This window comes from Cervus elaphus, chromosome X (genome assembly GCF_910594005.1).
Source record: "Cervus elaphus chromosome X, mCerEla1.1, whole genome shotgun sequence".
NCBI classification, from domain to species: Eukaryota; Metazoa; Chordata; class Mammalia; order Artiodactyla; family Cervidae; genus Cervus; species Cervus elaphus.
Window position 1 is genome coordinate 121,723,422 of NC_057848.1, and position 144,179 is coordinate 121,867,600.

At 46.0% G+C, this 144,179-nt stretch overlaps 2 protein-coding genes and 1 long non-coding RNA gene across 3 annotated transcripts; 2 read left to right on the forward strand and 1 right to left on the reverse strand.

The window, feature by feature from the left end:
- Window positions 1-15,327: 15,327 nt before the first annotated feature.
- On the reverse strand, window positions 15,328-95,810 carry LOC122690678 (oxysterol-binding protein-related protein 10-like). The gene is made up of 8 exons (XM_043897576.1): window positions 95,406-95,810; window positions 82,122-82,282; window positions 47,788-47,937; window positions 38,164-38,641; window positions 23,712-23,898; window positions 21,569-21,751; window positions 17,646-17,799; window positions 15,328-15,470 (listed from the first exon to the last, which is right to left on the reverse strand). The coding sequence occupies exons 1-8, from the start codon at window positions 95,614-95,616 to the stop codon at window positions 15,426-15,428; spliced, it is 1,569 nt and encodes a 522-aa protein (XP_043753511.1). The 5' UTR covers window positions 95,617-95,810; the 3' UTR covers window positions 15,328-15,425.
- LOC122690679 lies at window positions 70,362-71,848 on the forward strand. Its single transcript, XR_006340076.1, has 2 exons — window positions 70,362-70,490; window positions 70,964-71,848. It is a non-coding gene; the product is annotated as an uncharacterized LOC122690679 (long non-coding RNA).
- A 26,889-nt stretch (window positions 95,811-122,699) lies between the features above and the next one.
- LOC122690467 (casein kinase I-like) lies at window positions 122,700-123,725 on the forward strand. Its single transcript, XM_043897430.1, has one exon. The coding sequence runs from the start codon at window positions 122,703-122,705 to the stop codon at window positions 123,723-123,725; it is 1,023 nt and encodes a 340-aa protein (XP_043753365.1). The 5' UTR covers window positions 122,700-122,702.
- The last annotated feature ends 20,454 nt before the right edge of the window (window positions 123,726-144,179 follow it).

Below are 144,179 nucleotides of genomic sequence, written 5' to 3' on the forward strand. Positions count from 1 at the left end.
CTCTCCAGAAGCTCTTCCTCTTGCTGGAACAGCCACTGTTGAAGTGGGGACTGTCAGACCTCTGCTTTCTTACCCAGGTAGGTGGAGTCATGAGTGAATGTAGAAACAGCAGCCTGTAAGAAATGGCAGGTGAAAAAAAAAAAAAAGAAAAGAAATGGCAGGTGTCTGAAATGAAAAGGTAAGTCTTTTTTAGTGTGAAGTGTAACACAGTGAAGATAAATGTCAGCCTTAGCAAGTTACCACCAGACGAGCAACTCTGTAACCACAATTCAGATCAAGACCACAGCACTGCTGGGGCCTTGGAAGTTTCCTCATGCCCCCTCTGGCCTGTCCCCTTGCCCCTCCAGAAGGTAATTGGGTCTCCTAGCTTTTACAGTAATTACTTTTTCTAAACATATTTAATTGTACCTATTCTTTGAACACAAAATGCAATCAAAATAGATACCTTTTTGTATCTAGCTACTTAATTGTGATGAAATTTAAAATGTTGCATGCAGCTGTAGATTTATTTTCATTGATGTATAGTATTCTTTGTCTCACATACCATTCTACTGTTGATGGATATTTGCGTTCCCAGTTTGAGGATATTATAGTTAAGGGTATAGCAATTTCTATTCTCTCTCTCTCTCGGAGATTATATGCACACATTTTTGTACTTATCTAATAAAGTAGAATTACTGGGAAAGGTATAAAGGTTCTTGTTTACGCCCACGTCCTAATCAGCCCTTGTCAAACTTTATAATTTTCTTTCCAGTAGGTGAATGATGGCTTTTTGTTGTGTTTAATTGCCATTTCTAGGTTACTAGTGAGGTTGGTCATTTGGAAATCCCTTTTTACAAGGTTTTGGGTGTTCTGTTGATTTTTACTTTTTCATTATATTAGTAGGGGTTCTTAATATATCCTGTATATAAGTTCTTCATCATTGTGTTACAAACCACCTAGTTATTATTCTAATGTATTTTTCGTTCTTCTATCTGCCTGTAGCTTTCTGTGCCTGTGCCATTTAGTAATCTTTTCCTTACCTGTGGTATGAAGATAGTTTCTTGTGGTCTTTTCTGAGAAATTTATTGTTTTCTCTTTTATACTTAGCTTTGCAGTCTGCCTGGAATTCAGTTGAGTAGAGTGTGAATAGTTTGGGTTTTGTTTTGGGTTGGTTATGTTTTTGTTTTTTCTCCATATGTGAATCTAATTTTTGCATTTTTTGAAAGAACTATCCTTTTCCTGCAGCTCTGCAGTTCTCCTTTTGCAGGAAATCCGTACATAAATCTATCTGAACTGTGTTATATTCCATAGAGTTCTTAGTTTTCTGTATTGACTTAATGTGCTTTAACATATTTCAGATGGTGATGTAAGTCCCACTCCACCTTTTTTGAGCTAGCTTGGCTATTTCAGATCCTTTGTTTTCTCCACGTAAATTTTAGAACCAGTTTATAAAGTGATACCAGAAAAGAAAGAAAAAACTTGTTGAGCTTTTGACTGGGCAGTGAGCATTGAAACTATAGATTAAGAAAAATCAGCACCTTTGAGTCTTCTGTGAATATGGCGTATCCTATTTATAGAAGTCTGGGTCATCTTTAATTTCTGTATTGTTTTTAAATAGGTGTTACTCATTTTCATAAGTTGTATTGCAATACTGTCCTAAAATTTTATTTTCCAACTGTCAGGATATAAAATGTGTGGTTTTATGTGTTAAAATCATACTAAACAGCATGTTAAAATCATTGCAATAATTTTAGATTGTTGATATAAACATATACCATTGTAATTAGGAAACAATGGTAGGTTTTTATCTCTCCTCTTGAAGTGATTATATATTTGACTTTGGTTTTGCCGCACTGGTCAGGACGTTGAGTCTAGTACTGCATAGAACAGGTAACATCTTTATCTTGTTCCTGTCTTACACAGGAAGTTATAAGTGTTTCTTCTTTAAATGTGTTTGAAAGTGTTAGTCGCTCAGTCATGTCCAACTCTGTGACCCCATGCACTGTAGCCCACCAGGCTCCTCTGTCCATGGGGATTCTCCTGGCCAGAATACCAGAGTAGATAGCCATTCCTTTCTCCAGGGGATCTTCCCAATGCAGGGATCAAACTGGTCTCTCGCATTGCAGGCAGATTCTTTACCATCTAAGCCATCAGGGAAGCCCTTAAGTATGTTTACTGTAGACTTTCTATTGGTATCTTTGATGGATTGAGTACATATTTTCCCCAGTTTCCTGAGTTTATTACATGTGAAGGAGTTCTTTCTTGGTTTATTGAGATGATTTTCGTTTTCCTCCTTTATTCTGTTAACACAGTGAATTATAGAGACTCTTTGTTTACATTGTTAAATTTGCCTTCCTGGGATAGCGATCAATGTTTCATGGAATTTGCTGGTGCAACCATTTGGGCGTGTATTTCTCTTTGAATATAAAATGACTGAATTGAATAGATTTAATAATCTTACACAGTTGGATTTTTAAAATTTTTGTCAGATTTGGTAAATTTTTCAAGGAATTTGTCCATTTTTGTCTAAATTTTCAAATAGGTGAATGTAAAATTGTTGCTAATATCACTTTAACAGTTATTTTACTGTCCACAGATTCTATAGTGATGTCCTTGTCATTTCTGAGGTTGGTTTTCTTTCTTCTCCCTGTTTGTCTCATCTCTCCCTCATTACCCTTCAGTTTTTATCAAAGACCAGCTTATTGATGGCGTTGTTGACATTTTCTACAGTATGTTTTTATTTCATTGTGTTGTTTCCTTAAAGGAGAGGTATTCTTTTCATCTTAGTGTGGTACATGATTTTAAAGTTCTAAATTTATCTCAAGCATAGTCTGTTTCATTCATTCATTGATGTGAACTGTCGCTGAGTTTAATGCGTATTTTGTGTGCTTTCTTCTTTGAACCTTGGGTTAATTTTTAGATGTACATTTCTTGATTTTTCAGATATAGTGGTTTTCTGGTTATCCTTTTATTATCAGTTTCTACCTTAACTGCACTGTAGTCAGATAGTCTAAATTTTACTCCTTTGAAGATGTTTGAAATTTGCTCTGTGGTCCAATTTATGTGTATAAAATCTCCCTGAAGTTTGTTCTGTTTGCTGAGAAGGATGTATTTACATTGTAAACTGTTACAGGTTTGCTTGTCCCTCTTTGAACTTTTTTATATGTTTGGACCCAGATTATTAGGTGTATATACATTTACAGCTTTTATTGGTAAATTGAACCTTCAATTTTGGGGACTACCAGGATTTATTTTCAGTAATGCCTTTTGTTAAAGCCTATTTTGTCTGATTGTTATATCAGCTTTCTTAAGGTGACCGCATGATGTATGTTTTTCATCCTTCAATGTATCCTACTCTAGATTTATTCAGTGTTTAGCTTTGTAGCTTGTTGGGCTTTTTAAGTTCCCAATAATCACTTGGAATATTGCTTCTGCCCCATTCTCTTTGCTCTCCAAGACTCCACTTGAACATATAATTAAGCCTTCTGTATTGGCTGTCTCCTTTTCCATCTCCATTCTGTGTATTTTCTCTTGATTTGCTTCTCTCATCAAGTGTAGCTAATATGATGTTAAGGCTGGCCATCCATTGAGTTTTTTACTTATTTTCAATTTTAGAATTTCTCCCCATGCCAAATCTATTTCTTTTTATGGTTTATAGCTGACTACTGACAGTCTTTGATCAAGTGAACATAAAGTGTGTCTGATTAGCCCATTAATTCACTCGAGTTCTTATGGGTCTTGTTTCTGGTGTGTTTCCTCTTAATGTGTGGAGGAGAGGGGGCAGATGGTGTATCCTGAACATATATAAGAAATTGTACAAGTAACTTAAGGTCAAAGAGATTTTCCTTTATAGAAGATTTTGTTTCTGCCAGGTACCTCATGATTCATAGCAAGCCTTAATCACAGAGCTATAGCCTGCCATCTCTCTGAGGGCTGGTTCATGATTCCCAGACTGAAACCCTGCAAGGACCTCATCCATGCAGGTTTTAATACCAGCCTTTGTTCTCTTAGTTCTACAAAGTTACTGAAATTGCGGTTCTGTCTCTGCCAGTTTCCAGGGGGAAATGGCCTCAAATGCCAGGCCTTCTCTCTCAGGATTTCCATCTTCTGGATTCTGTGTGGTGATGCAGTCTTGGTTCTGTGAAGTCTTAAAACAGGTATTATTTCTTGTCCACTTCCTTGGTGACTCAGCTGGTAAGGAATCCACCTGCAGTAAGGAGACCTGGGTTGGGAAGATTCCCCCAGAGAAGGGAAAGGATACCCACTCCGGTATTCTGGCCTGGAGAATTCTATGGACTGTATAGTCCATGGGGTCACAAAGAATTGGATACAACTAAGCGACTTTCACTTGTCGAGCTTTACTACTTGGCTTTAGCTAAAGAGTTGGTCCAAACTCCCCCAGTTCACTACTCTCAGAAGCAGAATATTAGGAACAAAATTACTGATGGTCCTTTCAATCCTAAAACATAGCATATGTTTCTGAACATGTTCACCTCTATCTTGGTATACAATAGCTAGACATTGTGACCATCTCTGGGAGCCACAAAATTCAGATTGTCTAGCTCTTAATATTTTATTCATGTGGAGAATATGGACTATTCTTGGTGAGTTGTCTTATTTCTAAGATCTTGGAGGCATTTTGATTAGAGTACAAACTGTCTGCTTTTGTTGAATTTGCTTTCAGTAAAAGCTGGACATAGAAGATTGATTGAAAACTCAAGATCAACGGCAGCCAGACTGACTGACGACAGTGCATTCTCTGAACCTCAGCACGCTGTCGTAATTATTCAGACGGGCCAGGTAGATAAAGCAAGATCTGTTTTTTAATGTTTTTGTGGCTCTAGCTACTTGAGGCAACAGATAGTGTAGAAGGTGGATAATAAGTTTCTCTTAGCTCCTTTTGACCAGGAGTAGATAAAGACTCATTATAGTTAACAAACCTCCCATTTCGTACCTTTTTGGCCAACACAGAATTAACTTTTAGATCTGCAATCTGTTGAATTAGTTTTTGTATATGACTTGAGGTGTGAGTTTTTTCAGTTGAGCCAACATCATTTGTTGAAAAGACTTGAAAACAAACTGACCAACATTCTTAATCTGTTTCATCAATCTGTGTGTGTCTTCTTGATACACTGATAACTATAGCTTTTCAGTAAATCTTGAACTTAGGTAATGTAAGTTCTATACCTTTGTTCAGTGACCTTTAAATATTTACCGAGACCGCAGGCCTACACTGGGTGTCTTGGCTAAACGAGGATGTGTTGTCACTCAGCCTGCAGCAGATGTAGGATTAATGTCCAGACTCTGTAGAGAATGCTTAGGGAACAAACATGATGACTTCTGACTAGTCCTTAACGGAAGGAATCCAAATGGGAAATAAACATACCCATCAGGTTAGCCAAAATACAAACATATAGATTGCTGATGGGAACTTAAAATTTAAGACGACTCAGGAGTTAGCTGATACACACTGAAGATATAGATCCCATATCCCTGCAATTCTAAAGTCTGTCGAAAGTAGCTAAGATAAATTGATAGCAATAGATTCATATTAAGGAACAGTATAGAAGAAATGAGTGTACTACATTTATAAGGAATAACACTGATGATCATAAAAAGCTTTGAGTTTACAATCCAAAGAATATATGATTCCATTTATATACTGTTCAAAAGCAGGCTAACTGTATCATTTAGGAATGTGTACATTGTATTAAAGCTATAAAGCAAACCAGGATGTGATTTACTTACAAACTTGGATTATAGGTCAACTCTGGGGGAGGAGAGTTGGGGGACAATAATGGGGACTTTGCTTATAGAAAAAGGCTCTGGGGTGACAGCATGTTTCATTTGGGTTGGATTGTGATTACATGTGTCTGCTTCTATTGACACTATGCACTTGATTTTAGCACACCCGAGACCAAGGTTGCAGACTGGAAGCTCCAAGCCTTTGATGCTTCATGAAGACATTTAAAATAACAAACTAGAAACTGGCTATAGGGGTTCTGGAAAACGGTCAGTGGTCTATAGCACTGAACATATGCACAGTCAGGGAAAAGTCACATTTAAAATAGTGCTATGTTCGGAAGTGTTCTGATTTCATCCTTTTACATGGAACGGTCCAGTTTTCCCAGCACCATTTATTGAAGAGGCTGCCTTCACTGTATATTTTTGCCACCTTTGTCACTCATTAGGTGACCATAGGTGCATGAGTTTAGCTCTGGACTTTCTGTCCTATACCACTGATTCATATTTCTGTTTTTATATCAAAACCATACTGTCTTAATTACTGTACCTTTGTAGTTTTTGACCTACCTTTAAGAGTAATGAAAATAGAAAAAAAAAAAAAGGGACCTAATTAAAAGCTTTTGCACAGCAAAGGAAACCATAAACAAGACAAAAAGACAACCCTCAGAATGGGGGGAAATAGCTGCAAGTGAAGCAATGAACAAAGGATTTATCTCCAGAATATATAAAGAACTCAACCAACAATGGACAGAAGATCTAAATAGACATTTCTCCCATGAAGACATACAGATGGCCAAGAGGCACATGAAAAGATGCTCAACATCACTATTACAAAAATGCAGACATGTCAGAAATGGCCATTATCAAAAAATCTACAACAATAAATGCTGGAGAGGCTGTGGAAAAAAGGGAACCCTTGCACTGTTAGTGGGAATGTAAATTGATACAGCCACTATGGAGAACAGTCTGGAGGTTTTATAAAATACTAAAAATAGAACTACCCCATGACCCAGCAATCCCACTACTGGGCATATACTTCACAGTGTCCCCTCTCAAGGAATAGAATTTACCTGCAACATTCTGATGTATCTAGGGCTACCTGAAGCAAAAAAATCTTTTCACCCTAACTTGTTAGAGAAAAGTGGTATGGCTCAGATCTCAGCCTGGGAAAGCTGCAGAAAGAGGCAGACACTGTTCATAAAACTAGAACAAAAATGCTTTTTGTTTTTATAACACAAAATACCCTGAACACCAAAAGAAAGCTTGAGAAAGAAAAACAGACCTGGAGAAATCAGGTTCCCTGACTTCAACTATATTACATAGCTACAGTCATATAGTGTGGTTCTGGCACAAAAATAGTAATACAGATCATGAGAACAGGGTAGAAAGCCCAGAAATGACCCATAAAACTATGGTCGATCTATGATAAAGAAGGGAAGACTATACAATGGAAGAAAGGCAGTCTCTTCAATAAATGGTGCTGAGAAAACTAGACAGCTTACATGTAAAACAAATTAGGACATTGTTTATACACAAAAATAAGAAAGATCTAAATGTAAGAATCTAATACTATAAAACAGGAAAACATGGGGAAGAACACTTTCACATAAATTATAGAAGTATCTTTTTCAAGCTGTCCCCTAGAGTAATGTAAATAAATAGGACTTAGGTAAACTCAAAAGCTTTTGCACAGTGAAGGAAAACCATAAAGTGAGAAGACAGTCCACAGAATGGGGAAAAAAATATTTGCAAGTGATACAACCACAAGGTATTAATCTACAAAATCTCCAAACAGCTCATGCAGCTCAATATAAAAAACAAAACCCAGTCAAAAGGGCAGAAGACCTAGACATTTCTCCAGGAGGCCCATGAAAACATACTCAAAACCTACAGTAAGAGACCATCAAAAAGTCTACAATAAATGCTGGAGAGGGCATGGAGAAAAGGGAACTCTTCTACACTGTTGGAGGGAATGTAAATTGGTACAACCACTATGGAGAACACTATGAAGTTCCTCAAAAAACTGAAAACAGTTACCATATGATCCAGAAATCCTACCCCTGGGCATATATCCAGAGGAAACCATAATTCAACAGGACACATGCACCCCAATGTTCAGTGTAGTGTTGATTACAATAGCCAAGACATGAAAGCAATCCCAATGTCCAACAAATGAATGGATAAAGATGGGTATATATACAGAATGGAATATTACTCAACCATTAGAATCAAATAATGCCATTTGCAGAAACATGGATGTGCCTGGAGATTATCCTACTAAGTTAAATAAGAGAAATACCATATGATAGTACTTAAGTGGAATCTAAAAAAACTGACATAAATAAACTTAAAAAACAGAGAGACTCACAGACTTAAAAATTAGTTTATGGTTATGAAAGGGGGAAGGTGGGTTGGGATAAAGGTGAAAGGTGGAGAGTGCGGTTTGGGGTTGGAATATACACACTAATATATATGAGATGATCAACAAAGACCTACTGCATAGCACAGGGAACTCCACTAGATATTCTGCAGCAATCTAGATAGGAAAAAGAATTTGAAAAGGAATAGGTGTGTGTGTATATATATAAAATCAAATCACTTTTCTGTACACCTGAAACACGCTATTCCAGCTCTACTCCAGTATTTAAAAAACAACAGAATGGCTATAGTGAGACTACAGACATGGAGATGCCTGGGCAAGAAATTACGGGTAGAACAACAAAAGTGTCTAAGGTCCTGAGAAGAAGCTAAAGGGAAAGTCTGAAAAATTAAGACATGTATAAACAGTCACATATAAGGTGGACTCAATGGTACACAGCCCCAGACAGGACATGTGCTCAGAAAAACACAGAGAAATGTCCACCTCAGGCTGATCCCAAGGCTCAGACGCCTTACACATCAGTGAAGGTCTTCCCTGGTGTGCAGCAGTGAAAACACTGGGATAGATGGTTATTTTTTTTAAATGCCCAGTGTTCAACAAAATATCACAAGAGATACAAAGAAACAGAAAAAACATGGCCTATATAATAGAGGAAGAAGAAAACAGCAATCATCTTTAAGAAATTGGCATCAGATACATTAGACAAAGACTTAAAACCAACTGTCTTAAATATGCTCATAGGAATAAAACAACAAACTAAAGTAATTCAAGAAAATACAGAGTATCAACTAAGAAATTATCTTTTTAGAAAAATCAGATTCTGGAGCTGAAAAAATAAAAGTAGAGTGTTTTAACAGGAAGAAAGAATCAATCATGGAGAGGTCAACTGAGGTTATTAGGTCAGGTCAGGTCAGTTCAGTTCAGTCGCTCAGGCGTGTCCGACTCTTTGCGACCCCATGAATCGCAGCATGCCAGGCCTCCCTGTCCATCACCAACTCCCGGAGTTTACTCAAACTCAGGTCCATGGAGTCGGTGATGCCATCCAACCATCTCACCCTCTGTCATCCCCTTCTGCCCTCAATCCCTCCCAGCATCAGGGTCTTTTCAAATGAGTCAGCTCTTCCCATCAGGTGGCCAAAGTACTGGAGTTTCAGCTTCAGCATCAGTCCTTCCAATGAGCACCCAGGACTGATCTTTAGAATGGACTGGTTGGATCTCCTTACTGTTCAAGGGACTCTCAAGAGTCTTCTCCAACATCACAGTTAAAAAGCATCAATTCTTCGGCGCTCAGCTTTCTTTATAGTCTAACTCTCACATCCATACATGACTACTGGAAAAACCATAGCCTTGACTAGACGGACCTTTGTGGACAAAGTAATGTCTCTGCTTTTTAATATGCTATCTAGGTTGGTAATAATTTTGCTTCCAAGGAGTAAGAATCTTTTAATTTCATGCTGCAATCACCATCTGCAGTGATTTTGGAGCCCCCAAAATTAAAGTCAGCCACTGTTTCCCCATCTATTTCCCATAAAGTGATGGGACCAGATGCCATGATCTTAGTTTTCTGAATGTTGAGCTTTAAGCCAACTTTTTCACTCTCCTCTTTCACTTTCATCAAGAGGCTCTTTAGTTCTTCACTTTATGCCATAAGGGTGGTATCATCTGCATATCTGAGGTTATTGGTATTTCTCCCAGTAATCTTGATTCCAGCTTGTGCTTCCTCCAGTCCAGCGTTTCTCATGATGTACTCCACATGTAAGTTAAATAAGCAGGGTGACTATATACAGCCTTGACGTACTCCTTTCCCAATCTGGAACCAGCCTGTTCTTCCATATCCAGTTCTAACTGTTGCTTCCTGACCTGCATACAGGTTTCTCAAGAGGCAGGTCAGGTGGTCTGGTATTCCCATCTCCTTCAGAATTTTCCACAGTTGATTGTGATCCACACAGTCAAAGGATTTGGCATAGTCAATAAAGCAGAAATAGATGTTTTTCTGGAACTCTCTTGCTTTTTTGATGATCCAGCAGATGTTGGCAATTTGATCTCTGGTTCCTCTGCCTTTTCTAAAACCAGCTTAAACATCTGGAAGTTCACGGTTCACGTATTGCTGAAGCCTGGCTTGGAGAATTTTGAGCATTACTTTTAACTAGCATGTGAGATGAGTGCAATTGTGTGGTAGTTTGAGCAGCATTCTCTGGCATTGCCTTTCTTTGGGATTGGAATGAAAACTGACCTTTTCCAGTCCTACAGCCACTGCTGTTTTCCAAATTTGCTAGCATATTGAGTGCAGCACTTTCACAGCATCATCTTTTAGGATTTGAAATAGCTCAACTGGAATTCCATCACCTCCACTAGCTTTGTTCATAGAGATGCTTCCTAAGGCCCACTTGACTTCACATTCCAGGATGTCTGGCTCTAGGTGAGTGTGAGTGATCACACCATCATGATTATCTGGGTCCTGAAGATCTTTTTTGTACAGTTTGTCTGTGTATTCTTGCCACCTCTTCTTAATATCTTCTGCTTCTGTTAGGTCCCTACCATTTCTGTCCTTTATTGAGCCCATCGTTGCATGAAATGTTCCCTTGGTATCTCTAGTTTTCTTGAAGAGATCTCTAGTCTTTCCCATTCTATTATTTTCCCCTTATTTCTTTGCATTGATCACTGAGGAAGGATTTCTTATCTCTCCTTGCTATTCTTTGGAACTCTGCATTCGAATGGGTATATCTTTCCTTTTCTCCTTTGCTTTTTGCTTTTCTTCTTTTCACAGTTATTTGTAAGGCCTCCTCAGACAGCCATTTTGCTTTTTCATATTTCTTTTTCTTGGGGACGGTCTTAATTCCTGTCTCCTGTACAATGTCACAAACCTCCATCCATAGTTCACCAAGGACTCTATCAGATCTAGTCCCTTCAAATCTATTTCTCACTTCCGCCATATAGTCATAAGGGTTTGATTTAGGTCATACCTGAATGGTCCAGTGGTTTTCCCCACTTTCAATTTAAGTCTGAATTTGGCAATAAGGAGTTCATGATCTGAGTCACAGTCAGCTCCCAGTCTTGTTTCAGCTGAGTGTATAGAGCTGCTCCATCTTTGGCTGCAACTGGCCATCTGTGTATGCCCAGAAGTGGGATTGCTGGGTCATACGGCAGTTCTGTTTCCAGTTTTTTAAGAGATCTCCACACTGTCCTCCATAGCGGCTGTACTAGTTTGCATTCCCACCAACAGTGTAAGAGGGTTCCCTTTTCTCCATGTGCACCCCTATGTTCATCGCAGCACTGTTTATAATAGCCAGGACATGGAAGCAACCTAGATGCCCAATAGCAGACAAATGGATAAGGAAGCTGTGGTACATATACACCATGGAATATTACTCAGCCATTAAAAAGAATTCATTTGAATCAGTTCTAATGAGATGGATGAAACTGGAGCCCATTATACAGAGTGAAGTAAGCCAGAAAGATAAAGACCAATACAGTATACTAATGCACGTATATGGAATTTAGAAAGATGATAACAATAATCCTATATGCAAAACAGAAAGACACAGACGTATAGAAGAGACTTTTGGACTCTGTGGGAGAAGGCGAGGGTGGGATGTTTCGAGAGAACAGCATCGAAACATGTATATTATCAAGGGTGAAACAGATCACCAGCACAGGTTGGATGCATGAGACAAGTTCTCAGGGCTGGTGCACCGGGAAGGCCCTGAGGGATCAGGTGAGGAGGGAGGCGGGAGGGGGGATCGGGATGGGGAACACATGTAAATCCATGGTTGATTCATGTCAATGTATGGCAAAAACCACTACAATACTGTAAAGTAATTAGCCTCCAACTAATAAAAATAAATGGAAAAAAAAATTAAAGTACGTCTAAAAAAAAAAAAAAGACTGGTGGGAAAAATATCAACAACCTCAGATATGTAGATGACACCACCCTTATGTCAGAAAGAGAAAAGGAACTCTTTAGAACTCTTGATGAAAGTGAAAGAGGAGAGCGAAAATGTTGGCTTGAAACTCAACATTCAGAAAAGTAAGATCATGGCATCTAGTCCCATCACTTCATGGGATATAGATAGGGAAACAATGGAAACAGTGACAGACTTTATTTTCTTGGGCTTCAAAATCACTGCAGACGGTGACTGCAGCCATTACATTAAAAGATGCTTACTCCTTGGAAGAAAATCTATGACCAACCTAGACAGTATATTAAAAAGCAGAGACATTACTTTGCCAACAAAGGTCCCTCTAGTCAAGTAGTCATGTCCTAGATGTGAGAGTTGGATTATAAAGAAAGCTGAGTGCCAAAGAACTGATGATGCTTTTGAACTGTGGTGTTGGAGAAGACTTGAGAGTCCCTTGGACTGCAAGGAGATCAAACCAGTCCATCCTAAAGGAAATCAGTCCTGAATGTTCATTGGAAGAACTGATGTTGAAGCTGAAACTCCAATACTTTGGCTACCTGATGCAAAGAGCTGACTCATTGGAAAAGACCCTGATGCTGGGAAAGATTGAAGACAGCGGCAGAAGGGGATGACAGAGGGTGAGATGGTTGGATGGCATCACTGACCTGATGGACATTAGTTTGAGCAAGCTCCAGGAGTTGATGATGGACAGGGAAGCCTGACTTGCTGCAGTCCATGGAGTCGGAAAGAGTTGGACATGACTGAGCAACTGAACTGAAACAAAATAGAGAAAGTCTCACTTCCAGATTTCAAAACTGGTACTGGCAAAAAATCAGACCTATGCCAATGGAACAGACTAGGGAGTCCAGGAATAAACCCTTCACAGATCATCAAATTTTTGATAAGACAACCATTCAATGGGGAAAAGAGTGTTTCCAACAAATGGTCCCAGGAAAACAGGATATCAATATGCAGAGTCATAAAGTTGGACACTTACCTAACACCATATACAAAAGTTCACTTGAACTGGATCAAAAGTGTAAAACGTAAGAGCTAATACTATGAAACTCTTAGAAGACAACATAAGGGGAAATTAGATTTGGCAATAATTTCTTGGATATGATATCCAAAGCACAAGATGAGCCACGTGGGAAGCCCAGGAAAAAACTGGACTTCATGAAAGTTAAATACTCGTGTGCATCAAAGGACAGTTATCAACAGAGTGAAAAGTCACCCCACAGAATGGGAGGAAATATTTGCAAATCATGTACATTAACAATATAGAAAAGAACGCAATTAGAAACTGTGCAAAGGACTTGAACAGACGTTTCTCCAGAAGATACACAAATGGTCAAGAAATAGATGGGAAAGACGGTCAACATCACTAAAAATCATTAGGGAAATGCAAGTCAAACCCACAATGAGATAACTCTTCACACCCATTAGGATGATTGTTGTAAAAACAATGCAATTCTGCAGAGGCACAAAGGTGGCTTTCAAGGTGTGGACAAACAGGTCTCTTTCCCCAGGCGGTGGGTACCATGGGTGTTTATAAATATTCCTGAAACTGTAATATGCGTTTTGTAATTCTTTATATGATGTTTCACAATATTTTAAAAGGCAAAATGAACCACCCCCCATGACCAAAAAAAAAGAAAAGTGATGGATCTCCATTTTTTACCTCCCAGATAGTTTATGCCCTGGTGTAAGACTGGAAAACCTAAAAACACATGGTGATTACTTTGCAGCCTCCTCATTATAGATTTCCCTCTCAAAATATATCTATTCTGCTTTCCCTCTCAGAAATAAAATGATTCCACTTTCTTCTCCTAGATGTCTTAAGACAATGAACCAGAACAGGCTTACCTTATCATTTTGCCTGGTAAGTCACTTCTCAAAACAAGACCATTCCCTGATATAAGTTAAATTTTCTTATGACCTTATCGGAAAATATCCATATATGATGTTTAATGTGTTTAAAACACTGTTTTGATGGAAATATAATGGCTGTTCACATCAAATGAATACTAATCAATAAAAGATGAGTTCATGCAGAGCCACCAATTCCAACAGAACTTTGGAATCCCTGAAAATCAAGCACAGACATGCAGATAAGTAGAGTATTTAATCGAAATATATTTGTCTAATGTCTACAAAGTGTGAACAATTGGTCTTAAGAAAGCAGACGAAAGGCACAGAATTCGTATTACTACAGAGAAGCATTCATGCTACTGGATTGTATAAATATTTTCAGAGTGGCACAGTAAAAAATAAATTAAGCATTGAGCAAAGATCAAACACTTCATTTTCTCCTTGCTTTATATTCTGGTCATGTCTTGACCTCATTTGTAAAGGCTGAAGACTGGAACTGAACTGAAACCATGGAACACTTAGGCAGGCTGTATGGATGTTTTAATCACAGTGGTTTCCTTGCAGAGTTTGGGTCAAACAAGAGAGGGAGATGTGCTTAAAAAAAAAAAAAAAAACACACCAATTCACTGGGTATTCTTTTCTCTTTCCGCAAACGAAATACAAGGCTGTGGTAGTGCATGTTTGTATGTGCATGCGTATATCTCACTTCTAAAGCCCTTTTTCCAAAGATAAAAGTAGTGAAGTCTCCACAGGACTTGTTTTCTACCATGAAAGCAGCAGCTTCTGAAAACTATGACTAGCGCTTTGAGCATAAGAAATCATCAGAGAGCTTCTGGGGCAAGGACGTGGGAGGACCATCCCAAGGCAGGCCTGGCTGTGGGCTCTCCCAGGGGGCGCTCCATCCGGGAAGGCTCTAGCCTACACCTTTAACAGCTTCCTACCTACTCCCCATCCCGCAGGAGATGCAGATGATCTGTCTTGAGCATGGACAAACAAACAACAAAGTTGGGGGCAGAGTGGGAATCACAGCCATGATGTGAAGTGGCAGCCACCTTCCACCAGGCATGAGCCACCTTCCACCAGACGGATGGCAGTCCGGCCACGCCCGTTCACCTTCGTCTGGACAGGACTTGTCGACTGGAGAATACTTTGTGAGTGCAAAACATTTTTTGGCAAAAGTGAAAACTAGAAAACTTGAAACCTCATTGATTAAAAGGAGCTCATAATCACTCACGTCACTGTTGGTAAGTGCGGTGCTTCCGTGTGTAGTGATACCCAGCAGACGGAGCGCATGCGTGTGAACAGACGGTGTGCGGGGAGCTCTGCACACAGACACATGTGCACACGCAAGCCCACATGGCTCTTGAATAAGCTCAATCCCACGGCAAAGTCTGGGGGCCCATCGTTCACAACAGAATCTCTCTCTCAGGTACCGCGTCTTGAGTGTTCTCAGGTGGTCTCAGGGAAGACCCGCAGAACCTTGATACTGTACCACTTTAATTCCTACAAAATCAGGGCTATTTCTGAAAGCTCTGCCTCTCCAACCATCAGTGTGCCTTCCACAGGGGGTTGAAGTACACCCAGCCGTCACCCTGCAAGAGACAGGAGGACTCATCAATACGTGGGGACTGTCGTCGAGGTGAGGGCAGAAGCAAAGGGGTCCTCCCTGCCCAGCCCCGAGGACCCTGTGGAGCAGCGCTGGCTCCCACCAGCCTGTGCCCCTGCCTCGCTCCCCACGGCGCACAGCCCAGCCACGCTGCTGGTCTCACCAACCCTCCTGGCGCCCCCGGGACCTTCGCATCTGCCACTTCAGGAGGAAACCCCACGAAATGACCAAAACAACACAGAGGCGGCAGACGGCCTGTCTGGCTTCCATCAAGGAAGATTAATTGGCCCCAAAAGAAAAAGCACCTTGAAACGGCAGGACAGGAGGGAAAAAAAGGACGGTATTTGGATGAATGGACAAGAAAGAGAAAACACAAGGGCCTGAGCAGGAGGAGCCTGCCCAGGGCAATGACTTTACAGCCCGCTAAAGGCCACAGCAGGCGGCAGCCCCGGGAGACGATACCAGTCACACACGGCACCGGTGAGGAAAAGCCGAGGCTCCCAGTGGCGTGGGGCCCGGCGCCCGCCTAGAGGAGCCAACTGCTCAGCAACCAGGCTGGGGTGGGCTGTATCCTTTAGGTGTCCTCTAGAAACTGACTGGCTTTTAGTACGCCCTCTAGGGGGAAAAGAATGGGGCTTGCTGTCATTTTACTTCTTCACGTGCAGCGTTCCACAGAAGCCAAGCCACACAGTTGTCTCTGGGAGATGATCCCGTAATGGTTACTTTGATGTGTCCATGTGACCAGCCCCGAGTTAAGTTTTGTTTCTGAGCCTGAGAGTAAGGGTGTTTCTGGAGGAGGGTGGCATGGGTGGGGTGCGGTAGATACCCTGCCCCCATGCGGGGGAGGGGATAACCCCATGTCCCCCGGCCGGAGTGGAACCGAAGGTGGAGGAGGTAAGGATCGGCCTTGTCTGTCCTGCCTCACTCATATGGACTTCTGCCCTTGAGCAGAGGTTCACACCATCAACTCACCGGGTCTCAGGCTTTGGATTGAATAAACCACTGGCTTTCCCGCAGTTCCAGCTTGCAACCCACTGATCTCGTAGCTTTGCAGCCTCCACCATCTCATCGTAAATCTACATGAACTCCTATCTCCTGTTGGTTCTGTGCTGTTTCCCTGGAGAACCCTAATACAGAGTCACCTGCCCTGGGCAAGCCCTCCAGACAAGGACCCGCTCAGTGTCCCCAGGCAGGCTTCCTGTCTAAGGCAGCGGCCAACCGTGACGCCGACGCTCAGCCCACAGCCCTGGCTGCAGCCTCTGGGGGGTGGTCCCAGCCCACCTGATGGTCACCCTCTCTCCCTGCAGCCTTCCGGCTACTCGGGGTCATGCTTCCACGGAGCGCAAGTCAGACCCCACCAGTGCCCGGACAGGGACAGTCCAGACAAACTGCCACTGGCCCTCAGCATTTAAACCTTTCAAGATTCCTCAACACCAGCTGAGTATCTGATCTCCCACAGAAATGCCGATTTCTGGCTTCTTGTGAAGAACTGGGTCATCGGCCTGTGATGGCCTGGAGGTGAGTAGCATCCACCCCTTCAGGTACAGACTGGGGTCTGTCTGGTCCCCACCAGCCCGTTTCTCTCATTGACTGTCTCAGACTCCTGACTCCCTGCCTGAAAAACTGTGGCTCCTGCACTTTTGTTGTTTCCAATTATGTTCTCAGGATGCTGTCCAGCTGCGCCACAAAGATTGGGCACACGGCGCTTTGACCAGCAGGTGGGCAGGGTGCTGGGTCGGGGAAGTGGTTTCCCCAGGATTCATGGTGACCTGGGACAACCCTCCCCCACCCCCCACTAGTCTCTCCCTCCAAGTCCATTCCACTGGCCCCACAGGAGGCAAAGCTCTAAAGAGGTGCTTGTCATAGGAAGGTCCCAACCTCCCCAGGTGAGGAGGTGGGCTGGGCCAGCCTTTCCCACTAATTTGCTATAGAAGGCAGAGCAGCAGGTCTGCGATCTCTGTTAAGCCGACGCGTCCCGAGCCTCGGCCCCCACGTGCGCCTCCCCACCGGCAGGGGCTCCTCCACTGGAAACGTGAGGGCAGCAGGCATTCAGGGCCCTGGGGCCGCGGCCGCGGTGCCTGGTCCTCCCCCGCCCTCCCTGCCCGACCCGCGGCCGTGACTGGACAGCCCGCCCACCCCGCCCCGGACGCCTGCGGGTCACCTCCTGGATGAAGTACTTGGGCCGCCAGGGCGCGCAGAGGTTCTCCCGCTTCCGCTCCTCCGCCCACTGCTTTTCCTCCAGCCGCCGCTTCTGCTCGGTGGCCGCCTCCATGTCCCCTAGGCGCAGGCACTGGGTCACCTCCCGCCAGAGGTTCCTGGGGGAACACGGGGGGCACAGTTAGCAGTCAGGCAGGGCCAGCGGCCTGAGGCTGCGGTCCCCGGCGAGGAGGGCCCGGAGCCCCATCTGCACCCAACTGTGAATCCCCTCTGCCCTCCCCGGCTCTGAGAGCCCGGGGACCAGTCTAGGGGTGACGGGAGGAATCCTGCTGCTCCTGCAGACAGAATCCACGCAGACCCTGCCATGCGGTGGGCACCTCGTTTATAGGCAGTTTACATTAACTCATCATCACAACACCCCAGTGACACAGACGTGATGTTAGGACCCCATCCTAAAGCAGAGAAAACAAGACCCCCACCAAGGGCAGCCAGCTGCCGGAGGTCAGCAAGTTGATGGATGTAAACAGTGGCTGCTCCCGCAGGGGAACCCCATACTAGGAGTTACAGACACCGGAGGATCCACCACCTGCCAGTGTCTACATGCAAAGTTAGACTCATTCATTTATTCGTTTACTGGAGAAGCCATCGGCTTCCCTCCTCAGGAAACACCTCCCCCCAGTCCCACCCTGTGCTGGAGCTGAGTTGGGGGGGGGGGACCCGCATTTAGGTGAAGGGGACACTTCCTCACTTTCTCATATCAGGACCCGCCCAGATTCCGCACAAAGGAAACGGCAGGCTTCTCCACAGCGAGCACGCCCTCCCTGGCCTGGGGGACACGGATGCCTCTGCAGCAGGCTGAGCACAGGCGCCCTGTTAGCTCCTAAGCCAGGGAGTCAGCAGTGGAGCGGCCGAGCCGGCCAAGACGGCAGCCCTCCTGGGGAATCCGAGTCCAGACGGGAGCTGGGCTCAGGCTACAGAGGCCAGACTGCCCGCCCCACCCCACCCCCCACCCCCCGGTCACTGCCCCACGCCACAAAGCGCTGGGGACAGTGGCGTCCTGGCTCCCAGCGCACACAGGAGAAAGCTCTGGAGCGGGGCAGGAAGCCAGCTCCAAGCGGGCTCCCAGCCCTCGCTCTTTCTACAGCACCCTGAGAGCTTAGAGGGGAAGAGGTGGGCTCAAAGAGGAAAGGGGGCTGGGAAGCAGACAGAGTGGGCTGGTTGCTGCCTCAAACTGGCTTTTCCATTGCCCCCACCTTCAACACACATCTCGTGCAGAGGGAACGACCGGGTGCCCGGACATCCAGGGTGGGGGTGCTCCCAGGGCAGGACTTCCCCTGACAAGTCCCATCATGGGATAGCAGCCTCAAAACTAGAGGGCAGACAGCCCCCGTGGCTGGTGAGCAAGGAGCCAGCCCACATCAAGGGCTCAGCCCATTCATTCACAGGCTCCACCCAGAGCCCCTTGGAGGGGCAAGCCAGGGCTCGCCAGGGAAGGCGCTGAATTTCAGGCCAAAACACAGGGCAGAAAAGCCTCCAGGGCTGGGAGGGTAGGAGCAGGTCAGCATGAAAAGCAAAAAGGAAGCCCAGGAGAGCCCTTTGGGAGAGCAGGCAGCAGCACCCCGCGGAGCATGCAGGCCAGGCTCAGGGCATTGTGAGCACGCTGACTGGGGTGGCTGATGAAAAGCAGCTTCTCTTCCCACAACCGGGTAGGGGTTCCCTGCCATGGGGCAGGTGGGGGCTGGGCCGCTTTGGGCCGAGGCCACCAGGCGGGCCTTCCTTGGCCTCCACAGGTGGGGCCTGGCTGGCCAGCATGTAAGCGGGCTCAGGTGCTCCCTCTGGGCCATTCCCACCACGGGGAACAAGGTGGGCGGCTGGGTTTGCTGACGGCCCAGCTCCAGGTGGCAGGGAGTCCACGTGTGTGAGACAAGAAGCGTCAACCCCCGCCCCTCTCCCGTTCCACACTCCATCCCCTATCCGCTCTGCTCCAGGCAGGGGCCTGAGCTCCCAGCTCCAAGAGGCTTCCTAAGGACCAGCTAAGGCAAGGACATCCTTGGAAGCTCAGCCCACGGGAATCACAGTTTGGTGATCAACAGCCACGCCAGAAACAAGTGGGGCTGTGACAGGGACTGCAGGGCTCCTGACTGGGGGGAGGCGTCATCGGAGGCCACGTGGGCAGGGGTCGCATCCCATCACGGCTCACTGGGCTGGGTTCATGCCCTCCCAACACGGAGAAGGTTACACTCTCATCAACGGGCACGAGTGGACGACTCCTAGCTCAAAGCCAGATTTCCAGGACACCGCAGCCCCCTTTCTAGCAAACTCGGTGACAACATATGATTTACACACACTGGTATCCTGCCGGACCTGCCGGCAAAACGAACAGGTCGAGGACGCAATCACCAGAGCACCTGAGAAATAAAAGACTCGGAAAGATGGGGTTGAGAGGGACGGAGTCAGCTTGTGACTGATTCCGACGACTTTATTGAGGGGTAACATACATATATATGATAACAGGATTCACCAAATTTTAGATCAAAGACTTGCATACGTGCAGAACTGCAGACACTAGTTTTAGCTCAGGAGTTTTATCTTAACTCTAGCAGAGCATGGCACCAGCGTCTTACAATCAGTTAAAGACTACCTAGACATAAACCATTCACAGGAGCCCAATAATCTTATCAGAGTCAGGAAAATGGGCAAATGGTGGCTGCAGCGATTTCCTTGAGGGAGGTGAGAAAGGCCAACTTGCACTTTAATAAATCAGGGGTGGCGGGACAGAGAGGGACCTCTTAGATCTCTCTCAGGGCCGAGAAGGGGCCTGAGCAGTCAGGCCGGCTCCCCGCAGTATCCCTGGCTTCATTTCCACATAATAAACACTGTTCCAATTTGGTGGCAAACTCTTCTGGTCATGGCAAACCCTTTTACGGGGTCATCTGTGATTTCATGTTAATCCCACGTCATCTTTCTATAGAGCAGCATGCTTTTCAATAAGAGCAGGAGCCAGCAAACGTTCTCCTGTGAGGGCCAGCGAGCCAACATTTTAGGCTTTGCAGGCCATGTGGTCTTGGTCACTACTATTTCACTAGTATTGTTGCAAGATGGTGGCCGCAAACAAGATGCAAACAGGTGAACACGGTGGTGTTCCCACAAAATTTTACAAAAATTGTTTACAAGGTGTGATCTGGCCTGTGGGGCAAACTTGCCTGAACTCCTAGATTTAAAATTTTTAATTGCACATTTCCAGAAGATGCTGCTTCTATACCTGCATAAACATCACGTTAAGTGACTGCAGAATATTCATGTGACAGAGTGGATTCTCCTTCACTCACTTAACCTGTTTTCTCCAAATCACTGCACTGTTAGATGGTTTCTGTTTGTTGTTTAATGAAAAAAACATACCCAAATTTCATTTTTAAAACCTTTTGTGAATTGAAGGAGTCTCCCTTAGATGAGATTCCCAGAAGCAGACTACAAGATAAAGGAAAAGTCACAAATTTAAAGCTACTGGTCCCTGCAGCGAACCTGGCACCTTCCTACATAAGACACAGAGTGTCAATTTTATCACAGTTTTGCCAGCACAGAATTTTTTAAAATTATGTTGCTAATCTAGTAAGAAAAAAAGGTATCTCATTGCTTAATTGCATGGTTTCTTGATTACTAACATCTCTCTGTACTTAACTTAATGATTACATAACAGACCAGCAGAGCTGACAACTTCTTGTAAGACAGGCAGTAAAGTCCGGGCGGGCTGTCTTCACATTCTGCCCCATGATTGCAGAACAACTAAACTGAAAGTGACAACCAGTCTCTTCCTGAGTGACACCCAGAGGATAGCTCTGAAGGAATCAGAGCATGATTCTGGACCCGTCCCCTGGGACGTCCTCTCTGCCAGGGTCACGTGCTGAGACAGCAACGCTTGGCCCCCACCTGGACTCCATGGGGCCCTGCTTCTCCAGGGGGCGGATCTTCTTGGGGTACACGGGCAGTGTGGTCGTGTCGATGACCTTGGTCTCCCTGTTGTTGTAGGTGAACTCCAGGGTCCCGTTCCACTCCCCGTGGGCTTTGCACACGATGGTGTTGGTGGGATTGTGCTTCACTTCTGCTGTGACCCTGAGTGAACGAAGAGTGCAGTGAACACTTTGTGAGTCTATCAGAGCACAGACTGACTTCGAAAGGTGTGCTCACATGGGCAGATTTTTTTTTTATGGGGCTGCTCTTTTGCTCAAAGACTAGCTCTTAAAATGTAATCTAACATCCTTGAGCAGATAAGGAAAGCATCAGTGGGCAAACAGGTAGATCTGAATAAAGTCTTAAGGATGCAGCAATGTTAACTGCTTAGTTTTTGTTAATTGAAGTATACTTAATTTACAATGTTGTGTTAGTTTCAAGAAACAGTGGTTCATATAGTTACACACACATACATGAACATGTATATATATATTTTCAGATTCTTTTCATTTATAGGTTATAATAAGACACTGAGACCCCTGTGCTATACAGTAGGTCCTTGTTGTTTACCTGTTTATATAAAGTATGTATTTGTTAATCCCAAAGTCCTAATTTATCCCCTCCTCAGTTTTCTCAGTTTGTTTTCAATTAATATTGTTTTACTGATTTTTGACAATAAATTAGGCAGTTTAAAATTATACATCCTTTATTGCTCTTTATTGTGAGTTGTTTAGTTGAATCTCATCAATTTTTAGTTTTGATAAACATGCAAAGGTTTTACAAAATGTTATTATTGGGGTGGAAATCACCCTTCTTCCTCAAATCGCACCTAACGGTGTACATTCTGGGACCTCTCTGGCGGTCCAGTGGTTAAAATTCCGCACTTCCAGGGCAAGGTGGTGGGTTCAACCCTGGTGGAACTATGGTCGTTGGTCAGGGAACTAGATCCTGCATGCTGTGGGGTGCGGCCAAAAATTCTGTTTATTTAGTAATAATAATAATAGTGCACATCTCAACCACCAAAAGAACATAAGAGTCTCAGGAGCACTTTTCAATCACTAAACGAGGGCGACTCCCTGCAGCCTGGTTTACAAGGGTTCTGGTGGAGAAGTGTGGCCCCTTGCCTCACCCACCCAGCCCGGGAATCAGGGGCTCAGCTCTTGGGGAAGGCAGAGCCCACTCCCTCTCCCTAGGAGCCTGCTGCGGGCAGAAAAACACAGCAGGAATGGGAGGTGGAGGAGCCCGGGTCCTCTTTTCCTAAAGGCCACACTCCGGATGAACATGGAGTTTCTGAACACAGACCTGGAAGCATTCCCCCTGAGCCTCGACACAGCGGGGTCCCACGGCGCACCCAGAACCCTCTGGCGGATCCTGTGGGAAGGGTGTCTGTGCTGTGTTGGTCACGCTTTAACAACGGGCTCGTCACGGGGGAAACACTCAGTTTGCAGCCCTTCCGTGAATTCCTTCCCTGCCCCAACCTTGGCGGATCTCAAGCCACCAGGCGGGATGAGGGGCCACAGAGCTGGGGAGAGACACACACAGTTGGCTCTTAGGAGCTGATGTGTCCAGCCTGAAACAGCCAGGAGGGCATCCACTGTCCGGGGGGCACTCCAACACCCCTAAGGGAACGCCACCCAGGACAGCTTTCCAAGGGAAAGGTAAAAGATGGGGGCTTGCTTATCTGGTAATCTGCTCCAAAGGGGGAGAGTCTTAAAGCCAGAACCAAGAAAACGAGGTGACGCTCCACTCCAACAGCGGCCGTCTCCTTCCACGTCTTAAGGCATGCTTCCTAGGTTCCCAAAGGACAGAAACAGTCCTGCTCTCAAAGACACGGGACTCAGGGTGTTGCATGGAGCTCATGGACCAACTGTGTCAGAACAGGTCAGGCGGAGGCCTGGGGAGTGAGAGGTGACAATGACCCCAGAAGCCCTGATCTCTGCACCTCGCCGGACTGGGAAGGGCTCAGAACTCTGCCCCGGAGACCCATCATCTGAAAAGGACGCGTTAACTGGAGTTTGATCATCAACGCATCTCCCAGCTGGAACCCAGGCTTCGGATGGAGAGAAGGGACCTGGGGCCTCGTGATCAGACGGACCCGGGGCCGGCCCCAGCCGCCGCCTACCTGTGGACCTTGCCCCCGTAGAAAGGCTTCGTGTGGAAGGTGACAGTGGCCGAGTAGCCGGTCTTGGCGTAGGTGATGCTGACTTTGCCTCCAAGCTCCACCCATGGGATGGTGAGGATGGACCGGGCGTAGGCGCTGGGCAGGGTGAACACATACTCCTCCCCGTGTTCCAGGAGCCGCAGCACACCTGGGAGCAGATGGCACGTCAGGCTCGCCACGCCACACGGAGGGCGGCTGCTGAGACCCAGGGGGGCCCTGTGGGGCTCCGTGGCCCCCGCTCCTCATCGGCAAGACTCTAGCCCCCCGGACCTTCCCAGAAGTCCAAAGGGCAAATCCGAACAGCTGCTAACCAAGAAAGGAACAGCCGCACTACTGACTACAGCCAGGACCCACAGACAACCTACACGTCCACCGACGGATGGATGGACTACAGAGGTGTGGTACACGTGTACAGTGGAGTATCAGCCATAAAAAAGAGTGAAACTGAGTCATTCAGAGAGATGTGGACAGACCTAGAGTCTGTCGTATGGAGTGAAGTCAGTCAGAAAGAGAAAAACAAATACCATATATTAACACACATACATGGAATCTAGAAAAACAGCGCAGATGGACCTAGTTTCAGGGCTGCAGTAGAGCCACAGATGTAGAAAGGAGACATGTGGATCCTGCACACAGCCTTGTCTTGTCAGCAAGCCCACCCTTGAACTACTGAACTCCTCATCCCATCCTCCTGGGTTGGGACACACTGTTTGGAGGCCAGGAACCCACCATGTCCTCCTTTGCTGGGCAAAGCAATAAAGCTATTCTCTTCTATGTCACCCAGAACTTGGCCTCTGAGATTTGATTTGGCATCAGGGCATAGAAGCTGAGCGTGCAGCATCACTGGGGCCCAGATGGTGCAAAGATGAGAAACCAAACCTGCTCCCTCCATGGACATCATGCCTCCCGCCTCCACAACGGCCAGCTGCCTACCTGCCGCTCCTCTGTGTACCGACCTCTGCTGTGTGTCAGGCACCCAGAACACACAGCGAACCAGACAGACTCATTCTCTGCCCTCAAGAAGGTGAAAAGAAAGGTGGGTGTGACTGAGGGGCCAGCAGAACCATGACTGTGATGAGGAGGCAAGGGGAGGAGCTGACCTGGCAGGACAGACTTCCCTGGGGAAGGGACACAGGAGCTGGGCTAAGGGCTGAGTGGGGGAGGATGGGAGGGGAAAGTCTCAGGTTGAGGAAGGCATGTGCAAAGGCCCTGTGGTGGGAAGCAGCCAGGTGAGCATGGGGTGGGGGTGACAGGGCCTGAGAAAAGGCCCCTGGTGGAGAAAGGGAGGCTGCTCGGTCTACAGGGGCCAGACTGCATCTTTAAACTTCGAAAAAGCCTGCTAAAGAGTTCTGCGTTTATTCTGAGGGCAACAGAGACAACCTCAAAGGTTCTCAGGAAGTTAGCAATCAGAGTGCATTGCTTCTGCCACCACCTAGGGGAGCCCACCCTGGAAGCCGAGCACTAGACTTGGAGAGCTCTGATCCTCTTGAAAATGATGTGGGGTTCTCTCTTTTCCTAGGGAAAAGAATGATAGTTTGGATCAAGTTCTCAAAGGCCACTGTGACCACTGCTGCACACACCATCTCCCCGGGCTGCTAGATGGCGGGAGCATCAGTGTCCAGCTCCCGCCTGCTGCGCTCCCCCACCGAGGCCCAGCACCTCCCTGCCTGGCAGAGGCCTGGGAACCGGCAGGATGGGCTTCCTGAGGTTCGCTCCGTGTGAGAGCCTTCCCGGCCTCCCACCCCACCTGGGGCTCTGCTTCCTGTAGAAGTGCCCTCTGAGCTCCACTCCTGTCCACGCTGGCCTGGCAACAGGCAAGGTGTGCTTCAGCCGGATCCACGCGACCAGGAACATCAGTGACGTCCCCTCCCTGGACCTCTGGTTCCTCCACCAGGAAGAATAAGGAGGCTCAGTGCACCCTGGGGACCCTTTCTTGCAGCCTGGGGCTCCGGCCTTCACAACTACTCACTGAGCATTCCTCAGTGAGAGTGAAGAAATGAAAACTCAGCTGGCATTTCTCTCTGAGGCTAGATAAGCATCTAAGTCAACAGGCATAGGTTCTACTCAGCCATGAAAAGAATAAAATCACATTTTCAGCAACACGGATAAAACTAGAGATTATCATACCATGTGAAGTAGGCCAAACAGAGAAAGACAAATACCACATGATACCACTGACATGTGGGGTCTCAACTACGACACAAATGAACTTATCTACCAAACAGAACTTATCTATGAAACACTCTGCTTATTTAACTTATATGCAGAATACACTGTGCAAAATGCCAGGCTGGATGGACCACAAGCTGGAATCAAGATTGCCGGGAGAAATATCAACAATCTCAGATGACACCACTCTAAAGGCAGAAAGCAAAGAGGAACTAAAGAGCCTCTTGATGAGGGTGAAAGAGGAGAGTGAAAAACGCTTAAAACTCGACATTCAAAAAACTAAGATCATGGCATCTGGTCCTATCACTTCATGGCAAATAGATGGGGAAACAATGGAAATGGTGAGAAACTTTATTTTCTTGGGCTCCAAAATCACTGCAGATAGTGACTGCAGCCATGAAATTAAAAGATGCTTGCGGCATGGAAGAAAAGCATTGACAAACCTAGACAGCATATTAAAAAGCAGAGGCATCACTTTGCAAACAAAGGTCCATATAGTCAGAGCTATGGTTTTTCCAGTAGTCATGTACAGATGTGAGAGTTGGACCATAAAGAAGTCTGAGTGCTGAAAAATTGATGCTTTCAAATTGTGGTGCTGGAGAAGATTCTCGAGAGTTCCTTGGACAAGGAGATCAAACCAGTCAATCCTAAAGGAAATCAACCCTGACTATTCATTGGAAGGACTGATGCTTAAGTTGATGATCCAATATTTTGGCCACCTGATGCGAAACGCCAACTCACTAGAAAAGACCCTGATGCTGGGAAAGACTGAGGGCAGGAGGAGAAGGGGACGACAGAGAAGAAGATGGTTGGATGGCATCACTGACTCAATGGACACGAATTTGAGCAAACTCCAGGAGATGGTGAAGGACAGGGAAGCCTGGCATGCTACAGTCCATGGGATCCCAAAGAATTGGACAGAACTTAGTGATTGAGCAGCAACAACAGCAACGAAACATAAAAAGACTCACAGATCCGGAGAACAGAATTGTGGTCGCCAAGGGAGAGGGAGCTGAGGGAGGGGTGGGGTGGGAGGCTGGGGTTAGTGGATGCAAACCAGTATCCACAGGATGGATGCCCAACAAGGTCCCACTGTATAGCACAGGGAACTACATCCAGTATCCTGTGATAAACCATAATGGAAAAGGATATGAAAAAGAATGTGTGTATATGTATATACATAGAACTGAGTCACTTTGCTGTACAGCTGACAATAAAATTAAAAAAAATCAATCAATCCATCGAGCTAGAATTTGCCCAGCAGAGAGACACTGTGGGTGTGTCTGTGCCCGTTTCAGCCCTGGGGAGCTCGCCAGGAGAGTCTGAAGGTACAGAGGGGACACGAGTGCCGAGTTTTCAAAGCCCACATAAACATGGGCTGGAAGAGTCACTCCGTTTACTCTTGGAAACTCCTTGAATCGCCCATGAGCCACAGCTGATGGAACAGACCAGGCTTGTCCAGAACCCTCACCCTCACTCCGGGTGAAGTCCTGTCAAGTCAGACCTGCCGACGCACAGACAGCAGGCTGGGTGAGCCCAGGAGCAGCTGTGTGTGTCTGGGGGTCACAGTCTCCCGCAGTGGGGCAGGGTGCTCACAGGAGGCACATGGAGAAGTGAGGATCCCTGAGAAAAGCAGGCTTATGGGCCACTCAGGATCACAGGCGCAGGACTGAGGGGCAGAGATCGCAGCAACACTGAAATCTCTCCCTCTCACCCTCCTACATCAATCCCTGTAACATAAACGCACAGGCAACACGGCTCCACTCCACCAGATACGCTGAAATTCAGAGCACGCTGACCTCTGCACCATCTTAAATTATAGCATCTTCCCCAAAGCCACGCCTCAGGCCTCTCTCTCCTCACTGTCCCCAGGCAGTGCCGAGATGCCCCAGGCAACCCCTGGGGCCCTGTCCTGAGATGCAGGCGAGGGTGGACCTGTGTTTCCCAGGAGGACCTGACCCTTGTCCCTGCTCACAGCTCCTGCTCAGGACCCTGGGGGATTATGGGCAGGCCTGAGTTTCATTTTCAAGGCTACTTGCGCCCTTGCTAGAATTAAGCTGCTGAAGACAGAGAGGCAGGTGGCAAGTTTCAGCTCATGCCGAACAGATCTGACACCAACAAGAGGGACTGGAAGTGGAAGCTGGGGAGAATGAGGCCCCCGCTGACTCCCCCATGCCCCAGTTCTGCTCAGAAGCCTCTGGTTCCCCGAGCGTCGCCACACCCTCGAGGTCTCAGGGCCTGCGGCAGTGTGGAGGGGCCCCGAGACCAGGAGGAGGCTGTGGGTGCCTCCGTCACCTGCCTTCAAGGGCCCAGAGAAGGCGGCTCTCTGTCCCCCATCCCTGCCCTCCTCGATGATGGACTACGTGGCAGTCCAGTCCTCCCAGGGGACTCAGGTGTCCCCAAGAGCACCACCCCACCCCTGCCGTCTACACTGCCCCCCACCGTGGTCAGCCCTCCCAAGCCTCAGGGACCCCAGTCCATTAGCACATTCCGCGGTGGCCTCTCTGCAGAGCAGGAGCGTGCGGCAGCTGTGAGCGCCACGTGCTGGGTCTTCCTTCTCTCCTTCACGGGTATGAACTTGGTGAGCTAGGATCAGACAAGTGATAGCTTCTTTAGAACATACTTAACTGGAGCATATGCCTGGAGATGGTTAGATAGCATCATCAACTCAATGGACATGAACTTGGGCAAACTTCGGGAGATAGTGAAGGACAGGGAGGCCTGGCGTGCTGCAGTCCATGGGGTCACAAAGAGTCAGAAGCAACTAAACAATAACAACGTTATGTCACCATTTAAAAAAAAAAAGTCTTAGATGAGACCTTCCCAGGTGGCTCAGGGGGTAAAGAATCTACCTGCAAAGCAGGAGACACGGGTTCAATCCCTGGGCCGGAAAGATCCTCTAGACTAGGAAATGGCAACCTGCTACAGTATTCTTGCCTGGAGAATGCTATGGATGGATGAGCCTGCGGTCGGGGTCCCTGGGGTCGCAAAGAATCAGGCATGACTGAGCACAGATGAGACCTCAGGTCAGCAATCCCCAACATTTTTGGCACTGCACCAGGGACCGGTTTCATGGAAGACAATCTTTTCACGGATGGGGGTTGGGGTGGTGGTTTGGGGATGATTCAAGCACATTACTTTTACCGTGCTCCTTATTTATATTTACATCATCTCCATCTCAGATTGAGGCGTTAGATCCTGGAGGTTGGGGACCCCTGTATCATTCCAAGTCCTCTGTCCTTCACCAGCCTGGTGACCTTAACTCCTCTGCCCCTCAGCTGATGCAGGGGTAATGGTACCCACACCTCACGGGGATGTGAAAAGGTGACCCCTGAAACTCAGCTAAGAGCACACAGCTATGACGCCAGGATACTGATCACTCCCCACTCTCTGGGCAGGCGAATTCTTAGCAGTACTTCTTCCACTCGGGAATGAAGAGGAACTCACAAAGTCAGGTGATGGGTGATGGGTGATGCTCGTGGGAAGGGAGCCAGGTGGGAGGCAGCCTCCACTTGTCCAAACCAAGGTGAAATTTCCTGCAAATCCCTCCAAACCAAGGTGAAATTTCCCTCAAGTTCACTGAAATCAGAGGAGCAAGCCCCAGAGTAAGGCTAATATACTGCACTGGTGAGACCACCTTCCTGGGCTCTTTTCTGAAAACGCATAAATGTGTTCTCACTCATTAAATCACCAGCAATTATGCCTTCTCAAGACTCTGTTTTCAAGACTGCGTACAAAAGTCTGTCCCTAATAACGAATAAAAGACTATATTAAAACTAGACTTGCAAACGGGCTTACAAATGAAAGCTCCTTTTTAATTGGCCTAGGAGCTGAGAGAAGCTGAAAAACAGCGAATAATCCAGCTTTCCGGGCCATGGCTAGTCCTCAAGCTGGGAGGTTTCTGCTTCAAATCCCACCCATTGATTTATCAATAAACATAAGGCCAAGCATGAAGACTTTGAAACTGACATCTCTAAAATAATTTTGAGGAATCAAAATATTCCAACAGGACGTTGCCTCTGGAAAGAAATCACAGAAGCATGGAAAATGACTCCAGGGAACTAGTCTGCAGGCCCTGTGGGGCCAGCCTTCATGGGCAAGCCAGCCCCGGCCTGTCCCCACGGACCCGTGCATTGGGCGCTGGTCTGGAGTTCTGGGGGGCAGGGGTTTGCAGACTGGCTGGATGAGCAGGTCCCCAGCAATCTGGTGGGTGCCAAGCAGAGGGACCTGTGCCTTTCACAGAGCGATGTCACCTCGGGGAGGGCTGAACAATGTTACCCGTAGGGCCTCTCAGTGTCAGAGCTGAGGGGCCATTCAGGGAGGTCTCTGAGGAGCAACTAGGAAAACTCAAGGCACAATGAAACACTTGATAATGGCATTTTATCACAGCCAGACACTCCAGAGCCTAAAGGCAATCATTTAAAGCTTCCCTGGGATTTCCCTATTGGGCCAGTGGCTAAGACGTCACGCTCACAATGCAGGGGGCCCGGGTTTGATCCCTGGTCAGGGAACTAGATCCAACATGCTGCAACAAAGATCCGACACAGCAAAATAAATTTTAAAAACTATTTTAAAAAAATAAGATTAGCACATGTGGTTAAGTACAAAATTTCAAGTGGACCCATCTCATTTTTAGAATGAAGGACTGAAAAATGTCACTTCAAGCCCAACCAACAAAATCACGGAATGTCCCTGATCAGTGCAAAGAAGTCAGTGAGGCAAAGAAAAACAACCCACACCCCCAGCACCACCCACCCCGCAAAGGAGCCGTGAGCACAATAACCAGAATCTTGGAAGTCTGGTATTCTTAGAAGCATTTTCCTGATGGTTGAGACTGACTGAGGGGGAAACTGGGTCTTGTTCTGATGGGCAGGACCATGCTCAGTAAATCTTTGATCCAATTTTCTATTGAAGGGAGGGGCTGTGTTCCCTCCCTATTATTTGCCCTGAGGCCACTATGGTGGAGGTAATGAAGATAATGACAACCTCCTTCAAAAGGCCCCAGGCACGCACTGCCACACTCAGTGACCCTGATCCTGCAGCAGGCCACCACCGACCCATGCCTCCGCCAGAGACTCCTGGACACTCACGGGCAAGTCTGGGTCAGTCTCTTGTGAGGTCACTGCTCCTTTCTCCTGGGTCCTGGTGGGCACAAGGTTCTTTCTGTTTGTGCCCTCCAAAAGTCTGTTTCCCCAGTCCTGTGTACAGGTCATGGTGGAGAGTTCTGACAAAACGCGGTCCACTGGAGAAGGGAATGGCAAACCACTTCAGCATTCTTGACTCGAGAACCCCATGAACAGTATGAAAAGGCAAAAAGATAGGACACCGAAAGATGAACTCCCCAGGTCAGTAGGTGGCCGATATGCTACTAGAGATAGTGAAGAACTAACTCCAGAAAGAATGAAGAGACAGACCCAAAGCAAAAACAACACCCAGTTTGGATGTGACTGGTGATAAAAGTAAAGTCCGATGATGTAAAGAGCAGTATTACATAGGAATCTGGAATGTTAGGTCCATGAGTCAAGGCAAATTGGAAGTGGTCAAGCAGGAGATGGCAAGAGTGAACACTGACATTTTAGGAATCAGCAAACTAAAACAGACTAGAAGGGGTGAATTTAACTCAGATGGCCAGTATATCTACTACTGTGGGCAGGAATCCCTTAGGGGAAATGGAGTAGCCATCATAGTCAACAAGAGAGTCTGAAATGCAGTACTTGGATGCAATGTCAAAAGCGACAGAATGATCTCTGTTTGTTCCAAGGCAAACCATTCAGTATCACAGTAATCCAAGCCAATGCCCCAACCAGTAATGCTGAAGAAGCTGAACGGTTCTATGAAGACCTACAAGACCTTCTAGAACTAACACCCAAAAGAGAGGTCCTTTCATTATAGGGGACTGGAATGCAAAAGTAGGAAGTCAAGAGACACCTGGAGTAACAGGCAAATTTGACCTTGGAGTACAGAATGAAGCAGGGCAAAGGCTAACAGAGTTTTACCAAGAGAACGCACTGGTCATAGCAAACACCCTCTCCCAACAACACAAGAGAAGACTCTACACATGGACATCACCAGATGGTCAACACTGAAATCAGATTGATTATATTCTTTGCAGCCAAGGATGGAGAAGCTCTATATAATCATTAAAAACAATACCAGGAGCTGACTGTGGCTCAGATCATGAATTCCTTATTGCCAAATTCAGACTTAAATTGAAGAAAGTAGGGACAACCACTAGACCATTCAAGTATGACCTAAATCAAACCCCTTACACAGTAGAAGTGACAAACAGATTCAAGGGATTAGATCTCATAGACAGAGTGCCTGAAGAACTATGGACGGAGGTTCGTGACATTGTACAGGAGACAGGGATCAAGACCATCCCCAAGAAAAAGAAAAGAAAAATAGCTGTCTGAGGAGGCCTTACAAACAGCTATGTAAAGAAAAGAAGTGAAAGGCAAAGGAGAAAAGGAATGATACACCCGTTTGAATGCAGAGTTCCAAAGAATAGCAAGGAGAGATAAGAAATCCTTCCTCAGTGATCAATGCAAAGAAATAGAGGAAAACAATAGAATGGGAAAGACTAGAGATCTCTTCAAGAAAACTAGAGATACCAAGGGAACATTTCATGCAACGATGGGCTCAATAAAGGACAGAAATGGTAGGGACCTAACAGAAGCAGAAGATATTAAGAAGAGGTGGCAAGAATACACAGACAAACTGTACAAAAAAGATCTTCAGGACCCAGATAATCATGATGGTGTGATCACTCACACTCACCTAGAGCCAGACATCCTGGAATGTGAAGTCAGGTGGGCCTTAGGAAGCATCACTATAAACAAAGCTAGTGGAGGTGATGGAATTCCAGTTGAGCTATTTCAAATCCTAAAAGATGATGCTGTGAAAGTGCTGCACTCAATATGCTAGCAAATTTGGAAAACTCAGCAATGGCCATAGGACCAGAAAAGGTCAGTTTTCATTCCAATCCCAAAGAAAGGCAATGCCAGAGAATGCTCAAACTACCACACAATTGCACTCATCTCACACACTAGCAAAGTAATGCTTAAAATTCTCCAAGCCAGGCTTCAACAGTATGTGAACCGTGAACTTCCAGATGTTCAAGCTGGATTTAGGAAAGCCAGAGGAACCAGAGATCAAATTGCCAATATCCACTGGATCATCAAAAAAGCAAGAGAGTTCCAGAAAAATATCTATTTCTGCTTTATTGACTATGCCAAAGCCTTTGACTGTGTGGATCACAATAAACTGTGGAAAATTCTTCAAGAGATGGGAATACTAGACCACCTGACATCCCTTGAGAAATCTGTATGGAGATCAAGAAGCAACAGTGAGAACTGGACAACAGACTGGTTCCAGATTGGGAAAGGAGTACGTCAAGGCTGTATATTGTCACCCTACTTATTTAACTTACATGTGGAGTACATCATGAGAAATGCTGGACTGGATGAACCACAAGCTGGAATCAAGATTGCCAGGAGAAATATCAATAACCTCAGATATGCAGATGATACCACGCTTATGGCAGAAAGCAAAAAAGAACTAAAGAGCCTCTTGATGAAAGTGAAAGAGGACAGTGAAAAAGTTGGCTTAAGATTCAACATTCAAAAACTAATATCAAGGCATCGGGTCCCATCACTTCATGGCAAATAGATGGGGAAACAGAGTGGGGGGGGCATTATTTGGGGGGGTTGGTTCCAAAATCACTGTAGATGGTGATTGCAGCCATGAAATTAAAAGACGCTTGCTCCTTGGAAGAAAAATTATGACCAACCTAGACAGCTTATTAAAAAGCAGAGACATTACCTTGCCATCAAAGGTCCATCTAGTCAAAGCTATGGTTTTTCCAGTAGCCATGTATGGATGTGAGAGTTGGACTATAAAGAAAGCTGAACGCCAAAGAATTGATGCTTTTGAACTGTGGTGTTGGAAAAGACTCTTGAGAGTCCCTTGGACAGCAAGGAGATCAAATCAGTCCATTCTAAAGGAAATCGGTCCCGAATATTCATTGGAAGGACTGATGCTGAAGTTGAAACTCCAATACTTTGGCCACCTGATGTGAAGAACTGACTCACTGGAAAGGACCCTGATGCTGGGAGGGATTGGGGGCAGGAGGAGAAGGGGACATCCGAGGATGAGATGGCTGGATGGCATCACCAACTCGATGGACATGAGTTTGCATAAACTCCGGGAGTTGGTGATGGACAGGGAGGCCTGGCGTGTCACAGTTCATGGGATTGCAAAGAGTCAGGCAGAACTGAGCCTCTGAACTGAACGGAACTGAGAAGCATTTTCTGTGAAAAGTCAGAAAGATGGTGGGTTACAGAGCCCACACTTAATTAATATGAAAGAAGGGCTGAAAAGACAGACAGAATGAAAGCCCCACCAGAATGAGAGGCAAGCCTGCCCAGGCCTGTCCACGGCAGGAGTACACGGGGTGGGGGGTCCAGAAGGGGCCTTGCAGAGTCTCTCTCCAGATTCTTCTTTCTCTTTCAGCACTCCACTGAGATGTCTGAGGGAGAACTTTCAGGCAGAGGAAACATGAGAGCAGAAAATCCCAGCTCTGCTCCAGAAATGCTACAGCAAGGGTGTGACACGGTTTCCAACACACGTCATTAAGAGCTTTGTCCCAGGCTGTGCAAGGTGAATGAAGGCCGCGGCCCCTACCAGCTGCCCGTAAGGAACGAGGGAGCCCAGATCCTGAACATGAGAGGCCGACCCTACACTCAGCAGACATGCGACACCTACCAGTCTCCAGGTTCTAAGTGACAAGTTTTAACCTCAGCTGGAACCGCCCTACAGAACCCCAGCATGCAGCGTCACTTGTCTGCTCAAGTCACCCCTCAAATATCTAAACCCTAACATAACCCACCTGGACTCCTGCACACTCCTTCCAAACCAGCACCCCCTCCGGTCCTCCTCACCTCAGCGAAGGGCTATTCCATCCTTCTAAGCGGCTCAGGCCAAAAGCCTGGTGTCATCTGTCTCTCACAGCTCACATCTGAGACCCAGATGTGTCTGATGAGGGGTTACTATTCCAAACAAAGAATGCATACATCTCAACATTAAAAAACCAAACAATTGAAAAGCAGGTAGAGGATCTGAACAGACCCACAGCAGTCTGCTCTGCTTAACGGCCAACAGGCACATGAAAAGATGCTCAACATCTCAAATCATCAGGGAAATGCAAATCGAAACCACAATGAGCTATCACCTCACACCTGTCAGAATGGCCATCATGAAGAAGATCAGAGATAAGAAATGCCGGCGGGGATGTGGAGCAAAGGGAACCCTTGTACCCTGGTGGTGGGAATACCACTTGGTGCAACCACTATGGAGAACAGTACGGAGATTCCCCCAAAACTAAGGACAGCACCACCATGCAGTCTGGCAATCACACTTCTGGGTATCTATCCAAAGAAAATGAAAACACTAACTGGAAGAGATACACACAGCCCTATGTTCATAGCAGCATCATTTACAGTAACCAAGATATGGAAGCAACGTAAGTGCCCATCAACAGACAAATGGGTAAAGAAATCATGGTATAAATACACAATGAAATAGTAATGATAAAAACTAATGAAATTTTGCCCTTTGTGACAAAAGGGATAGACCTAGAGGGTATTAAGCTAAGTGAAACAAGTCAGACAGAGAAAGATAAATACTGTATGATATACTTATGGGTGGAATCTAAAAAAACAAAATGAACAAAGCAAATGAACAAACATAACACAGCAGAAGCATAGATTCAGAGAACAAACAGGTGGCTGCCAGAGGGGAGGAAAGAAATAGATGAGGGAGATTAGGAGGTAGAGACTTCCAGCTGAAAAATAAATGAGTCACGGGTATGAAGTGTATAGTGCTGGGAACAGCATCAACAATTATGTGGTATTTTAGGTGGCACTAGTGTTAAAGAATCCCAGCAGACAGAAGAGACACGGGTTCAATCCCTGGGTTGGGAAGATCCCCTAGAGGAGGGTGTGGCAACCCACTCCAGTATTCTCGCCTGGAAAATGCCATGAACAGAGGAGCCTGGTGGGCTACAGTCCATGGAATCACAAAGAGTTGGACACGACGGAGTGACAAAGCAAAAAGCCTCAGCATCACCTTCTGCTCACACCCCACGTCTGATCTCTCCACTTCAGAATTCATCCAGATTCCCACCCCATGTCACCACCCCCACCATCTCTACCCTGGCCCAAACTACCACCATCTCCTGCCTGGCTTCACATCATAATCTCCTGACTGGTCTCTTTGTGCCCTTTTCCCCTCTTATGATCTAGTTGCAACAAGCAGCTGGAACAATCTTGCTAAAATGCAAGTCAGTTCACGTAATCTTCTACTCAAAGCCCTCATCTTTGCAGCTCACTTAGCATCAGTGACAGCGAATACCCCAGGGGATGGCCCCCAGGGTCCCACATGCCCTGGCCACAGTTACCTCTCTGACCACATCTTCTCCCCCGCTCTACCTCCCTTCTCCAGCCACACGACTTCCTGCCTCAGTCCAGCATGCAGGGGCCCACCTGCCCCTGGTCCCCAGGACGTATTTCTCTTTGCCAGACACACTTAGCAGGTCATTGACAATGCCTGTTCTTCATCACTCCCTGAGGTCCTTCATCACCCCTGGGGTCCTTCATCACCCCTGAGGTCCTTCATCACTCCCTGGGGTCCTTCATCACTCCCTGGGGTCCTTCATCACCCCCTGGGGTCCTTCATCACCCCTGAGGTCCTTCATCACTCCCTGGGGTCCTTCATCACTCCCTGGGGTCCTTCATCACCCCTGGGGTCCCTCATCACTCCCTGGGGTCCTTCATCACCCCTGAGGTCCTTCATCACCCCTGGGGTCCTTCATCACCCCTGGGGTCCTTCATCACCCCCTGGGGTCCTTCATCACCCCTGGGGTCCCTCATCACTCCCTGAGGTCCTTCATCACCCCTGGGGTCTTCATCACCCCCTGGGGTCCTTCATCACCCCCTGAGGTCTTTGCTCAGTTGTCTCCTTCTTAGTGAGGTCTATCAAGCTGCCACTCCAGCCCATCCCCTAGCTCCACCACCCTGTCCCCCCCATTCCCAGGTCCGCCTTCCCTGCTTTATTTTTCTCTACAGAACTTAACAACTTCTAAAGCATCCCACTATTGTATTTCCCCAGCAGAAGACAGCTTCATGAGGAAACATTTTCTTCTGTGTGTTTTGTTCACTCAAGTATTCATGGCTCCCAAGACAATGGCTGGCATACATTAGGTGCTCAATAAAAGCCTGCTAAGTCAATGACAGGTACTCTAATCTCCTGGAATTCTGGAAGGGCCTCTGAGGAGCCATGTATACCCTGAAGCCGAGAGCCAAATTTTGTGTTGGATTTCTTTTTTCTCAGAGTCTGTGGCCGGAATCTTAAAGGGCCTGATGACTAGAAAGAAGTTGAAGAAACACTTAAATAGGCACCTGAATTTAACAAGATGATTATAGTCTTCCTCCAACAATGAATAAACGGCATTCACAGCTATCTGCTAAGAGGGGAATGTGTGATCCACGCATGGTCTGATTACACTGGGTTCTTGATTCAGAATTGCAAGCCCAGCATCCCGAGATTTGCCTTGGGAGTCATTTATGAGCAGATAGTGAATAGGCAGCTCTATGATGCTCAGGGCGTCCCTGGGGACTCAGAAGGTAAACAATCTGCCTGCCATGCAGGAGACCCGGGTTCGATCCCTGGGTTGGGAAGATCCTCTGGAGAAGGGAATGGCAACCCATTCCAGTATTCTTGCCTGGAGAATTTAACGGATAGAGGAGCCTGGTGGTCTACAGTCCATGGGGGTCACAAAGAGTTGGACACGACTGAGCAACTACATTGTTTGTGAGCCAGAACACCGATGAGAATGAGTGAAGATGTGTTTTCACAGATTTGAAGCCAACTCTAACATTCACACGGAGCTGGAAATAAAAGGATCTGTTTGGTGGCCCGCACGTGAAGAGCAGCTGAAGAATCCAGGTGGGCAGCCTAACAGGCAAAGAGCTGCACCCTGCCTACTCCATCACCTCGGCCCAACCGGGAAAGGGCCGGGACCTGGTCCCCAAAGAGGAAACCCCAAGCCTAGTTCCCACCCATCCACTTACCCCCAGCTCTGTGATGAAGTGAAAACAAAGGACTCCGCATGCACACCCTCAAGCACCCACCGGGTACATAAATGTCCCTCCATCGGAGCCCAGCTCCACCCCTCGGCACAGCTTACCTTCCCCGATCATTGAGACCCCCACGAACATGCCCATGAGCTTGCTTTTGGTCCACACGTGATTGTTGACACACAGTCTCTTCTCCTTGCACTCACAGTAGAAGCAGGAGATGGGCGGGTGGTGAGACACCTGCTCGGCCACAAACCGCAGCTTGTAGCTCTTGGAAGAGTCGTCGGCCATCGGGTGCTCGTGGCCCATGGGGGCAGGGGGGGCAGTCCTCCTGGCCTTGACCTTGTCCTTGGGAACCTCCCAGGAGCAGTGGAACATCTCGCCAATGATGGGGTTGTAGGGCTTCTTGGCCAGGGCGCCCTTGCAGCCCTCGTGGAAGGCGGTGAGGTAATACTCCACGAAGCCCATGACCCGGTCTTGGGGCGTGGCTCCCGCGGTGACGGCCAGCAGCAGGTCGGGGTGTGCCAGGAAGTCGGCGTACATCTCCAGCAAGGACCGCTTCTCCAGAATGAACGTGGGGAGCACCACCTGCGCCCGGAGGAGGCAAGGTCAGACCACAAGTCCTGCGCTTACAGGGGAAAGCTGAGGCTGCCACCCCTCTCAGGCACGGTCCCCAGGGCTGGCGCCAAGGCCGGTTCCTCGGATGTGCACACACACGACAGATCAGACAGCAGAACATCCGAGGACCTGGAAAGGGCTGTGGCGGCCCCCGTGATGCCCACCCAGCTTCGTGGACGAGACTGTCCTGAGCCGTCTTCCTCTCTGCTCATCCGGGCTGAAACCACAGCCTCTGTCTCTCCCCCCACAACCGGTGCCTTGCTAACATGCAGCCCTCTGTCAACAGCCAGCTCTCCAGCATTTAGAGACGTGAGGAAAACAGCTCCAAAGGGCTTTTTTGTATTCTTCCTGCCCTCAGGCCCTGCCAAGGGAGATGCTCAGTGTATTCCCACAAACCTGGATCCTGGGGCTCACGACTGCCATGTCAAAGGGGGTCCAGATAGACCAACACCCACTGAGAGTATCTGTTTGGAAATTGCTATAGGAAGAGCAGTACAGAAACCCTATCAGGATCAGGGCAGAAAATGAGCAGAGAAGGGGCCTGGCCCACGTCTCTGGAGGCGAGGCCAGCCAGCAGGCAGTGTCTGCAGGGCTCCCACGCACTGGGGCCACGGGTGGAGGCTGCCCATGGGCTGGGGCAGGAGAAACGAGCTCTGAAGAAAGACTGGGCTGACAGCAAACGCTTCTGGTAAATAAACTGCCTGGCAGAGGGTCACCCCCGCTGTGTCACTGGCCCCATGACGGAAGACAGCGAGGAACCTGGAGGGTCCATCAGGGGCCATGGCATTCCTAACTGGTCCAGTGTGGATCTGAGTGGTCCCTCGTGTGCCAGACAACCCAGACGCCCAGAACCCAGGGATCAGGCCACCTAAAGCAGGTGAGGGACCTTCTGGGAAACAGGTAACCCCTCACCACGCCCGATCTGCTGCCGCCCCTAGTGACCTCACTACAAGGCGGCTGTGGGCCTGCCTGGCTGCGAGAGAAGCCTGTGCTGACCTGGGACGCCAGCTCACTCGGCTCCTCCTCTCGCTAGGGTCACCGAAAGACCAGTCCTGACCCTTGCACTGCCCAGGTGAGGGGAGGGGTTGGCCAAGGTCACACAGCTGGCTTCTGCTCCTCCCTATGTGGCTGAGTCTGTCCGTCTGTCACATCCATGGCCCCAGTCCATTCAAAAGCATTGCCGACCGGGAATATCACACACAGCCCTGGAACTGGGTCCCCAACTTGGCCTCGCTGGGACCGTTCCTCTCGAAAGGTGGAGACACAGTGGAAGCAAGGTGTCCTGATAGGCGGACACGAGAGAGACAGGCGGACGTGAGACAGACAGACGGATATGAGACAGCCTCGAGGATAGCGAAGCACCGATACCTCAGAATAAGCTAGGGAAAGGCCAGCCCACTGGAAGGAGAGGTCGGTGTCCTTCTTAAGGCTTTTCTATCTGTCACCTGAAAATGATGTCAGAGGACAACACAGCTGTGATGAGTCAAAAGGAGCCAGACATAGAATGAACATGTGACACAGCCCACGGGCCGCAGAAGGACCCCAAGTTCAACACGTCTCTCTTGGCGACAGAAGTTTCCTTACATTTCTTATGAGTATCTTTCTGCTTTCTTTTTCTAATAAACTGCAAGAGGAAACATCTAAACCACAACCATACAAACTAACGGAGACCTTCTAATTTTCTTTTGAGCCACGGCTTGACAGATTTGAGCATCTCGGTGCCCGAGGACTCAAGCTGACCAGGAAAAACGCATCCCGGCTCAGAGGGGCCTTCAGACCCCACTGATCTCGCCTCCTACGGCTCCGGGTGGGAGGAGGTCAAGTTCAGCCGCCCCCACCTCCCCATGCACTGTGGGGGCCCGGCTATGCCTCTCATGTCCTCCCCCAACAGAGCCACACGAGGTCCCCGCCGTAGACACGAGAGCCCAGAAGTGGGGAGGACTCATCGGGCTGCCTGTCTCCGGCAAAGAGGTGAGCGACGGCCCAGCTGCTCAGAATGACGGCCGCCAAAGGGCTGAAAGCACTACTGCAGGTTTATCAAGCCATCCGTCAGGGCTGCCTTTTCTGTCATTAACATAATTAAGACCATGTACTACTTTGGGGAAAAGGAAAAAAGATCTGCACTTGGGAATCAGAGAAAAATTAATTACAGTTAAAGTGGCAGCAGTCTAGAAGTAAAGAACTACCCTTTGGGTTGGGCTCCTAGAACCTGGAAACAATTGACTGCTCACTGAGAAAGTCAAAGGGTCCCCAGAAAGAGTGATGGCCCGCCCCTTCCCCACAAAGGGCAGCACCCTGGGCCTCCTCTAAGGAAGGGCTGGGCGGGAGCAACTTCCCCAAAGAAACATCAGTTAACTTGGTAACTGGGAGAGCCATCTACATGATACTCTGCCAGTAAGACTGGCAAATCCACCCAGAGCAAACAGCAAGGAAAGGAGACCAAGATCAGCCCCCGAGATGGATCTATGCAACACTTTAAGGCAGTCAGAGGAAGTACACTAAAGCCCAGCCTTCCAAAGCACGCAGGAGGGCATCCACACTGCCAAGGGGCCTCTTCACTTAGCCAACAGGATTCTCCCCTGAGTCTCCGTAAAGGGCCAACTCCCTTCATGCCTAGTGCATGGTGCTTGGGACATCACAGAAGGTATTCATTAAAACTGTTGTTGGGGGGGAAAGAAAGTGTTGTTGGATGAAAAGAGTTTCAAATAAAATTTTACTTTTTCTGAGAAGATATTTACTACAAATAGAGATTTGGAATTTGTTGGAATCAGGTTCCACATAGCCTCAGGGCTCAAGACCACAGCTCCTAGGAGAGTCAGAGCCTGGGTCAAGGTTCACCTCTTGGCCGCGAGAGCCATGAGGACCTGGGCAAACTTCCCCCTGAGAAGAAGGAGCGTAAGCACAGCAGTGTGGTTAATCTGTGCATGTTGGGACTGTGCCTGGAAATGTGGCCTAATAAAACACTGTGGCCAAAGGAAAAAGCCGTGCGTTTAGGATGTCCGCGGTATCATATCAAGTAGCCATTTGAGGAGATCATGCAAGACAACACAGCGGTCTGCTGGGAGGCTACCCATCCGTGAACACGAATGCAGGCCATGAGAAAGTTTTCGTGCAGGCATGCAGGTGTCTGTCCTAATGCGACTCTATCCAGGGGGTCCACGAACCACAGCCACAAACTAAATCACCTCTTGGTTTTACAAACAGCAATACTGGAACAGTTTAAACAATTCTTTGTGAATCAGAGAAAATTAAGACAAAAAAACGAGAATAAAAAAATTTTTTTAAGAAATTAAAAAAGAAAAAGAATCAGAGAAACTTCACAATGTTCTCAGCGAGTTTCTCTCTCAACGGACAAAATCTTGGCTAGCATCCTGATGGACAGGATATGCATGGGGCACTCAAGGAGAGTTCAATCTACTTTTTGCCTTGCACTAGTTCTGACCACAGTTATCCGGAATTTACAGAGAAGAAAACGGAGACACTTGGAGGCAAGGTGACTCAGTTGGGATGCATCCAGGCTCAGAGCCATGGACACGAACACAGGGCTCTCCTGTGAGTCCCTGGGGTCTGCACACTTCTTACTCCACTGCCTGCCTCCTGCTCCAACGATGAATGGTACTAGCTATGGGCAAGCCCTCTGCCCCTTCAGAGGATCCCAGCCCCCTCCCCTTTCAAGTTCCCACAGGCATCTCCACCCTCTCTCCCGACGGCTCCCATCAGCATTCAAACATCTCCAGAAACCACACTTGTCAATTGCAGAACTTCCTTCCAATTTTCTGCTCCCCCTGGCATCAAAACTCCTTGAAACTTTCCTGCCTGTCTGCACTTTTTCTCCCCATCCTCCCTTGAAGCCACCCAATCATACCTTGACCAAAAGAAAGGTAATGGTCCCTCTGCAAGCATGCTTTTTCCTTACCCTCAGCAGGAATGCCATGCAGTGGAGACTCCCTTCTCTCTGAAACACTGTGTGACCTCATGCTCTCATGCTCCTCTGCTTCCCGTCCTCTCCCTCCACTGACCCCTCAGTCTCCTTTTTGGACCCTCTCCATCTCTCTAGACTCTACATACTGGAGATTCTCTGGAATTTCCTCCTATTGCCTCTATTCACTCCCTTTCAGGAGTCAATGAATCTCTCAGACCCAAGAGACTCAAGGTTGAACTTGGGGTATCCCCAAGGTATCCCCCTGACGTCCCCATTCTATACCTTCTTTCCCTTGCTAAGCGGGGGTGGTGGTCAGCCCCACTGTGGCTCCCAGTGAACCTGAGCCCCTGGAGATCACGTGCCTGCACAGCCCCCCTGTAATACATTAATCAATAGAGTAGAACTGACATGGTGTCAGTTTGGGGCCTAAGGTTTATCAGTGTCCACTTTTGCCCTCTTGGGAGCTTTGAGCTGGCTACCCAGCTGGACAGACCATGAGGGAAGGATTCATGGAGAGAGAAGGTCCTAGAACTTCATGGTGAGAGGAAGGCCCAGCTGCTCCAACCGAGTCCAGCCCACAGTCAGCCCAACAGCTGAAGACAGGCACACAGGCAGTGACCACAGGCAAGGCCAGCAGGAGAAGTGCTCAGCTGAGCCCAGCCTAGACGGCATAACCGTGAACAAGTGAAATGGTCATTTTAGGTCATTTGGTTTAGGGTGGTCAATTCCTCCAGTAAGAGATCTTTGAAACAAACAACAGTTCTAATTTTTATTATCCCAGTGGCTTGGGTCAGAGCCATTCTTTATTCCTCTTTAGCTCATATCCTACATCCGATCTACATGCAAACAGGACAGTCACAGCCCACTGGCACACCTTCTAGGCACACCTAGGATCTGCCACCACCCTTCCCACTGACTGTCACCGCCACCGTTTCCACCATGACCTTGCTGCCTGAACCCCACTCGCCTCGTCTCAGTCTACTTTCCACACAAGAGTCAAAATAAACCTTTAAAAATATAAGGAAGGGAATTTCCCTGGTGGTCCAGGGCTTAAGAATCCGCCTTGCAACGCAAGGGATGTGGGTTGATCCCCGGTGGGGGAACTAAGATCCCACATGTCACAGAGCAAGCTGAGCCGGGTATTGAAGCTACTGAAGCCTGTGCACTCTGGAGCCTGCGTGCCTCAACCAGAGTCCATGCACTGTGACCGGAGGTCCCACAAGGCGCAACGAAGACCCTGTGTGCCGCCACTAAGACCCCAGACAGACAGACACAAAAATAAACGTAAAAGGCATACAAGGAAGGCCCTGCATCCCTCCGCTCGACACTCCCCAGCGGTACCCACACCACCCAGAATGATACCCAAGTCCTCACACCGTCCGACTAGGTTCTCTGATTCAGCCCCTGCCATCCTGCCGACTTAATTTCCTGCCAACCCACACAAGTCACTCTCATCCTGGCCAAGCAAGATCCACCCTGGGCCTTGCCCACTCACCGTCCCCTCTGGCCTGAATGCCCTTCCACTACGAGGTCACCTGCCTGACTCCTGCATCTTCATCTGGGGTCTGCACTCCAGTGACACCTGGGGAATCCTGCTCTGAGCAGTTGATCTAGGAGTCCCGCCCTGCCCCCGTCACCTTTAACCCTGGCCCGCCATGCTCTCTGTCTACATTGCATTTCTACCCCTACATCCTTTTTGCCCTCTTGTTTCCTGTCTGTCTCCTTCCACTATCACACAGGCTCCATGAGGGCGTGGATTCTGAATGTTGGGTTCACTGCTGGGAGACTCCCAGCGTGTAGAACAGCATGTGACAGTGTGGAGCCCAATATACACATACTCGATGAGAGAGCACACGCGTTAGTAAAAGCTGCCTTTCATAGCCCTGGAAACAAGGGGAAAATCATCATAAACCTCCAAGCTCAACCTTGCACCCTGGGGCCCGCCTCCCTGGAGCCCATGATTTGGCAGGGCAGTGGCTCTGAACACGTTTCCCAGTTGCTCCAAGCCCTCCAGAGGTTCCCCATCGCCCCCAGGATCAAGTCCACTCTCCTTCAACAGCCCACAAGGCTCTGCAGATCTGACCCCTCTGGACTTGAGGCTCCTCCGGGCCCTCTAGTACACACTCCTTGCACACCCCACCACTGTATGCTCTCTGGCTTTGCCCATGCTGTTCCCTCCACCGGGAACACCCTTTCTCTCGTTCCTCCCACTCCTGTCCACTTGTTCTTCAGGCTCCACCAACATGTCCCTTTGTCAAAGTGCCCTTCTGTGACCTCCACCTTCTCTGGCTCTTCCTTTTCCTGTATTTTCCTTCTGGGCTACCCACAGTTTGTGGAAGGGCAGCAGATTACCCAGTGGAGCAATTTACCAGCAACTTAGGCTTCTGCAACCACAACCGAGGAAGGGGGGCAGACAAGGGTGCTTTTCGAAGCAGGACCAAGACCTGTGTTGAGGAGCCTAGTGAAAAATGAAAATGCAAGTCCTCCTGTTCAAAATGAATTTCAAGTCAGCAACAGCAGAGCGGTAACCCAGCCTGGGATGCTTCTGAGCATGGGGTGCTATACAACCCCACCAGTCACATGTCCAGGAAACTGCAAAATGCAGCCCTAAAGGCCTGGTGAGGCCACTGACCTGAGTGTGTCAGCACTGGCCATCTCTGCAAAGACAGAGCCATGCACTTATTTCATGGAGAGACCAGAGCTTCATTCCTGAGTGGAGGCATCTTCCCTCTCCAGGGTGCCTGCTCCCTGGACCAAGTGCCATTCCAGCCAAGTTCATCCACTGACAGTTTAGCACAAGCTTTGCTGAATGACACAGTCAAGAGCCGAGAAGAGGAGAGGAGACAATAGGAAAGAGATGACCTACAAACAAGAAATGCTGGAGAGGGTGTGGAGAAAAGGGAACCCTCATACACTGCTGGTGGGAATGCAATTTGATGTAGCCACTGTGAAAGACAAACTGGAAATTCCTCAAAAAAAACAACAACTAAAAATAGAACTACCACATGATCCAGGAACCCCAGTACTGCGCATATACCCAGACAAAACTACAATGTGAAAAGATACACACGCCCCAGTGTTCACAGCAGCACTATTGACGACAGCCAAGACATGCAAACAACCTAAACGTCCATCAGCAGATGAATGGATAAAGAAAATGAGGGGCATATGTAAAACGGAATATTATGCAGCCATTAACAAAGGAAGAACTAACGCCATTTGCAGGAACATGGGTGGACACAGAGATGATCACACTTAGTGAAGCAGCTCAGACAGAGATGGACAAACACCACGTGACATCACATACAGGCAGAATCTTCATTACGACACAAATGAGCACATCTACAAAACCAGAACAGAATCTGAGACACGGAGAACAGAAGTGTGGTTGCCAAGGGAGAGGGAGACTGGGGAAGGGATAGAGGGTGAGTTCTGAAACAAAAGGGAAGGGGGAGGGCACAACCTTTCAAAGAATGAGACAGCCACAGGACATGACGACAACTGGTTAGAACAAGCTAGTTCAAGGTGGTGGGTGAATCGACTTCCGCCAGACCTCGAGGCTCAGGATATGCTCGGCGTAACACAGCCAATGAAACAGCACACCCACCAGTGCCAGGAGAGTTCTGAGGCTGCCGACAAACATCAAGAAGCGGGTAGTAGCCCGAGCCCTGGGAATTCCCGCCCCTTCCTCAACATAGTGGTAGCAATTCTCCTGCTCATTAGCCTATAAAATTACCTCGCCTATAAAAACTGAAGATGCCATATTTGGGGGCCTCTCTCGCCTTCTGAGAGGGCCCACACTCTGTCAGTAGACTGTACTTCTCTCTAAACTAATCCACTTCTTACCTATTACTTTGTCTCTCACTAAATTCTTTCTGTGATAAGACATCAAGAACTTGAGTTTCATTAAATCCTGACACCAGGTGTGCGAGCTCAATGAAAAGACCTTGGGTTCAAGTCCTAATCTGGGTTGTCGTTTCAGTTTGGGATTAGCAGATGCAAATTATTATATAGAAGATAGATAAACAACATTATATACAAGATGGATAAACAAATATAAGATGGATCAACCCCCGTTCTAGAGGAGATCACCTGGGCCAGACTAAAGGAGTACAGGCCCTGCACACACCCCGAGCCTCATCAGCAGCTCCGCCCTTGAACCACTGCTCTACAACTCCTCACCAAACCCTCCTGGGTCGGGACACACACACTTGAGGACATTAGGCCGCTGGGTCCCCCTTTGCCTGACAAAGCAATAAAGCTATTCTTCTCTGCATCACCCAAAACTCTGAGATTCCTTTTGGCACTGGTGCACAGAGGCTGAATTTCCAGCCTCAGAATCAGGACAAGGCAAGGGAACCCAAGGTAGGTTAGACAGTCAAGTCCAGGCACCTCCCACAACCCACAAGGCCACTGATGCCTACCCTCAACTCTCAGCTGCAAGTACAGGGGCCTTTCCTCTCGCCTCCAGGACAAACACACTGCCCAGAGTGGGGCGAGGCGCCATGAGGGCCATGTCCTGGACATCACTGTGAGGATGCTGAGTCCTCTTACACAGTTTCCCAGGATGAGCACACAGCAGCAGGAATTACTGATGTCCACCAATCAGCAGGCACACAGCTCCCCACGTGGGCACTGAGGTCTGGTCACCAGCAGGGTGAAGGCCAGCGACAGGCGGCAGCAGCAGGTGGCCAGGTGCCCAGGAGGAGTTGCCAGGAGGCAGGCTCACTCCCACCCCCACCATCTCCTTCCTCCTGTTTTCTGTGGTTAACGTGCCACATGCGTCTCTCTAGGTCACCTTTCATCCTCTCGAGGACACAGTGGGAGACAAATCCCATCTGGAATTGTCCTCATCATCTCGTGTGTTCTCCCCGCCCTTGGAGCATTTCAAGTCCTCCAGAGACGCAAATGCCAGGCTCTCACTCTTGGGATGGGTGTCCACATGAAATATCCTTTCCAGGGACTTTCCAGGTGGATCCAGTGGTTAAGCTCCATGCTTCCACTGCAGGTGCTCAGCTTCAATCCCTAGTCAGGGAACTAAGATCCCACAAGTTGTGTAACACAGTCAGAAAAGAAAAAAAAAAAAAAGCCTTTCCAATCACCCCTGGGGCATGCATGCTTGACAGGGAAGCCTGGGAGGGAAACACAGCACCCAGACAGCCGGCCATGAGGCCCCGGGGATACGCACTCCTACCTTGGTCAGATCCATCCCAAGTTTGAGCTGAGAAATGAGGTGAAGGATCACACTGCGCTGGTCCTCCATGACGCCCAGCTCTGTCTCTTCCTGATCTTCAGTGTCGCTTTTCTCATCTTCGGACAAAACCAATTCAGGGCCTGAATTTGGCTAAAACAAGATCATCAATAAAACTCACCAGCTGGTCCCGAGAAGGGAGAGGCTCAGCACCACACCCATGTTCTTTGGCAAAAGGGCAGAGAGCCCAGGCTCGCTCAGAAAGAACTTCTCCACCAGCTGGTGCTCCCGGCCGTGGGGCGAAGACGAGCTTTGGGGTGCAGGCCCTGCCTGCAAGCACTGCAGGAACTCACTCATCATCCCCCCTCATCAGTGAGTGAACATTCTGATCTAAGCACCTCCCCTGACAAAAAGCTTCCTGCCCTCCAAGAAACTATGAATAACTGTAATATACAGGCACGAATCCCTTCATCTGCACTATTCCCAAATGATGTCCTCCTGTTGTACAACCCACTACAGCTAATGTAAATTTACACCATAAGTAATGCAAATTTCTGTTTATAAGCAAAGATCAGACACCTCTGAAACTGACATTACCTTATTTATGTGAAAATTAACTCTGAAATTATTTCTACTCCCATTAGTTAACATCAAGATGGCAAGTGTGACCCAAAAAGGCTCAGTGCTGGCATTCATTTAGGCAGGGAAACAAAAATGAAAATGGAAAGAAAAGGTCTGAAATGGTACAACAATGCTAAACTTCAATCCACCAACAGACCCTGTGCTTTCCCTGATGCAAGTTTTATTCATTCAGTTGCTTGATTCCCATTTTCCAAATTACACAGAAAGCAGGCAAGTTAATAAAATGTGCCAGGGGAGTTGCTGAGAGCAAAATTTTCTGATACCTAAGTACCAAAGAACTCTTCTCTTGACAGAAATCACCATTTTATTCACCATTCCTCATTTATGTTCTCATAGTACTTGTTTCTCTGTCAGCAAAAGCATTCCACACAAAACATGCCATAATTGTTCCTAATTACTGTTGACAGGTCAGACACAGTGAACTTAAAATACAGAAACACAGAAGCTTGAACATGTCCATGTAAAAGGATACAGACTTGTCCAAATATCCACACAGAAACTAATGATTTTCAATCTCAGGAGACAGAACCATCACATCTATTTCCGATACACAAAAGTCACTTAGCTATTACGCTGTTGATAATCGTCCAGCTTCACACACACATGCTGGCTGTCCCTCCTCAACACTCCAGAGGAAATAAGGTATTTTTCCCACCAGGGTAGAAGTTTTAAAAATTTCAATTGAGGGACTTTCCTGATGGTCCACTGGTTATGAACCCATAACACAAGAGTAATGGGTTCGATGCCTGGTGGGGGAACTAAGACCCCACATGTTGTGGAGCAACTAAGCCCGTGGGCCACAACTGCTGAAGCCCAGGCCACAAGTGGAAAGGGCGTGTGCCGCAAAGATCTCAATGATGCTGCCAAATACACACATGAATATGCCATTGAAAAGTGATCGTAAGACTTCAACTGAAATAGACATTTTCTTTAGACACATTTCTCAAATTACTCCCAAGTCCATGGGGCTGTCCTCCAGCCAAGAGTCGAGCTTCCATCATCTGCCTGGTTCCCCAGACTCACGCCACGTGTCTTATGTGACAGCACTGGAAAGGTGCTTGCCGGATATACTGAAATAACTGAGGACCTCTGTCCCCCTCATCGTGATCCAGAGGACGGACCTGAGGGATGTCTGGGGCCATGCTGGGAAATCTGGGACAGGGGGACAGGAACCCAGACCTTTCTGTCAGTGCCCGGAGGCCCTGTCTCTCCAGCTTCAGCGCCCGTGGCGATCAAGGCCGCTGCAGTTATGAGCCCGACGGGCTGAGGCAGGGCCACCCTCCCACACACCTGTCCTCCTCACTCTCCCCACTCCTCTCCTCTGCCTTTTAGGGGAATTTTAAAGGTGGCTGCCTCTGTGCTCTGTGAGTTTGCATCTCAAGTCAGGTGCCACTGAAGCCAGAAAGCTCAGACACCCACCCTTCAATGCGAAGGTGAAACGTGTTAGTCTCTCAGTTCTGTCTGACTGGTTTCGACCCCACAGGCTGTATAGCCTGCCAGCCTCCTCTGTCCACAGGATTCTCCGGGCAAGAATACTGGAGTCGGTAGCCATTCCCTTCTCCAGGGGATCTTCCCGATCCAGGGACTGAATCCGCATCTCCTGCATTGCAGGCAGATTCTTTTATCACTGAGCCACCAGCAAAGCCCATGCCTAGGTGATGCAGCTGCTACCTCCGCTGCAGCGATCTGACAGGCAGGAAGTATCAGCAGGCCTCCCTCCACCTGGGGCGATGGGGCAGGAGAAGGCAACACCTGGGCATCTTGTGTCAGGAAGTGAAAGCACAATCGGAAGCAATCATGGGCCTTCCCTGGTGGTCCAGTGGCTATTTTCTGCAATCCCCATGCAGGGGCCCAGGTTTGGCCCCTGGTCAAGGAACCAGACCCACACCCTGAAGCTGAGAGCCCACACACCGCAAGTCAAGACCTCACACAACTAAGACCCGGCACAACCAAATACATTTAAATAACGTTTTAAAGAAGAAAGCAAATCAGGTTACCAGCCTGCGCTGGAGAAGGCAGGCATGGCTTTCAAGGTCCCTGCACATCTCAACAAGAAAGGGAGCGCCATGGGAAAAGACCCTGAAGAACAGATACCTGTAAGTGTACAACCGCATCGCTGCTGGACTCCAGAAAGGAACACAACATTGCTCATCAACTGTTCTCCAAAACAGAAATTCAGAAAGAAAGGGAGCTCCATTTGGAGTGCAATTGTTCCTGCCTGAAATGAGTTGCTCTCACAAAGTACTGAGTGTGAGGTAAACAAATCAATAGTTCAAGTCAGCTTCGCGAAGTGAAGAAGGCTTCTTTTTCCCGAAACTGTGATTTTTCCATCTGCCTGTAGGCCAGTGAGTGGGGAACTCTCCACCCCTCCCATCCATAGCTACTCTCAGGGAGATGCTTACAGACCACCCAGACCACACGCCTCCTGCTGTCTGCCTTCCTTGAAAACTAAACCCAGCTGGTCCCTGATTTCCAGGAGCCAAGAAGCCTTCCGCGAGATCCTGCCACAGCAAACAAACATTACTGTGCACACAAGCCTCTCCAGCTCGTCCCACTCCAATCAGCGTCACATTTCCTGTGTCTCATGATACCACCAGGCACACTGGCTTCAGCAAAGAGAAAGCAGGCCGGCGCACAGGCCCCAGAAGCTGACTCACTCCAGGGTGACTGGCGACCAGAACTCCAGGAGCCCTGAAGTCCCGTCAAGGGAAGAAAGGCCACGGGGAGTCTGATACACATCCCCTTACTGGCGCAGATCCTTAGCAAACTGTGCCCTGAGCTTAAACAGGGATCCAGTAATATTCCTGTCTCTCCCAGCTTCTGAGAACCTGCAAAAATTCTCCTACAAAACCTCGAATAAATAATCAAGCTTTTTTTTTCTAAAAAAAAAGCTGGTTTCATTCATCACTTTGTCAGTGAACATATTAGAGAACCACCCCTCCTCCAATTCCATCCAAACTGGAACTCAATTCATATGTAGGTGAGCCCACCTTTTTGTGTGGGTCTAAAAATGGGGAGGTGTGGGATTCCCTGGTGGTCCAGTGGATAAGAATCTGCCTGCCAATACAGGGGACATGGGTTCAATCCCTGGTCCAGGAAGATCCCACATGCATCAAGTCAGTGAAACCCATGTGCCACAACTACTGAAGCCTGCATGCCTAGAGCCTGCGTCCACCACAAGGGAAGCCACAGCAATGAGAGGCCTATGCACCGCACAGGTTTGCTGCAACTAGAGAAAGCCCACTCACAGCCACAAAGACCCAGAACAGCCAAAAGTAAATAAAAGTGAATAAAAAAGTAGTAATTATTAAAAAAAAATAAAACAATACAAGCATGCATGGATGGAGGGTAGACGTCTCCAACAGGGCACATCAGGCTGAAGGTCAACTGGCCGTGTGAACACCAATTTGTGGGCATCTGCAAAGCACCCACAGTTAGCAGGGTCTCTGAAAAACGGAGAATTCAAAGAACCAGCTTTGATGGAGTTTTAAAGGCAGAAAACCTCCCCTTTCAAGGTCAAGGGCTTGCAGATTCTGCTGCTCTGACATGAAATCCACAACAGCGGTAACGGTCAGTGGATCCAATCTCTTTTCCACCGTCAGGCCGACGTGCTGGTGGCATCCTCCCCCTCCCGCTCATCGAGGTCTGCTCCTCTCCCCAGGGGACCAGAGGTGGCTGAACAGTGTTTCTCTGCCTCAGAAGAAAACTGAAAAGAAAAAAACGGCTTTATAACACTGAGAAAATTCCTAAGACCTAATCAAGAAGCATCTTCAGATCCCCCTCCCCCATCCCCTGGAGAGCTCTGCAAATGAGCCAGCTGGGCAGTAAAAAGGTCTGCAAACTTGAAGATATAATGGAATTAGGATATGTTGTAAAGAAAAGCAGACTTTGGAAAAAAGAAGCTTTTAGTAAAAACAAAAATTATGACTCAGGATTTCTACCACATGAGCACCGCAGAGTGTGGGGTGCTACAATAAGCCAGTGACTTCTGCGTTGCTAGCAAAAGGGAGGGCAGAAAAGCAAGCGGAGGGCCAAGAAAAGGCCGACAGGCAGCTGGCGCCCCCTGGCGGCTGAGCAGTGACCTGGCCCCCCAGGGCAAGGGTTCCTAACCTGGGTCCCAGGGACACTCAGTGAGATATCTACTGCTAGGGGACTTTCCAGGCCGTCCAGCGGTTTAGACTCCCCCTTCCAATGCAGGGGCTGAGGGTTCGATCCCTGGTTGGGGAGCTAAGATCTTGCAGCCAAAAAAAAAACAAAACAAACCAAAAAACAAAACATAAAACAGAAGCAGCATCGTAACAAATTCAATAAGAACTTTAAAAATGGTCCACATACAAAACAAAACAACAAAATCTTCAAAAAAAATAAAAGTGGTATCTGTCACCCTTGACATTTCATACTCAAATTGGGGAGGGAGGGCGTTTTATAGAGTAGGTCCTGCCTAGACTGACCTCAGGCCTCTCAAGGTCTGAAGGGTCATGGAAGAGAGCTGGGCTCTCAGGCTGGGAAGTGGCTGAACCAGAGGAGGTCCCAGCGCCAGACGCACCCCTGCCTCATTACCTATCTCGACACCTCATCTGAGAGGGAGAAGCTCATCCCCGCTTTGGGGTCCAAAGCCAGAAGCAACACCGCAACTCGTGTTAGATCCAGGTGGGTCCTGCTGTCCTGTCAAGGAGGACACCGGGGTCGCAGAGACACTGGACTTGGCTGGTGTCTCATCCTTTTCACAAAAATCCTCATTCCTTCATACAAATGCAAATTCCAAGCAAGACTGAAATTCCAATCTCTTTTATTCAATACACACGTGTGATGTAATTACAGTTGGAGTCAGTTCCAGGGGAAAAGCCAACCAGGAAACAGACATTTTATCTTCAGAGTCCATGCAGGTCCCTATCGGAGGCCTCACTCCACGCCATGCTCCCCAAACCCACCCTCTTCCCGGGCCTTTCCTATTTTCCCTTCCTCAGACAGTGTCCGTCTTTCTTCACAGTGATCTCCCCTGCTGTCTGGACTGGGGCCTGGGGCCAACATGAACAGTTGGATCTACTAATGTCCTCTTTAACCCAGTGACTTAAACCAAAGGGCTGAACCTTCGCCTCAAGGCCTTAGAGAGAGGCCTGTGCCTTTCCCAGTCTTCCAAGAAGTCATTTCACTGTTGGGCAGGGAGCGGCTCCCCATGGAGCCCCGAAATACAGCCATGCGGGTCTGCAGGCTTTCCTCCAGCAAGGATCAGATGGGTGCCAGCAGCCAACTTTTCGCCAGGAAAACAAGCATCCTGACAAGAGGTATTTTTAACTGGACTACATCTTCAACAGAACGACAGAACCCACTGAGCTCTACTGAGCTGCAACTTTCCCCAAAAGTCTACCTGATCAAGACAGAAAGCCAGCATGAGAATGAACATCAACTTCTCTTCCAGTGGTGAACACGCTGCAGCTCAATCGTTTTTTAAAAGTCTGGCATCGCTCCCTGCCTGCTGGTACCTCGGCACGGAGGTATGGGTGGGCTGAGTCAATCCAAAAACCCTGGCATTGGATGCAAGAACTGGACGTAGCCCAGATACTGTCTTTACAGAAAAGGGGGGACTCAGCCATGCCAAGAACACTGTCTGGTATTCTGAGGGAAACCGAGAGGTGGGTGGCAGGGAAGACCCCAAGCATCACCACCCTTAGATGCCCTCAATGTCATGACCATGGCAGTGGGCAGAGGAGTAACTGGGAAATGACGTGGCCTCATATGCCACGTGCTTCTCGAGGTCACAGCTACACAGAACATGCAACGACATGCACTCACGGCCACCAGGGTGAGTCGGCTTTTGTTCACTAAGGGATACAAGTCAGGAGAAGCTGGTCTTCCCCAAAATGAGAGGTTTTAGAAAAAACAGAAACGTGAAGTTGAAACATGGATAGCGCTGAGGGGGGCCAGAGAGCCTGGGAGGGTGGGTAAATGGAGACAGACTAAGAGAACAAAACAGGGAACCTGGCGAATTCCAGAAGAGCAAGAGGATCTGAGTGTCTAAGAGGTACAAGTGCCCAGGGACCAACCACCAAACCAATTGTTTTTTGGTTCTACTGATAATAGTGTTACCGTCGCTTCAGTCTCTGGTCACTTTTTCTCCATCTTGGTATTTACAGGGCATGTAACCAAGCGGTCACAACCACGACTCTATCCTCAGAGCACATCAACACAGCAGCGCCGTCTGGAACCCTAAGAAGCCCCATCTAACAGCCCGAGGTCACGGGGATTGGCACAGAGGGATCCAAAGTCCCAGTCCAACTTGGGGCTCCAATCAACAGCACTGGCAGAGCCTGGGTCCCCTGCGGCTGGCCGGCTGTGCAGCGAATTCCACTGGTCACATCTCGCATTCCCCAGTGAGACCCACAAACTGCAGGACGATCGAAGGCACGGCCCTCGCCACCACGCGCCTGGAACAATTACTCCCCGAGGACAGACACGGATGTGATGTTTGTCCTCCAAGCACGTGGTGGCTACCGCTGGGACCTACTGTTCTCCTCACGCTCAGCGCACGCGGGGTTTCTCCTCCAGAAGAATCTCTCTTGCGCCTGTCTCTAATTCCCCAAAAGGAGGCCATCCTGGCTGCGTGGGAGGGTTCTCGCTTGAAGGATGGATGCTCGTCTCCGCTCAGAAGTCATGACAGAGGGCTGCTGACAGGCGCAGGTCTTCAGGTGGTGTCAGGTCTGACTGATGCCACTCGGCCCAGACGCAGGGTGGCCGCCAGAGGTTCCTCCTGCGTACCGTCCTCTGTTGGCAGCCGCAGTGGCCTCAGGCGACCAACTGTGCCTCGGAGGCCAGCCCCGCAGTTGGGGGGCCTTATTGGGCCATTTGGAGGTCAGTAGGATGAGGCCACGGTCAGGGAAGACCTGATGAAGGAGTCGGCTCCTAGCTCAGACAGGTGCAAGTCCAAGCCTGTCCACACCCCGGGGAGGCTGACTGGCTGCCGCTGATGTCACAATCCTTCTCTGCTGCCTCCCAGCGGCCGCGATGGCTGGCTCTCTGGCGCTACCCACACATACACACACACTTCCCACACTTGGCTCTCATAGACTGGAAGGACAGATGCTCGTCCTGAGCAAAGGGGCCGACCTGCAGAAAGGTTAATTGTACATCAAACACACCCCGGAAGACAAGAGGAGCTCGCTGCTGGGGAGAGGGAGCTGGAGAGGCGGGGCAGGCATTTGTCATCAGGAACATCACACCGGGAGGACTGTGAAGGCATTCTTTTCAAGACACACGAGGGAGGCATTCAGGAGAGGAGCACGGCCAAGCCCTTTTCCGTGTCTGCATGTCTGCTTGGAAACCATCTTAAAAGAGAGGAATCGCGAAGGAGCAGAGGAAGCCTGGAGAAAGGGCAGCAGGGGGCAGCAGCCAAGGAAGCGGGAGGTGACTGTGCTGCGTTGAGGCTGGGGAAGCAGACCAGCAGGGCCCGGCCCAGGCATGCGGGCACCGGGAAGTGAGATGAGGGCGCAAACGCAGTGCATCAGGCTAAGGGCCAGGGCTGTGTCCGGGGCTTCGTGACCTTTTCTGCATCAGCAAAAGGCCGGCCCTTTGCAGCCTGAATTCACAGCTGAGCAAGGGCCCCGTGAAGTTCTGCGGGGTGAGGACGTGCCTACCACGCCCTGGTCCTGGACGGTGCTGGCGGCATGGGTCACGCTTGCCAACTCACAGGAAGCCCCTGAAGATGGGCTAAAGGTCACGAGGAGGGAGGAAAGAGGACATATCATCGCAGCTCTGCGGGGCAGCCAGGCATCCAGGGAGAATTCAGCGGAGGCTGCAGACCCGGCCCTGGGCATGAATCCTGAACCTGCCGCCCTCCACCTGCCAGGCTGTCTCCTCACCTGTGAGATGGAGAGGGTACCACCCAGCCCTGGGGAGGGGGATGCCGCTGAGAGGCTCAGGGAAGACGAGGCACGGGTGCAGAGGGAACAGTGAGCAACAGCCCGCTGCTCTCCTGAGGCTGAGGCACCCTCGCTGGGGACGTGGGGACTCCTGGGTTCGGGGACCTGGGAGCCACGGCAGAAGCGCCCACCACCCCCACCTGGGCTTGTCCCCATCTTGGCAGCACCCTTCTGGAAGCTGCAGAATGCCGCCCACACTCTGTTCCCAAGCCAAGGACACTGAGGGCTCTGGGGCTCCAAAATCCCGGCCCTCTGAACAGTCCACGGCCCTGACCACCAGAGGCAGCATCAGTTCCCAGACCTGGGGCCGCAGCAGGAAGGGATGCATAGAAATCCCCCTCGCAAACCGCAGCCTAGGATCCCGAGCAGATCCAGGCATCGCACGGGACAAACAGCACGGCAGCCAGGACAGAGACTCGGAGCGCAAAGGCCATCCCGGGCCCCAGGAGTCCAGCTGTGGTCTGTGGGGAGTGACGGGAGTGGGCGGCTGCTGTCCAACGCTACCCAGAAAAGGTGGGGAAGAAACTCCCTGAGGTCCACCCTAGTCTTTCTGGACTCTGGTAAAAGAAAAAGTGGTGGTTTAAGAAATAAAAGACCTCCCACCCTTAGGGAGGGCTGAGGGATAAGCAGGTACCAGACTTGAATGAGCTACCACCACATCAGTCTCCTCAAATGCTCATGATCAGCAAAGCATCTCCTGAGATACTGAAGACAGAAGGATGCTCAAGAAACAGTCCCTGCATCCTACAAGTGGGGGTCTGCGGGAGCCCTGGGTGGGAGTGGTAAGCTTCAACTCATCATTCGAGACTGTAGTTCAGCTGCGCTTCATGTGGGTGGAGGCAATGCCTCTATCCTAACCAGGACTCCATAAGCACCCTGACTGTGCCCAATTTGGCACTTCCCCAATTGCATTTTTTTAAAAACTTATGAGCACCGTAATTTCTAAGTACCATGGGAGGCTGGATTGCTGTGCTTTTTTTTTTTTTTAAAGGATGATATATATTAATAGTTTGCTATCAGAAAGTTTATTTATCTCTTGGCCATGCCTCGGGGCATATGGGATCTTAGTCCCCTCACCAGGGCTCGAACTCACGTCCCCTGCATTGGGAGTGTAGAGTCTTAACCACTGGATCACCCAGGAAGTCCCTTCCCCTACGGTTTTTATGAAACAGCACATCCATCTGCTTCCCCGTCAGAGCAGGACTGCCAGGACTCTTTGGTACAAGGAATACTGATGACTCGGGCTGGCTGCTCAGGGCTCTGGGTCAATGTAAATTCGAAGCCTCCTTCAGGTTGCAGGAGGATGAAGGCCCTGATCCATCAGCAAAGTCAGCTAGGAGCTCAGGAGCGGACAGTGAGGCTGTCAGCTCGGCCAACTCAGAGCTCCATGATGACAGGAAACTGTATACCTTGGGTTTCCAATTCTACAATCTCAACACAAAGGCTGGTTTTGTAATAGGTGCTCAGTTAAAAAAAAAAAAAACAAAACCTGTAAGCACTGAAGAAAACTAAAGAAAAATCAGAAAAAGTAGAGCATGCATGAACAAAATCCAGATTTAAATTGAAAAGGCCAGCCAATCACAGAAGATTACCAATGCTACAGTCTTGCTCATGTGAGATGTACAGAAAGGGTCAGTCTATAGGGACAAGAAGTAGATTAGTGGTTGATGGGGGCTGGGGTGATCTGGGGTGAGAGCTAAGAGCTAAGGTCCTTTATGAAGTGATGGCAATATCCTAAAGCTGACTGCGGTGCTGGGAGCATCCTGAAACACACTTGAAATGGGTGGACTGACACGGCCTGTGAACGATCTCAACAAAGGTGTCATTTTAAAATGACACTTAAAAAATTAAAAGACACGTGATGCAAAGTCAGACAAGGCCAGGAGGAGGGTGACTTGTGCAGTGCCAGACTCTGGGCCGAGTCTCATCAAGAAGCAGCGCTTAGGGCAGCAGAGAAAGGAGGGGCCCTTCCAACGGGAGAGACACAACAGTTAGCGGGGTCTGGCTGAGCCCAGATGATCCATGGCTTTGAACTTCTGCCTCGACTGGGAGAGCCCATGTGACTGAGTGGCCTCAAAACCATTCATACACTGACGGCTTCTAAACGTACATCTCAGATCACCCTTCTCTGCTGACCACCAGCCTCGTGTGTCTGACTGCCTGCCCACACCCGCCTGAGCAATGAGGCAGAACCATGGACTTCCAGACACGTCCAAGTCCTCACCCTGGACCCTGTGAATGTGGTACTTCACAGGAGAAAGAGTGACCAGTTTACACTGTTTTAAACCAATGAGTCTGTGCCAGCTTGTTACAGAGGCAATAGAGAACTAACCCACTCGTAAGCATCTCAACGTATCACGTCCAAAACACACCTTTCAGCCCCCACTTCCAACCTGCGCCCCTGTGTCTCAGAACATGGCAACCTTGTTTCCCAGGCTCTCAGCCGGAACCCTCGGCAGCACCCCCGCGCCCACCTTACCCCACACCGCTCGCCCCAGCAAAGCCTACAAGCTGCATCTCAGCGCTGACTGCTCTTACAGCCTGCACGCCCTGCCACCGGCCGCCGCCAACCCTCACTTACTAACTGAACCCCCGTCCCAGTCTGTCTCTGGGCCCCTGCCCTGAAGGCTCCATCTCCTCTCAGCAGCCAGAGGCATCTTCCGTCATAAGGCAGATCCTCTGACTCCAGCGCTCAAAACCCTCCCCACTTCCTTCCACATCAAAATCCTCCCTGAAGCCCACGAGGCCCACTGCTTCTCTCACCTTCCTTCCCAGCACATCCCTCCGGCATCCTCCTTAGCCCCCACCATCCACTTCCTGCTCCTTGGGCACGTGAAGTGCACACCTACCTCAGGGCCTTTGCACCTGCTCTTACCAACCTCCACCCCACCCTCCCCGCCCCGGATTCCTGCCTGACTCCCTCCCTCCCTTCCCTCAGGTCTCACTCAAGTGTTAGCTGACCTGAGTGACATCCTCATGGTCCTCTCCACCTCCCCCCGCCTCCTAGTTCTGCTTCTTTTCCCAGCAAGGATTGTATCCCATACTGATAGATCACATCTCCCCGCAGAGAAGGTCCGCTCTCGGGAACCAGGCTGTGTTTGATCCACCACTGTCTATCAACAAAGACAGGACATACATACTGACACTGACATACTCTTTGAAGGAATAAATATACACTTGGCTTGCCCCTTTGGAAGTGAGCAACTACTGAGGATCTCTAAGAGGCTGATGAACACACCCCAGGCCCCGGGGAGACGGCCTGTTTAAGCAGCAGTGTGACTGTCAGGGCCGATGGGCACTGAGAACCACTCTAGAAGCTTCCTGCAGCCGCGGCCCAGCGTGAGGGAGCATGGAGGCCAGGGGGCTGCCAGAGGATGCCCCGCCGCTTCCCTCATCCAGACAGACCATCAGGCTCCGTGGGAGGCACGGGAGAGGGGCAGACGGTCCAGGACACGGCTGGGGCTCCGCGGCCCCGCGTGGACCGTGGTTGGTCTGCGTGCCCAGCTGTGAGGTGAACAGGAGCTCTTGCTGGAGCCGTGGGGAGCAGTAAGGCGGCGGCAGGCAGTTCAGAAGGAAGGAAGAGGCAGGCCCTGGAGGCAGCTGATGGAACCAGAGGCCACTCTGGTCCCAATGCCAGCAGGTGGCATTATTTTAGTCAACCAGGGACTGCAGAGGAGCACTTGAGAACTCAGACGTGGCATCACTCAACTGAGAAAGAGCCGTTAGCATTTTTTCTCCCCTCTCAGGCCCACACACAACTCAAGGGCCCCCCAGCACCCCACCTTCCCTGCTTCGCTCACCATCCTCCTCGTCACCCAGGCTGAGCCTGCAGGCTCACGGACACCTCCCCAGCACCCAGCACCCCTGCTTATACACCCCCCTGCCTCCCCCACCTCTGCCATCACACCCTGGGCCCTGGGCACATCTCATAGAACCCCGGCCCCTCCCAGACTCTCGTCTGCTCCAGACCCCTCCTCTCACACTCGTCTGGCACCACGAGAAGGTTCTGTCCTGAACACCCACTTCTCCGTTTAAAGTCTCCCACTGCCCAGAGACAATGATCTACTCACCCAGCCCAGCATTTGGGGCCTTCCTCCCCCAGACCCCTTTCTCACACCCCCTCCTGCTGCTCACCTGATCCTCCTCCAGCCTAGACTTTGCCCTGCTTAACTTGGTAGCCACCACACTAAGTAGATACGGGAATTCGTTAAAACGAAACACACCTTACCCAGCCTCACTGTACACACTTGGCAGGCACAGGTGGCTGGCGGCTACCCTGCTGGTCAGCGTGCAAAGAAAACATCCATCACTGCAGCAGCTTTGACCCTGTGGACCTCCTCCCAACTCACTTCTGGGGCGCCACCGTTTGTTATTTCTCTGCGGCAAGAGCACGCGTGTTCTGACGAAGGCTCTGATGATCCCGGGGCCGAAGGAGTCCCTCTCTGCTCTAAAACCCCACATGGGAGCCTCCCCAGGGTCATGCACAGGCTACCGCCGTGCCTGTCTTTTCTTAACATTTTCACAACGAAAAGCTCAGTGAGAACAGATCGTTTAAAAGAGTCTAAAATGCTGAATGAAGCACAGAAGAACAATTTTACAAAGGCCTTCACCGCCAAAACAAAAAGGTGATGGCATGATGTATGGCGTGGCGGCGGAGGCGATAGAAAATGATTCTGTAACTACAAACATCAGGGAGTTCTACCCTCTATGATTTGCTTCTGTCAACCACAGATGCACATCGAGGAGAGTTCTGACTTTCTATATCTATAGTTGTTATTGATCTATGCTCTGTGCCGTATGATGGATTTCTTCTGATTTGGCCGAGGGTAAGCAGCTCTATTCAGAAAGTGAACACAGGAGACTAAACTCGATGGTGCCCCCCAGAGTGGTTGTTTCAGACTCTACTCTTGATGCTGCTAACTGCTGGACCACCTAGCTTTTTCTACAAATTATGCACAGCCATGGGCCCAGCCTCTAAGGCAGGGATGGGGAAAAAAGGCACAAAGCCAGGAGAAGGTGCAGGATGGATTGGGGCGGGGGGAGCTCGGGATCTGGTCTGCCTAACACACTGTCTCCAACCTGCAGCCTCAGCGTCACCGGGAACTTGATGGAAACCCCAGGTCTGGGACTCCCCGGTGGTCCGATGGTTAAGAATCCAGCTGCCAGTGCAGGGGACACAGCTTCAGTCCCCGGCTCGGGGAGATGCCACAGGCCCCGGGGCAACAAAGGAAGTGTGTGCCACAACTCCCAGGGCCTGAGCTCCCGGAGTCTGTGCTTTGCAATGAGACGCCCACACACTGCGACTAGGGAGCAGCCCCTGCTTGTTGCAACGAGAGAAAGCCCACATGTCGCAAAGAAGATCCAGCGCAGCCCCCTTCCCCCAAAAGATGCTTAATAAAAGAAAAAAAGAAAGAAATGCAAAGTCTGGGTCCTATCCCAGGCTTTCAGAACCAGGAACTCCGGGGACAGGTGCCCAGACTTGTGTTGTTTGCGTTTTGATGCCATTTTTGAATCGAAGCAGAAAGTATATACAATGCAATGTCCAGGCCTTAGTGCATAGTTATGACAAATCACTTTACATCTAACTACTTGTTTGACATCTCAACTGTTATTAAGTGTACAGTTCAGTAGTATCAATTCTATTCATGTTATTGGGCAATAAATTTCTGGAACTTTTTCGTCTTGTGAAACTGAAACTCTATACCCCCTGAACACGCCCTACTTCCACCCCTTCCCCTGCAGAGCCTGAGGGTTACGAGCCCCCATGTGATCTGGACACACGTGAGCACTTGAGGAAAGCACTGCTCCTATGATGAAAGGCCACAGGGACTCCAAGGACCAGCCCAGAAAAGCAGCAGGCGTGTTGGAGGGCTGGCCCCCAGCAAAGTCAGTAGCAGGAGGTGTGCCACGGTCTCTAATGCCTTTCCAAACTTAATCCTGAGAGCTCGGTGTGGACACAGGATCCAATCATGGACACATGGACAACTTTCCCCCAAATCTCAGGTAGGCACAAGTTGAAGAAGGAAATTGTATTTCTCAACGTTAGACAAGGTCCTGGAAATTTTTCTCAAGGACCCAAAAGCTGGATGAGAAAGTTATAAGCTTGGACTGGAAGAGCATGAGTGGCTAAGCAGGTGTTCATTTAATTCTGACTCAGGATTGCGTCTGTCGAATTTCATCATTTCTGTCTCTCACTTGAAAATTCCCAATTGATTCTTCTCCAGGGAAAATTTCCCAGGTGGCTCAGTGGGTAAAGAATTTGCCTGCAGTGGAGTAGACTGGGTTCAATCCCTGGGTCGGGAAGATCCCCTGGAGGAGGAAATGGCAACCCACTCCAGTATTCTTGCCTGGGAAAGCCCGTAGACAGAGGAGCCTGGTGGGCTACAGTCCATGGGAATCACCAAGAGTCAGACATGACTGAGTACACAACATACACAGTGAAAATCTGGGGAGGGGATGACAAGCCAAAGGAGATAACTAGTGGTCCCACAAGCTACAGAATAGCTTTTGACTTGGTTCTGAGTCATTAGAAGCAAGAGGCATTTATTGCTCTTTGCAGGTAAAATGGGATTGCATCATGAATAACAGGAGAGGCAAAGCCCATTAAACTGTTCTGAAGATAACACTCTGTCCAGGCCACCAGGGACACCATTCTCAGGGGAGCTAGAAATTGTAGAAACAATCTGAAGCTTGGGCAATTTTAGACTCTTTACTTCTCTTAAAAAGTTTCTAGGGGACTTCCCTGGAGGTCCAGGGGTTGAGAAAGCACAGAGGGCACAGGTTCGATCCCTGCTTGGGGAACTAGGATCCCACAAGCTGCATAGCAAGGCCAAATAAATAAATAAATAAATAAAAGCCATCCATTTTTTAAAAAGTCCCTGGTGTACGTCTATCATGTTCTGACTTCTATAAAAACTAACAAACTTGGGGGAAAGCATCTGGGAGGAAACAGGCTCTATCTAGGGTTTTGTAGCAGGGGAAAGAAAAAGAATAAACCAGAAACAAAACCACACAGCTCTTAACTCTACGGGGAAGAAGCACCAATCAGCCTCTAGTGATGCTCCAATCTCTAAATCCCACTCAGTACACTTCGGCTCAAACAGCCGGCATTTTCGCTGCTTTTTAATTTGCATTTTGTACGACTATTTTTTCTAGCCACTGTGATAGCAGATATTATTAAAGAAGGTTTCCCTGTATTTTTATCTGAATGGGAATTGATACTCGGGATCTAAGAAGGTAACTGCAACAATTCATTTTTTCAGATTATTCCACTGCCATAAAATCCCAGTGAGGCTTACTACGTCTTCGACTTTAAAAACCATCACAGTACCATACTCTGCCTTGCCCCGCTCTCAAATGCTTCATTCAATGAAAACTTCAAGGGGAAACGTGTGAGACAGTTGCAACCATCCCAGAGGAATGAGAAGACTGTGTGGTGAGAGCTATTCATGATCAGAACTGTGGGTTTAAAACCAGATTTCAAAAAGATACATGCACCCCAAAGTTCACAGAAGCACTATTCACAAAAGCCAAGACATGGAAACAACCTCTGTCCAGAAGATGGATACGGAAGATGCTGTGTATTATATATAATGGAATGTCACTCGGCCACAGAAAAGAATGAAATAATGCCATTTGAAGCAACATGGAGGGACCTGGAGATTACCAAGTAAATCAGACAGAGAAAGACAAAATACCATATGATATCACTTACATGAGGAGCTTAAAATATGACACAAATGAATGTCTCTGTGAAACAGAAAGAGACTCACAAGACACAAAAATAGACTCGTGGTTGCCAAAGGGGAGGGAGGAGGAAGGGCTGGGAGTGTCTACACAGGAAGGGTAGACAAGGCCTTTCTGCATAGCACAGGGGACTACATTCAATGTCCTGTGATAAGCCATAACGGAAAGAATATGAGAGATAACACATGTAAGTGTAACCGAATCCCTTGGCTGCACAGCAGAAGTTAACACGTAAATCAACTATACTTTAATAAAATACAAGTTTTAAAAGCTGGATCATATTTAGCACAAAAAGACCACAGTGAATTTTAAGGTATGAATGTCTCAGGTAGGACCCACACTCTTTTAAACACTAATTCTTTTTTTTTAAAGACCATTCTGAGGCACAGAATCTCCATTTCTCCAGCATAACACAGCCCTGCAATGACTCTCAAAGCTAAGCTTCCTGTCACTTGGGTAGACGTTTGATAAATGGTCTATTCCTGAATGATAAATCTTCATCCCTTTCATAAAGCATGATCATGAAACACATCCCTCATGCGAGTTTAAAAATATCCTGTGGTAGATGATACCTTATTTGAAATTGGTATTTAACTGAATATTTTATCATGCTACCATCCGATGTCTTTAGAATTAAAAAAAAAGGTTTAACTTCTGACATTATGTGCTTCATTTTCTGAGAAATAAAACTACTGTTTTTTTTTTTTTAATCTTGATAAGTATCCTGCATAAAACTGTCTTAAGGGACTTCTTTGGTGGTCCAAGTGACTAAGACCCTGTGCTTCCAACACAAGGGGTCAGGGTTCGATCCCTGGTCAGGGAACTAGATCCCACATACCGCAAATAAAAGTTCGAAATGCAGCAGCTGAAGATCCCGAGTGCCGCAACGAAGATCTGGTACAGCCAAATAAATACATTTTTGAAAAAGGACCTTTTAAAAACTGCCTTAAAACCAGCAACAATCAGCCGTGGATGGGGACAGAGGGTCAAAGCCAGGACCACTTGCAGAATGACGGCTACACATTTTGACTTCTGCCTCCGAGTAAGAAGGGGGCCTGGTGGGGGGGGGCTGGTCCGTGGGCAGGAGGACCAATGCTCTCCATGACAGGATGATAGATTCTTGCAGATGATGTTTCCAGGAAGGATGGGTATACACAGCAGCTCAAGTACATTCCCACAATGTCAAACGTCCCTGTGAAACTGCCACCACAAACACAGCAAACCGGCGGCTCATCCCAGTGGGCGACCCTAGGACAGCAATACACAAAAGTCTTCTGAAATGAGCGCTGAGTTATGAAAGGATGTAAAGGGACTCTGACCCTCAAACTGACTCAAGGCAGGGCTCCTCCAAGGGGTAAAATGTTATGCTGGCCACTGTAATGATGACTGTGGTCCTCATGTCTTTAGCACTCAATGTGCACCCAACAGGAGGACAAAACATTTTTCCCACACAATGAAGGATTCATTGGCTTAATATAAAAAGGATTCTTACAGAACACTGATTAGGAAGTCCAACTGAACTGAAAAAGAATACAAAGGCTGTGACTAAAACATTAAAAGCAAGAGAAATACAAAGGGCTAATAAATATGCGAAGCATATTCTTAACTTCATTTGTAATTATAAAAACAGAAATTAAACAAGAAACCATTTTTCTTCGTAAAAAGCACTGGTAAGAAAATAAGACCTTGCTACTCATCCTAATGCCAAAAGCACAGGACAGTAGCAGCCCTCACACATAGCCGAGAGGGCAAATTTGGCTGAGTCTTGGAGAGCAATTTGGTAACACTTCGCAAAATTTTCAATTCCCACATATGCTGGCTGAATTCCACTTAAATTCCACTACTAGACAGTTTCCCTATATAAGACATCTGTGCATTCGTGTGCCATATATGTGTCAAGCGCTATTTGTAAAGGAAACTGGACAATCTGAAAGTCTCTCGTGGAGTCTGGTTAAACAAATTAGTGGTTAAATATTGATAAATTACGGTATGTGATTCCATGAATTATGAGACACAGACTTGAATGCTTTGAGGCTGTTAAAAGGAATGCTAACAATACACCTATGGTCTATTGTTAAATTAAAAATGAAAGAGCCACGTTATCTATAGTGTGATTCCACTGCTGTGAAAACTGTTTAAAGTATGTATGTTTGCTCTGCAAACAGACTCCCCAGAAGAGAGACAGCAGCTCCTTGTAGGTGGTCACATTGGAAGGAAGAAATAGTGGGCATTTCCAACTTCCTACAAATCCTATGCTATATTTATGGAACAATTATGTTGTTTCACAGCAATTTTTCAAGTCCTCCTGCTCCTCCTCCCACTGACAAGCTCTGAACTGTGTGAACTGTCAAAGATGACCTCATGGGTCACATCTGACTTAATTCTGAGGCTCCTGGGAGCAGTGGGAGTGGGGGATGGGGAGCAGGGACGGGCTGGGAAAAGCCACTTTGGAAAAGCTTCACTGTGTACAGAAAGCAAAGCCAGTCACTTCTCTCCTGATAACGCATCCAGCTGAGCTGACTGCTTTCTTAAAAGGAGCAATTTAACCACTGGCTCTACTGCAAGCCAGAGGTCGATCCCAGTTTTATTTCTTTGGTTTGTCTAAGGTATTTGGTGACTGCCAACCAACCTGCTTGCTGTGTAGACTGAATAATGGCCCAAAAATGTTCCGTTCTAATAATCAGGACTCGACTGTGTTAGGTTATTAACTGTGTTAGGTTATTATTGTTAGGCAGCAGGGAATGAAAGAGTGCTCATCCGCTGATCTTAAAGTAGGGAGACTGTCCTACATTATCTGGGTGGGTCCAATGTCACCACAAGGATCCTTAAAAGCAGAAGAGTCAGATAGGAGTGTGGAAGCAGAGTCACAGAGATGTAAGATGAAGACAGAGGAAGGGGGACTTCCCTGGCGGTACAGTGGGTAAGAATCCACCTGCCAATACAGGGAAAACGGGTTTGATCTCCAGCCTGGGAAAATTCCACATGCCACTGGGCAACAAAACCCAAGTGCCACAACTACTGTAGACCACGCACCACAACTAGAAAGTTTGCCACAACGAGAGAAAAATCTGTGCAGCCAAAGAAAAAAATCATTTTTAAAAAAGATGGGAGAGAGAGGCCACAAGCCAAGGAATGCAGGTGGCCTCTAGAAACTGGAAAAGCCGAGGGATCAGGTTCACCCCTAGAGCCTCCCTCCAGAAAGGAATGCCATCCTGCTGACACCTGGATCTTAGTCCACCAAGACCTGTGTAAGACTTCTAACCTACAGAACTCTAAGATGATATATTTGTGCTTTACAAGCTGTTAAGTTCGTGGCCATGTGTTACAGCAGCGATACAAAACTAATACAGTCTACATAATATTTCCTTTATTTCTCTACACTCCAGACTTCCTCTGCTGAGCAAGGCTGGGGTGTGAAAGTCAGCATGCCTTCCAGATGCCCAGGGAGCTGGGACCACTCTGCAACTGGATGGATGGTTTTAGGACTCCCTCAGCGAGGAGCCTGGCAAGATGCCTGCCTTGCAACAGAAGTGCCTTCATCATTTCTTCAATCAGCTGGAGAAGCCATATTTGAATAAGTGGAAGACCTTTGTAAATCGGGGTCACCATATAAATAGACACATTTGTCATCATTTACACCCAGACTATTCTTTAGGAAAATGACATAAGAGAAATGAATCTCGTGGCAGGAACTCAAACTCGCTTAACAGCAAATGCTCGGAGGGGTTTCTCAACTTAACTTGTATCTAAAGATAAGACACTACAGGATAAGACAGGCAGGCCAAAGACAATCTGAACAAGGACTGACTTAGACAAGTGAGTACCTACTATGCGCGAGGCAGAGAGCTGAACACTGACAAGGCACTGTCTCAACTGGTTCTCATGACATGTCCATCAGGAAACTACTACGATCATTACCACTGATCATTTACCCACCCACGTTCTCAAAAACAGTAAATAAACGGACTGGGGTCCAATCGACTCTGCCAGCCTCCACAAGGGGGACCCTAAAGACACATCATGCTAACACCTGCCCCTCCGCATCAAGGGATGTCTCAACCTGACATCAACCTTAGACCAGAATGCCCAAGAGAAGACAGAGTACCAGCTTCTTCCAATGATCTAGGCATGCAAACATCTAACCTCACCTCTTCAACATACTCCCGCAGCTTTGAAACACTTTTTATTCACCTCAACAGCCAGACTATCAAAAAGAAGATCTCCCCTTCTCAGTTATTCTTTTGTCTCTTATGTTCTACTGATTATTTCTTCCAGGAATTTGTGTTCTAAAAAAAAAAAAATAAAGAGCCTGCTTCTGTGAGACGGGCATACTGCTGCTTTCTCAGGAAGAAGCCATTAAGACATCTAACCTCACTTCTCCCCTCTTCTGGTGAAGACCCCACTGAATTCACAAAACAGCATCTAACATGGGCGGGTATTTTCTCACTCTGGGAATTTCTACATAAGATTTCATTCTAAATAAAGTTTTTAGCTCTAAAACTGCACCATAATGAAATAAAAAGGCAGGTAAATCTAAGAGCAGTCCCTTTCTCTTGCTTGCATTTCTCACTTCGGTACAGGAAACTGGTTTCAGTCACTCTAAGAAAACCTCATGTTCCCCAAAGGGGTTGTTCTCTCCCCCAGTTATATAATTTTTTAAAACAAAACTGCAAGCTGGCCTGGCATTTTAATCCACAAGCCAGTGAAAAGAAGATATCTGGGGTCTGAAACACATTTTCCAAAAACAATGTCATTCATGGTGAGGTCCATTTCCAGAATGACCCACAAAACTCTTCCAAACTCAGAGTGTGGGTTAAATACTATACATCCACTGTAAGATCTGATGCCTTGCAACATTACTTAAAGGCAACCAAGTTCTATACATTGTTTATTCTCTTTCAAGGAAAGCAATTCTGATAAGATTGAGGAAAACAGATTTGGGGGCAACGTGAAGGACAGTTTGGGACTTTAACAATGGATAGTGTGTTCTCAGGTTTAACTTCACTTCCAAAAAAGTTATGGTTTCTTTTTCCTCCAAATGGCTGTGTATCTGCCTCTCTTCTTATACTTATTAGTGATGAGGTCATTGGCTGGGATTACTGTAGCCGACAGACAGAGCCACATGTGACGGAGGACAGTCCAGTGTCTAACGAACCAGCTGCAGATGGAGAGTGGCAGAGAAGCGGGGTCAGGGTTTTGGGTAAGCGATGACTACAAACTGTTCCCAGAGGAGAAAGAAGATGGTGGTGGCCAGGTGTCACCTGTCACCTCACAAAGCCCACCTGCTTGACCCCTGCTGCTCTAACATCTGCAGGGACAGGAGAGCTTGGGGAACAGGATGGACAGCCAAACAGCTACCGGTAAAGTAGGATCAAGTGTCAGTCAGAGCAGCGGTCGTTTGAGTCCTATATCCGCAGGGAGAGAATTAACTACCAGGACTTAGACAATTTCAATCGCATACACACACATCATCTCTGCTCTGGTGAGCTGCTCATCTTTTTTTTTTTTTTGCAAGAATATAAAATAGTCTGTTTATTATGAAAGTCCTAAAATATCATGTTTATCTTGATGAAAGATGATGAATTACCAAAAAATTTAGGCTTTAGAATTACAATACAGCACAAAGGCAGCCCCTGTGCCACATGGCCCCATAATCCATCTACAAAACTCAATTTCACATCGCAAAAGGGATCCAAGAACTCATTGATTAATTCAGGCAGAGCCCAAAGTGGATGTGAGAAAAGACTTTCCTCGTTTCTTCCATAACATTGTTTTCCCAAGATCATAAATCTCTGAGCATCGACTTCCCATCTCTGGAAAGTGAACATCATCAGAGGGGGCATATAAATCACCCTGGGAAGAGTTATTCATCGTGGGCAAATAAAAATGTAAGCCGGGCAGATGGCGAAGAGCTTGTTTCTGCGGGTAGCACTTCACAGGGCAAGGCGGGCCAGGGGAAAGTGGAGGGAGTTGTGAAATTTGGGGCCACCTGGCTAGGAAGAGAATAAATAAACCCGAAACAACAGCACACTAAAACTAATCCTACCACCTGCATGCACTCTCTTCCACGCTTCACGTCTGGTTCAGGTCAGGCTTTCCCTCTCTGTGGCCACAGGAAGGCAAAGAGAAGGAGGAGGGAGGGGGGAAGGGGGGATGAGGAGGGGGAAATGGAAAGGAGGAGATGAGGGGTGGGGAGAGGGAGAAGGGGGGAGGTGAGAAGGGGGGAAACCTGTAGGAAACACTGCATAATTTTAAGCCCTTTTCATTCACCAGTTTCAAAGTGCTTAATCCTCTGGGGGCTGCTGCAGGACAGAAGAGATTATACCACTTGGTGCTGATTTTTTTCATATAGCTCCAGCTCACAACTGGCAAATCTTCGGTGGCTGCATCCCCAACACTCTGGTGGGTGTTTATGTCACAAGGCCACAGTGGCCTGGGGGGAGGGGAGGGGAGGGAGGCTCGCCACAGACCAGCTTGTTGCAGGGCTGCACCCGCTGGTTCAAGCCCCAGACACACCCTACCAGCTCCTAAGAAGGTGTGGTTGGGGACCTCCCAGTGTATTCCACCTGCTCTTATGAAAGCAACATCAGCCAAGAAAACAAAACCTTATTATCACCCACTAGAAGGGAGGAGGAGAAAAAAGGAAAAGGAATGGAGGGAGGAACAAACCCTTGAAAAGTAACCAAACCCCCCAAAGCTGCCCAGGAAATGACACCGCTGTATCTTGTAGCCTCTGAGAGCTCATCAGTGCAGCCAGAATCCAGGTTCAAGAAGCCCTTGAAAGATGCACACAGCGCTTAGGTTTGTGTGTGATGGTTATGTCTGCTGTTGATTTGTTAAGAGGACAGAAAAAAAAATTTTTTTTTTTTTAACAGACAGGAGCTCTCAGTCACAGGAGGAACAACAATCGGATCCTATGAGAGCACCACCAAACGCCATGCATCTCACACATGGTCATTTTAACTGCCACGGGCCACAGGCAGACCACAGCCCCAGACCACCAGAGCCTCCACAGGGTTGGCAAACTAACCTGGAAGCATCACTGAGCTAAAAACCATCTCTCCTGCTTCTAATATCAAGCAAGGTATAAAAAAAAATAATTGTGACTACAGTGAAAAAAGCATGGAGTTAATAAGCTGAGTGTCTTAGCTTGGGCAAACAAAAGTCCATAGACTGGGTTGGGTTAAACAATAGGAGTTTATTTTCTCACAGTTCTAGAGGCTGGAAGTCCAAGATCGGGGGGCCAGCACGGCTGGGTTCTGATGAGGGCTCTCTTCTCGGTTTGCAGACGGCTGCCTTCTGCCACGTCCTCCCAGGGTGGAGAGTCAGAAAGAGTCCTCTTGGATTAGGGCCTCACCCATATGACCTCATTTAACCTTAACTGCTTCCTAAGGACTCTCAGATACAGTCCTATTAGGGGTTAGGTCTTCAACATATGAGCTTGTAGGGAAGGTGGTATATGATTTAGCTCACGCGTACTAAGTCACTTCAGTCACGTCCGACTCTTTGCAACCCTATGGATCGTAGCACACCAGGCTCCTCTGACCGTGGGATTGTCCAGGCAAGAATACTGGAGTGGGTTGCCATGCCCTCCTCCAGGGGATCTTCCCAACCCAGGGATCGAACCTGTACCTCTTAAGTCTCTTGCACTGGCCACCTGGGTATGATTTAGCTCACAGTACTGAGCTATGAAATCTGCTAAACTAAGGAGTCTTCCTTTCAATGTCCACCACATAGTAGCTCAATTAGTGTTTGATGAACAAACAAATAATCGAGAAGATGAATAATTACTATCTTACTATATTGGGACACAGAGCAAACTTATGAGGGAAGGATCTATTTTCAACAGAAGCAACAACCTGGATCCTTCTGATTTCTAAGTCCTGAGGGTCTGGTAACTAGGAGGCGTATCTTCTACATTTGCAGAGTGGATGGACTGCTGTCTCTGCAGACCTACAGCCAGAAGAGGAGAAGAAAAAATCCAGATGATTAAAACCCACTGCTCATTCCTATAACGTCAGGACCCAAATTGGAATGCCCTGCATGGATCTTCTGAAAAGGTCATAATAAGAGTTCCACATGTCACCACCACCATCTAGTATGTGTAGGACAGGTCAAGGCCAATCAGGAGAAATGGACTAATTAGTAGGAGAGCCTTCTGTTTAGGGAGGCCAGGACACTGGTCATTAATGAATCTCTCATTAGAGCAGCATTCATAACTCACGTGCCACTCAGCAGGTTAGACTTACTTTTGTTTATTTTTTAGGTTTTTGGCCATGCTGCATGGCATGTGAGATCTCAGTTTCACGGCCAGGGATGGAACCCGTGCCCCCTGCACTGGGAGCACAAAGTCTCAACCACTGGACCGCCAGGGAAGTCCCTAGACTTACTTCTATTGGGGCATCCAGACCCCTAGAAAGAGCAAAAGACAGAGATGAGGACAGGGAGAAGATGCCCTCAAGGTATGAACAGTACAGATGGACCTTTCATTCATATTTACTCGTCAAAGAATTTGGCCTATGAGAAGAAATGGTAGGGCTAGAAAAGTCTTAAGGAAGCTGAAGATGAGTACTGTAGGAAGAAAACCCGCTTGGGGCAGGTCTGGGGAGTCCAGTCACACTATCTCCACACCCCAAGGCTATCCCACCTTCTCCCCTGCTAATGGGGACCCAATGTGGGGCCACCTAGGACTCAAGATTCACTGTGATTCAGCACCCTCCTCCACGGCCATGGAGGGCAACTGATGACTCTAAAGCAGTCGTGGAAACCCAGTTGGCCAGGCTCGAGTTATAGGTCTTGGGTGGGGCCCCGGGGGATCTAGTTCTTGTTGGGACTTACAGGAAAAGTGTGCTGGGGCCTTCCCTTCCCACATGGGGCATCCTGGGAAAGCCTTCATCTCATCCCACATTCTAAAGGAAGGCCATGAGTTTCTGGTGCTTGGGACTGTAGCTGGCACACCGCCACCATGACAAGCGTGGGGGTGAGCAACCAACTCAAGAATAATGGAAGAAACCTGTTTGCTTTTTTTTAAAGAGAGGTAACCGATGTGTTGCATCACAAAGGACTCACAAGATCTACTCTCATAACAAATGCTGAAGTGTGCGGCATGCTGCAGAGCAGACCTCCACCCCTTCGTCTCGTACAACTGGGACTCTCCACTCACTGGAGAGCAAGCTCTTCATCCCCCGCTACCCCAGCCACCATCATCCTACTTCCTGTTTCTGTGAGTCTGATAACTTTAGAGACTTCCTATGAGTGGAATCCTGTATTTGTCCTTCTGTGACTGGCGTACTTCACTTAGCATAATGTCCTGAAGGCTCACCCTTTTTAAGGTTAACAATCCATCGTATCCATATACCACACTGTCTTTGTTCATTCATCCATTTGGGTTGTTTCCACCTTGTGGCTATTCAGGAACAAAGCTGAAATAAATGAACACTGGAGTGTAAACATCTCAAGATCCTGATTGCAACGCTTCTGTATAAAGACACACAGTGGGATTGCTGGATCAGACAGTAGTTCCGGTTTTAGTTTTTTGTTTCTGAGGAACCTGCATACCAATTTCTAACAGCCTGTATCTTCAAGGGCATCAGGAGTGACTCCAACAAACCTATGACCACTATTGGCAGAAGTCCAATTGTGTGAGAAAATTAAATGGTGTTATTGCTTGAGCTTCTAATTGTTGGGTTCTCTGTTATTTGCAGTTGAAGATTCCTTCTGGACACAGGAAATGGTGTGGTCTATAGGAAAGGGCATTGACTGGGGATAAAGAAGTCCAGACTTCCACCTCGCCTTCACTGTTCATCAGTCCTGTGACTCTTGGCAAGCCAGTCAGTCACTCCAGTCTGGGGAGTAGCCACTGGACCCCTAAAGACTATTCTAATATTTAGTGATTCAAAGGCATGGTTCACAGAGGAAAAAAGTATTCCACAGGATCTGGAAAGTTTGATGCAATTAAACTCTCTGACTAAGGAAGGGGAGTGGGGTATAAAACAGGTAATCATGTCACCCATGAACTTTCTCGCTACAAAGTCTGGACATGATTGACAACATTTCCTACAGAGCAACCATTAAACTTTGTGGACCTATCACGGAAATCACAAAAGCAATTTTCCACCATTATAATGATGGGTAAGCCGTCTCACTCCCTGGTCAAGCAGCTGATAACAAACAAATGTGTATCAAATATTTTGAACAAATCTTCAAGGTTGAAAATGTGGGCTAAAAGAATTACCCAGGACCTCCCTGATGGTCCGGTGGTTAAGAACCTGTGTACTAATGCAGGGGACACAGGTTTGATCCTTGGTCTGGGAACATCCCACACGCCACGAGGCAGCTGAGCCCGTGGGCTGCAACCACCAAAGGCTGCACTCTAGAACCCATGCTCCATGACAAGAGAAGCTACTGCGATGAGAAGCCCACACACCCCACTGCATCCAAGCACAGTCCCCAATTACCACAACTAGAGAAAGCCTGAGGACAGCAACAAAGACCAGCATGGCCACAAATAATAAATTAAAAAAAAATCATCCAAAGGATCAAAAGAGCACACCACCTTATCCTGAAAAAGCTATCACCATCCCATGCCTTATACTTATGCTCAAATCTACACATACCTATACACTGATGTACTGTGGAGGTGAGGAGTAAACCGTCATCAAAATGGCCTGAGATTAGACTGGCCAGGCTTCAACTTGAATTTCGGAGTATTTCAAAACTGACAGCCTTCTGTGTTAACTGAGTGGTTCAAAAGTTCTGGGCTAAAAATGACAATTCAACCAAGGACATGAAAATTCTTCTTGAGGCAACATTCAGCTAAATCTTTTGTATCTGTCTCTCCCCTCACTGGTAAGACAATACCCTCCCCATTGGAGAAGGAAGGATTATGACATATCACTTGAAAATTCAATTCTGCCATTTTCTAACCAAAGCCCATTTAGCTAATTTATATGCTGATCCAGTCCTTAGTACTAGGGACATTAGGAGAAATCTTTCTGAACATGCTAGACTTGGGGGATGCGGGGCATATGGTCTCTTGATGGCAACGCTGCCACTGCAATGCAGATGATTCACCAAGCAAAGTGTTCTAATGAAACACTCAACCCAGGGTTGATAGGAGCTGGCAGCATGTTCCTGAGACATGGCATCAAGACTTTCTGCTGAAGGTACCCGTGCGTGAGTGCTAAGTCGCGTCAGTTGTATTCGACTCTTTGCGACCCTATGGACCGTAGCCTGCCAGGCTCCTCTGTCCATGGGATTCTCCAGGGAAGAACACTGGAGTGGGTTGCCATGCCCTCCTCCAGGGGATTGTCCCGACCCAGAGACTGAACCCGTCTTTTACGTCTCCTGCATTGGCAGGTGGGTTCTTTACCACTAGCACCACCTGGGAAGCCACAGCGGAGGGGTTAATGAGATGACTCTCCAGGTTCTCTCCAGGCCAGGGGCAGGTATCTGGGCACCAAATAAACACTTCCAGTGACTAACACAACACACGTTATGCCCAACAAAGGGAGCCAGACTCATGAATACAGACTGCATGACTCCATTTAGATGGGTGTTCTGAAAAAGGCAAAACTACGTGGAAGAAGACAGATGAGTGCTCACCAGGGACAGAGGAGAAGTTAAATATACAGGAACCCAAGGGAATCTTGGAAAGTGATGGAACTGCCGTAACAAATCAAAGGACAGAAGTGATAAAACTGCATTTTTAAAGGGGTGAGTTTTATTATTTATGAATTATACCTCTATAAACCTGACTTTTATGACAAATGAGGGGTTCTACCCCTCAGATATATTGTCTAGAACAGTGGGCCCCAATCTTTTTGGCACCAGGGGCCAGATCCAGGAAAGGCAATTTTTCCATGGACTGGGGCTTGGGGTGGAAGTGGGAGATGGTTTCAGGATGATTCCAGAGCACTACATCTATTGTGCACTGCATTTCTATTATTATTACATCAGCTCCACCTCAGATCATCAGGCATCAGATCCCAGAGGCTGGGGACCCCTGCTCTAGAAAGACGGGTATACATCCAGGATTGCTCCCATGCCATCCTCTGCTTCCCTATTTCAGCAACATCCCGACCAGTCCAGATCCAGGGCTGGGAATGGAAACCACTTCAGGTATTTTGATCAGGAAGGGATGTGATACAGGAATTGGGTATGTACAGTATCCCTGGTCTGAAGTGAAAGTGAAAGTCAGTCAGTCGTGTCCGACTCTTTGCGATCCCAAGGACTATGCAGCCCATGGAATTCTCCAGGCCAGAATACTGGAGTTGGTAGCCTTTACCTTCTCCAGGGGATCTTCCCAACCCAGGGATAGAACCCAGGCCTCCCAAATGGCAGGCAGATTCTTTACCAGCTGAGCCACAAGGGAAGCCCCCTTAGGCTTTTTAACTCAAGAGATAGCACTGCAGGTAGCCCTGATCCCAGTATCTGCATGCTGCTGCTGGAGCGGCTTCAACAGCCTCTCCCACCAGTGCAGGGGGACTGAACAGAATCCTGACCACTGCACCTGCCTCTAAACACATCCCTTCATGACCCTGTCCACCAGGTACACCAGCAGAAGGAATACGGTCCCCATCTCAGCTTCCAACTCCCACACAGATACACTGAGGAAACCGTCATGCTTTAGAGGCCTCACTGTGAAAAAGCAAGGGACCTGGGGACCTGGATTTGGGCTGGGGGGTTTTCAGTCCAGAGGGTGGATGAAGGTCAAGAGCATCAGGCCCAATATCTCCCCTCCTCCTGTCCTAAAACAAGGTGTACTTCGACAAAGAAAGCACAACCAAAACCTTTTTCTGTCTAAACTTAACATTTCAAGCATGTTAAGAGAGTTGAATTGTCGTTCTACTAACAGGGGAAACCAAGATCCTAACTCGCTTCATTATGTGAGAATATTTCATTTTCACATTTAGTTAGTTCCAGCCCCAGCAGAATAGAATTTTGAGATCTCTGCATTTGATAACAGGGCTAACCACGACTTTCTTGTAACTCACGTTATTAAATACACACTGCTCTCTGAGTTCTGTGCTGTTGAGAATGAAACAGACTGCACTTGAAAATGCATTCATTTTCCAGATACGTGTAAGTTGTTTTATCATAAGCCAGAGCCAGGGGAGGGGAGTGTGAAATTGTGATTTATGATGAGAAATGTACATTTGCTTTTTGTACCTATTTCTGGCACAGAGTTCCTAAAACCCTCAGAATTTCCTAAGAGATGAGAGCTTTAAATGTGTCATTTGTTATGTTAGTGAGTGACTTTTGTAAGCCCCTGGTCACCTAAGGATGGGAGATGGTTGTCCGTGGGGCTGACCCCTGTGATGAGAGGGTTGGAGCTTTCAGTCCCACTCCCTTGTCTCCAGGGAAGGGAGAGGAGCTGGAGGTGATTTAAGCACTGGAGAATCATCAGTGGCCAAGAATTTCTTTACTCTTGCCTATGCAATGAGACCTCCATAAAACCCCTAAAGAACAGGGTTCAGAGAACATCCTGGTTGGTGAATAGGTGGGGTGCAGGGAGGCGGAGGTATACTCAGAGGGGGCAGCGAAGCTCCAAGCTCCTCCCTACAGACCTTGCTCTGAGCTTTTCTTTCTTCCGTTCCTGAATGACATCCTTCTGTAGGAAACTGGTAAGTGTTTCTCCGAGTTCTGTGAGCCACTCTAGCAAATTAACCACACCTGAGAGGAGGACAGGACTCTCCAACCCATAGCCAGTTGGTCAGAAGCACAGGGGACAACCTGGACTTGTGATTGGATCGGACGTGGAAGGCGGGCTCAGTCTTGCAGGTCTGAGCCCTTCCCCTGTGCGATCTGGCGCCCCCTCCAGGTGGACAGCATCAGAATTGAGCTGAACTGGAGGACGCCCAGTCTGTGTCTGATGGGAATTGGATTGAGTTAATTGGGCCACCTCATGCGAAGAGTTCACTCACTGGAAAAGACCCTGATGCTGGGAGGGATTGGGGGCAGGGGGAGAAGGGGACGACAGGGGATGAGATGGCTGGATGGTATCACCGACTCGATGGGCATGAGTTTGAGTAAACTCCGAGAGTTGGTGATGGACAGGGAGGCCTGGCGTGCTGTGACTCATGGGGTCACAAAGAGTCGGACACGACTGAGCGACTGAACTGAACTGACTGAATTGCTTGATGGCATAAAAAGACACAAACAGGGACTTTCCTGGCAGTCCAGAGATCCCTCACTTCCACTGCAGAGGGCATGGGTTCAATCCCTGGTTGGGGAATAAAGATCCCGAGTGCCATACAATATGGCAAAAAAATAATAAAACAAACACCATAAATACACATCGGAGTTTATATCCTAATTTACGCTCCTAAAGACCTAACGTGATCACAACAATAAGCCAGAAGAACATATTTGTCTAAAGCATCAAAATAGTTACTGTTCCTACTCTTCCAATGACCACCCAGTTAGTAACTATATTCTCAATATCAAAAGGGATAAGGAACATTCTCATAAGGAACTTTTTAGCCTTCAAGAATTTCACTTCACTTCTTCTGGGGTTGTTTCTCCGAAATTATACAAAAGGGAGACAATGAAAACATTCTCCTTTTTCTGACAAGAAAACTATTGGGTGGCTTTTTCAATTCTTGCAACAACAACAACAACAAAAAAGCACAATGGCCTAAAATAAAAATAGCACCCAATCAACACTAGCTGTTTAGGTTGCAAAAATCATCCACTAGAGGTGTCAACGGAAAAAATGAGGGAAGGCTTTGCAAAAGAACTCTTAATCCTTTTTTCTCAGAAAACCATCACACCCACATCACAACCCATAAGTCTTACCTGCTGTAAGGGATTACCAGACAATATCTCCCATTGAGCCCACAAAAGGAATAAGGGCAAAAATGACAACAAGAAATTAATGTCTGTCCCTAACTTCAGGGGGAAAAGCTCTCCTTAGTGCTTCTCCTTCAAGGTATATTTTTTTTAAGCTGAACTTCGGAGCTCGTTATTTCATACGGATAATGATATACTATCTTCTGCCTCTGCTACTGACCGGAAAGCAAAGTGGGCAATAATTTTATGTTTAAAAAAAACCAAAATCTCTCAAACTTTGGAGTTACAGGAAGCACCCATGGGAAGCAGCACACATACATGAAGAACTCAGAATGCGGAATACCAGCAGCCCTGATAACCAGCTTGTTAGGTTACTGAATGGACGTTTCTCCTAGAACACAGAGATGGCCAACAGGAGGTCACTAGTTATTCAGTTCAGCCGCTCAGCTGTGTCTGACTCTTGGAGACCCCATGGACGCCAGGCCTCCCTGTCCATCACCAACTCCCGGAGTCCACCCAAACCCATGTCCATCAAGTCGGTGATGCCATCCAGCCATCTCATCCTCCGTCATCCCCTTCTCCTCCTGCCCCCAATCCCTCCCAGCATCAGGGTCTTTTCAAATGAGTCAGCTCTTTGCATCAGGTGGCCAAAGTATTGGAGTTTCAGCTTCAGCATCAGTCCTTCCAATGAACACCCAGGACTGATCTCCTTTAGGATGGACTGGTTGGATCTCCTTGTAGTCCAAGGGACTCTCAAGAGTCTTCTCCAACACCACAGTTGAAAAGCATCAATTTTTGGCGCTTAGCTTTCCTAATGGTCCAACTCTCACATCCATACATGGCTACTGGAAAAACCATAGCCTTGACTAGATGGACCTTTGTTGGCAAAGTAATGTCTCTGCTTTTTAACATGCTATCTAGGTTGGTCATAACTTTCCTTCCAAGGAGTAAGCTAATTATTAAAGAAATGCAAATCAAAACTACCACGAAGTACTATCTCACACTGGTCAGAATGGCTATCTTTAAAAAGTCTACAAACAACAAATCCTAGAGAAAGTGTGGAGAAAAGGGAACCCTCTTACACTGTTGTTTGGAATGTGAGTTGGTGCAGTCACAGTGGAAAACACTGCAGAGGTTCCTCAAAAAAAGCTAAAAACAGAATTACCATAAGATCCAGCTCTCTCACTCCTGGGCATATATCCAGACACAGCTCTAATTCAAATACACGCACCCCAGTGTTCATGGAAACAACCTAAATACTCATTGACAGATGAATGCATAAAGAACACACAGACACACACACACACATATATATACACACATACACATATATGTGTGTGTGTGTGTAATAATCTCTAGCTGCATCCATGTTGCTCATTCTTAAGGCTGAGTAGTATTCCATTATATATATATAATTATAATTTTTAATATGTTTATAATTATATATATATACACACACACACACAACTAGAGATTATTACATTAAATGAAGTCAGAAGGAGAAAGACAAATACCATATGATATCACCTACCTGTGGAATCTAAAATATGATACAAATGAACCTATCACAGACTCATGGACACAGAGAACAGACTTGTAGTTGGCAAGGCGGGGGGGATTGGGGACTGACAGATTGGGAGGCTGGGGTTAGCAGATGCAAACTCTTTTATGGAATGGATAACCAACAAGGTCTTATTGTATAGCACAAGGGACTACTGATATATTCAATATCCTGTGATAAACCATAATGGAAAAGAATATTTTAAAAAAGAATTATGTATAACTGAATCACTTTGCCGTACAGTCCAAACTAACACACTATAAATCAACTAGACTTCAATAAATAAATAAACAAAATCATTTATTTTTTTAAGCTTATTAGGTGACAGTCTCTGCTAGGGTTTCCGTGATGCTGCTGTGGACAGAATTTGTTTCTGAAGATCTAAGAATTTCTCTCTTCATGTCCTTCTAGAGCAAGTTTTAATATGTGTATTATGGTGTGAAGTCCCAAACGTCTTTCCCAATGGAATGGAAGGGACTGGAGTTCTCAGCCCCTCAGCAGCGAAGCACCTCTCCTCAAACGTGACCCACCCAAGGCTCTCAACAGAGCTATCTGATCCCAAGCTCCAATCATCCTCTCAGTTTCCAACTTACCTTGCAAGGCAACTACATGTCAGCTGCAAGTGTTTCCCACCTGAAACTCGGTGCATGGCCAGAGGCAAAGGCCTCTCAAAATCTCACATCCCCTATCATTTCATACTCTGCAAAGTCACCTTACAGATGCTGACGAAATACTTGTGGGCAGGCTGACCCTGCCTCTGGAAGATCTAGGCCCTTTAGTCACCCTCGGAGAAAAGAACCATGTGAAGCTGGGAGAAAAATGCCAGTGGAGGACCAAGACCATTTGATCCAAGACGCTGCTCTGGGGCTTGCACCCTTACAAAACAGATCCTGTTCTATAATTTTCTAGCCAAAGTGATTTCAATTCAAACGAAAAACAATCTCTAACGTATGGTTACAGTAGGTCCCAGCCCGGTTCACAAGATCATGTCAACAGGAAACGTGCATCCAAAGAAACAGAGAAAACAGAAATTCACTCGTGACACGGGAGAGACGAACACAAGGCAGGCTGCATTTGGCTTCTCTCCAGCTGCCACTCAGAGGCGCCATTGGTCAAGGAGCATCGTGCAGGCGGATCGCAGGGCCCAGCGAGCCTGTGGGGGTCTGGCTGGCCACTAAGGTCGACAGGGCTGCTCGTCCCTGGACCTGGACTGCAGCGCAGCGCCCAGAAGAGCCCCAGCCACTGCCCGTGGGCTCGCCCGGTCCTGCAGCATGCGGGGAGTGCGCGTGGGAGGCAGGAGCTCACGGCATCAGCACAACCAACACAAAGAAGCCGCTATTTTTAGGGGAGTGATAGAATATATTGTAACTGCTCCCATCATGTCAACAGGCGTCACGTCAGCGAGCGCGTTCGAATCTCTCCTGCTCAATATGAAAATAACTTTCATTTCAGTGAAAATAGGAGATTCCCCATCAGTTGCATCATAATTCGCCCACGGCAACTGCCAGGCAGGAGAACAGGCATGCTCGGGGGTGATTTTGTCTCCCCAGGTGATGCTTCCATTTTATCATTGGTCTCCTCTTAAAATCCAGAGATGAGCAAGTTACAAATATAATTACTCTCTTTCCCAGCAAGCACTAATACAAAGCCACACACGGTGCTAGAGAGGGCAGGCTTACCTCTGGCTCTGGCTCTGGCGGGAAGGTTTGCTCGTCCTCCGTGGCGTTGGGTAAAATGGCCCAGGTGATGCTGGCGCTGGCTGATGGCAAGGAGCCAAGTGTCCCATTTTTCAGCTGCTCCGTGGAGTGTGACTTGGGCCCGTGCCATCCCAGGATGCTTTCTGAAATAAAGACCGAGGATGATGCCAAGCATTTTCCAAATCCAACGTTTGGAGCTCAAAAGGTATCACACTAGAAAAGAAGCCCAACATGAAGTGGGCCCAGTTTTAAGTGGATGGTGGTGGATTTCGGTTGGTTCAGTGGACTGAAGTGTAGATTCAGATCATCTATTCATGAACGGGTTTCTGCATAATGGCCATATCAGAATCACTGTGTCTCTCCCCATTCTCGGACTAAAACAATTCATGTTTGCCATATTTCCTTAAGGGTGTTTATTATTATTTTTTTTACCTGTTTAAAAATACTTTAAAATAGTTACAATAAAAAACCAAAAGTCGAGGACTTCCCTGATGATCCTGTAGTTCCCAAGGCAGGGGACGTAAGTTCAATCCCTGGTCAGGAAAGATCCCGCATGATGTGGCCAAAAAAATAAAAATAAACAAAGTAGAATTTTATCAGACACAGGCTGCTCAAAATGCAGTTTGAGTGCAATCTAATGGCCAAAGCTGAGAAAAGACATCTGCAGTGTGATGACGTTCACAAGCCCACAGCCATTGGATGCAGCCAGCGTGGCAGAAGTCAAGAAGCCACATCACTGAAGACAGATGTGGTCATGCCATTATAGCAAAAACTCTTTGGGGTTACCAGATTGGTGTTTATAAATCATTTATTTTCTTCTCTCTTTCTTTATTTGGTCATGCCACGTGGCTTGCAGGATCTTAGTGCCATGATCAGAGATTGAACCCAGGCCTCCAGCAGTGGAATCAAGAATCCTAATCACTGGACTGCCAGGGAATTCCCTATAAAGCATTTTTCTATCCTCCCTAAATCCTTGAGAACAACAAGAAAACCTTTCTAACTCTAATACTAACCTTTGTAAGCATGCATGCTCAGCTGTGCCTGACTCTGCGACCCCACAGACTGTAGCCCACCAGGCTCCTCTGTCCCCGGGATTCTCCAGGCAAGAATACTGGAGTGGGTTGCCATGCCTTCCTCCAGGGGATCTTCCCGACCCAGGGATCGAACCCTGGTTTCCTGTGGCTCCTGCACTGGCAGGTGGGTTCTTTAAGCACTGTGCCCCCGGGGTATCCCTGACCTTTCTGAGTCACGGGTCGCTGTAGAATAGCTGCATCTGCTTCCTAAGGGGACAGGAAGTAACTGGGGGTAGATTTCTATACCCCACAGCAGTCCTGCCATTAGAAAAACAACTGGCTGATTCAAATGAATTCTTTTTAACGGCTGAGTAATATTCCATGGTGTATATGTACCATAGCTTCCTTATCCATTCATCTGCTGATGGGCATCTAGGTTGCTTCCATGTCCTGGCTATTATAAACAGCGCTGTGATGAACATTGGGTGAGATGGATGAAACTGGAGCCCCTTATACAGAGTGAAGTAAGCCAGAAAGATAAAGAACATTACAGCAAACTAACACATATATATGGAATTTAGAAAGATGGTAACGATAACCCTATATGCAAAACGGAAAAAGAGACACAGAAATACAGAACAGACTTTTGAACTCTGTGGGAGAATGTGAGGGTGGGATATTTCAAAAGAACAGCATGTATACTATTTATGGTGAAACAGATCACCAGCCCAGGTGGGATGCATGAGACAAGTGCTCGGGCCTGGTGCACTGGGAAGACCCAGAGGAATCGGGTGGAGAGGGAGGTGGGAGAGGGGATCGGGATGGGGAATACGTGTAAATCTATGGCTGATTCATTTCAATGTATGACAAAAAAATAAATAAATAAATAAAAATTTTAAAAAAAAAAAGAAAGAAAAACAACTGGCCTCACACTCAGCTGAACCTGGGGATCCTGTCCTCAGCCCGAGAGCAGGAGTGAGTGAGTGAGGGAAGGCTGGCGCATGCAGACTGCCTCACACAAACTAGAACTCAGTGGCCCTCCAGTGCCTCAGACGCTGCCCGCCATCTGCTCCTTCTCCCCCTGCTGCTCACAATGCCCAAGCAAGGCTATGTTGTTTCAAACTCTTCAAAGTAGTGAGAGTCTTTGTGGGCACTATTTCCCTGCTAAGACTGACATCCTTCATTCATCTACCTGGTGGAGGAGGTCTCCCACATAAATCCAGGGATCGACTCAACCATCACTCACTCAGAGAGGCCCCCTGCCCAGGACCACACTGGCCAAGGGAGCATGCTGCAGGCTCCCCTCCGTCCCAATAGTTGTTGTACTGTCTCCCAGCTCTTAGTGCTATCTGAACTCACTCTCCAATCCTTTGACCACCTGATGCAAAAAACTGACTCACTGGAAAAGACCCTGATGCTGGGAGAGACTGAAGGCAGGAGGAGGAGAAGGGGACAACAGAGGATGAGATGGTCGAACAGCATCACCAACTTGATGGACATGAGTTTGAGCAAGTTCCAGGAGATGGCTGGGCATGCTGCAGTCCATGGGGTCACAAAGAGTTGGACATGACTGGGCAACTGAACTGAACTCACTCTCTTCATTCGTTTATTGTCTGCCTTCCTCTTCTCCCTAAAAACTCAGCTTCTTAAAAACAGAGGCCATACTGCTCTTGTTCAGTACTGATTTCCCAGAACCTACGACAGGGTCTGGCAAGGAGTGTGTGCTCACTAAAACTGTGCCAAATGAACGAAGGACCATTAAGACTTTTGGATATCTTTAATTTCAAAATGGGTGTATGTAGAATGTTGATGAAAAGGGTCTGGGGACACAGCAGGGAAGGGAGTGAGAGAGGAGGGTTATTGCTTACTGGGTACAGAGGTTTGGCTTTGCAAGATGAAAAGGTTTCGAGAGTTTGGTCATACAATAATATGAATATATTTAACACTACTGAGTTGAATACGTAAAAATGGTTAGGAAGTCAAATTTTCTGATATGTATATTTTACCACTCTTTTTTAATGACAAAATAGTCATCCATATGCCAGTCTTTGATGTTATTTTTTAAAAAGACAAAAACTCATAACACTAAAATCAAAGGCTGAAGGGTGAGCTAAGGACAGGTTTGGGAAGAAGCCCCATAAATAGAAGGTGGATGGGACTGGACTGAAAAAAATAATCCAGGGTTCCAAGGCCCAGAATCTGCCCTCAGGAAGGTGGAAAGGTACTTCTTACCTGTTATGCTGACCAACTCCTGCCCAGAGACCAGAAGTTAGATTCAGATCTTAAATACTGGGCAGCTGTCTCATAAATAGAGAGGTACTACTTGTCTCACATTTTATTTCATTATATAAGTAGAAAATGTCCTCCAGAGTAATTAGGAAAACTTGAAAGGCACTAGGGGAAAAAATCTGCTTTCCTTCTGGTGGCTCAGATGATAAAGGATCTGTCTGCAGTGCAAGAGACCTGGGTTTGATTCCCAGGTGGGGAAGAACCCCAACCCACTCCAGTATTCTTGCCTGGAGAATTCTATGGACAGAGGAGCCTGGTGGGCTACAGTCTATGGGGTCACAAAGAGTCAGACATGACTGAGTGACTAACACTCACTTTTCATAGGCAATCAGGACAGTGTTCCATTACTCTCAAACCTCAACTCTGCCCCTTGCTCCCCTCCATGCCACCATCAGTCAGAGGTGATAACCAGGAGAGAGACAATGGGGCAGGAAGTAGAGTCTGGCCTGGCCTTGAAACACAGCATCCTGAGACAAAGACCAAGACAGGAAGGGGAGGTGGCAATGCATGCTGGGAAATGTAGTTTTTGTACATTCCACAGATTCCGAGCATGAAAGCCCAGTGAGTGAGGACAGGAGACCAGTCCAGCCGCTCTGATCCCCAGTCACCGGTTTGGGAGTCTGGATAGAGGGGGAAAATTCTAACAGAGTGAATGAAAAAGGCTGTATAAATTGATCAATTCTGTACTGAAGCTCGGTAGTGGGTGCCCCTGCACCCCCATTTTCCTTCTTCCTCTCAGCCCCAGCCCTTCCCAAAGCAGAAGCCAAAGCAAAGACCTTGAAGGCCAAGAAAGCAGTGTTGAAAGGCGTCCACGGCCATAAAACGAAAAAAGAAGAAGATCCGTACGTTGCTCATTTTCCAATGGCCCAAAACACTGAGGGAGCCCAAATGTCCTCAGAAGAGTGCCCCTGGGGGAAACAAGTGTGACCACTACGCCATCAAGTTCCCCCTCAACCAGCAAGTCAGCCATGAAGGTAACAGCAGACACAACACACCCGGTGTTCACTGTGGATGTCAAGGCCAACACCACCAGATTAAACAGCTGTGAAGGGGTTCTATGACGTCAACATGGCCAAGGTCAACACCCTGATCAGGCCCGATGGAGGGAAGAAGGCCTATGTCCAGTTGGCTCCTGCCTATCATGCTTTGGATGTTGCCAATGAAATTGGGATCATCTAAACTGAGTGCAGCTGGCTAATTCTAAAAGTATCCACTGTTTTTTTGTTTTTAAAGGACTCCTTTTTAGAGTCCTGTTTGGAGTCCTTTGTAAAGGACTCTACAGTGCTTGAGAAAAAAAAAAACAGTATCCTGAGAAGGATACTCAGAAGGCTGAGAGGAACAACATATCTCTGAAATTTACTCTAATGGTAAGGTGTCAGAGAAAACATCAGGAGAGGTGTATCCTGGAAACAATACAAAATAAAGTAACCACTAAGGAACAAGAACACAGAGCCAGGAGAAGAAAACAGGCTGAGGTGAAGAAAGAGATAGAGGCAGGAAGGACTTACTATGAGGAAATGAAGCCAACATTAGCAGAATTAAGGTTAATACTGAAACAAGGGGGAAACAGGATCAACACTGTAGAAAGTCAAGTAAGTAGTGTGTCAAGATGAAGTTCTATTAGTGAGCAGCTGCCAAGGGCACAAGGGTGAGCAATGAGACAGAAGATTCAGGACTTCCATGGTGGTCCAGAGATTAAGAAGCCATCTACCAATGTAGGGGTCATGTGTTCAATCCCTAGTCCAGGAAGATTCCACATGCCATGGAGCACCTAAGACCATGCCCCGCAATGACTAAGCCAGTGCTCTAGAGCCCATACTCTGCAACAGGAGAAGCTGCCACAATGAGAAGCCCGCAAACCACAACTAGAGACTGGCCCCCACTCACTGCAACCAGACAAAACCCGTACACAGCGATGAAGACCTATGCAGACAAAAATAAATAATAATAAGAAAAAAACTTTTTAAAGACAGAAGATACATGGCAGAGACCTTTAAGTTAAAAGAGATCAGTGGAACAAATGGAACAAAAACAATAAACAATAACAGAAGTAAAGAAACACACAGCCGGAGCTGAAGTGTGGGTGCGGGTCCCGTGAAAATAGTCCACCACAGTCCAGCAAAACCAATGGGAAAAGACTCATATCTAGAGAGCTTTCGATATTTTCTTAGGTTTTTTTCCTTACTGAAATGTCAAACACACACAAAAATAGAATAGTTTAATGAATGCCTGGCTCATTAAGTTTGGCAACACTTTTTAATAAAAAAAAAATCAAGAGGAAAAATTTCCCAATCATTTTTTTTCTTACTGAAATGTCAAACACACACAAAAATAGAATAGTTTAATGAATGCCTGGCTCATTAAGTTTGGCAACACTTTTTAATAAAAAAAAATCAAGAGGAAAAATTTCCCAATCATTTAGGCAAGTTAGACTTGCCTTAAAGAGGTAAAAAAAAAATCAAGCTAGTCTTGGCTTTTGCTATAACACTAAATGCCAAAAGATGACAGATGAAGAGAAGAATGTAAATGAATATCTACATAGTTCCCTGTGGGTGCGGGGCTGGAAAGATAATGCTCGTCTTCAGACAAATTATCTTTCCTCTGCTGAAGAGTCAGCATTTGTTGAGCTCTTGCTAGGTGCCAAGGACTACTATACAAAAAATTTCTTTTTAAAATTATTATTTAATATTTATTTATTTGGCTGGGCCAGGTCTTAGTTGTGGCACGCAGGATCTTCTTCCTTTTGTATTTGCAGCATCTTTAGTTGTGGCATGCAAACTCCCAGTTGCAGCATACTGAATCTAGCTCCCCAATCAGGGATCACACCTGGGCCCCCACACTTGGAGAGAGTCTTAACCACTGGGCCACCAGGTAAGTCCCTATCATATGAAATTTTTGTGCATTAGCTCATCTAATTCTAATGACGACCCATGATGTAAGTCCTAGGACTTACCTCTTGACAGATAAACAAAAAGGCAGGCAGAGCCAGTAAGCGTCAGGGGTAAACGGCAGATGAACACCCAGGCCACCTGTCCCCAGAGCCCAGACTCTCAAACTCTACATGCTGTGCCTTCCGAGCACCACTGCAGGGACTCAGAAAATATCCCACTTTCTGGGAAAAAAATGACTTGAGGTCATATCCCAACACATGAAGAAAAGCGACAGGATAAAGAACTCAAGATTGGAGAAGCTGTGGAAAAGGAGAGACAGTGAGCAATGAATCCAGCTGAACATAAGCCTGAGCAGGGCTGGGACTCAGGGCAGGAAAAAAGGCACTTGCCTCTGGGTAAAATTTAAAGAGGCAGCAAGACACTCAGTAATCAAGATAAATGGCATGTTCATACAATACTGTTTAAATCAAAATTAGTGTCAGAACAAAAAAATGTCTTAAAGGACTCAGTCTTAGTTGCCTCACCCAGTCAAGTCCTATCTTTTAAGATTTTGATAATTTGTTCATCCTGGATTTTTTTGCATTAATTTTGGTTTCAAGATATTGCATTAAAACATCATTTATCTTAATGACTTTGGTACCGTTAAATTTGTGCTCACAGTAGGTGTTCCACTCATCACACCCTGTCCCAGCCCTGGAACTGAATTTAAATACTTCTTGAAAACATGATAACATCACTGACTGTTAAGTCAAAATTCTTTTAAAGAGATCTAATCATTATTACACATTATTAAGTATTAAATTAATATTAAAATATTGATAATATCTCCCACATTATATTTTAATCAAACATTGGGAAGTCTACTAAGAAAAAAAGGAAATTAAAGTATTCTGAGTCTTCATCACCCTATAGTGTGTCATTCTTGATTTTGACAATTAGAATACTACAAGTCAATGAATCCTTATGAAGACTGCAATGTGACCACTACTATAATTTATATACATACTTTTCCCCAAAACGCTAAAGAAAAGGAAACACAACCTGTGTAGCAAAATGAGAGGAAACAAGAAAAGCAGTGCAGAAATACAGAAACAAAAAGCGTAATGGAGACCAAGAAAAACAAGCAGCACTGTAAGGGAAAACAATAAATAACTGGATTGCATTATGTGTCTGAAAGATAAATTCTCAAGACTGTGTCACAAAACAAAACACAAGCCTCAACCAGATTTCATTAATCCAAAGACACACCAATTTTCACATTTTAACATCTCTGAAATCAGAGTTCATCTTATGCTCAACGACGTGTCATAGTTTAATTGGCAGCTTTTTCTTAGTGGCACGAAGGCTCACGGTGTGTTTTACTACGGATGTATTGGACAGGTGAGAAAACATGCCTCACCTATAGAAAGTGACTCAGAAGGTCTATGATAGAGAGACGTCAGAGACATACCAGCAGGGACAAATGCAAAGAAAACCAGGATCTAACATGACCACGTGGCTGCTGACTGTAGCCTACTGGCTGTATGTCAATTGCCTTTCACTTTCCAGTGCACCCTAAAGCTCCTGAGTGGCAGACCATCGGAGATGATCCAATGGGAGAGAGGAGGAAGGCAATGGGTCAGGTGTTCACCAATTTGCAAACTAGTGCTTGCACCAGGTTTTGACGCATGCCTGCAGCTCCTCACACAACACTTAGTAGACACAAGAAGCCCAAGGAAAAGGGGGAAAAAAAACCTTTCTGGCTCTCTTAACCAACCAGAAGCAGAAGGAAAGCTACAGATTTAACCACGGGCTTAAAGCTTTGACTGTGGGACTGTCTGACTCTGCCCTTGGCCTCAGCTTACCCCTTGCTGGAGCATTGGAGGCAGCGCTGGAGGCCAGTGACAGGGGAGGCACTGGAAGGCCCCCCACTCTTCCTGAAACACAGTGAACTCCCGCCTCCTAGGTGCAGTCAGTCTGAGAGGGCTTTCCTCAAATGAGTAAGGCTGACATTTACAAGCGTGGCAAAAACATAAGGTGTATTTATGATGAAATGCTGGTATGGTAGGATCTGATGGCTTTCTTTATGGAGGAAGTGCCAATCAATCAGTTTTGACTGCTGTAAAAAAGTAAATAAATAAAACTACCCATCTGAAATATTCTGCAATGGTAGTGTTTCCCAATATGCTGCTTACTGAAGGGATCATCACATTTTTTTGTTTTTTGTTGTTGTTGTTTTATTTTTTCCCATTTATTTTTTATTAGTTGGAGGCTAATTACTTTACAATATTGTAGTGGTTTTTGTCATACATTGACATGAATCAGCCATGGATTTACATGTATTCCCCATCCCAATCCCCTCTCCCACCTCCCTCTCTACCCGATCCCTCTGGGTCTTCCCAGTGCACATTTTTATCTTGACTTTTAATCACAAAATAAGGGAAGGTGACTTAAATAGGATGCACTGCCAACAGAAGCACTGGGTGTCAGGAAAGAAGGATAGATAGAGGTTGAGAAAAGATAGACATTGTAGGGACAGAGGAAAAAAAGGGGTCTGAGTGGGGAAAAGGGATGAAAGTTGAGAATCTGAAGATGTTTCTGGGAAAAACTGAAGCAGAGCAGAAGGAAGAAATCAACAAGTGGGAAAAGCCCAGAAAAGCCCCTACAATAGTCTCACCAGGACTTTCCTGATGGCCCAGTGGTTAAGACTCCATGCTTCCAATACAGGAGGCCTGAGTTCAATCCCTGATGAGGGAACTGGATCCCACATGCTGAGTGGTATGGCCAAAAGAAAAAAAAAGGCTCATCTATTTGACCCTTTTGGCCAAAACCCCAAAATACCAGGAACCAATGCAACTGGCTTATTAACTGACAATCCCTATAAATCTTAAAAGAGAATGAAAAAGTTACTGGAAAGGCAAGTTAAGAAGTGCATATTAAATTCTGTTCCAGTTCCCCTCTCTTCAATTACATGTGCCTTGGTCTCTGGCCCCGATTCATGTCCAAGGGCATGAACATCATCCATGGGGATTCCTCTGCCATCCCCACTCCAGCAGCTCGTCCCGCACCCACCATAACGTGGGAGCCAGCTCTCACAGTGCACTAGAACAGGGTCTGATCACAGGTGTTTGTGCTGCCTCTGACTCATGTTCCCTGGATCAGGTGAGGAACGCCCCAGAAGCACAGGCAGCAGACTGCTCTGCCCCCGCAGACCACCTTAAGGTCTGGAATCCCCCTCCAGCACAGACTCCCAAGCAGCCCAGCCGTCTCCAGCTCTGGAGCAGCCCTGACTTGTCACACCACAGAAAATCAGAGGCACATATCTGGACTCGGGAAACCAGATGCCCACATGCCCCATCCCATCAAGCATCTGCCTTCATCAAAACGCTGGAGAAGATTCAGTCACCAGGACAGAGGAGAACCGGGGAACATAAGCCTGGACCAAGAAGCCAAGTTCCTTTATAAATTTTAGCTACAAACCTCTCCATAAACAGAAGTTAGATGAAGCATTTCAGCCCTGAACTATCTCAGAGGTAACATCAGAGACAGGACCCGAGCCCGAAATGTGTAGGTGGGCACAGATGAGAGCTCAAGTAATTCTACAGCTTGTTCCAGTCGCTCTGTTTGAAATGAAATTGAGGTCGGGGAGCAACATCTGCAGACAAAGGCTCTAGAGCCGCCAGGTTCCCCAGAAGATGCAACGAGAAGCTACAGAAGATGCTGGGAGATCACAGATTAGGTTTTGATTCCGAAGAGGGGCAGAAGGAAAAAAAAAATCAGTGCAGGAGGGATCAGAAAGCAAAGAGACTTCATGAACAGTGCCCACAGATATAAGCTGTGCTGAGCTATCTGTGCCCCACCCACCCCTCCCCTGCCCCTTGAAACTCTAGAGCAAGGGTCCCCAACCTCTGAGCCACAGACTGGTACCTCCTGTCAGATCAGTGGTGGCATTAGATTAGAAATAAAGTGAGCAATAAATGAATTCGCTTGACTCATCTGGAAACCATCCCCCAGCTTCCGGTCCATGGAAACAGTGTCTTTCACAAAGCCGGTTCCCAGTGCCCAAAAGGCTAGGGACCGCTGCTCTGGAGGAAAGCCTGATAGAGGTTCACTTTAATGAGATTTTGATTTCCATCAACCCAGTCTGGCACTCCTTGGATATAACCATTAAGTTTTTATCAGCAGGAGTCAGGCTGCTACAGCCCCCATCAACCCCAAGAGCCCTGAGGTTCTTAACAAATGCATTTTGAGATGACACTCCTGGGGTCACTAGGCTCTTCCATTCCATTAGCTTGAGATTCTGGAATTCTGTTTTAACTGCAGGCAACTATGATGCTTTGGATGAGGATGTAATTCCACCTTCTTTCCCCCAAATGTGCGGCAGAGATTTAAAAGACATGTGCAGAAATGTTTTAAAATCCAAAGGGCTGTGTTATATGGAATATAACTTTGGAAAGGGTTAGGAAGACAAGGAAACACAATAACCTTTATGATGCTTAATGCTCTATTCTCCAACCTTCAGCCAAGTTCCCCAGTAAAAACGGCTAAAAGGAAGGGTGGGTGGACAACAGAGTCAGGTCCAGGAAGGGACAGGACGACCACTCCCCACAGAAGGCAGCAAGGTGGGTGCAGCAGTGTCCAGACATTGCGTGGTCTCCCGCCTCCCCCACAAATAGTCCCCATTTCAACCTCTCACCACATCTGACATTCTACCTCAAGCTTTGTCCCTCCAGCCCTTAAAAAACCCCAGAGAAAGAATGAAAATCTGGAACGAAAATTAGAAATTTACTAGAAAGTCACCTGAAGAAAAAGGTAAGGCATGAATTTCAGGCACAAGAAAATGGTTCAAGTTTCTTATCCACTCCTTCTTGGAATGAGCCCACTTGTTCGCAGAGCCTAGAAGCAGGTTCTGGTGCAAGAAGAATTCTAGGAACTTTGAGAAGCACCCAGTCTAATGCTGAGGTGTGCCCAACGCCTAAAGCAGTCACTGAGGCTCCATCCAGATCAGGAAAAGTCAGGGAGTCTCATTTTTCAATGAGACTTCTCAAGTAGAGAAGAAAAAGGCAAGGAAAAAAGCACATGGGGTGCCTTCACTCTGTACCTGGACACACACGCCTCTCCCAAGCCCAGATCAGGCACCTGAATGTTTTTTCTTTTGTTAGAGAAGACACTGGTAGAGTCATAGGCAAAATTCAGAAAAGTCGGGACTTCCCTGGTGGTCAGTGGTTAAGAATCTGCCTGCCAACGCAGGGGACATGGGTTCAATCCTTGGTCAGGGGAGGTGACAATGCCATGGGGCAACTAAGTCCATGCAACACATCTACTGAGCCCACACTCCACAGAGTTCAAGAGCTACAACTGCTGAAGCCTGTGTGCCCTAGAGCCTGTTCTCCATAACAAGAGAAGCCCCCGCAATGAGAAGCCCGTGCAGCTGCAGCTAGGGAGTAACCCCTGCTCATCACTAGAGAAAACCCACATGCAGCAACGAAGACCCAGCCAGGCCAAAAATATAAACAAATACAACTTTTAAAAAAATTTAGTAAGGTCTGCAAATTAGGAAGAGGATTATATTTATGTTAATTTCTCGATTTGGACCATTGTACTGTTATTACAGAGAAGAATGCCCTTTTTTAAAGGAAATTCACACTGAGGCATAGAAAAGTAAAGATACATATCATTGGCAACTTACTTTTTAGTGGCTAGAATATTATAATAGGCTTATACATACAGAGAAGATGGGGCAAACATGGTAATAGCATTTGGAGAATTTGGAGATCGATGAGAATTTTTCATACTATTCTTGTAACTTTTTTAGAAGTCTCAAACTATTTCCCAGACAATAAAGAAAAAAATACAAAATACCTGCCCTGAGAAAATTAAGCTGTGAGCAGAACAGTGTCGGAGAATTAAGGTGTGACAGCCCCAGTCTGGGGAATCCAGAGTCTACTGGGTGGTCCGTTCTGGTTTGGACAAAGGACCCCAGGCAGCTGCCACAGAGGGCAGAGCCCACCCCCGGACTTTGCTCTGCGATACCAGGGTGGCTTCGGGCAGGTCACTTACCTGCTCTGAGCCTCAGCTCAGCTCACCCACATGGTGGGCATGACGATACCTACTTCGTGAAGATTTCATAAAGCGGGTAGCAAAAGGTAGACACTGATAGAATCAGAGCTGAGTAATGACGGTGGCTACTACAGAAGAAACTCAAGCCCCCCGCCCCTACAGCTGACTCTGGGAAACCAACATCACCCTTTAACCCTGGTGACAGGGGAGGGCAGTGGGGACCTGGAGGAAATGTGAAATACAGACCATTCGTCATAACCTGGCTTGGCTTCCCATCACCTGAACTGCCTCGTTCTTCATTAATTAATTGAACCCTGGGCAACAAAGCTCAGTGAGGCTTCAGTGCATCTCTTCTAATACTTTATAATTCCCTATGACATGACCCATCTCAAGCCATTTTCACCTTTATCATTTAATTCAATCTTCCCTAGTATCTTTCTATCTGCTTATCGATGAAACCTTCCTTCAAAAGGACTGGAGCCTCTGCAGGGAGTTGATTATTATCTCGAACTTCTTGATAAACAACTAGAAATGCTTCTGTTATGTATCTCAGAGAAAATCTCACACTGGGCCCTGAGGAGACAGGAAAGAGGAGGGCATGGTGGCCGCAGGCAGAGAGCAGGAGGCAAGGTGGCTGTTCATCATGGGAGGGTGTGGGGATACACACCACAGGCACAGTTAGAAATAGCAGACCAGATGCTGCAGAGCAATAGATCTTGCAAACACAACATTGAGTGCAAAATTCACAAAACAGAAGGCAACGGAGAACTGAATGCTAGCAAGTCTCAAAGGAGTTTCATAGTATTCATGAAAATGTTAAATTGTTGATAGGAGGGCACATTGCTAATGGGTGAAATGAAAACAATAGAGACAGCCCACGTGAGTTTGAGGAGGGGTAAACACAGAAGCGCTTGGATAAAAGGCAAGATGGATAGATTTAAAGGAAGAAGGTCACCGCGGACAGACATGCACGTGCGCACAGCTGACAATGCACACTCGCAGACCCGCGCGCGCCACTGCCGGGGAGGTCTTACCCGAGGCCCCCGGCCTATGGCTGGACAGGCCGGCATGGTGCAGGTGCTGCTGGAGCAGGCTCAGGCACTCCCCGAGGCAGCTGAGGGTGGCCGCAGAGGTAGCTTTCAGGAGCAGTAAGTCCTGGTCCAAGGCAGTGAGGGGACCAGACCGCGGGAGAGATTCAATGGCGTGCACCAGGTTCTTCTGCTGTCCCTCCACCTGGGTCATCATCTGCGGAAAAGGGAGGCAGCGAGGAGGTGAGAGTCGGAAGGCCTCACTTCCGCCATCCGGGAGCCAGCGCTTAAACCATGGGAGTGGATCAAAGTGGGGTGCAACTGTTTACAATAGCTAGGACATGGAAGCAACCTAGAAGTCCATCGTCAGACGAATGGATGAGAAAGCTGTGGTACATATACACAATGGAATATTACTCAGCCATTAAAAAGAATACATTTGAATCAGTTCTAATGAGGTGGATAAAACTGGAGCCTATTATACAGAGTGAAGTAAGTCAGAAAGAAAAACACCAATACAGTATATTAATGCATATATACGGAATTTAGAAAGATGGTAACAATGACCCTATATGCGAGACAGCAAAAGAGACACAGATGTAAAGAACAGATTTTTGGACTCTGTGGGAGAAGGCAAGGGTGGGATGATTTGAGAGAATAGCATTGAAATCTGTATATTATCTTATGTGACACAGATCACCAGTCCAGGTTCGATGCATGAGACAGGGTGCTCAGGGCGGGTGCACTGGGATGACCCTGAGGGGTGGGATGGGGAGGGAGGTGGGAGGGGGGTTCAGGATGGGGAACACATGTACACCCGTGGTTAATTCATGTCAAAGTACGGCAAAAACCACTACAATATTGTAAAGTAATTAGCCTCCAATTAAAATAAATTAATTAATTATAAGAAAAAAAAAAGTGTGGTGCAAGACAGCATCGCCACCCAGACTACGGGTGGCGTGAAGATGCAGTCTGAGGATGCTTGGCGCACATCCATCCTGGGATACCACAGGCCTGGGATGAAATCCATCCGGGTTCATCTACCCAAAGACACTTGGCCTCTGCAGCTCTGCACACAGGAGAATTTTAGAACTTTAGACCTGAAGGGGACCATCAGGCCATCCTGGGTGTATCTTTTACAGGTCTTTGAAAGGTAAAAATAAACATACTAAAAGTAGAAGTCTTGTGATCAACTTTAAGGTCCTTGGACCACAGGAAGGTTATCTGAGACAATGGGTACCCCTGGCTTTGTCTCAGAACAAGGTTAATTCCTTGCTTTTCTTCTGTCTCCTGTCCGTCCCTAATTCCTTGGTGGTCTTCCTTGAAGTTCAGGAAATAAAAGTGAAATCTGGGGCTAGCATTTGTGGGGGTGAGACCACACACAGTAAAACCAGTGCTGACCCACTCTGCCCCTAAAATGCTAGGAGAGCCCTCAACTTCCTTAACACCATGTGTAGGGAGCCAAGAGGAGGAGAAAAACCAGGAGTTCAAGAGCCAGCCCTGCTCTACTGCTAACGCTGTGACAAACCAGTAACCCCATGGTGGCCTGGCTTCAATTCAAAAGCTACAGACAAGCAGTGTTTCCTTGGACAAATCAAGGAGAAAGGAATTTGAGAACTAGAAAAGGACTTGACTGGTGATCTTGTGAAGTGCATCCTCCTCCTGTTTTTATACCTTATCTTACTAAACAACATGATGAGCATAAATTGCATGGCCAACAAATAAGCAGTTGAGCTGATATGTGGAGGAGCTAAAACAGTCCACCCAAGGTCACAGGTCAGCATTAGAGGCAGGAACCAACTCCTGCTCCCTGGACTCCTTCCCTGTTCTCTAAGCATCTCCCACAAAAGCCACCCTTAATTTGAAGCAGTTGCTCCTGCTCTGTCACCATTATCCCCAGGAGGATCCTTGTGACCATCACGATGCCACCAGCTGGAGAGAAGCAATACCTCTGCAAGGACCGCTGGACCCAGACACAAAACCCATCCCATACGTGGGCTTCTCTTTCTATTTTCCTTTGAAGACAAATATCTTCTATTTCCTATCACTCTGCATAGTCAACGCCTTAAAAATAAACAGTATGCCCATTGCAATCCTACTTAACCAAAATTGGTGCCGTTATGTCAAAAGGATTTTTTTAACAGTAACATTAAACATATTACATGCCCATCCTCTGGCCATGTAAGTTATTTTCTGCTGATTACAGAGGTTATAGCTAGCCATTCTGGCTCCTAAAACAGTACCTGAGGCATAATAGGGGCTCAGTAAGAATTCATTTCTTCTTCAGGTCTTTGCTGAAGGGCTGCCTTCTTGGGAAAGCTTCCTGCCCCACATAATTTAAAATCATCTGTACTAGCATGAAAGCAGGAACCATTCTATCTGTGTGATTCACTGATGGATCCCAAGCATCTATCTGTTGAATGAATGAATGAACCTCCAGGGTCTCTTTTTTTTCACTGAGGTGCAAAAGAATCCATTTATGACACAGAGTCTACAGGAATCATTACAGTCAGTTAGGACAACATGGCTGAAGATTCAGGAAAAATAATACCTCTGTTATCAGTTTAAGTTTGCCAAGAAAGTGGTTAAATTTAACATTAAAAAGATAAAATGTTTACATATTCATGGACAGTCAACTCTATGGAGAACTACTAACGTTTAGAGAGAAGTTGACTTTGAGCTACTTGTTGTAGTCAACATTTCTGTAAATTCCTACCATAATATCTTGTCTCAGAAAAATGATGTGCTGAAAGAGAAGAAGAAAAATATAACAACAGAATGTAAATCATATGTTTTTGACTATTACAGATGATGGCATAATGCTTAAGAGAAAAGGTAAATAAAATGAAGCCATTAACTACAGAATCCACTCATTTTTTAAAAATTTTTATTTTATCTTGGGATATAACTGATTTACAATATTGTGTTAGTTTTAGGTGTACTTCAAAATGATTCACTTATGAATCTACACATACATCCATTCTTCTTCAGATTCTTTTCCCATATAGGTCACCACACAACACTGAATAGGGTTCCCTGTGCTATACAGTAGGTCCTTGGGGATTATCTATTTTCTATATAGTAGTTGGAATATACTCATTTTTAAATCAACAAAAAGAACTATATTCCAATTATATAGCATAGGATAAATAATTATTTCACAAGCATAAAATATGATGCAAATCTCAGGTTAAAAAAAGACACAAAATTAGGGATCCCCCACCCCGGTAGTTCAGTGGTTAAGAATCCAATTGCCAACGCAGGGGACGCTGGTTCAATCCCTGGTCAGACAGGACTAAGATCCTACAGGCTGTGGAACTGCTGAGCTCAGGCTCCACAACTACTGAGTCCTCACTCGAGACCCTCTGAGATGCAGCTCCTGAGCCTGAGCATCTCGAGCTGGTGCTCTGCATCAAGAGAAACCACCATGATGAGAAGCCTGCACACCGCAACTAGAGAGTATCCCTCTCGCTGCAACTAGAGAAAGCCCATGTGCAGCAACGAAAACCCAGTACAGCTAAAAATCAGTAAACACAGAGCTGACTCCCCGAGTCTCCTACCCTATCACAACAGAGGCATGCACCCAGAGATGGGTGGCACGTACCTACTCCCTGGAAAATATCTGACAGTGTTTACTGAGAGCCTGTTGCCAGCGCCAGAGACAGCATGGCCACCTAGAGGGGACAGCGGAACTGGCGGTGGGTGGACTTGTCAGTTACAGTGACTGCAGAACAGCTGGTGCTGAGTGGGAGGGGGCGGGCGTGCCACATGCCCCACAAACCATTGCACAGTCCCACTCAAGTACTTTCCTGCTCAAAAATACCAATAGCGCCCCCCTGAGTCACCCTGCGCGGAAGACATGCCAGTGACCAGGCACTGGATGGATTTCAGCATCCTTCTTGGTAAACGGAGCACTGAAAGGAAAATGATCCCAGCACAGTGCTTGACATGTTAAGTAGACGCCTAGTGATTCATTTTCTCTCCCTTTTCCATGTGATGTGAAACAGAACTTTGGTCTTTACAGACACAACTGATGCCAACCTTCACTTTCTTTTAGCATCATCAGGCTCCAAAAGAAACTGAATGAACTCTGCAAGCAATGCAGGACTGGCAGCCTCACACTGATGTATTATGGTTATTGCTGCCCAAACATTTCTCAGACTGGGAGGTCCTGAGGAGAACCTCCCATCAGACTCGGGAAGAACAAGTTTTAAGTGTTTTCATATCTGATTTTAATGAAGGGCACATATGAGATGTCACAAAGTGACACCAAGTCTCTAAGCAGCTCACTCTGTCCTGCAAGGTCCCCACAAGCTCAACACAAGAACGAAGCATGGCCAGTGGCGGCCACTAGCCTTGGAACAGCCTGAGCCACTAATTACATGTATTTCAAATTAGGTTTCTGAACGCTTCTTTATTTTATTCTTTGGCCACTCCATGAGGCATGTGGGATCTTATTCCCCAACCAGCAATCAAGCCAGTGCCCCTGCATTGGAAGCACAGTCTTAAGCCACTGGATCAACCAGGAGGTCCCTAAACACTTCTTCTGAAGCACAACATGAATCATGCGTGGTGTTTAAAAACCAGGGGGAACAAAAGGCACACGTTTCATTTCTTGCTGGCATTTCATTTCTACAGTCAGGGGCATCACACCTCGTAACACGGGTGCAAATGGGACCCTCGTCAAATTTCAGAGATCTACTCCCTGGACACATCAACTCTGAGGTTTTAAAATAGATGAGTCCAACTTCATAGGGAAGCGAAATTCTATGACCCATTCCTCATGGCGCAAACAATGGCATAATCAAAGTGTAGGTTAATGCTAAGAAAGTCAGTGGCTGCAGATTTTATTGCTTTCTTTCAGCGAAGCTGAAACCAAAGCTGAAGGCAAAGACCAAACCCCAGTGACATCAGCTCCACAAGATGAGATCCAGCTAAATGAGGACTGGAGGAGCAGTGGCTACACTTGCCTCGATCACTTTAGACTGTTCTGATCTGCAATACTTGGTATAGGTTCGGAGAGGCGCCAGAAAGGTCCCGTCCCGACAGGTCAGACATCCACAGACACCAGCTCGTCAGTCATTCATCCACTTGTAACCAAAGCATCAGCCTCATGCACGGCTTTCTTATCCTAACGTCACCAGAGCTGCCGGCCTTGTTGGCAGAACCTCCTGGGCTCCCAGATAGCATGGGACCTTCAGTAATTCAAACTGTCCTGCTTGGGAGGAGACCCAACAATTCAATGTCAACCTCAAAGTGGCCTTGGTTTTGCATTTCTCCTCAGCCTGATGGAACCCCAGAGCCCCTGCCAAGTCTCATGTCTGGGTCACGGAGCAGTCCTTGGCCACCTTCGGGCAATTTTTTTCACTTGGCCAAAGTCATCACCGAGGCTTACAAGCCAGGCTTCAAAGACCTTAGAACCCAAACTAACCAACCTACTAACTAGCTTACCATCTCCATTAACACAGATTTCCTATTCAACTCCCTTCAGTAGCATTACTTTAGTATTTCAGACTCCTCACCCAGAAATGACTTGACAGCTCATTACAGAAGTTTCCTAAAATATCCATCAACACAGCATGCACCCTAAAACTCATGGAATGCCTTGCCTCAACATCCTCACCTTGCTGTCTCTGCCAGTCCTGAGCCATTGTTCCCTGATCCCTATCAAGGCTCTGCTTTGTCCACCAAATTTCTAATTCTGATTTTTAAGAAAGTTTTCATTGGAGCATAGTTGCTTTACCGTGTTCTGTCAGTCTCTGCTGTAGAGCAGAGTGAGCCAGCTGTGTGTACACATATCCCCTCTTGTTTTCAGATTTCCTTCCCACGTAGGGCACCCCGGAACATGGAGTAGGGGTCCCCGTGCCGTGCAGTAAGTTCTCACCAGTTATCTATTCTACACATAGTATCAGCAGTGTGTGTGTCAGTCCGCATACCCCAGTTCATCCCATCCCCCCAATTCTCAGGTCTGACACCGCCCCGCGCGGCTGGGAGACACAGCCCCTTGGAGGTGTTGCTTCCCTAGAGTATGAACCATACAGCCCCTCTGCTTTGCCACCAGAGGGCAGTAGTGACCCCTGGACAGGTGACATTCCCACCTCTCCAGCCCTTCTCCCAGGTGCAGTGTTGGGAACACAGTCATTCCTGGGCTCACCCGAACAATTTTCTCCTTCTTGCTGGCTCACTTCCCTCTCAACAAGCCTCCCGTATTCTGTCTGTCCTTCTGGCTCTTGAAACAACAGCTACTGGACTGTTAACCAGCCGAGAGCTTCCTTGAGGCAGGGTACCGGGTCCCCTTGCAAGGGGCTCCACGGTCCCAAGCATGATCCCACGTAAGCGAGTCCCAAACATCTTATGGACTCCCAGCTCTCCCTCCAGGCCCATCAGGTGAGTAGACAAAGAAAACCCCATAGAGGCAGATCTTCAGACCCTCACTGCTCAGTAGGGGCAGGAGGGTGATGGTGACGATAAGGAACAAAGATGAGCAGGAGGAAATCCGGTCCCTCTCCAATGAGGCAACGCTGCTGGCTACACAGATGAGGTTACAATAATGAGGAAGAACAAAATGATAAAACGTAGGTAGAGAATGGAGAAACCATATTATTCTATATTACAAACCAAGGGAAATAAAAAATGGAAAAAGAAGGAAAGATCTCCCCCAAATGGACCATTAGATCTTTCATGCCCTGACTGCACATGTGGGCAAACTTCTATAAAAGGTCAGAGAATAAACATTAAAGGTTTTGCAGACCACTGATCTCTGTGCTTAGCTTGGCCCCTGCAGCTTGAAGGGTCCAAGTGTAAACAGATGGCTGAGGCTGTGCTCAGCATTTAACATCTCGGTTTAGATGTCAGATAATTCTTTTTTCATTCAAGGTGTAATTTTATTGGCTCTTGGAGTGAGAGGTGATTTTCGATCCTATCTCGGGCACTTTGGCTATCATGTTAGGAGATTCCAGGTCCAGTGTGAATTTTTTAGGAGGCAGCCACATGCCTGGATTGAACACACAAGGCCTAGCCCACTTTCATGGCCTGTGGTTTCAATGGCGATCTAATTTCAAAGCCTTAATGGTGCTATTTTGATCTGCCTGGTTAATCTCCTGTCTGAGGGCTCCACTGGTCCCTGCCGGCTGGCCTGAGAGCCCAGGCCTTCCAGACAGAGGACAGATGCCTGTTTTGGCAGGAACCCCCTTGCCCTGGGCTCTGGGTCAGGGAGGGGAGTCTCAGGCCTGAAATCATTTTTATGCCTTTGGGCATATGGAGACATGGGTTCGATCCCTAATCCGAGAGGATTCCACATCCAAGGAGCAACTAAGCCCATGGACCAGAATTACTGAGCCTCTGCCACAGACCCCAGGAGCCACAACTACCAAGTCCACGTACCGCCACTACTGAAGCCCCCAGGAGCCTGGAGCCCGAGCCCCACAGCAAGAGAAGCCACCATAATGAGAAGCCCTTACACACAACTAGAGAGTCTTCCCCACTCACCGCAACCAGAGAAAAGCCCCACAACCATGAAGACCCAGCACTGTCAGAAATAAACAAATTAATACAACAAACCCATAACGTTCAAGAATCATAACACCATAAACAGAAAAAAAAAATGCAATCAAAAAATGGGCAGAAAACCTTAACATACATTTCTCCAAAGAAGACATACAGATGGCCAATAGGCACATGGAAAGATGCTCCACATTGCTAATTAGAGAAATGCAACTCAAAACTACAATGAGGTACCGCCTCACACCAGTCAGAATGCCCACCATTTAAAGGTCTACAAATAATCAATGGTGGAGAAGGTGTGGAGGAAAGGGAGCTCTGTTACAGCACCGCTGGAAATGGAAGTTGGTGCAGCCACTGTGGAGGACAGTGTGGAAGTTTCTCAGAAAAGTGAAAACAGAATCACCATAGGACCCAGTAATCCCACCCTGGGGCGTGTATTTGGACAAAACTCTAATTCAAAAAAATACATGCAGGCCTGCATTCACAGCAGCACTATTCACAATGGCCAAAACATAGAAACAACCTCAATATCCATCGACAGACAAATAAAACGATGTGGAACATACATACAATGGACTACTTCTCAGCCACATATAAGAACGAAATCATGCCATCTGTAGCCACATGGATGCAACTAGAGGTGATCGTAACTAAGGGAGATAAGTCAGAAAGAGGAAGACAGACACCCCACGCTATCATTTGCATGTGGAATCCAAACTGACACAAGTGAACGTAAAGATGAAACAGACACAGAATCACGGACATAGAGAACAGACCTGTGCTTGGCAAAGGGGACAGGATGGGCTGTGAGCTCGGGGTTAGTAGGTGCAAACTGGTATATATAGGATGGATAAACAAGGTCCTACTGTACAGAAAACTCTAATATCCTGAGATAAGCCATAATGGAGAAGAATGTAAAAAAGAATGTGTATACACATGCATAAATGAGTCACCATGTTGTATAGAAGAAATTAACACAGCATTGTAAATCAACTATACTTCAATTAAAAAAAAAAAAAAGAACTATGAGATCATAGTATTCATGGCCAGAGAAATCTAGGACTGTCTCCTTCATTTTGCAGGCAGGAAACCTGAGTTCAGAGAGGCTGGGGATCTGTGCTGAGGTCACACAGCTTCATCTGGAGTGGCAGCCCTCACTCTCCTCCTCAGGGGCCTCTTCACTACGAGGCACAATCTGATGTACTTCCTCCTCTTTCCTTCTCATATTCTGAAAGCAAAATGCCCCTTTTGCCTCAGAAAACTACAGGGAAGCTTCTTCTGCTGTCCCTCACCCCAACCTTCTCACTACCTGGAAACAACTAGTTTCTGTTTTTCTCATGAGAAAAAGGTTGAATTACTCCCTCAACCACTATCCCAACAAAATTAGACAGTAAATACAGTTCTAAAAAAGGAAGTAAACATTACCTGAAATCCTACTTCCCAGAGATAGGCCCTAACATTCTGGTATTGCTCTGACTCCCCCACTTTACACACACACACACACACACACACAATGTTATTTTATTTAACAGGATCTTTAGATCTAATTTTACCATGTGGAATGCATCATTTCTTATGGGTGAGAATTACTTCAAAATACTACACTGGGGGTTGAAGGGAGAGATAGTATGAAATGATACTGGCTTGGGGGCTGCTAAAGCTGTTGATGGTGACGTGGAGGTTTAATATTACCCTCCCTAATGTTTTTATGTTTGAAAATTTTCAAACTAATGAGATTTTTTTTTCAATAGGAGGAGAATACATTGTTATGGGTTGAATTGTGTCTCTCCAAAATTCATATGTTGACATCCTAACTTTCAAAGCTTAAACATAACATTACTGCAGGGGGAAGTATAGCCTTTATTTTGTAAAAACTTTGAATTACAATCTATAAAAAGACTGAATTGCTGTGTTGTACACCTGAAACTAATATGGCACTGTAAATCAACTATACCTCAATAAAAAATTTATTAGAAAAATACAGGCGTTTCTTGAAGATTAAAGGTGTTGAACAACCAACTCTCAGAAAGGCCAAGAGCAAGGCTGAGATTAGGGCACACTCAGCAGTTCTGCTGCAGTTCATGGGGTCGCAAAGGGTCGGGCATGTCTTAGCAACTGAACAGCAGCAGCAAAAGCCTGAGGCTCCCCGATCCAGGGCCTGCCAGGAAGGGTTCCAACTTGCTGCCACATGTGCATGACTCCAATCACATTTTTCTCAGGAAGGAGATTATTAATATGATTGGATGTTACCCAGGAGTTTCAGTCCTTGCTGCAATCATTCATAACAGGGAGAAAGTCTTTTTTTCTTTTTTCTTTTCACAGAGGTCATCAGGTTTAAAATCCAGTCATTGGAGTGGCTCCTAGTCCAATATGGTGTCCTTATAAAACAGGGAAATTATGGCCAAGACACACACAGAGGGTGAATGAGAAGCCGTGGGAGACCTGGATCAGACCCTCAGAGGCACCAACCCGCCAGTGCCTGGACTGGGGGTTTCCAGCACCAGGAGACAAAGCAGCCAGTTTGTGGTACTTAGTTACAGCAGCCCCAAGAAGCTGACACCTCACAGATGTCTTAATTTAGTGGCTACCCTGTGGAGAGCTTTTCATTCCAAAAGCAAAGTCAACCCTGGCTCTGGAGCAGAGGCTCCTTGCATGTGATGTCACCCTCGTGTTTTCTCAAGGAATTTTTGCTAAAGGAAAAGTGAGACAGAGAATGCATTTTCAGAATGAGGAATCTAGAAAAATGGCACGAATGAACCGATTTGCAGGGCAGGAAGAGAGACACAGAAGTAGAGAACAGACATGCAGAGGCAGGAGAGGGTGGGATGAATTGGGTGAATATCTGACATATATGTGACATATGAATATATACAGTGGTGTGTATAAAAAAGACAGCTAGCGGGAAGCTGCTCTATGGCACTGGGAGCTCAGCTCGGCGCTCTGTGATGACCTAGAGGGGTGGGGTGGGTGGGGTGGAGTAGAGGGGTGCTCAAGAGGGAGGGAATATATGTATACACGCAGCTGATGCATTTCACTGTACAGCGAAGCTAGCACAAGATTATGTAAGGCAGTTACACTCCAACTTTTCAAATAAGGAGGTAACAGAAGATGGTGATACACAGGTTAAAAGCTTTACTTTTTTAATTCTACGTGTTTGTACTGGATGTTACCAAGTCGGTACTGAGGGGTGCCAGGTACAAAAGGAATCATCTCTTGCTCCCAAAGAAACAGGCCAACAGGACTGTGAATAGAAGGTAAGGGGTCAGGTTGTCTCACTCATCCCTCATTGCTTGACAGCTCCTATCTCCCTCGTACAGACACGGCCCCGGCAGGATGCTAGATGCAATGAAGGCGTACAAGGCTGACCTCCCCAGCACAAAGCCCATGACCGGGGCTTTGGTGGAAAAGCCACCCACTGCTGCTTTTCTTATAAATATCTTTCGTCTTTCTTTTTTTTTTTTTAAACAAAAGCAATACTTATCATAGGATAAAAATAACAATAAAATAGAAAAAACATACCCATAACACATAGAGAAATAAACGTTAAAATTTAGGCAAATATACTTACAACATTTTCATGCACAAATATGTACTTTGACATTTTACAAAAGGGGTTGCAAATCACAATACTGCTTTTAAATTCCATCTACTATGTCAATAAATTGGGACAATACTATTTAAGATACTGCAGATCATCCCAGCACATCAATGGACCACAACTGACTGCCCCGTTCCCCACCAACGGACCTTACGATGAGGTCTAACTTTCTTTTCTGTGACAAATCGCAATTCCATAAACTTCTCTGTAGGTAGATCTCTGCATAAATTTGCAATGATTTTCTTAAACTCCTAAAAAAGTAATGGTTGAATTTGAAGATATTTAACATTAATTTTTTTTTTAGTAGTACTGGTAACTTTATTATGGCATAAAGATCTATTTGTATACATTAACTCAATTTTACAGTAAAAACACTTTATGTACAACTGTAAAGAAATGGCTGCACAGATAGTTCCAACATAAAAACTGGTTGTTTTTTACAAGTTCATTGAGTTGTCTGATACATAAATTGCAAAATACTTTCTCTGTAGAAAATGGTAAAAACGGTATTATTTCCCAGGCTAGCCCAATAAGCCCATTTAAACCATACAGTAGTTGAATTATACATTTATAAATGTGGTTTGAATTCTCGGACCCAGGAGAAACTTTAGCTTCATTTATTAAGTCAGTCATGTTGTCCTAAGCCGTGTAAAGTTAAATTCCCATTCATCTTCTCCCTTACTCTCTTGAGTATTTTCTCCTAAAGGACAAGTACACTGTCCTACTTGATAAACCAACCCATTCCTATCCAAACTTAAATGTTTGGATTGTTATTTAAGTATGCTCAGTATCGCAGCAAAAGCAGAATATAATAAAACGTGATCCACAAGGCAGGAGTTGTCGGTCATCAACTACCTAACTCCCTCTGGTTTGAATGGGAAACCATGAGGAGGTCAAGCGATAAAACTGACAAGTGGATCAAAGAAAAAACCAAGAGAATGTAAGAACACAGACATCCAGTCAGGATTCAAAGACAGAACTGAAATCTTAATAGAAAAAGAATGCTGTCTCAAGAACCAAGGAGATGGTTATCTGAGAGCCCCTTACTGAAAAGGTGACTGAATAAGAAGTAGTTGGCTACAAAGACCCAGTCAGAGAAACCAGTGTCTAGCAAGATTTCAGTTGTTCAAAATAATTAAATGAAAGTAAGATAGGCCATGTGTTTGAACTCCTCAAATCATCGTTTATTTCCTGAAATTTCCAGTACGTAATTTCTAGGAATCAAGGCAGGAAAACAAAGCTACTTTTAAGTTTCTATATCTTGTGCGAAGTTTCCCAGAGAAATAACACGAGACCTTGCAGCAATACTGGCCAGGGGCTGTATTAGGTTCTTCAGTTCCCTCAAAGCAACAACTTAAAAATAACCATAGTTTGCTCTTAAAAAGAATTCTAGGTAGCTGCAACCTTTCAATGGAGTAGCAGTCTAATAGGAAGAGATTCTATACTGTGGCTATAGCAGCTAGGCTTTGAGAAACTAAACTGGATCGTTGTACCTAAAATCCCCAGCTTGCCCATTAGAAGTTAAACTCTAGAAACAGTAATGAACCATTAAGTTTTCACCATTTAAAAAAAAGCTTTATCAAAAAAAAAAAACTTTATCATGCACCTTCACTCATTCTTCTCTTTGCTCTCAATATACGTTTCCTTCTTGCATGTAGAAAATATTTTCAGTGGTTTTTTGACTCTTCAGCAATGCAAATCTCTGCCCCCTATTCCCCTAGTTCCTTATTGGTAAATAATGTTAATTTTCCAATAGGAGATGGAGTACATTATCATCAAGCACCATTTATCTAGCCTCCTTATGCACGAAGAAAGTTATGGGGCCATGTTATACACCTGGAATTCCTTAAACATACTTACTTTCTAGTAAAATACTTGTATTTACACATATACATTATTTTTAAAATCTGTGAAGAATTCACTGAAGCATGAAATCACCTTTTATTGAGAAGCTAAAAATGTATCAAAATGCATATAACAATAGCTAATCTAAATACTATCTCCTATCAAATGCATCACCATCCTCCAAATCTAGAGCATATGCAGGCATAAACTGTATTAATCACAGTTAAGTGTGAAACCTTGCTTCAAAACATTGCTATTAATTCTCAGAAGATATACACTAGAACCACAGGAGTAACTGGAAGGCAAGTGGCTGAGGAATAGTTAGAAAACAAAGCTTTGAGTGCTCAAAGTGCTTCTCTAGAAACTACTGTATTCCCCATGGTATTCAGGAAGGGCACTATTAAGAATGAGTGTGAGTGATAGTTGCTCAGTCATGCCTGACTCTTTGCAACCCCATGGACTGTAGCCTGCCAGGCTCCTCTGTTCATGGAATTCTCCAGGCAAGATTACTGGGGTGGGTTGCCATTTCCTTCTCCTTAACATTAATTTTTAAGACTTTTGAGAAATACTGCCAGCTTGCCATTTGGGGGAAAAAAACCAAAACTGTTATCAATTTGTATTTCCGGGACTTCCCTGGTGGTCCAGTGGTTAACAATCCTTCTAGCAGTGCAGGGGATGAAGTTCAATCCCTGGTCAGGGAACTAAGATCCTACATGCTGTGGAGCTATGAAGCCCACACACCACAATAAAGACCAGTGCAGCCAAACCCCTGTGTGTTCTCAGCAGTGTATGAGCTGTCTTCTTCCTTGATACTCTCTGAAAATCGCCTTTTTCTCATAATCAATTACGTAGATCAGGAAAAAAAAGAACCCCCCAAAGCAAAAACCAGTGTTTTGGGACTTTTTTGTTGTTGTTGTTTTGTTTAATCCACTGCCCACGTTCCTAAATAATCTGGGGTTTCAAAAAATGTTAAGAAATTTCCATATCCAACAATGAGTAGTAAATCACCCCAAGAGACCTCATGTACAGTATAATGAATATAGACAATAATACTGTACCATAATCAACCTTGCTAAGTGACTAGAACTTAATTATTCCAACCACTAAAAAGAAAGGATAATTATGTAATGTGACAGAGGTGCTAAATATTGCTACAATGGCAATGCTATTACCCTATACACATGTATCAAATTAACAGGAGATGCACCTTAAATTTACCCCATGTTATATGTCAAATATACTGAACAGAAAAGCGGTTTCCATATCCAGTCAAGAAAATAAGATGGAAGGGAGTCCAGGGAGCGTGTTTCCGGGGTGAGAGTGGAAATCAGCCATGCGGATGGCTGGGTGGGCATGCCTGCAGGGCGGAGGACAAGACGGCCCAGCGATGGGTGGAAAGCTACACACAGCCCTGGGCAGGGAGGGGAAGAATGACCAGGAGAGTCCAGGGATTCCGAAAACTCATGAAGAGGGGCTTCCTGGTGGTCCAGTGGTTGAGAGTCTGCCTGACAGTGCAAGGGACACAGGTTCGATCCTTGTCTGGGAAGATTCCTCATGACACAGGGCAACTAAGGCCATGTGAGGAGAGCCCACAACAAGAGAGGCCATCACCATAAGAAGCCCGGGCACCTCCACAAGAGCGCAGCCCCGCTCACTGCAACTGGAGAAAGCCCTCTACAGCGAGGAAGACCCAGCACAGCCAAAAACAAATCTTTTAAAAAATTTGTAAAGAAAGCTCATGAAGCAGACACAGTTCTCTTCTAAAAAGTCAAGGATAAGGAAACAATAGGAAATAATGCCTGACCCTGAACCCTATCCAACTGCCTGCTCTGCTCCCAGGACCCACCAGATAAGGGAAGGATTGTCCACCTTGGCCAAGCTCACCGAGGCCCTGCATCTGATGTGAATCCAACCTCTAAGCGGAACAGGAAAGCAGAAAGCAGCTCCTGGCTTTCCCACACCACTCCTTCTCAACTTCTCCATCTATCTGCAGTACAGAAACCACGCCGGTCACAGGCACTGACATGAATAATAGGATCAAGGTCATTTCGCCTCTGGGTCAAGGGGAAGATGAACGGTGTACAAAGTGCTTCTACACTCATCGTCTCTCACCTCGCCCTCTGCCTTGGTCACAAGGCAGGCCGGGCATTGTGATACGCCACTCTGGGGCCCAAGTCCTGACCCATGCAGCTGGAGCCACGAGGACTGAAGTCCCCTGTCCTGGAGCCAAAATTCTCTGCCTGTCTGCCTCACTCCCAGGAGGCATAGAGAATGGCAATGCTCTAGACAACTCATGATCACAGCACATGCACGCACATGTATACACACACACACTCTCATGGTGTGGCCTTCCGCCTAAAAGAAATCAAACGCAACTCACACTGAATTGAACTTGAACAAGTTAGACCACCAACTCTTCCTTGCAGGATGTGTCCTGCAAATGGTGTGGAAGTTTCACGCAGGTGTTTAAGTTTCACTCAGAAGTCCTCTCATCAGAAACTTAAATATACATCATGTTTAAAAATACACCCATGCATGCACATCCACATGCATGCACGTGCACGCGCGCACACACACACCCCATGTAAAAACCAAAAACTAAAGCGCTGCTTTACAGATCCACATCGTCAGCCTTCCAGTTGACCCAACATTTCTCAGTAGTTGCTGGCTGGTGAATCAGGTTTCTGTTTCTTGCAGAATGAAACCTTACAAACCAAAGATCAGTGAGTATGAAATTACTGGAGTCTACTCTACCTTTGATCACACTCATATTCCATATCTGTGCTCAGCCTATCTCAAAGAACCTCTAAGTTTCTCAAGTATTCAGTCTTCATTTGGGGAAATCCTTTTATTTGGGGGAGAGGTTGTTCTAAGAATTCCTGGGGCGAAAAAAAAGCCAACAGATATCTGTATCAAACTTCAGGATGGTAGCTTGTACTTATCTCAGACTGGGCCACCGCTCTACCTACTAAAAGCCTGATTCTCTTTTTAAACATTAATAGTTGTTTTTAGTTCAAACATCTACCCAAACCAGCAGACAAGAACATGACAACACAGCTCTTTTCCAGCTAAAATTAATTTCACTAGTGCCAACGACTTTCAGGAAAGAAATGTTTCTCCAAAGGGCACTTGAAAGAGGGGGAAAAATTGGACAAGAACATCACGCCTCCAGGCAAATCCTTTATAGCATCTGAGCCCTGACATATGAAACTCTGGAGAGACACATGCATTTATCAGGAGTCTGCTTTCATTTTCTGAAAGAGGAAATTATGGTAAGGGATGAGCCATCAGTAATTAGTATTAACTGTATCCCCCCTGGGTAAGTGACATTGCAGCCACCATTCTAAAGAAGAGAGGACACAATTCCTGCACACAGCTGCTTACAACGTAATCCTCTAAGTGCTCAAATATGAGCTAGAATAGTGACAACATACACTATGCTTTACAAAAGAGCTGCCGCCCCTCACAGGTGCCTGTGCTGGAAACGGCTTTCATGCGACGGAAATGAACTGGTCTGGATCCGTTCTTATTCCTTCTCCACTCTTCCTCATGACACTGGCACCCACTTCTCAAGGAAGTGTAAGAGTGTATAGTCCATGACCGCTCTTAACAGGAATAAACACACAAAGGAAAACTTGTAATTACTTCCATACCTGCCCATCTTGAGATCCCAGCCTACCGATGAGATCGATCACTTAATCCGCGACTCTGTGGCATCTTATTCATCAAAGGACCCCATTCACAGGAGATACCTGACGAATGCTGGATGGATGGACAGATGGATGAATGGATGGGGGCGGGGGGGAGGAAGGAAAGGAAGGGAGGAATGGTGGAAGGATGGATGGGAGAAAGGAAGAGAATGAAGGAAGAGGGCAGTGGCAGGAAGGGGATGGAGGGGGGGAGGGAGGGGAAAAGGCAGAAGGAGAGGGGAGAAGGGGGAACAGAGAGAACAAGCGGGGAAGGAAGGACACAGTGCCACGCGTTCAGGACATGCAGACAAGCTGGCAAAGTCCTCTAGCAAGTCTGAGGACTCCCCTCAAGTGACCCTAAGCTGCTCCTTCTACCTGAAGAATAAAGGTCACTTCCCTCTGCATCCTGCAATGTTGGACCTACAGCCTGGAGGACAGAGGAAGCAGGACGCTTTAACTGCACATAAGGCATCTATCTCCAGGCACATGACTGCCCCCTGCTTCATACAGCCTCTAAATTAATCTGTACATCCCTGGGGAAAATCAAAGCCTTACCTGAATGGGCTCTAGGCTCGACCACGAAATGTTGGTTTCCTGATTGTCTTTTTTTTTTTTTTTTTTTGCGGTATAGTTGATTTACAATGCTTCAGGTGTAGAGAAAAAAGTGATTTGGTTATACACATTTATATATTCTTTTTCAGAATCTTTTCCATTATAAGGTCATCACAAGATACTGAATGTAGTCCCCTGTGCTACACTGTTCTTTATTTTATATAATAGTGTGTATCTGTTCATTCCAAATTCATAATCTATCGCTCCCCTTTGGTATTTCCCCTTTGGTAACCACAGTTTGTTTTCTATGTCTGTGACTCTATTCGTTTTGTGAATTAGTTCACTTGTATCATTTTCTTTAAGATTTCACACACATATATGGAATTTAGAAAGATGGTAATGATAACCCTATATGCAAAACAGAAAAAGAGACACAGATGTACAGAAGTGATGTCATATAGTATTTGTCTTTCTCTGCCTGACTTACTTCATTTAGTATGATTACCTCAAGATTCATCTATGTTGCTGCAAAAGGCATTATTTCATTCTTTTTTATGGCTGAGTAGTATTTCATTGTACCATATCTTCTTTAACCATTTATTTGGTGATGGACATCTAGGTTGCTTCCATGTCCTGGCTGTTGTAAACAGTGCTACTATGAACATTGGGGTGCATGTGGGGCACGTGTATCTTTTCAAAATTATGGTTTTATCCAGATATACATCTAAGAGTAGGATTTCAGGATCATATGGTAGCTTTATTTTTACTTTTATTTTTTAAGGAAACTCCAGTGTTCTCCATAGTGACTGCACCAATTTATATTCCCACCAACAGTGTATCTCCTGGTGGGAGATTCTTTCTTACGACCTCATCTTAGAAGTTGGTTTCACCAGGTAGCCTTCCACCATCTCCAGAAAGCTCACAATCCTCATCGCCATAGAACACATCATGGTTGCAATCAAGTAATGTGCTATGTTACTAGTTGATTCCTCTCTCTGGTTCTTAGGAAGCTCTGATCTCCAAAAGGATGAGGACCTTGGCTCTTTCGTTCACTGCTGTTTCTCTAACATCTAGGAAAGTTCTGGCAAACTGCAGGCAAAAACATCCTAGTAGAAAGAATGAGTGAATGAAGAGATGAAGGGGAGTACTCAGGCATCTCCTGAGAGTAGCGTTCTGCCCCCTCACAGGTACAACAGAAGATGAGGATTTGAGACGCATCTGCATGAAGAAAAGGTCCAGACACCTGAGTGACAGCCGTGAGCCTTCATAATAAACAAGGAAGCACTGTGCCAGTTCTGGGGACGAACAGGAGCAGGTGAACTGTTTTCCGACAACATCATGCCACTCTGCCACCTGCGAAGACCTTAATGAGTTTTAATCTAGGATAAAACATAGTATGCTTCTTACTAAATGCCTAATATGAAATAACATTTTGTAGGAGAAAATATAATTGAGATTTCTGAAATTCAGTGTTCATGCAGTAATAGTTGTTCTTTACACATATTTTGGATATTAACCGCTTATCAGACATACAATTTGCAAATAATTTTTCCCATTCAGTATGCTGCCTTGTCATTTTGTGGAAGGTTTCAGTGGCTATGCATAAACTTTTTAGATTGGTATATTCCCACTCGTTTAATTTTGTTTTTGTTGCCTTTGATTTTGGTGTCAAATCCAAGAATTTGTCTCCACGCGTTATGTCAAGGAGCTTGCCACCTATGATTTCATCAGAACTTGTATGGGTTCAGGTCTTATGATCAAGTCTTCAATCCATTTTGAGTTAACTTTGGTGTGTGGTGTAAGAGAGTGTTCCAGTTTCATTCTGTTGCATGTGGCTGTCCAGGTTTCCCGAGCCATTAATTGAAGAGATTGTCCTTCCCTTTTCATTTTCTTGGCTCCTTTGGTAGGAATCAATTGACCATCCATGTGTGGGATTATTTCTGGATTTTCTCATCAGTCCCATTGATCTGTATGTCTGTTTTTCGTACCACAATCAAGTTCGTCAGCACACTCATCACCTCACAGAGTTATTTTGTGCATGTGTGTGTGTGTGTTTGTGCGTGTGGTGTGAACACTTAAGTTAATTTTTGTATATGGTGTGCGGTGTGGGTCACGGTTTTTTTTCTCTTCCAAAATGTTTATCTACTTCTTCCAGCACAGTTTTTTTTTCATTTATTTTTATTAGTTGGAGGCTAATTACTTCACAGTATTGCAGGGGGTTTTGTCATACATTGACATGAATCAGCCATGGAGTTACATGTATTCCACATCCCGATCCCCCCTCCCACCTCCCTCTCCACCCGGTTCCTCTTGGTCTTCCCAGTGCACCAGGCCCGAGCACTTGTCTCATGCATCCCACCTGGGCTGGTGATCTGTTTCACTTTAGATAATATACATGCTGTTCTCTCGAAACATCCCACCCTCGCCTTCTCCCACAGAGTCCAAAAGTCTGTTCTGTACATCTGTGTCTCTTTTTCTGTTTTGCATATAGGGTTATCATTACCATCTTTCTAAATTCCATATATGTGCGTTAGTATGCTGTAATGTTCCTTATCTTTCTGGCTTACTTCACTCTGTATAATGGGCTCCAGTTTCATCCATCTCATTAGAACTGATTCAAATGAATTCTTTTTAACGGCTGAGTGATATTCCATGGTGTATCTGTACCACAGCTTCCTTATCCATTCGTCTGCTGATGGGCATCTAGGTTGCTTCCATGTTCTGGCTATTATAAACAGTGCTGCGATGAACATTGGGGTGCACGTGTCTCTTTCAGATCTGGTTTCCTCAGTGTGTATGCCCAGAAGTGGTATTCCAGCACAGTTTTTAAAAAAGGCTTTCCTTTTCCCCATTGAAGTACTTTGTCACTTTTTTCATAAATTGGTTGTTCATATGTGTGCAAATCTGTTTCTGGACCTCTATTTTGTTTCATTAATATATGTGTCTGTACTTACATCAGTAACACACTGTCTGAATTATTGTAGATTTCAGGTAAGTCTTACCATTACATAATAGAAATCCTCCATGATAATCCCTGCTTTGTGTATTCTAGTTCCTTTGCATAGAAATATAAATTTCTGACATCTCCATTTCAGTTTTCACCAAAAAGATGCCAAATAACTGGTTGAACAAGTAGAAGACAAATGAAGAAAGTGTTATAAAATTTCAGCAACACTCAATCAAGTAGACATATATTAAAGAACACTGCACCCATTCTTGGATGAATATGCATTCTGCTCTTGGGACACATGAAACATTCTTCTAGATAGACCATGTGTTGAAATCAGGCAGAGTACGTTTTCCACCTCTTCATGGCTTCATAGTCCACAAAAGTGTCCGAAATGCAGTATTTGGGTGCAGTCTCAAAGCAACAGAATGATCTCTGTTTGTTTCAAAGGCCAACCGTTCAATTTCACAGTAATCCAAATCTAGTCACCAACCAGTAATGCTGAAGAAGCTGAAGTTGAACAGTTCTCTGAAGACCTACAAGACTTTCTAGAACTAACACCCAAGAAAGATGTCCTTTTCATTATAGGGAACTGGAATGCAAAAGCAGGACGTCAAGAAATACCTGGAGTAACAGGCACATTTGGCTTTGGAGTACAAAAATGAAGCAGGGCAAAGGCTAATAGAGTTTTGCCAAGAGAACTCACTTGTCATAGCAAACACCCTCTTCCAACCACACAAGAGATGACTTCACATGGATATCACCAGATGGTCAATACAGAAATTTGATTGATTATATTCTTTGCAGCCAAAGATGGAGAAGCTCTATACGGTCAGCAAAAACAAGACTGGGAGCTGACTGTGGCTCAGATCAAAACTGCTGGTTGCAGTTTTAAAACTCAGACTTAAATTGAAGAAACTAGGGGAAACCACTAGACCATTTGGTTATGGCCTAAATCAAATTCCTTATGATTATACAGTGGAAGTGACATACAGATTCTAAGGATTATATCTGATAGAGTGCCTGAAACATCATGGATGGAGGTTTATGCCATTGTACAGGAGGCAGTGATCAAGAGCGTCCCCAAGAGAAAGAAATGTAAAAAGGGCAAAACGGCTGTCTGAGGAGCCCTTACAAATAGCTGAGAACAGAAGGGATGCTAAAGGCAAAAGAGAAAAGGAAAGATATACTCATTTGAAGCCACAGTTACAAAGAATAGCAAGGAGAGCTAAGAAAGCCATCCTCAGTGATCAATGCAAAGAAATAGAGGAAAGCAACAGAATGGGGAAGACTAGAGGTCTCTTCAAGAAAATTAGAGATACCAAGGAACATTTCATGCCAAGCTGAGCACAATAAAGGACAGAAATGTTAGGGACCTAACAAAAGCAAAAGCTATTAAGAAGAAGTGGCAAGAACACGCAGAAGTACTATACGAAAAAGATCTTAGTGACCCAGATAACCACAATGGTGTGATCACCCACCTAGAGTCAGACATCCTGGAAAGTGAAGTCAAGTGGGCCTTAGGAAGCATCACTACGAACAAAGCTAGTGGAGGTGATGGAATTCCAGTTGAGCTATTTCAAAACCTAAAAGATGATGCTGTAAAAGTGCTTCACTCCATATGCCAGCACATTTGGAAAACTCAGCGGTTGCCACAGGACTTTAAAAGGTCAGTTGTCATTCTCTTCCAAAATTAAGGCAATGCCAAAGAGTGTTCAAACTGCCGCACAGTTGTACTCATCTCACATGCTAGCAAAGTAATGCTCAAAAGTCTCCAAGCCAGGCTTCAACTGTACATGAACAGTGAACTTCCAGATGTTCAAGCTGGCTTTAGAAAAGGCAGAGGAAGCAGAGATCAACTTGTCAACATCTGTTGGATCTTTGAGAAAGCAAGGGAGTTCCAGGAAAACATCTACTTCTGCTTTATTGACAACACCAAAGCCCTTGACTGTGTGGATCACAACAAACTGTGGAAAATTCTTCAAGAGGTGGGGATACCAGACCACCTAACCTGCCTCCTGAGATATCGGTATGCAGGTCAAGCAGCAGCAGTTAGTACTGGACATGGAACAACAGACTGGTTCCAAATTGCAAAAGGAGTACGACAAGGCTGTATATTATCACCCTGCCTATTTAACTTGTGTGCAGAGTACATCATGAGAAATGCTGGACTGGAGGAAGCACAAGCTGGAAACAACATTGCCGGGAGAAATATCAATAAGCTCAGATAGGCAGGTGACACCACCCTTCTGGCAGAAAGTGAAGAACTAAAGAGCCTCTTGATAAAAGTGAAAGAGGAGAGTGAAAAAGCTGGCTTAAAGCTCAACATTCAGAAAGGTAAGACCATGGCATCTGGTCCAATGACTTCATGGCAAATAGATGGGGGAACAATGGAAACAGTGAAAGGCTTTATTTGATTGTGGTCCAAAATCACTGCAGATGTTGCCTGCAGCCATGAAATTCAAAGATGCTTGCTCCTTGGAAGAAAAGCTATGACCAACCTAGACAGCATATTGAAAAGCAGAGACGTTACTTTGCCGACAAAGGTCTGTCTAGTCAAAGCTATGGTTTTTCCAGTAGTCATGTATGGATGTGAGAGTTGGACTCTAAAGAAAGCAGAGCACCGAAGAAATGATGCTTTTGAACGGTGGTGTTGGAGAAGACTCTTGAGAGTCCCCTGGACTTCAAGGAGATCCAACCAGCCCATGCTAAAGGAAATGATTCCTGAATGTTCATTGGAAGGACTGATGCTGAAGTTGAAACTCCAATACTTTCACCACCTGATGCAAAGAACTGACTCACTAGAAAAGACCCTGTTGCTGGGCAAGATTGAAGGCAGGAAGAGAAGGAGCCGACAGAGGATGAGATGGTTAGGTGGCATCACCGACTCGATGGACATGATTTTGTGCAAATTTCAGGAGTTGGCGATGGACAGGGAAGCCTGGTGTGCTGCAGTCCATGGGGTCACAAAAGAGTCAGACATGACTGAGTGACTGAACTGAATGGAACATTTGCCAACAACTATGGAATTAAGTTAAAATTGACCCAGAAAAAAGGCATCAAGAGAAAATGCCTGTGTTTTTGAAGGCAGCAGTAGTGGGAGCTATGTAAATTGAGAAAAAAGTGTTGATGCCGTGTTTTCCTGGTGGTCCAATGGTTAAGAGTCCACTTGTCAAGACAAAGGCCTCCCGTTCAAGTGACCCTGTGCACTAAAACGATTGAGGCTGCACTTTACAACCCAGGAGCCAAACTCAGAGCCTATGCACACCAGCCGCTGAAGCCTGTGTGCTTCAGAGCCTGTGCTCTGCAACAGGAGAGGCCACTGCAATGAGACATGCTGGCATTGCACCTGGGTGGTAGCCCTGCTTGCCACAATTAGAGAAAGCCCATGCACAGGAACAAAGACCCCACCACAGCCAATGACAAATAAATAAATAAATGTTTATACAGTGTACATGCCTCCTTCAAAACAGAAAAAGACACAAATTCCCCATTAACATGAGCAACAAAAGAGAATAAACTTCAAATCCTGGACAAAATTATTTTTCCCCTTTCCATCACATTATTTATTTATTTATTTGCTGTTGGGATATAGTTGCTTTGCACTGCTGTGTTAGTTTCTGCAGTAGAGCAAACTGAATCAGGTATACACACTAGTATGTATAAAATAGATAACTAATGAAAATTATTATTTTTTAAACGAAAGACTGCTATGTACAATGGATGGCAGAAATTTATGACTAGATTTTTCATTCTATACATTACCTGTTCAGTTCAGTTCAGTTCAGCCGCTCAGTCGTGACCGACTCTTTGCGACCCCATGAACCACAGCACGCCAGGCCTCCCTGTCCATCACCAACTCCCGAGTCTACCCAAACCCATGTCCACTGAGTTGGTGATGCCATCCAACCATCTCATCCCCTGTCGTCCCCTTCTCCTGCCCTCAATCTTTCCCAGCATCAGGGTCTTTTCCAATGAGTCAGCTCTTCCCATCAGGTGGCCAAAATATTGGAGTTTCACCCTCAACATCAGTCCTTCGAATGAAAACCCAGGACTCATCTCCTTTAGAATGGACTGGTTGAATCTCCTTGAAGTCCAAGGGACTCTCAAGAGTCTTCTCCAACACCACAGTTCAAAAGCATCGATTCTTCGGCACTCAGCTTTCTTTATAGTCCAACTCTCACATCCATACATGACTACTGGAAAAACCATAGCCTTGACTAGGTGGCCCTTTGTGGACAAAGTAATGTCTATGCTTTTTTTTTTTTTCATTTATTTTTATTAGTTGGAGGCTAATTACTTTACAATATTGTAGTGATTTTTGCCATACATTGACATGAATCAGCCATGGATTTACATGTGTTCCCCATTCCGATCCCCCCTCCCACCTCCCTCCCCATCCCATCCCTCTGGGTCATCCCAGTGCACCAGCCCTGAGCACTTGTCTCATGCATCCAACCTGGGCTGGTGATCTGTTTCACCCCTGATAGTATACTTGTTTCAATGCTATTCTCTCAGAACATCCCACCCTCGCCTTCTCCCACAGAGTCCCAAAGTCTGTTCTGTACATCTGTGTCTCTTTTTCTGTTTTGCATATAGGGTTATCGTTACCATCTTTTAAAATTCCATACATATGTGTTAGTGTACTGTATTGATCTTTATCTTTCTGGCTTACTTCACTCTGTATAATAGGCTCTGGTTTCATCCATCTCATTAGAACTGATTCAAATGAATTCTTTTTAACGGCTGAGGAATATTCCATTGTGTATATGTAGCATAGCTTCCTTATCCGTTCATCTGCAGATGGGCATCTAGGTTGCTTCCATGTCCTGGCAATTATAAACAGGGCTGTGATGAACATTTGGGTGCACGTGTCTCTTTCAGATCTAGTTTCCTCGGTGTGTATACCTAGGAGTGGGAGTGCTGGGTCATACGGCAGTTCTATGTCCAGTGTTTTAAGGAATCTCCACACTGTTCTCCATAGTGGCTGTACTAGTTTGCATTCCCACCAACAGTGTAAGAGGGTCCCCTTTCCTCCACACCCTTTCCAGCATTTATTGCTTGCAGACTTTTGGATAGCAGCCATCCTGACTGGCGTGTAATGGTACCTCACTGAGGTTTTGATTTGCATTTCTCTGATAATGAGTGATGTTGAGCATCTTTTCATGTGCTTGTCAGCCACCTGTATGTCTCTTTGGAGAAATGTCTGTTTCGTTCTTTAGCCCATTTTTTGATTGGGTCATTTACTTTTCTGGAATTGAGCTGCAGGAGTTGCTTGTATATTCTTGAGATTAACGCTTTGTCTGTTGCTTTATTCGCCATCATTTTCTCCCATTCAGAGGGCTGTCTTTTCACCTTGCTTATAGTTTCCTTTGTTGTGCAAAAGCTTCCAAGTCTCATTAGGTCTCATTTGTTTATTTTTGCTTCTAGTTCCAATATTCTGGGAGGTGGGTCATAGAGGCTCCTGCTGTGATTTATGTCGGAGAGTGTTTTGCCTATGTTCTCCTCTAGGAGTTTTATAGTTTCTGGTCTTACATTTAGATCTTTAATCCGTTTTGAGTTTATTTTTGTGTATGGTGTTAAATAGTGTTCTAGTTTCATTCTTTTACAAGCGGTTGACCAGTTTTCCCAGCACCACTTGTTAAAGAGGTTGACTCTTTCCATTGCATATCCTTGCCTCCTTTGTCGAAGATAAGGTGTCCATAGGTTCGTGGATATATCTCACGGACAGAGGAGCCTGGTGGGCTACAGTTCATGGGGTTACAAAGAGTCAGACAGGACTGAAGCGAATTAGCACACAGCACTGGCCAAAGAACCTAGCGTGTCTGGTAGCTACCTGTTTAAGAAATGAATTCTAGGTATTTTCTAAAAGAACTAGAAGATTTAGAGAAGCTAATTTAATCTTAATTTCTGAATAATGATTTACTGATTGAATTTAACAGATGATGAATAACAGAAATGAATAGCTTCAGATAGTTTTACACTACACAATGTTAGGTATAACTAGGTATTTAATAAGCATAGCATATCATGGTGAAAATCATTTAAAGACAACTAACTTCCTAGTTCTCTTCCATCCAACCCCCAGTGCTGACCTTGTCACCTTGAATGGGACTGTATTGTAACAGGGGTCAGCGAGGACGTCACTGTGGACTTCATCAGGCAGGAGTAGCAGCACTTGGACCTTGTACAGAGATGCCTGGGCCAGGAGGCGACACTGGAGACCTACAGCCAACTGTGTGCAATGGGTCAGCAAGGACAGCTGCCCTCTGCACTTTCCAGGGGCCTCAGAGAGGCTGCTTGCAGTCTCAGCTGCTGAATGCTCTGGGGCATCTGAAGTGTGTCCTCTTTGATTTGCTCGAGATACTTCAGTCCTTTTACACTTCTTGATTACTCTATTCCCAGGGAAATGGGATTACTTTCCTGAAGAGCAAATAGGAGCGTGGTTGAAAGGCCCTGAAACCCAGTTAACTGGACCCAATCGCGTATCATGTCCTGTTCACAGGTAACCAAGCTCGCAAACCAGAGGTCATCTTCAAGCTGGAGAAAGGAGACGGCCCATGGACACTGGAGGAAGAAAACCCACATCACGGCTGCTCAGATGTGTGACCTGAGTAGCTGGGGGACGTGGAGTAGATCTGTTTTTCTAGGACAGGCTGATGCCTTCGAAAGACTCTGAAGATAACCTGTCTTGAAGGTTCTAAGAGCGCCCGTGACTCCTTTCCCAGAGTTCTCTGCACCATGAAGCACCTGCCGGGAACTCGGGGCACTTTGTGTTGGCTGCAGCCATTATAACAAGATGGCAGTGGCGGCGCAGACACCCGGGTGCCTCCTGGCGGGAGCCGGCGGCACTGGTGGCAGTGGTGTCGCCGCCATAACTTCACGGCTCCCCTTTACCAGCCCCCGAAGTCGTCGCCAGAAGCCAGAGGCTCAGCCGGCTAACGGTGAGAACCCCCTCAACGGTCAGTGGGCTGGTGAAAAGACATCTGACAGTAGCGGTGGTCAGGGTCCCCTTGGCGGATTCTGAGCCCTGTAACGCTGAGAAACAGCCAGCGTTCTCTGTTTCCTGCCTGCCTTCACGGCCTTGCTCCGTGGACGAGCCCGAGGGGCGTCCATCGTCCCCTTAGAGGTGTCGGAGCTTAACCCCAACCCCGTCTTTGTCTCTCAGGATGGCGAGCAGCAGCGGACCCAAGGCCGATTCCATTGTCGGAGGGAGATATAAACTGGTTCGGGAGATCGGGTGTGGCTCCTTCGGGGACGTTTATTTGGCGATAGACCTCACCAACCACGAGGAAGTGGCAGTGAAACTAGAGTCACAGGATGCGAGGCAGCCCCTGTTGGTATATGAGAAGGAGCTCTATGATGTTCTTCAAGGTGGGGTTGGCATCCCCCAGATACGGTGGTTTGGTCAGGAAGCGGACTCTAATGTGCTCGTCATGGATCTTCTGGGACCCAGCCTTGAAGACCTCTTCAATTTCTGTTCAAGAAAGTTCACTATGAAAACTATACTTATGTTAGCTGATCAGATGATCAGTAGACTCGAATATGTGCATACACACAATCTGATACACAGAGACATTAAACCAGAAAACTTCCTAATGGGTACTGGGCAGCAGTGGAAGCAGTTATTCCTTATCGATTTTGGTTTGGCCAAGAAGTACAGAGACCCCAGGACGGGGCAACACATACGGTACAAAAAGGGTAAAAGTCTCACTGGCACGCCTCTCTATGCTAGCATCACTGCACATCTTGGTCGACAGAGTCGCCGAGATGACATGGAATCATTAGGATATGTTTTGATGTATTTTAATAGAGCCAGCCTGCCATGGCAAGGATTACAGGCTGCAACAACGAAGGAAACATTTGAAAAGATTAGAGAAATGAAGACGACTACATCCGTTGATGTTTTATGTGACGGCTTTCCTATACAATTTGCCATGTATTTAAAGTATTGTTGTGGGCTGTCCTTTGAGGAAGCCCCGGATTACAGATATCTGAGGCGGCTATTCCGCCTTCTTTTCAGGACCCTGAATTACCAATATGACTATGCATTTGACTGGGTAGTGTTAAAGCAGAAAGCAGAACAGCAGGCTGCCTCTTCAAGTGGGCAGGGTCAGCAGGCCCAACCCCCGGCCCCCCCAGGCAATCAATCTGAGGAAACCAAAAGTGAAGCCAAAGGTTCCAAGGCATGAATCAAGGAACAGAGGACGCAGAGCAGAAGACTGGAGCACCAAATTCATTTCCCTATAAACTGGCTCTGGTCAGCACAGATAGTCTCTCCTGAGTTGAAGGCTCTGTAGTTAGTGAACCATGGTATCTGGTGTTCTGTTTCACTTTTTCGAGTGGAAAAGTTCACTAAGTGCTTCACACAGACACAAATGGGTGGGGAAATTGTGCCTATGCCAATTTTCTTTAAAATCTTTATTTTGAACTAGACTGCTTTGAGAGGTCTCGTTGCAGTTGCTATGGTTGTTAATGCATTCTGAGGGTTTATCCATCCCTGGGGTTTGCAAGTTGTTCACTTAACACATTCTAAAGGTGATTGGCTACTTGTTTGCAAGTCTGCTTTGATGGTAGCAATCGAAGATTCCAGTGTTTGATCATATGAAAGACTGTGCCTGCTTACCTGTGCTAGAAATAACAGCCTCTTAAGTGAAGACTGAAGAAAATCTTAGTGACTACTGGATTATCCTCAGGACTCTGCATTAATTCTCTAATATTCTTGGTATTTAAGGAAAAGCATATTTGTCACAGAATTTTAGTTAACATCTTACAACTGAACCTGTATATATGTTTAGATAAACTAGTCACTATAAACATCTCCATGATCTGGAATTTGTTTTTATTTGGAAATGAGAGCTTTATAATTTACAGATTCATTAAAAACTATATGGGGAGGGAGGTGGGTGGTGGGTTTAGGATGGGGAACACATGTAAATCCATGGCTGATTCATGTCAATGTATGGCAAAATGCACTACACTTTTGTAAAGTAATTAGCCTCCACCTAATAAAAAAAAAATTGGGGAAAAAAACTGTTTCTGTTGAAAAAAAAGTCTCTGAACTTTTAGAGTTGCTTAGGTAGAGTTGACAGAAGCCCCTTTAATACTTAAATGCCATCTCCTAGTTTGACCCTTGCCAGTACCCATTGTCTCTTTGGCTTTCTGGCAGGAGAGTATTCTGCCCTTCTCCCCCCAGCCCTGTAGTCTAGACCATATGCCACACTACCGTCTCAGGACCTTGCTTTCTTAGTTATTTTTTTCCTTCCCTACTATTTTGTGCTGCTTTTGACCTGTCCCCCCCACCACCACCATAGCTTTTGACCTCATGTATTTGGATTTCATGGATCTGCTTCCTTGCAAAGAACCAATTCTGCCCTTGCTCCTGCCAATCCCTTTCCATTTCCTCTCCAGCTTCTCAATGTCATCTAACACCAGCGTCATTTTGTTTTACATATGTCAGCTCTGACATCAGATCCTATACTCTTGCTCATCACCCTATACCTCATCCTCAGCTGCTAACTTTGTGGTGTTTCAATTTCTCTTATAATCAGCTACTTTGAATGTTAATGGTATCTGTTATCCACGTGGGATTCCATTCTGTGAAGTGTTTGTTCTTATTGTTCTATGCATTTGTATCTGTAGATATTTTGTGCTTTCCTTGTTGGTGAGTACCTTGTTTTCTTTTTACAAACTTTTCCCTTTCCATTCCCTCTAGCCGAAGGGCCCTGTCTACTGTCCTCTGCTCTTCCCTTCCTTAAGGGAATCTTCCATCCATTCTGAACACGTTTTGTTTTCCTATTCTACTGACTCATATAGTGATCCCTTTAGTCTTGCATTAGGACTGTACCTTAGTACCAGAATTTACCTGTGTAGAGCGACATTTCTCACAGCTGTGCACTTCCTTCATTCTCAATATATTTTTTATCAACTGGAATCATCATTGCCCAAATCAGATATTGTTCTCCAATTCTGCAATTCCTCTTTTATTTCCCTTTTTGAAAGTGTTATTGAAATGCCCCCCCCCCTTTTAAGTCCCATCTATGTCACCACAAAACAAGTCCATATTGTATTCTGGTTGGATTATTCTGTTCTTAATGGGATAGCTAATTCCGTTTTTTGACAAGTTCATTTTAGGTGCTACTGACAGATTTCATTACCTACACCATGACATTTATCTTGTACTAGCGTTATGAAATAAAATAGCAGTTACTACCTATTATGTAGCACATGATAATTAAACTTTCCTCTTAATGACAGCAGGTCCCTTATTGCCAACTCAAACGTATATCTGCATATCTTCCACAACTCATGTTTAACTCCAGTTTTCTTAAAGCTTCCTACATAGGAAATTTCTCTCTGTGTCTAAGCTATTGATTATTTAAGGCTCTATTTAGATACAGGCTTCACCTGTTCCATAAAATTGGGCCCTTAATCACTCCAGTATCTAATATTCTTTTCCTTTTCTCACCCCCACCATCCCATAGAGCTCAGAGCAAATAAAAACGTTCCCCCCTTTATCTTAACTTTTAATTTAAACTTTTTGGAGAGATGACACATTGATAAATGTTGAAATTCAGGTGTGTGAAAGAGTAGGCACTGAAACATCTTACTCTCACCTCTACTCCCCAGTTCTCTTCCCTGTGGCCTACCAATGTTAATCATTTTGTACTTTCTTTCTGGAAATATAGCTTTAAAAATAATGCTTTTAGATTGTGTCGTACATGAATATATTCTATCCTATACCTATGAGAAAACTTTAAGAATACAAAATTAATAATATTTTATCCTTAAATTCTCTAGTGGAAAAATGGAGAAACCAGCTCAAGTACTGACATTGATAGTTTTGGGAGATGTTTCAGTGTTTTTTGTTTTTTTTTTTTTCTTTTAAGCGTGTTAAAGAGTTTAAGAAACAGATTGTTAGTAGGAAGGGGAGAAATGGCTTGAAAACAAAAAAGAATTCAGCCTTGTTCATTAATCACTCTAGTGAAGCAGACAACTCTCACTCAGAAAGCATCAAGGTGGGCAGCATAGATAATGTCTGCTTTTAAAATGCAGAGAAAATTATGGCTCCCTAAAGTTGTGGTGAGACTGTGGACTAGTTTTCAGAGCATAGTGCTCTTAACTGACCTATGAATCACATGTATATTTTGAACTGGCACAAAGAGCAGAAAGAGCCAAATTAATGGAAGGAGTGTATGTGAGTAGTTATTGGATTGGGGAATAAGCTGTATATTTTGAGGACACATTCATGACTAGTGGCATCCCTCATAGCTTGGTTGTTAAAGAATCCACCTGCAATGCAGGGGACAGCAGCTTGATTCCTGGGTCAAGAAGATCCTCTGAAGAACAGATAGGCTACCCAATCCAGTGTTCTTGGGCTTCCCTTGTGGCTCAACTGGTAAAGAATCTGCCTGCAGTGCGGGAGGCCTTTGCTCGACCCCTTGGCTTGGAAGATCCCCTGGAGAAGGAAAAGGCAACCCACTCCAGTATTCAGGCCTGGAAAATTCCATGAACAGTCCATGGAGTTGCAAAGAGTTGGGCACGACTGAGCGACTTTCACTTTCATGATTGGCAGAATACAAACTCACATTCATAGCTATGTTTCCAGACTGACGACTATATTTATGTGCTGATGAGGAAGTCTATGGGCTCAGACTGTTAAAGATAATTATTTTCAGCACAGGCATTAACTGTTCACATTGAATAGTGTTGGCTGTAAGTAAATATTGGCTCTAGTGAATTTTGTACATACATACTAAATGAAGTAGAAAGTTGGGGAAAGTCTCAATCCATGCCTGTGAATCGGGATGCTTAAGATCTATAGAATAAATGAAATGAGGCTTGTGGATATAAAGAGTACAGCATAGGAGTGAAAGAATAGTGAAGTTTGGCAGGGATAAGACAAAGTTCTAGATTTCACTATTTTAGCCTGACTCAAAGAGGGAAACAAACTGGATTTCATGATCTGATCAGGCTCAGTATTTTAAAATTTGGTATAATGGGATAATAGCATAACTTCTTCATTCTATTTAATATTCAAACCTATTGTATTTCATCTTCTGTACAAAGCATCAGTGATTTTCCCTTCCAGGTGAGTTGGTACGTTGCTTAGGGTAAAGCTGAGCTGATGGAAGAACTACATGGGTACTACGTAGGTGCGTGTTTAGTCACTCAGTCGTGTCCGACTCTTTGTGACCCCGTGGACTGTAGCCCACCTGGCTGCTCTGTCCATGGGATTTCCCAGGCAATAATACTGGAGTGGGTTGCCGTTCCCTTCTCCAGGGGATCTTCCTGACCCAGGGATGGAACCCGTGTCTCTTGTGTCTCCTGCATTAGCAGGTGGATTCTTTATCATCTGAGCCACCAGGGAAGCCCCCAAATGCATACCAGAGAGTCTATGTAAGTGGAGACATGCTGCCTTGTTTTATTCTCTCCTGCATATGACCCGTATCATCTTGAGAATATTCTTTACTTGTTCTGGGCTTTAGTTTCCTCTTTTAAATAATGTATAATAGTATCTAGCTCATATGGTTTCTGAGAGAATTAAATGAGATCCTATGTGTGTATGTACTTCTGTGTCACATAGAACAGTGCCTGGCATGTCCTCAAAACTATAAGTACATAGCATACATAAAGACCCATAGAAGTGTTTGCTATCATCATCATCATCATCATCATCATCTGCTTTCCCTGTGTCCAACCTGGATCGGTTGCATGTAGCTTCTCTATATGTAGCTAACTGTTCTAAGTTTGAATTTTGCCTTCTTTTTCTCCTTTTAAGAGAGAAACCTGAGATTGAAACCATACAGTAGATTACCGTAAAAGCTTCATTTCACAATGAGAAACTGGATGAGTTCAAGAGGCATTATTCATTGTTTCTTTTTAATTAAAATGATTATTCTTTTTAACTAAAAACTGTGACAATATGATATGACCAGATAAATATGAGGAAAACCAAAAGAGACCTTTGTGTCATGTTACTTTCATCAATAAGAACACATTGAATAAGTATAGAGACTGTGAATGTAAGTACACTGGAAACATAACTGATATGTGCCCATAGTTAGTTCATAAGAACAACCCCTTAAAGGTGATTCATTTGGAAATTGCTTGAAGTATAGGTTAAACTTACACGTCCTAGTAGAAGTAACATAAGAAAAACCTTGAGACGATTATTGGGTGTAGTCAAAATTTACTGATTCCTTTTTCTTTGTTAATTCTCATCTAAATGAGAAATTCTGTGAACCTAATCAGTGTGGGAAAGCCCTCAGCCAGAAATAAGAACACATTCCTCATTGAAAATTTCTTCCTGGGAAGGTAGCCTATGTATGCAGTGAATGTGGAAAGGGCTTCACTCAGAAGCCACACCTCTTTGTCTAGCCGATTCTGTGGGAAAGCCCTATGAATGCAATGAATGTGATGAGAGTTTCACTCATCAGTCCATAGTGAGGTTGCATCAGAGAATTCATACAAGAGTGAAACCCTGCATATGCACTGAATGTAGGCAGGCTTTTTTCCAGAAGACCCACTTGGTTGCACATCAAAAAATTCATAGTGGAGGGAAGCCATGTGAATGCAGTGACTGTGGGACATCTTGCCCTTCCAAATCAAATGCATGAGCATAGAAAAACTCATACAGGGTAAAAACTCTTACCTGCACAAGATGTGGGAAGGTCTTCACCAGAAGATCAAATCTCCTTATCCACCAGGAGACTCGGACTGCAGAAAGAGCTTATGTTTAAACTGAATCTGGAGAGGCCTTCACTTAAAAGTCAGTCTTGATTACATATCAGAGAATTCATACTGGTGAAAAGCCTTATGAATGCAGTGACTGTGGGAAAATCTTTACTCAGAAGTCACACCTCATTGGACACCTGACTGTTCTTACTGGAATGAAACCCTCTGTATGTACTGAATGTGAAATACCCTGAACTCTCTCATGACCACTCTGACAACTCCCCTTTCATCTCTAATGCTATCTTATCATTGGTAGCTTGTGAAACTCTCTGACTTCCCCATTCCTCAAATCATCCAGTGGTACATCTCAGAAGGGGGACTGTTCCATCCTAAATTTCCACTCTCTCCCATACCTGTATGTCTTAGAATATAATTTCTCTGTCTTGCTCCCATGCAATAAACTGAGGGTACCACTGTGGCACGATAAATATCACAGATCTCTATACACAGATCCAAACACCCCCCCCTACTCCTACTCCAGGAACCTTTCTACACCAGGAATCAAACCAATGTCCACTGTGTCCCCTGTGTCGGCAAGTGGATTCTTATCCACTGAGCCACCTGCAAAGTCGTTAATGAGTTTTAATCCTAGTATAAAACATAGCATGCCTGTTACTAAATACCTAATATAAAATAACATTTTGTAGGAGAAGATATAATTGAGATTTCTGAAATTCAGTGTTCATGCAGTAATAGTTGTTCTTTAGTATAAATGAGGGCTACATAGACAAATGAATGGATAGAGAATATGTGAGATACGTATATATGTGAGAACCATTGTCTAGAAGACGGCTGTGGCAGATCTTACTATAATACACTTTCAGCAAGATTACTGTCGATAACACTCTGTCTTTTTCATTAGGCCGACCCCTTGTCCAGTTTACACCTGTTGTTTGGTATAACCATTATTACTATTATTAATGGCTGCATTGCACAGCTTGTGAGGTCTTGGTTCCCTGACCAGGGATTGAACCCAGATCCTCAGCAGTGAGCCCACAGAGTCCTAACTACTGGACCGCCAGGAAGGAAGTTCCCCACCAGTTACTAATGATGCCCCTTTCCCATTCTAAAGTGTCCTGATTTAGATGGTAAAGGATAAGGTTAACTCGGCTACACTCCATAAGGAGGTCAAACATGTTTTTGAAATTCAGTTATCAGGAAACATATATCCTGGAAAAATTGGCATATTTTGTACCTGTGACCAATGTAAATCTCGCAAATTACTGCATTTCTTTTCCAGCTGCATCTAATAGGAAGGTAAGAAAGAGACTTATAGCTCAATTTTCTTTACTCTGCAGGACTATCAGGCACAAATATCTACAGTCAAAATAGATCCTGGTGCTGACTTTGTTCATTCTCTCTATATCTCCTCTGACCTCAATTTATAGAGTCATACCTGGACATTTTGCTTCAGGGATTCTTAAAGGCCCCCTAAAGACACTGGGAAAGCAATGGATGCAAAAAACCAAATACATGAATTAATGACAACTCGTTAAAAACTTGGTTATTTCCTGCTTTTATTGGGAAGGAGCTTGGTCTGTGAAGTCAGAGATCAGAGATCTCTGAGTTGTAGAGATCAGATCCACCGGCCTGAAAACACCCACACTTCAGCTGGGGGTCGCACCCTATGGGAGACCCAAGGAGCACCACATTTCTATGGCCACAAGCTGTGTATCTGTAACTGATGTGATTGTGTGAAACTTAGAAGAGGCAGGTTTCTCACCAGGACCAAGTGTACCAACTATCCCCTCCTAAGTCATTAAATATCTGTCCTTACACCCTGACCCAAGACTTCAATTTCTAGAAATCAGTCATGTAGATGCACAAAGATTTAGATGCAGAAATGTAACTACAATGGTATTAATTGTCAAAACCAAGACTATCCTTCACACATGTTTACTAACAGTATCAGTACAGTTGATTTGCTCAGTCCTGTCCAACTTTTGTTACCCCATGGACTGCAGCACACCAGGCTTCCCTGTCCATCACCCACTCCGGGAGCTTGCTAAAATTCATGTCCATCTAGTTGGTGATGCCATCCAACCACCTCATCCTCTCTTGTCCCCTTCTCCTACAGCCTTCAACCTTTCCCAGCAACAGGGTCTTTTCTAATGAGTCAGTTATTCACATCAGGTGGCCAATGTATTGGAGCTTCAGCTGCTCCATCAGTCCTTCCAATGAATATTCGGGATTCATTTCCTTTAGGATGGACTGGTTGGATCTCCTGGCAGTCCAAGGAACTATCAAGAGTCTTCTTCAACACCACAGTTCAAAGGCATCAGTTCTCTGCCCCTCAGCTCTCTTTATGGTCCAACTCTCACATCCATACATGACTACTGGAAAAGCCATAGCTTTGACTAGACGGACCTTTGTGGGCAAAGTAATGTCTCTGATTTTTAATATGCTCTCTTGGATTGTCATAGCTTTTCTTCGAAAGAGCAAGCGTCTTTGAATTTTATGGCTTCAGTCACCATCTGCAGTGATTTTGGAGCCCAAGAAATAAAGTCTCTCACTGTTTCCATTGTTTCCCCATCTATTTGCCATGAAGAGATGGGACAGGATGCCATGAACTTCATTCTTTGGATGGTGAGTTTTAAGCCAGCTTTTTCACTCTCCTTCTCCACTTTCATCAAGAGGCTCTCTAGTTTCTCTTTGGTTTCTGCCTTAAGGGTGGTCTAATATGCGCATCTGACGTTATTGATATTTCTCCCGGCAATCTTGATTCCAGTTTGTGCTTCATCAAGCTTGGCATTTCCCATGATGTAGTCTGCATAGAAGTTAAATAAGCAGGGTGACAGTATACAGTTTTGACGTACTCCTTTCCCAGTTTGGAACCAGTCTTTTCTTCCATGTCTAGTTCTAACTGTTGCTTCTCGACCTGCATACAGATTTCCCAGGAAGCAGGCCAGGGTCTGCTATTCACATCTCTTGAAGAATTTTCCATGAGTTGTGATCCACACAGTCAAAGGCTTTAGGATAGTCAATAAAGCGGAAGTAGATATTTTTATGGAACACTCTTGCTTTTGCTATGATCCAACGGATGTTGCAATTTGATCTCTTGTTCGTCTGCCTTTTCTAAATCCAGCTTGAACATCTGGAAGTTCATGGTTCACATGCAATTGAAGCCTGGCTTTGAGATTTTGAGCATTACTTTGGTAGCGTGTGAGATGAGTGCAATTGTGCAGTGGTTTGCACATTCTTTGGTGTTGGTCCTTTAATGGACCGGAACCTGGTGGTCCGCAGTCGACGATAAGAAAGTAAGAGAGAGAAAGAGGCTGATAGCCCTTGTTGGTCCTTTAATGACCGGAACCTGGTGGTCTGGAGAATTAGAGAGAGAAAGAGGCTGATATCCCCTGGTTTACGCGGAAAGCCAATAGAGTCCTGTTCTTAGGGCTCGCGCTGCTGCACGTAGGCACCGGGCGCCCTCTCCAGTGGGTGAAGGCACAGTACGCCTTCTTGAGAGGGTCTTAGAAGCCAGGGCGAGAAAGTGAGCTCAGCAGGCCTCTGTGCTCCAAGGAATTAGCCAGAAATAGAGGGAGAGAGAGAGAGAAAGACAGGAAGAATAGAAAGATAGAAAGAAAGACGTGGGGACCAAAGCTCTGATGGAGCAAAGGTGTTTTAATCAACATGGCATGGGCATATATACTGTCTTATAAGGTGGTTATTCTCAGCAAAGATAAAGATTAAAATTCCAGACTTACAAAAAATAAGATGATCCTTATCAAAGGGAGAGTTGCAAACGATCACCTTTTCATAAGAAGTAAGAGGGTACTTATCACTGTAAAGAGAAATGCCTAGATTCCTCAGCCCCAGGAAAGGTGTGCCTCTCCTCTTAATTCCTGAATATTCAGGAATCAATAAGAGCCAGAGAGTTCCTGACAGATCCAAAACAGCACACAGGAAGCCTCTTGTTAAATGCTTCCTGACACTTTGGCATTGCCTTTCTTTGGGATTGGAATGAAAACTGACCTTTTCCAGTCCTGTGGCCACTGCCGAGGTTTCCAAATTTGCTGGCTTTTGAGTGCAGCACTTTCACAGCGTCATCTTTCAGGATTTGAAATAGTTCAACTAGAATTCCATCACCTCCCCTAGCTTTGTTATGCCCGATGTCCAAATCCCTGAGTGGGAATATAGAAGGCCTCCAAGACAATGCAACTCGCAAGAAGGGAAGTTTATTACTGACTCGAGCCAGTGCTTTCTGCCGCAACCAACGCAGTGGTGCAGGTCAGAGAGCCCCGAGCCCAAGCTGTTACACAAATTTATGGGGTGAGAAGTGGATTGGTTACACGTTTGCAAAGCAGTTTCATGGGTCAAAACTTTTGCGCGCGCGGGACTTTCCTGGGGGTTTCCGCCCCGTTCCTAATTTCCTAATTGGCAAACAGCGGTCAGTATTAAGTGAAAGCTAATTGGTCCTAATTGGCAAACAGCAGTCATTGTTCGTTACTTCTGCTCGCCTCACATTCCCCCGTGTCTGTTGTTCAAGTAGAGGAATCTTCCTCCTTTCCATCTTGGGCCACTGACACTATAAGTGGACCCAGGAGTGTGGAAATTAAGGTAGTCAGCCAGGGGGAGTGTTGAAACCAAGACTCAAGCCATCTCTGCTGGGCTTCCCGTTCTCTCTTTCGTTGTGCCAGTCCCTCTCTCACTTTTGCCATAGATTCTCTTACCACTCTTGTATGGTCTGCATAGAAACAACATTCTTTCCCCAGAATCTCGCAGACCCTACCCTTTTGAAGAAAAATCAAGTCTAATCCTCTCTTATTCTGCAAGACCACCTCAGACAAGGAAGTCAAAGACTTCTCTAAGTGACTGATTGCATCTACAGCAGCTCGTAGGGAGGAAAGTCCTTGGCCTTGCAGAGACAGTGAAGCTTGGTTAAATTGCACCTGTATCTGAGGTACTTGGCCCTGGGAATTGAGCCACACTCGGGGCTACCAAATCTGTTTCCTATGTCCCATTTCCCGGGGCCCATCACAAGAGGTTACCCAGCTCCAGCTCCTGCAATAATAGCTTTACATGCCACCACAGACTTGCCCGGGCACGTGAAGAACCCCTCTTGGCCAAGTTTTCTCCCGGTCCCCACGGCTCCCCATGGCCCGAATTGTGGGTATTTCCCCTGGGGTCCTTCCCCTTAGGTCAAAGTAAAGGTCTGGCCACAAGGTGTTCGGAGGGTGGATTCCTGAGGTCTCGTTGAGCAGCTCATGAGTCTGCCCGTCGCTGCGTCTTCCATTCTGTTGGGCTTTTTCTTGTTCTTCTGGTGTGGCTTGCTGCACGTGATTACAGTGAACCCAGGGTCCAATCTCGTTGACCTTGACAGCAGTAGGAGTGGTAAGGAGAACAACATAAGGGCCTTTCCATCTAGGTTCTAATACACACAGGAGGGGGTCTTCCATACAGAATCTCAAAAGGGGTAAGATTCAGCTTATAAGGGGTGTTACGCGCCAGAAAGAGAGCGAAGGGAAGGAGGGTCACCCAGTCCCCGCCAGTCTCTATTGCCAACTTTGTCAAAGTTTCTTTTAGGGTCCGATTCATTCTCTCAACCTGTCCTGAGCTCTGGGGATTACATTCACAATGTAATTTCCATTTCATCCCCAGAGCTTGGGCCAGCCCTTGTACAATCTGACTCACAAAGGCAGGTCCGTTATCAGAGCCCATAGTCACTGGCAGCCCGTACCTAGGCAGTATTTCCTCTAAGCTCTCCCTTAGCAGGGAAGGCTTCCACTCACCCTGAGAAGGTATCTACCAGAACCAACATATAGCGATACCCGTACTTGCCTGGCCTTGCCTCAATGAAATCTATGTCCCAGTGTTGCCCTGGCTCTTCCCCTCAGTACCTCGTTCCCGTGTGCTGCTTTTTCCCTGTCCTCATCAGCTGGCACGCTTTGCAAGCCTGGATTATCTCTCGTCCAGTTGCATTTTCCTCAAACACTGAACAACACGCAGATTCAGTCCATATTTGCTTTCATTTATCTACTGAGTGTACCCAAGCTTCTTCTTCAGAGCCTCTGGCATCTCAGGGGGAGGAGGGCAAGGGAGCCTGAAGTAGACCTTCACAAAATCATAGATAAACCACTGTAGTGCAGTCAGAGTGCCGATCATGATGATACGGGCAAAGAGTCCCTTCCATACACCTCTAAATCCAAGTCTCTTGAGGACCTGAGAGGCACTGCTACCCTTCTCTTTATTCAACACAGACACCATGGAATCAGCAACAGTACGTTCAAAGCAGGCAAACTTCATCATGGTGTACTTCATAAAAGCCAAACTTGCAGAGCCCCTGCAGGGAGTAGGCAATGAGGGTCGGGGCCCATCCTTTGGCCAAACCACGGAAACCATCCTCTTTGAGTGTAACTGAAAATCCATTAAGACTTCTGTGGGTCCACCTGCATACGGACCACAACTTAAGACCCCACCAAAGCCACACAGTGCATAAAACTTCATGGAGCCATATTCACAACTGTACTCTTCTACCGTGGCTGCTCCAGCTTTCCTTTGTCCATCTTTTACATAGCTGCTCCCATCGGTGAACCATACTAGCTCACTGTTGTCTAGGGGTACATCAGTTAAGTCTTTTCGTGCCGCCAGGGCCTCAGCCAGTATCTCGCTGCAATCATGGAGCTACAAAAAGCTGGAATGGCTTATTTGGGTTAGGCAGGGCAAGGGCTGGGGCTTCTAGTAGGGCCTGTCTGAGTGTCTGGAAAGCCTGTTTCATTGGTTCAGTCCAAGTCCAGTTTGGGGTCTCTTTACTTCCCTCATACAAGGGCCGGGCCTTCTCAGCAAACCCCATGATCCACAGTCTGCAATATCCAACAGTCCCCAGAAACTCTCACCTGGCGGGGGGTCTTGGGCTCTGGTATCTGCAATATTGTTTCCTTCATGGCCTGGGTTAGCCACCTTTGCCCCTGCCTGATCTTATACCCCAAACAGGTGACCTCTTGCCGGGCTATTTGTGTAGCAGAAGGACCTCTGGGTGGCAAGTAACTTTCTGGGTCTGATCTCCATGATAGAGAAGTACAAAGCCTACATTTGACAGGCTAATAGGAAAACATTCCAGATTTTCAGGGTCCCCACACCTCAGATCTAACATGTAATCTTCAGCAGAATTTTCCAGTTCCTCATGACCGCAATTATACTTCATATACCCAGGACTCGGGGAGGGGTGCCGAGTCTTGACTCCCCTAGTCACTGTCTTTCCCCGCATATAGAACTCGAGTTCTAGGGCAGATTTTCTCTCTCTGGGTCGTACCTCTCCTCAGGTCCCTCTTAGGGCACTCATTTTTCCAGTGCCCCTGTTCTCTGCAGTAGGCGCACTGATCTTTAGGGCCTGCCTTTTTGGTTTCTGTTTTTCTCCTGTCCAGGGGTCTTGAGGTTCCCTCAATTCTGTTCCAGCTTTTATCCCTGCAAAAATAATCTGGGCTAGCTCCCTCTGGTTCTTCCGGTTTTCCCTCAATCTATATTCTCTATCTTCCTTCCTGATCTTCTCAGTTAATTCCCTTTCCTCCCATCGAATTCGTTCTTCCCTTTCTTCTGGGGTCTCCCTATTATTAAATACCTTTTCAGCTGCTTTCAGTAAATCCTGTATCGTCTGTTCTCTCCTTCACAGCAGGGCCCCAGATTTACACTGGACTTCCTGCACCAGATACCTTCCTGCTTCACAGCAGGGCCCCGGATTTACACTGGACTTTTCCTGTCCTGCCTGAGACAATGCCGGCACACACACAAACACGGAGAGCCAAAGACAAACACACGGACAGCTGACAACACAGCGCTGGGTTTTTGGGCCCCCTGAGTTTTCCTGAGCACCGGTGCTATTATCTATCCTTCCCCTCTGTCCTGGAAGTGTTCTCTTCCCCCGGTAAAGGGATCCCGGACAGGCCCCCAAATGTTATGCCTGATGTCCAAATCCCCGAGCGGGAATAGAGAAGGCCTCCAAGACAATGCAACTCTCAAGAAGGGACGTTTATTACTGACTCGAGCCAGGGCTTTCTGCTGCAACCAACGCAGTGGTGCGGGTCAGAGAGCCCCAAGCCCAAGCTGTTACACAAATTTATAGGGTGAGAATCGGATTGGTTACACGTTTGCAAAGCAATTTCATGGGTCAAAACTTTTGCGCGCGTGGGACTTTCCTGGGGGTTTCCGCCCCGTTGCTAATTTCCTAATTGGCAAACAGCGGTCAGTATTAAGTGAAAGCTAATTGGTCCTAATTGGCAAACAGCGGTCAGTGTTCGTTACTTCGGCTCGCCTCACAGCTTTGTTCATAGTGATGCTTCCTAAGGCCCACTTGACTTCACATTCCAGGATGTCTGGCTGTAGGTGAGTGATCATACCATCGTGGTTATCTGGGTCATGAAGATCTTTTTTGTATAGTTCTTCTGTGTATTCTTGCCACCTCTTCTTAATAGCTTCTGCTTCTGTTAGGTCCATACCATTTCTGTCCTTTATTGTGCCCATCTTTGCATGAAATGTTCCCTTGGTATTTCTAATTTTCTTGAAGAGATCTCTAGTCGTTCCCATTCTGTTGTTTTCCTCTACTTCTTTGCATTGATCACTGAGGAAGGCTTTCTTATCTCTCCTTGCTATTCTTTGGAACTCTGAATTCTAGTGGGTATATCTTTCCTTTTCTCCTTTGCCTTTAGCTTCTTTTCTTTCCTCAGCTATGTGTAAGGCCTCCTCAGACTACCATTTTGCCTTTTGGCATTTCTTTTTCTTGGGCATGGTCTTGACCAGTGCCTCATGTACAATGTCACGAAGCTCGGTCCATAGTTCTTCAGACACTCTATCAGATCTAATCCCTTGAATCTATCTGTCTCTTCCACTGTATAATTGTAAGGGATTTGATTTAGGTCGAACCTGAATGGTCTATTGGTTTTCCCTACTTTCTTCAGTGTAAGTCTGAATTTGGCAAGAAGGAGTTTATGATCTGAGGCACAGTCAGCTCCTGATCTTGTTTTTGCTGACCATATAGAGCTTCTCCATCTTTGGCTGCAAAGAATATAATCAATCTGCTTTTGGTATTGACCATCTGGTGATGTCCATGTGTAGAGTCTTCTCTTGTGTTGTTGGAAGAGTGTGTTTGCTATGAGCAGTGCGTTTTCTTGGCAAAACTGTTAGCATTTGCCCTGCTTTGTTTTCTTCTTCAAGGCCAAATTTGCCTGTTTCTCCAGGTATCTCCTGACTTCCTGCTTTTGCATTCCAGTCCCCTATAATGAAAAGGACATCTTTCTTGGGTGTTAGTTCTAGAAGGTCTTGTAGGTCTTCATAGAACTATTCTACTTCAGCCTCTTCAGCATTACTGGTTGGGGCACAGACTTGGATTACTCTGATACTGACTGGTTTGCCTTGAAATGAACAGAGATTATTCTGTCATTTTTGAGACTTCATTCACTTACTGCATATCAGACTCTTTTTTTGACTATGAGGGCTACTCCATTTCTTCTAAGGAATTCTTGCCCACAGTGTTAGATATAATGGTCATCTGAGTTAAATTCACCCATTTCAGTCTATTTTAGTTCATTGATTCCTAAAATGATTCCTATATTAACAGTATATTGGTTATAAAATTGATGATACATGTGAAAACTCAATATTATGCAACTGCTAAAACTGTATGCAAAAAAATTTGCCAACATGGAGAAATGTTTAAGTTAGTGTAAAGAGCAAAAAATGAAGGTAAACAAGCAATTCTAGTTTTCATATCAACTAAGTGTGCATATATTAATGACATATTAAACACTCATGAACAGGCACACATGCACATACCCAGAAAAAAATGTCTGAAACCATTAACATCAAAATGTTAATAGAATTGATAGTTAGGTGATAGTAGAGTTAGAGGTCACTTTAATTTTCTTCTTTCTAGTTAGACTGTGTGACTTCCTATTCCAAAAATAAAGCTATTTTTATATAATCATATATATAAATATACTTTTTTACATATTGATATGCATATATGAATTTATATAATAATATAAAATACATTTAACTATTTCAAATCCATATAATAAACAAAACTATGTAAGGCAGTTTTATAATATATAGTGTCTTACTGAGCCCCTGTGACAACCAGTCGGTCCCCGGAATTGACAGCAAACTCAGGACTCTCAGAAGAAGGGAGCTGTGGGGCAGGGTCTGGCTCCCTCATCCTCCTCTGTTTGCAAAATTTCAAGGGGAACTTTTAGTGGGAAAGCTGGTCTTGGCTGGAGTGTGGGGAGGGTGGAACACACAGTCAGGAGACCTGGCTCCAGTCCATTACTGTCACAACCCCAGGAACCTGGCCAACTCATGTACCTTCTCAGGCCACTTTATTCATCTTTGAGAAGAGGAGGAAGAACTAGAAGGGCCCTAGAGACTGTGCACACCCTACGACCTGGCCATCCTCTAAGTTCCAAAAAAGGGGGGGCAGTTTTTGCCCTAGATCAGGGTAGAGGGAAAATTAGCAAATCCCCAAGGATCAGGAAAACGGAAGATCTGGTGGTGATCAGCTGAGCATTTGCACAGAGCCAGGGGGAGTACTGGACATCAGGGGGCAATATCTCCCAGGCTGGGGCTGGTGGTCACCCCTACCTGGACATTGCTGCCTGCAGACACCCTGGACCTCCCCCTCTCCCAAGCTATGGGGCTAATCCTTCATCCCACCATTCCTCCATCAACTACATCACCTTTTTCACTGAAATAGGCAGGGCTCTGGATGTGGGACACCAGCTACGTGGTACTCACGCTCAGCAGTGGGATGGTGATTCATCTCAGGGGCAACAAGTCTGGAATCTGCCCCTCCTGTGACACACTTGCCCTGCCCTGAGGCCCTGCTGATCAATAACAGGATCCTCATTTAATTTTCACTGTAACCTTGCCAGCTACATGACAATGATTATCATTAGAACAATTTGGCAGCAGAAGCTGTTGAAGCACAGTGAGGCTAAGTCCGTTATCCTAAGGTCCACTACTAGCAAGTAGAAAGACCAGGAAATACTGAAGCCAAGATCAGCTGACTCCAACGTCAGTCTGTGATTCTGAACCCCATACTGGGTTGGCTCCCAATAAACAATATTCCTATTATCCATCATCTTCAAAATGCTCAGGCTGAAAGAGGACATCTTGTGGGCATAAAATGAGCTTCTGCATATTTCAGTGCACATCCACAGTAACCTGCCTAAATTTCCCTCTTCTGACAGAGGCAAAAACTCAAACTCATCCTCCCTCCTTTCTTAGACACTGGAATCCAGGTGTGCACCAAGTCCCCCAGTGACTGACCAACTCAAAAAAATTGATCTCTGCACACCTCACATCCCTGGCACTATACCCCTGATTCCTCTCGCTGCCAATAAATCACTGACCAGCAGAATCCACCCATGGATGGACTACAGGGATTTCCAGAGGACACTTCAAAGTCCCCTAATCACTAGCATGGCCAGGCTCCTCATATTATTAATCCACAGTGATGGCTGTGACAACATTGAATAATAACCAACACAAGTACAGCAGTGCCACATCCCATGCAGGTTTCCAATTGTCCATCTTTCCAGACTGCCAATTAATGACCCATATAGTTTCTAAAATGGACTCATGGAGCAGCCAAACACTGGACTTTCCTGATGGATGCTATGGTTTTCATTTCAGAAACCAACATGTTATCTTTCACAAAATCACTGACCCTCCAGTCCCTATCTGTCTCCACATTCCCATAAGCTTAATTGTCTAAAACAACACACACTGATTATCTCATAGTTTATGTGGGTCAAAATCCTAGGCACAGTGTAGCTTGATCCTCTGTTTCAGGGTCTCTCATGTGGCTGCATTCAAGCTCTCAGCTAGGCTTGGGGCCTCATCCGAAGGCTCACCTGGGGAAGGATGTTCTTCCAAGCTCATTTATGTGGTTGTTTGCAAGATCCAGTTCATTTGGGCTGTTGGACTGAGAGCCTCAGTTTCATACTATCTGTCAAAGGCCATCCTGAGTTCCCTGCTATATAGGTTTCCCCAACATGGCAAGTTGGTCCACTGAGTCCACAAGGAAGAGAGCCTGTTAGCAAGACAGAAGCTAAACCTCTTGTAAGCTAATCACAAAGGTGGCATCTCCTCAATGTTAAAGGTATGCTACTGCTTAGAAGTGAGTCACACAAATGGAGGGAATTACACAAAGCCTTCAATACCAGGAGTCTGGGATCATTGGGAGCCATCTTAGAAGCCACTTCTCATAGGCCATCAATACAGAAGGACTCTTGGATACATATATATGTATGGCTGAGTCCCTTTGTTTTCCACCTGAAACTATCACAACATTGTTAATATGCTATATTCCAATACAAAAATAAAAATGTAGTTAAAAAGAAGGACTCTAATGCAGCGATCCTATACCCACTCCCAAGAAAACACTCCTTAGAGCAAAAGAACAACAGGTTCAGACATTAAATAATCTGAAGACTATTCCACCAGTTTACTCTGTTTGATGAAAACACCTAAAGAAGTATTCTAAACTAATGAACAGTGAATGAGATGATAGATCTCAAAATAAGAGAGCAAAACAATGGTTAGCAATAACTGTTGTAGTAAAACATAGACCTGCAATTGCACATTCATATAGCTAGACTTAAATTATGATCCATAAAGAAAGTAATTGGGAACTTTGAATACAAACACTAAGTAAGTTCTCTTGAAGCAGAATTGACTTAACCTAAGAAAAATACAGTCTTCAAAAGAGCAGCTTTAATATTTCTAGAAAAACACAAAAATAATACTGTTCATCATCCTGAGGCAAATATGGGTGATAAATATATCTGTCTACCAAGAAAGGTTGGTTATATTCTGATCAAAAAATAGAGAAAACATAAATCATGCCTGTTAAAAGTGACACAATATATAATTGTACAGTTAGTAAACATAAAAAGCATTAATGAGGTAAGGGGGAGGGGCAAAAATGAACAGAAGCATCAAAGTATTAGGAAGAAGAAAAGAAACAATTTGCATTTAGGAAACATTAAATTGATAATAAGGAGACTAGAATACAAAGGACAAGATTATCATATTTATATATATTTAAATGGACTAAATTCGAAGACACAAGTGTGCAATGAGAGCAAAACATATATGTAGTTGAAAAGAAGTATATCTTAATCAATAAGAAAAATACAAAAAAGGTTTAGGCAATGATACACAAGGTTGTGCATGCTCAGTTGCTCAATCGTGTCTGACTCTTTGCAAGTCCTGGACCATAGCCCCCAGGCTCTTCTGTCCATGGAATTTTTCAGGCAAGAATACTGGCATGGAGTGCCATTTCCTACTCCAGGGGATCTTCCCAATCCAGGGATCGAACCCATCTCTCCTGAATTGCAGGTGGATTCTTTACCACCGATTCACCTGGGAACCCACACACAAGGTTAGTGGCTGAAAAATAAAAGAAGCAGTGATGATGTACTTGGCAAAGTAAATTCAAGGTCCAAAGGACTAAACAAGCAAAACAAAGAAAACACATAGTGGCACTGTGCAAAATAGCCTAAGATGCCTACTTTAGGATTTCCCACCTCTACCTGCCAAAAGCACAACTACAAAGAGAAATTTGTTTTAAAATATTACATCATTTATTCTATCTTTTGATAACATAATGGCTGGAGCAGACAAAAAGACAAAAGCCAGAGTAAAGAAGCAGTAACTGTCAAACTAGATAGAAAAGTCCTACTGAGTAATCTGAACCTAACAGAAAATATATTTTCTTATATCCTTGAAAGTTTTACAAAACTCAGTTGAGTAATCTGCGCCACAAAGAAAATCTTGAGTAATATTTTGAGTTCAGATTCAACAAGCTACATTCTCTGATCACAGTAAAAGCATAATTACAAATATAGAAAGGAAAGATAGCCAAAACTGCTTAACCAATTAGAAACTAAGAAACATTCCTCAATAGGTAAAATCAGAGTGAGAAATCAGTTCTGAACTTACACTTTTCAGACCAGAGTTTATGAGATATAGTTGCATTAGAAAAAAGTGTATAGTCTCAAGTCCTTTACTACTATAATAGACTGGAAAACAAAATTAATAATGTTAGGAATTCCGTTCAAGAAAGAACAAAATGAAGCAAACATAAAAAATGAAACACAAGACAAAAAAATCAAGGTGGCAATTAACAAAATGAAAGTTTACATAAATATCAATGTAGGGAGTATAAATAAAACTAAAATTTAATCTTATAATTATTTATATATATTAGCTCCTAGAAAATATGATCAAGTTAAAGAAAAAAGTACAATACTGGGAATAAAAAAAAAGGAGATATGGCACCAGATACGTAGCACATTGGTGGTGGTGGTGGTTTAGTCACTAAGTCATGCCCGACTCTTGTGACTCCATGGACTGTAACCTGGCAAGCTCCTCTGACCATGGAATCTCCAGGCAAGAAGACCAGAGTGGGTTACCATTTCCTTCTCCAAGGTAGTGCATTAGATAACTAATATACTAGTTATGGTGGAATATGAGGTGTAAGTCTAGAGCAACATCCTGAAATATGTAGGTGAAATATCTGAGTCTATGCAAAAAAAAAAAAAAAACAAACAGTAGTGAAAATTACTAAAAAAAAAAAAAAAAAAAATCTCTGAGGGTCTAGTGAATATAAAAAGAACAGGAAGAGTAGTTGAACTCTCATTTGCGGCATACCAATCCCCACAGGCAGCCTTACTGGTGACAATGACAGACCTGATGGCCTGGGATGGGGGAAACAGGGTCACTGGTACCCACTTTGTAACCTCACCTCTCCCTTGACAGAAAAGGACAAACTGAGCTGAGTGTGGAGCACTTCTCAGCCAACTCCAAATGGGCCTGCCACCCAAGTAAAGCTACACTGTCACCCACCACCGCTGGAGGTTTGGAATTGGGTTTGTGGGCACAGAGACTGGATTAGGGGGCCACCAGGAGATACCAAAATG

Bases quoted from the DNA above. Each gene is read 5' to 3' on its own strand.
- LOC122690678 (XM_043897576.1), bottom strand. From the start codon at position 95,616: ATGATGACCCAGGTGGAGGGACAGCAGAAGAACCTGGTGCACGCCATT. The intron at 47,938-82,121 runs GTAAGCCTGCCC...ATCTTGTTTTAG, and splicing joins CGCCAGAGCCAGAGCCAGAG to CCAAATTCAGGCCCTGAATT. The intron at 15,471-17,645 runs GTGACCCGCAGG...TGTCTCTTGCAG, and splicing joins CCAAGTACTTCATCCAGGAG to GGTGACGGCTGGGTGTACTT.
- LOC122690467 (XM_043897430.1), top strand. From the start codon at position 122,703: ATGGCGAGCAGCAGCGGACCCAAGGCCGATTCCATTGTCGGAGGGAGA.